Raw genomic sequence first — 144179 nt, forward strand, 5'->3', positions numbered from 1 at the left:
GCGTATTAATTGTATAACATGATATGAATTAATAATATTAGCTTTGATAAGATGTTCATTTTTGAGAGGGGTTTTTTTGCCGTTCATTTTATTTTTTTTGAATTGTTTGCATCTGAAATACAGCTGTAAAAGAGAAACCATACAGTAGTGGCCAAAATTGTGGAAACCATTTGGGAAAAGTGTATTTTTGAGGTTTGATGGCTAATAACACCACTTTTTTGGGGAGAGTAGTACCATAAAATTATATATCAATGGAAAGATAATTTAATCAAGAATGTAATGCAACATAAGTTTTTTCAATTATCTGTACTGTATTCTATGAAAAGTTATAGCCAAATAACCAGAAAAAGGAAGCACAACTTGGTTAGGTTGATATCAGGTAGCTTTCCTTCATCTGATTGTAGCCAATGAGCATGAGCATGAGAGAGCCAATCAGGTGTCATCTTGTTTCGGCAATGAGCCAATCAGATCACAGTAGGATTCAGTATTGATGTCATGTATTTGACCATGGGGCTGCTGCACCAGTTGTGTGAAAAAGTCGTGAATCGCTTTTTTCAGTAATGTAACTTTGGTCACTAAATAAGTGGTTGCAGGTTGAAGAACTACCTGTAGCCTCATTATGTTCAATGTACTTTCTCACACAGAGGCAGACATGGCCTTTCAACTTGGGGCTTCCTAATTGTATGATGAAACCAATAACAGTACGCAATGATGCCTGTCCAATTAAACCATATAATGTTTAACGCTGCCATCGCCTTGCTCATAATTTCATTCTTGGGCGAGTGTATATTGTGTGTGCATAGGACAGAGGGAATCAAGAGATGATGGATAAGTAGACACTGAAATTCACTACACAGAATAAAAATGAAACAGCATAATAGAAAGTGCTTTAATATATAATTTATATATAATTTATATATACACACACACGTGTGTGTATGTATGTATGTATGTGTGTATATATATATATATACACACATATACACATACACACACAAACAAAAGTACCAAATAAATGCCGTAATCACCTACTCCACTTATTTTTCTCTCCTTGGAACAAAGCTGAGCTATTTTAGCATCAGCTCTAAATGGAGTAAGCAGACATGGGCAAGATGGTTTTTTACACCAATCACTTTTCTCCTCCTGCAGAGCCTGTCATCAAGATGGGCACTAATAACACAGAGACTATGCTGAGAGGCAACTGTCTTCCATTAAAAAAGAATTCTTTAAAAAATGTGAAGCAATTAAAGATATTTTTAAATCAGCAATTTAAAATGGTCACCATCTCTCCAGCTTGCTTTTAAAAAAACTCTTCATATCAATTCCCCCACCTCCTCTGCTTTAGAGAAACAAAACTATTTATCTTACCACCCCATTGCTTGGATGTTCTATTACCTGCCACTTCTGATCAAAGAATTGACACCCCACCACACACACACACACCATTGGTTTAAACGTGTCCCAGTTGATGGGGGGGATGGTCAGGTGGGGAGGGAAGCTGCAATGTGCCAATTGTAGACTCAGCAGAGGCAAGAACAAAGCAACATTAGCAGAGTCCATCTGTAAAAATATGCTTGCAGCCATTAAAATCCAGAGCTGATATAAGAGTTCCTTCAGGCAGAATCAAAAGCAAGTTACCATAGTCTCTTCAGGGAAAAAAGAAAGTTGCAGGCACCATGGAGATTACAATCATACCCTCTCCATAAAGGAGAAAACAAAGGCAAAAAATAAAGCCACAGAACTGAAGCAGGCTTCATGTCTTCATCATCCGGCAAGTCTCCTTCCCTCTATTGGAGTTGATTCAATAATCAGTAGAAGAAATATTTTTAGAATTGAGATTCATGCAGTACCAAGTTCCACTAAGTGCAGAATTTCCATCTCTGGATGGAACCCTTTTTATCGTGTGCGCTTGCCCTTCCCCAAACAGTACAAACATTTTTATTTTTTATTATTTTTACTGCAATACTCAAGCTTAGTTTCTCCTATCTTCAAGCAATCCTTGGACAGAGAGAACCTCAGGGCCCATCCACATTCTCCCCAGTTTACACTAGTGCAGGGGTAGGCAACCTTGGCTCTTTTATGACTCGTGGACTTCAGCTCCCAGAATTCCTGAGCCAGCATGACTCAGCTTGGAAACCTCTCCCTTTTCCCTCAGCATGGCTGGCTCAGGAATTCTGGGAGTTGAAGTCCATGAGTCATAAAAGAGCCAAGGTTGCCTACCCCTACACTAGTGTGTAACATTGGCTCTTGTTGCTGATTTGTAGCCCCTTTCCTCTTCCCTCCTCTTCCAAGGTTAGGAAGGCCAATTCAAGAATTCGTGACACCTCAGTCCTGGACCACTCAATGCAATTCCTTTCCCCAACCTAATCAACCTATAAAAAGAATGACAGGAAGACCATCAGATAGGGAAATCTGAAGAAAATTGTAGGTGGATGGGAAACAGCTGTAACAGCTGTAACAAAAGGCCCACATGGAAAGAACAGGCCCTTCACATTTAGGAGCTAACAATTGCCATTTCTTTTCTTTCGGGGACTTCCTGCAGAAAGTGAAAGAGGTAAACCTATCAAACCACTTCCTCCAGTCATAGGTCAATCTCCTCCCTTTGCTCTTCCATACAGTGGGGCGGTGTCATTCTCTGCCTATTTTGGAAAGGCAGGGCAGGGGGAGAAAAGAAGCTGCATCACCCCCACACCTTTTCTTTGGTATCAAAAGCCAGAGTCCCAAGCTCTCTTTTCTGAAGCACCTCAAACCTCATCATTCTTTCCTCACGTTCCAGTCACAGCAGTTTGGCAAAAAAAAAAAAAGAGAACTGTACCCTTCCCTCCCCAAACGATCACCCCTTCCCAAGAAATACACATTCCTGAACTTCACAGTGACAAACGTGTGTGCACGTGTGTGCAAAAAAAACAAAAAAAAAACAGACGAAGCAGGTGTTGCTGTGAGAGATGCCACAATTCAATAGGCATTTGAGGCAAGCAGTGTTGATGATCTTCCCAAAGTGGCAAATGCCACCGCAAGAGAAATACAGCCTCTTCTCAAGAGCTTCCATGTAACCCTGGGAAGAGGTGAGTGGGAGGAACAGCCCTCTTCAGAATTAAAGTGAAAATATCAGCTTTCTGGATCCAGAGATTTATAAATCGGTGTGATTTTTAACCACTGCTATAGCTTTCCCTCACCAGGTTGTTTGGTCAATGCTAGAAGAGGAGCATGTTGTACAAGAACAAGTTTGTTTTCCTGATGCCAAAGAAAGGGCCCAGCAGTGGGAGGGGCACTCCAAGTTAGGCTTTGCTCCCAATAAATAAAAAAACCAAGTCTCTTAAGGGGCAGAGTCATAACACCCATCTTCTCTTTGTCAATACCATCGAGGATGCCATGATAGAAATAGTTAAGTTTTCTCCTTTCTAGAAGTTTGGTTCTAAAATTCAGATCAAACAGAGAGAACCAATCAACCCCATGCTGTTTAAGCCCAGCTTAAAAGTTTCCTTGGTTTCAAAGGTTCTTGCTAACTGGTAGGGCCTCCATTCAAAAAATAGGTGGTCATCTCGCCTTTGCCCTTCACTTTGACAACTCCACGGCACTCCAGCTGATAACCTTTGGCAGCTAATACCTGATAGAGGTCAGTTGTCACCTAGGGGAAAAAAGCAGGGAGAAAAATACCAATTAATCAGCCAAAGAAATGTGCACGCTTAGGCTATCAACATTTCTACTGGTACCTCTTCACCATGTGGCTGGTGTTCTTAGAACACATGGCTAAATTCACATAGCCACGAACTTACAAATCCATTATTATAAGATATAGCCAAAGCCGCAAAACTCAAAGAACTTTCATCTTAATCCAATCTAAAACTATATAGATAACTGCCTCCTGTCACTGGCTTTCTAAATTCAGATGAGTATTTTCCTGGGACCACACAGCTATCATGTGAGCCCAGGGAGAAACAGTTGCTGATTTATATAGTAATGGCCTCAAAGTCAAATCCAAATAGAGCACATTTATTTTTATCTTCAAAGAAATTTCCGGTCCAGGTAAAAGATATTCTCTATTCTCAAATATAAAATCAATGTGATGCTCCACTCTTTGCAAAACCCCATCCTATGTTTCAAATTAAAGGTAGGTTCTAATTAGTGTGAGTTTGAACAATGTGATATTCAATTTAGCGCAAACGTGTATTTTAAGGTTAAGTAGTGATCATTTTATTCATGATGGGAAACGGTCACCCCGTAACTGGTCTCACCTGAATGCGGTCAGGGACACCAGTGCTATCCATACGGCTGGAAACATTTACAGTGTTGCCCCAGATATCATACTGTGGCTTTCGGGCTCCAATCACACCAGCCACTACTGGACCAATGTTTAGTCCTAGAAGGGAGGAAAGAATGTCAAAAGTCACGATTAAACATCAACTTACATACTTTGAAACCTCTCTTTCCCCCCTTGCTACTTCCAAGACTTTACTGACCAATTTTCATTTGAAAATTATTGAAAGAGTGTTCATTGATATATTTCATCTGCTCCATGAGCCTCATGGCATAGTCGGCCAGTGCAGTGATGTGAGAGCGCCCCTCTCGGTCATAGGTGCTATCATTTAGCCCTGATGCTGCCATGTAAGTACTTCCAATTGTCTTGATCTTCTCCAGCTGCCTGAATGGTTCGTCACTGATGATCTACAGACAGGAGCAAGGTTTTATATTACCATTTAAAATATTCCCAGATAGGCAGAAACTTGGCCCTGCTCCTAAAATTGTTTCTTACGCTTTTGATACAGGGTCAACAAGACAGGGTAAACTGCATAAATGTGCTACAAATGTGCTTTCTTCTTAGCCTTGGACACCTCTGTTGTGATGTTGTGGGGAGGCACTGCTACAATCGATGGCTAGTGCCTGCCAGCAGTCTTCCCTTTTGAAACTCCTGGATGGTTAGACCTCCTACACACCACCTGGGCTATCGGCAGTGCATAATGCTGAAGGTTATCTGCCAATATGATCCCAAGTTGTTCAGGGCTAAAATCAAGACCTGACTGATCCTGTCAGGAGTAATGGTGGTGCGGTGGTGGTGGTGGTGGTGCGGTAATTAGAATGCAGTATTTCAGGCTAACTCACTGTTCACTGCCAGGAGTTCGATCCTCACCGGCTCAAGGTTGACATCCTTCTGAAGTTGGTAAAATGAGGACCCAGATTGTTGGGGGCATCATGCTGACTCTGTAAACCACTTAGAGAGGGCTATGAAGCACTCTGGACCAGTATATGAGTCTAAGTGCTATTGCTATTGCTATTGCTGTCACAATAGCCTAGAACATGGGTCGGCAACCCGCAGCTCTGGAGCCACATGCAGCTGTTTCAGCCTTCTGCGGCTCCGAGTCGTCCTCCGCCATTTGCAGAGAAAGAGACAGAGACAGCGAGAGGCACTTGCGCCAGCTTTCACCTAGCAGGTTTCTACATTGTAAAGAGCAGATAGTATTATAGAGGCAAATGACCCATACCATATTATAACATGATCTTTCTATTTTCCCTTCAATGCTATCTAAGGTAGAGTAGGCACTGGGCTCTCCAGCTGTTGTTGGGCTGTAATTCTGTAATTCTTCACCCATTTTGCCACACTGCTTAGAGCTAATGGGAATTGTAGTCCAGCAACACCTGGAGGGCCGTGTCATGCCACTTCCTGAAAAACTCAAGACATTTTACCCCACTGAGTTCTAGTGCCTTCCATTTTTCAATCTTCTAAAAAAATGCATACTCACCTCGTCAAAGTCAGCAATGATCTCGTTGAGCAACCGAAGGCATTCAACACCCTCATTGTTGGCTTCCAGCTCCACGTAGAACTCAGAGAAATTGCTGATCGAGGCAAACATGACAGCCACACACTCACACGACTGGTGGTACAGCTCATCATTGAGGCGTTCCCGGGCCAGAAAGTGAGCTGCCACATCTTTGGGCAAGATGTTGTGTAACAACCGACGATTATAGGCCTGCAGCTCTTCCATCTCTTCCTTTTCACTTGTAGCCTGGGAGAAATCAAGTCATTACTTATGCAGAGTTAAACAGAAGGAAATCTTAACCTATGAATAGATCTCTCGGGGTGACTTACAATGGATCAACAAAAGTTCTTGATTCTTGCAGTCACAAACTGAAAACTATCCTTTTGCAGAAGTAAAATCGCTGGCTGGATAGGCTAAACTGGATTTCGGTACATTTCTTGCTTCATTTAATTTTAGTATTCATTTTTTTTAAATCTAAAGATACTGTATGTACTCTGTGTACCCTGGATTATACAAGGTTTGTAATTTATTCATGTTCAATACATTCAAGATTAATAGGAGCTACAGTCCCATTTTGCAGAAGGCTCAAACATTAAGAAAAAGTTGAATTCTGTAGTATATAAAAATTCTGTATGTGTAGGTGGTTTACATATGTATTTGCGTTGCATCTGTTTCCTCTGAAACAATTTAAGTTAATAAGATAAATTGGTTTTCCCCAATCTGACAGTCTCTGTCACCTCACATATCATAGTTATTGTCCATATTAGTTGAGAATAATGAGAATTGTAATACAGTATTTCACATATTCATTTTGTTCTGGCATATCCATTCAATTTTTAATAGATGGTCATGATCTTTTGATTCTCTAGCAATTTAGAAATTAATATAGGGACATATTATTCTGTATGCATATTATTCTATATTTGGTGTATTCTTGGAATCTTAAAAAAATTGACAAAATTTTTTGAAGGGACAGTTATCTTTCACTTATACAGGTAGTCTTTGAGTTACAACCACAATTTTGATCAGGATTTCCATTGCTAAACAAGGCGGTTGATAAGTGAGTTGTGCCGACTTTTACAACCTGTTTTGTTACAGTTGTTAAGCAAATTCCTGAAGTGAAGCGAACGATGCAGTTGTTAACTGAATCTGACTTCTCCCATTGACTTTGTTTGTTGGAAGGTTGCTGGCAAGGTTGCTGGGATGCTGCAACGGTCATAAATACATGCCAGTTGCCAAGCGCCTCAATTTGGATCACATGATTGTGTGGCTCCTGTGATGGGCGTTAAGTGTGAGGACCAGTTGTAACTCATTTTTTCAGGGCTGTTGAAACTTTTAAAGGTCGCTAAATGAATGGTTGTATGTCAACAACTACCTGTAGTACGATCTGAATCAGTTATCTCCATGTCCATAGGTCAACAAGAGTTGTTGTTTTTTAGGGGGCCAGGAGTCTTGAATGGTAGGCTACTGAAAAATTTTAACTGCATTTGTTATAGATTTTAAGCCTTCCATTAAGCAGATATCAACCAAAATCAACGTATCTTATTTTACTTATACAGTAAGAAAGGAATATATTCCACAACTGGGTGATACTTGAGGAGTTAAAGTTTCTGTCTCACCACGCTTCGGTCAAATTTTTTAAGACCACAATTCTTCAAAGACCTTATATCTCAGCTGGTATCTACAGGGTTGGATGTTATGCAACAGTGGGCCACAACCTTTCCAGCTCTCAGTCTGGTGGGGGGCAGAAGCAGCCATGGCAATGGGGTGGAAAGAGGGGCGTAAGGGCACCCACCACTTTCACAAATGCAGCAGAGCACACAAGCACACATGCCCCACCCCCGCTTGCACAAATAGAGTTTTGTGTGTTCATCCGCTAGCCCTCCACTTATGCAGCCCGGTTCCAATGGATTGCAGCCTGCAGCTTGGGGGTTGGGGACTCTCGTTGTATAGCTACATCATTAAGAGCTTGTATGGCAAAGTATAGGCAATAGGATCTGAGAAGATGGACTGGCAGCTAACCTTCTCCCTGCCTACTGCTGATAAAAATTCTAAGGCTCTTTCCAGTCTAGACCCTGACAAAGAGAAGAAGGAATGTTAAAGAGCTGGACAAAAGGTAAGAGCCAATCGCAAATCTGGGTATTCACCAATACTACAAACACTCTTGCAAGTTATTTTGAGAATCTCTATTTTGTCTCCAGTACCTGTTGCTTCCATAGAAAATCAAGGCGTGCTGTTGATTCGACTTGCTGGGCATGAAGATAGAGGGCCAAAGCAAAAAGTAACAGGATAACAGGTGTCATGTACTGCAGAGGCACTTTTTTCACTGAAAAATTACTAAAATAAATTGGGGGAGGCAGAAAAAAAGAGAGTAAAGAAAGAGCACAAAGTAGTAACTTTTTACTTCTCGTGAGCCTAACATCTCAGAGCTTTACCCCATGATCTTTGCCTCTCCAATTCAATCAGCATTCCTAATTATGCTGTTGCCAGCTGGCCTTAGATGCTATATTGTTTGTTGTGGGATACACAGTGACAGTAAAGATATTCTATTCTATTCTATATTCTAGCCCTTCCCAACCTGATGTAGTCCAGACTGGTTAGGAACTGGAAGATATAGAATCCCCAACCAGACCACGTTTTAGTCCAAACAAACCTAGGAGGTTTCAGTCCAAACAAATCTAAGATGGGGAAAGCAGCCATATGCACAAAGGCAGGAGGTGCCTTGGAAGAATAAAAATAAACAAACAGTAATGTGAATCTTGAAAGACCTCCACTGGTTTTCAGTTGCTCATAAGGTACCATTAAAGGTCAACCTTTAAAGCCTTAAATGGCTTACAGCCCAGCTGTCTAAGGCAGGGGTCCTCAACCTTGGCAACTTTAAGACTTGTGACTTCAACTCCCAGAATTCCTCAGCCAGCTTTGCTGGGAGTTGAAGTCCACAAGTCTTAAAGTTGCCAAGGTTGAGGACCCCTGGTCTAAGGGACTGCTTCTCCTAAAGCCAATCTGTGTAGTTATTTAGTCATCAGGAGTGGCCATCTTGAAGACATCTACTTGTCAGAAGCTTATCTTTCTATTAGATGGAGAGGTCTTTCTCCTGCATGGCTCCCAACCATGAAGGGTGCTCCCTTGGGAACTATGTTGGGTCCCCATCTTTCTCAGACTTAAATATTTTTTCCAGGCTTTAATTACAACAACAACAACAACAACAACAACAACAACAACAACAACAATAATAATAATATCAACTTTTTGTATCTTTTTAGCCATGTTTGAGAGTTCCCCAGAGCAGAAAGGTAAGATTGGGTCAACCAAATCATCATCATCATCATCATCATCATCATCATCATCATCATCATCTATTTTCTAAACCTTTAATTGTCATTCCTCATTTAAAATAATTCCAAAGTTAGTGCACAACTGCAGTTGTTTACTGTGGTCCCTTGATACAGTTTGCTTTTCTCTCTTCTGTTATATTAAGTCCCTCCAGGCACTCCATTCATTTTAAATTTAGATTGCAAGATCCTCTGGATATGTACTTATCTTGTCCTTCTGCTCCTTAAACAATATCAATTTTGTATTGTAGTAGAAACCCAAAGCTAGGATGAGCAAAAACAAGGGGAATAGGCAAAATATCTTTTCAGTTCCACAGTTCAGGGGACTAATGCTTTTTTTTGTCCTAAGAGCATTACCATTCAAACACATTTTGCCAAATTTTGGTGATACTTTCACAAGCTTCTGAAACTTCTCTACACAACTCTTGTCTCCCTGCCATCAATCCTCCCTCTCATTTAAACCACACCCAATTCCTACTCACCAGGGCTGAGTCTCATTGAAGGCTGGCCTGTTTTGGAGAGGAGAAAAAAAAGGCATTTTTAGAAATAGTCCTTATTGAAGTCTGAATTATTCTGGTCTCTTTTCCTTCATTTAATACAAGGGTCTCAAAACTTGGCAACTTTTAAGACTTGTGGACCTCAATTCCCAGAATTCCCCCTGCCAGCCATACTTGAAGTTGAAGTCCATAAGTTTTAAAGTTGCCAAGTTTGGAGACCCCTAATAAATACTTTCAGATAACTATATGATTTTGAAGGTTCACCGAGAACAAGGCTCAGAAGAACGAGATTGGCTTCTGAATGCCAATATTCTAATTCCAACCTGGCTTCTCTTCCACAATCCCAATCTTCCACAATCCCACCGTTCTGTCTCTTGGGCAGCCAGCAGCATTTCACAGATTTGCCACATTAGTTTTCCCTCCCTCCACAACTTCATCTATTGAATGCTTTCGCTTTATATGTGAGGTTATATAAATATTTCAAAAGATTCCACCCATTTAATTTAAATAATTAAATAAAAATCATAAAAAATTGGAGGTCAGCGGGTGCCATCTACTGTTGCAAAAACCACAGTTGTAATCTCCTATCCAGAGAAAATCCTAACTTAAGGAGAAAAGAGATTTGTAATTTTTTCGCTGTTTTCTTCTCCTCTTTCCAGTGGGCAAAAAAAAATCAAGGATATGCATGTGGGCAGGAAGGGTAAATCCCTCCCTCTGTATTTGTGTGTGTGTGTTTGTGCGTGTGTGTATTCAGTCCAAAGGAATAAGCATTCATATATGGAGCAGCATTTGTAATACACTGGAGAAAGTTTGTACAAATGTGCCTTTTGGGCCTTCAACTACCCAGAGGCTACCCAGAGGCTGTTTTTCAGGATGCTATCTATTTCTCTCTATTTGTCCCTGGGGTCTAGGATTTTCAGAAAATCTGGCTGGGTTTGCTCAACATGCTAACTGGGCCAAAGACAGAGTAAACATGTTGTGTGAACACCATAATCCAGGAAAAGTGGGGCGGCTAGAAAGGTGAATCAATCTTCTAGGGAAAAAAGTTGGTTAGGGAGCACCTGAAGAAGACAGAACTCACTGGCAGAATGTTGGCAGCCACAAAACACAGCCCTTAACACTGAATGATTGATGGATTGCTCCACCCGCCTACTACTGGTTGCCTGGCCAATCAAGAAGTGCTATTCATTGCCAATACAATGCTCTTCTTAAAGAACATCAGGCACTCACAGGAGGAAGTAGGCAGCAGCTCATGGATGGTTTTTCAGCCAGTTTGATGTGTTGCCAGATCTATTGGTAAGGGGCTATCACTACATCACTGGACTGAAGAAACAAACTAAATAAAAGGTTGTACATTAAGCCTTAGATAGGCTCAATGCTGGTAGATAGGTAGTTAGTTCAAGAAGCCAAAAATCTCATACCTTTTGGGGGCATAATTACATTATTGTCCTCCCACAGTAGCTCTGGGTGTTAGAACTAGTAGCAATCCCATAGTAGCTCTGGGTGTTAGAACTAGTGGCAATAACATCATTTCCCTGCATTTGAGAAAATACTGTAAAAAGATGGTGCTATATTATCTTTACCACTAGTACTAACACTTTTGTAATAATTTCCAATGCTAGATTCAAGGTGGCACAGAGATGTCAAATCTGATGATGGAACAGGTGGTCCTTGGTTAACAACCACTTATTCAGTGACCATTCAAAGGCAGAACGGCATTGAATGAGTGATAGTTATGACCGGTCCTCAAAGTTCTGGCCATTCCAGAACCCCTGCAGTCATGTGATCATGATCTTTGGCAACTAGCTCACACGACAGTTGTATCATCCTGCAATCACATGATTGCATTTTGCAAATGTCCCTGCTGGTTTTCCACAAGCAAAGTCAATGGAGAAGTTGGCAAGAAAGGTCACAAGTTGCTCAGGTAAGTCTCTCCCCACCTGTGCACCCTCCCCAGCTTCTCTGTGTTCACAATGCATCTCCTTGGCCAATTGTGCACTTTCCCCCACCTAGCAGCAAGCACCCAAGCCCCACTGTGCTCGCACCCTGCCTCATGCATCCAGGAACAGCCACCTCTGGTTGCACCATATTTACACTGTACATCGCCCACTACTCCGACACCTTCCCTCTCCCAGCAACCATTTATCTGCCTGCTACCCTTTTGAAAACCACTTGGGATTTGCTTTGGCTGTGGAAGCTGGCAGAAAGGTGCAAGGTGGTCCTTGCTTGATGACCGGTAAACTTCACTTCATGACAGCAATAGGGAGTGCAGGGATTGCCGTTGTTAAGTGATGTGAGCACATGACATTGTACTTTACAATTGTATTACTTAGCAACAGAAATCCCAATCCCAATTTTGGTCATAACTCTATAGAAGAATTGGGGAACCACCTCACCCACCCCAAGAGACTGAGATTATTCCCACCCCTGGAGAGAGAAATTCTTACAGAGCATTAGTAGCCACCAGCAAGTCATAGTTGTCAAACAGCACGCCCTGCGGGCCCTCAGCCAGTACCAAGTATACCACCTCCATCACCACCAGCAGTGCCAGCTTCCTAAGGCTACTGATGTGCAGGAAGATGGAAGAGGCCAGCAGACTCAGCAACACCGAGTAAGTGAAGTACTAAAAGAAAGAAAGGATAGAGATTTGTAAGGACTCCCCTTACAAATCCAGATGGGTTCCCAGAAGTTCACCATTACTCCCTCAAGGCATTGCAAACCCTGTTTTCTCCCCTGAAATGAGATGTGCTAACACAGGGGTGTCAAACTGCTGGCCTGCGGGCCAGATGCATCATACCAAAGCCGCGCCCACCCCATTGCCGGCAATGCAAAAAGAGTTGTGATACATCACGTGACGTGGCAAGTTTGACACCCATGGGCTAACAGCTAATCACAATGGATGTTACAAGCCTCCTCCTTCAGTATCAGAGGCACAAGGCTATAAGCATCATGCTGCTGGGGGGAATTGGCTCTCTGATTCCAGCATAGTCAGCCAAACGATGGATATAGACTTTTACTATTTAGCAAGAGTTCAGTTCTTCTCATCTCATCCAGCAGGCTTCTTACCTCTTACTCTCTTCCTGCTTCCACCAACACATTTCCCCATTCCAAACTCAAGCAAACTCCATGGCCAAGAGAGGCCAGTCCACCTATCGAGGTACTTCTGGGAGGGCAAAATGGAGTGGAGGAGGAGGAAGGAGACAACCCTTCAGAAAGAAATGCTCCATGCCCCCCTGCGCACAAAGCTTGACATCCATCCTCATGCCCTACCCAAACCCCATTTTTCCATCCCAAAGCCTTCTCTGACCCACATACCTCAGGGAAACTGCAGGTCAAGTCATCCTTCCCTTGGCAGGGCGGAGTGTCTGATGCCAAGGTATAATTGAAAGCATGGAGATAACAGGGATCTACTGTAGCTGGAGTAACGTTGAAGAATCTAACCACACAGTCTTGGAGCCGGACCCGACTGCAAGCAAACTAAAAGGTAGGTTAATTCAGCTAAGGAATAGCTGCTCCACGGTTCTAGAACCCCCTGATCAGTGGCGGGATTCAGCCAGTTCGGCAGAACCGGTAGCTAATTTTTTGTTGCCCAGGCCCAGAATGGACTTCCGGAAGCGGCATCCACATAGAGAACCGGTTGCTCGCCTATTTGAATCCCACCACTGCCTCTGATCCCTAGTGGGACTGAGTCTATGACAGATCCCTGAGGCTCCAGGGATGCAGACAGGTGATAAAAAGCATTCCTGAGGTTTCATAGGGAATTGAACGTCAAAATGCTGCTCACGGCATCCAGAGGCCTTTCCTCAGCTTTCCCTTGCCATTTGGGAATTCTGACAGTTGTAATTCCAACATGTGGGGATGATACCAATTTAGGGAAATATTAATGCATACGGTTTTCCTGTTTTTTCTTCTTCTTGCCAAACAACATTTTGCATAATTTTAGAAATCTTCAGTGCAATAGTTGTTTGATCAGAAAACAGTAGCGGAGGAAGAAAAATAAAACTTCTGCATTCCCTCTGTTCAAAATCTAACAGAGTGGAATATGCTAAGTCCTAACAGTGCTAAGTCCTAGTAGAGTCTACTTGAGGTGATATACAATATCAGCTAACTGTGGTTTGTAAAGCATGGTTTATAACTTGGCAGGTCTCTGTAGTTCACTTGTAAACTATAACATCTGGTAAATATCTCCTATAACTTGCTGTAATACACATAATCCTCGACTTACAACAGTTCATTTAGTGACCCTTCAAAGTTACAATGGCACTGAGAAAAGTGACTTATGATCATTTTTCACAGTTACAACCTTTGCAGCATCCCCATAATCACACGATCAAAATTCAGATGCTTGGCAACTGATTCATATTTATGACCATCGCTGTTTCCCAAGATCATGTGATCACCTTTTGTGACCTTCTGCAAAGCCAATGGGGAAACCATATTCACTTAACTATTGGGTTACTAACTTATCAACTGTAGTGATTCACTTAACAACTGTGGCAAGAAAGGCTGTAAAGGTAAAGGTAAAGGTTCCCCCGCACATGCGTGCTAGTCGTTTCCAACTCTAGGGGCTGGTGCTCATCTCCATTTCAAAGCCGAAGAGCCAGCAATTGTCCGAGGACGTCTCCGTGGTCATGTGGCTGGCATGACTAGACACCAAAGGCGCACGGAATGCTGTTACCTTCCCACCGTAGTGGTCCCTATTTTTCTACTTGCATTTTTACGTGCTTTCGAACTGCTAGGTTGGCAGAAGCTGGGACAAGTAACAGGCGCTCACTCTGTTACGCAGCACTCGGGATTTGACCCGCCAAACTGCCGACCATCTGATGGACAAGCTCAGCGTCCTAACCCACTGAGCCACCGCGTCCCTAGAAAGGCTGTAGAGTGGGGCAAAACTCACTTAACAAATGTCTCGCTTAATAACAGAAACCTTGGGCTCCATTGTGGTCGTAAGTCGAGGACTACCTGTATTCAGACCCTATCATTGATCATCTCTGCCTATAGCAATCTTTGTTGCCCAATTTAGTATCACCGGAACAATCTTGTGCGTTCAAGACCTTTGCCCCTCAGCCCTCCTCCAGCCTCCCTTCTTCTCATACCATGTTGACAAAGGCAGAGATGAAGACAAGCAGGATGGAGACAACGCCAGTAATGGTGCTGTTGATTCGGGATTGGATGATCTTGCAAGAAACACGCTGCAAAGCGGCAGGAAAGGGCTAGAAGGGATTGGAAAAGGTTGAATGAGTAAAGGGGTGCTGGTATTACCATTCATCGCTTCCAACTAGTTCCAACTATCCCCCTTAGCCTGATGGACTCCAGAGCCAGATAGCAGGAATCAAGTTTATGGCAGCCTTTAATCTAGAAGACTCTACAGTGGGGATTCAGGCTGTCTACTGAGAAGCTGAATTGTGCTCAGCAGACAATAATAATATAATAATGATACTGTAGACAATATTATTTTCCAATAACACTGGATAATACTACTGGAAACAACATTGGAGATGGATGAATAATCTGGTCTGATATAAGGCAACTTTCATTTTTCTATTTCCCCAATCTGGCAAAAAAAGAAGAAACTCCAAATCTTGCTTGTTTACTGGTCCAACACCAATTAGTACTTTCCTCCATCTGCAACTTGGCTGGAGCCAGTGCAAAAAGAGAAAACACTGTAATAAAACTCCATAGGTTCTGAAATGGCTTTCCAGAAGCAGGTGTTTTTCAAGCGTGTTGTGAAATCCTATGTAGTGTAATCCCAAACACACCTTAAAGGTACCCACCAGCTGGGGAAGAATGTTCCCCCTGGAAAATTATACACATCTCTCTACTCTTGATAAGAAGATGTGCCCAAGCGGAGTCCACAGCTGGTGGAAACAAAGTCAGAACGAATCAAGATTTGCTCGTTTGTGGGATTTGTGAGAGTGTAACTTACACCAAGGCAGGAATAAATGGCACACACAAAAAGAATGGAGGCCAGGATGATGAAGATACTGATGTAGGCACCAAGCATCAGAGAGGAACTACGGAAATAAGGAACAGAGTTAAGTCTGAGAAATCCGGACACTGTCATTAAATTAACCTTTTCAGTACTTGCTAGTATACAGGCCCGACTTTCCCCAACTTGAGCCCTTTAGGTATGATGGAAGACTATTCCCACTATCCCCAAGACATCCAATGTTGGCTGGGTGGTCATAACCCAACACACTTGGAAACATCGGATTATTACAGTACATTGCCCCAATCTTGCACTAGGCTGCTACAGCACTGAAGTAGGTTTTGCAGCTATGTCACAAAGCATCTGGGACTCCATCGCTTCAGAACGACTTTCACTTTGTTTTGCTCAAACATCAGCTTCAAAGCAGTTCCAAGGGAATGCACCATTCTCCTTCCCATGGTGCTGTTTCTAAATTAATCTTTCTAGTAGACGATCCCTTCATACGCCAATAATATTAAGGCAAAGCTGGAAATCCATGTAGTTAGGTGTGTGCGTGCATGGTGTGTGTGTGTGTGTGTGTGTACATACAACTTGCAATTTTTATTTGGGTGATTTTGTAGTCCTTTGGTTGAAGCAGTCCCCAAACTTATTTTGAACTTTCAGGTTCCCTGGAGCATTAGAAGTTACTTAATATTGCTTTCTGGAACAGCATATTTGTTCGTAGCACAATATGGTATACATGTGATGTGGAATTCGGGCTTTTGCATCTGTGTGTACTAAAGCACATGGCTACTTTGGCTATAAATGTCCCAAATACAGGCACTCCTCAACTTACAACCACAATTGGGACTAGAATTTGTGTTGTTATGCAAGGCAGTTGTTAAGGAAGTCGTGCCTAATTTTTCAAGTTTTTTTTTTTTTTGCCACAGTTAAGTAATCGCTGGAGTTGTTAAGTGAGTCACATCATCAATAAACAAATCCAGCTTCCCCATATTGATTTTGCTTGTTGGAAGTTGTTGGGAATGTAGCAAATAGTGATCACGTGATTCCGGGATGCTGCACCTCTCGTAAATTCATGCTGGTTGCCAAGCCCCAGAATGTTGATCATATATATGGCTATGGAGATGTTCCAATGGTCATATATGTGATGCTGGTTTTAAGTCACTTTTTTCAGTACAAGTAATCCTTGATTTACAACAGTTCATATAGTGACCGTTCAAAATTACAATAGCATTGAAAAATGTGGCTTATGACTGTTTTTCACATTTGTGACTGTTGCAGCATCCCCATAGTCATGTGATCAAAATTAAGGTGCTTAGCAACTGGCGGCTGCAGTGTCCTAAGGTCACTGACTTCTGACATGCAAAGTCAATGGGGAAGCCAGATGTGCTTAGCAGCCGTGTTACTAACGTAACAACTACAGTGATTCACTTAACAACTGTGGCAAGAGAGGTCGTACAATGAGACAAAATTAACTTACAATTGTCTCTTAGCAACCTGAGCTCAATTGTGGTCATAAGTTGAGGACTACCTGTACCGTGATAATTTTGAATGGTCCCTAGACAAACGGTTATAAGTTAAGGACTACCAATACTGGGTACACTAAGATCTTTTCATGTATGTATCTTTTCATCACGGACGTGCACATGCTTATGTATATAATATGTTTGCAGAAAGAGTACATGAGAACGTACTCTTGTACGGGTGTTACTCACTGTGGGAAGATGACTATCTGGATGCAACAAATGAAGCAGAAGACTAGCATGGTGCAAGCCACATAATTACCAAAGCGGGTATCCACCTTTTTGGAATACTATAGAATTAAAAGAGAAGAAAAAAATTACCAAGGAATTGAAGAACAGATGCCTTTGTGCCCAATTTGAAATCTCAATTCTAGACAGAGAAGGGAAATACCTTTCTCTCCAACTCAGGTTTCTGGAAAGTGAGCAGAAAACGTTTGACATGATCCTTGCGCAGCTGGTCAATGCTTCGAGCATCGATGGCCCTGCCCAAGAACTCATCAACCTCATCTTCAGGATTTAAGGCTTCCTGTGTACTTCGGCTATGGGAAAGCAAAGTTCAGGTTGGAGAGTAAAGAGACACACGAGACAATTTATTTTATTCATTTGTATTCCACTTATTATTCTTATAAATAACTCAAGGCAGCAAACATACGTAATACTCCTCTCTCCTCCTATTTTCCCCATAACAACAATCCTGTGAGGTGAGTTGAACTGAGAGAGAACGACTGATCCAAAGTCACCAGCCGACTTTCATGCCTAAGCTGAGACTAGAACTCACACTCTCCCAGTTTCTAGCCTGCCGGCTTAACCAGTAGACCAAATAATGTGACCTCTCTGCAATTGATGCCATCTTTCATATATTGCCAGAAGATAGTTTAGGGAGTCTGGCTTGAATGATCTTCTCCATCCCCACTGTCAAAATCTCAAGGAGGTTGTAAAATGAAGGCACTTACTTGTCTTTGCTGGAATCATCAATACCCTAAAAGAGAGAGAGAAAGAGAGAGGGTATCATGTTCAAGAGAACACAGTATATATTAATTTGGATACTACCCATTCCCTTTAAGGTAAATCTCAAAAACTGCAGAAAAACGTGATAATTGCAACGAATACAAGCAGTCCTCATTTAACGATGGTAATTTGGACCAGAATTTCCCCTGCTAAGTGATGTGGTCATAAAATGTGATGTTACATGACCACATCGCTTAGCAATGGCAATCCTGGCAGTTCCTGTTGCTGTTAAGCAAGAATCGTTGGTCAACAAGCAAGGACCTCCTCACAATTTCCCACCGGCTTCCCACAAACAATGTCAGTGGGAAAGGTGGCAAGAAGTTGCAAGTCCCAGGCAGCTCGCAAGCCAGGTGGGGAAGGATATTTGGGTGGGTACAGCAGCACGCGCAAGTGTTTTCAGGCCCAGGGTTGGCTGCTGCCAGGTGGGGCTGACTTACCCGAGTGACTTACAACCTTCCCTGCTGGTTTTCCCAATTGAAAGCCAGCAGGGAAGGTCGCAAATAGTGATCATGTAACTGTGGTGCCACAACTGTTGTAAGTAGAAGTCAGTTACCAAGTACCCCAATGACTGTGGGTGTGGTACAACGGCCAGAACTACAAGGACCATTCATAAGTGGTACTCATTCAGCACCGTGGCACCTTAGTGGTCAGTAAGCAAGGAGTACCTGTGTAATTTTATATGTGGTGAAAATTTGTAATAATGTGGTTACAGTATTCCTCAAATCGAGACTACAACTCTCAGTGTGCTGGTGGCTACGATACCAGGAAACCCAGAAATTATAATTCTGAGATCTTTAGAAAGCAGCAATCTTGGGAAGAGCGCTCCTGGTAAGTGTTGCCAGCAACATAGTTTTCAATCAAAATTTTTCTCTTTTTTTTTTGGCAGACATTCCCTGGACATACTTGGGATTTTAAGTTCCCATACACGTACCTATACAGGTAGTCCTTGACTTACAACCATTCACTTAGGGACCGTTTGAAGTTGCAACAGCACTGAAAAAAAGTGACTCATGACTGTTTTTCACACTTATGACCATTGCAGCATCTCCATAATCAAAATTCAGATGCCTGGTAACTGGCATGTATTTACGACGGTGGCAGTGTCCCAGGGTCACACCATCACCTTTTGGGACCTTCTGACGAGCAAAATCAATGGGGGAAGCCAGATTCATGTTAAGTAACCATGTTACTAACTTAACAACTGCAATGAGTCACTTAATAACCGTGGCAAGAAATATTATAAAATGGGGCAAAGCTCACTTAACAACTGCCTTGCGTAGCAAGAGAAATTTTGGGCTCAATTGCGGTCGAGGACTGTCTGTACCAAATTAGGTATTTCTGGCAGTATTCACCCAAAATGGATAAGGAAGGGTGATGATGGTGGTGGTATTTGCAAGCCTGTTTTGTTTTTTTTTTTAAAAAAAAGAACATTCAAAGACAGCACCCTCTAAGGCTGCCCTTTTTCTCTCTGCTCCAAACCTCCGTAAAGCTGAGAAAAGAAACATAATAAGGTTGTTGGCTGTGCACTTCATTGTACCAACACAGGGAACAGAAGCAGAGCCCTTCCCCTGGACTCTCCCATTTCAAACACAAAAAGGGAGGTGCAATAAATTTGACTGGCTTGGGCTGGCCTTTGGCCAACAAAACAACATTGCCTTACAGCTTGTCAGAGAATAGTTGAGATTTACAGCTAAGCAGCAGGGCGGCCTGCTGGCTGGTTAACGCTCAATGTAATAGGTGTGGGAAAGAGGTTCACAGAGACTTTGGGAGGCCGAGCGTTGAGTTTTCACAGAAGAATAATTGCCAATCTCTACTACCTTAAAAAAAAAAGGTCTCCTCTTTCACATTCGGTCTCTGACTTCAAGCAAGTGAGACATTTGTTAAGTGAGTTTTGCCCCACAGTTTGACCTTTCTTGCCACAGTTGTTAAGTGAATCACTGCAGTTGTTAAGTTAGTTACATGGCTTCCCCATTGATTTGGCTTGTCGGAAGGTTGCAAAAGGTGATCGCACGACACTGGGACGCCGCCACCCTCATAAATATGAATCAGTTGCCAAACATCTGAATTTTGATCACATGACCAGGGGACACTTCAACGGTCATGTGTGTGAAAAATGGTCATAGGTCACTTTTTCAGTGTGATTGTAACTTTGAATGGTCACTAAATGAACTGTCAGTAGAGGACTACCTGTACTATATAAGTATACAGTATAGTCTGTTGCTTGAGCCCGAAAGCCTTCTAGAGTAATCATCAATTACAATTATTTTATAAGTGGAATTCATCATTAAGTAATTACTTTTAGCTGAAGAATGTAACAGAGATAGATGTTATAACCATATCTGATCAGTAAGGTGAAAGTAATAACAGCTAGAAAACCTGGGCTAATTAAAAATATTATTTAACTGCCACGTATGAAAATCAAAGTTGGCACCAGGCAAGCCACTCCAAGATATATATGAAATACCACGCTGAGAAACCTCAATTCATTATCTGCCTTACTTCACATGAAAGGGAAAAGTAAAGAACTTGTGTGGATGGGGTCCAAACCATTTCAGAAACTAAAATGGTGAGAACATAGTTATACTTAAAAATGATTGGGAAGCCACTGCCATAGTTTCAAAATTAGTGAGCTATGACCAAACCCTCCAGTCCTGATCAACAATCTGTGTATTTTGTAGCAGCTAAAACTCCCAACCTGTCTTCAAAGGCAATACTACCTACGATCCATCATTAGGGTAATTTAAATGGGATATTATCTGGGCGTACAATATTGCAGCCAGGCTACCTTTGTGAAGAACAGACACAGTTAGCATACCACTGAAGATGGGGAGAGGAAACTGTATACCATGGGATCTGCTTTGAACTTCTAAGGCAAAGTCAACTCTGTGGTAATAGCATCCCAGAATGGCAAATGCATTCCTTATGGAGGGTACAAATTGTTCCAGGGCAGGCCAAAACACCCCTGTCCTTCTCTGGTCATAGAAATCTTTCCATTTTGCTTAAACTGAACTTCAGTTCTTTAGGCTTTATTTACTCTCTGATTTAACTTAAATGTAAGTTCAGCATTTTAATTATGTCTCCTGCATTAGATGAAAATAAATATGGTCGTAGACTTGGATGGTTTCTGTGCACTGACAACATTGTATTCCAAAGCCCCATACAACCTCAGGCATTTCAGGTGGAAGGGACCTTGGAGGTCATCTAGTCCAACCCCCTGCTCAGGCAGGGAAACCCTATACCATTTCAGACAAATGGCTGTCCAGTCTCTTCTTAAAAACTTCCAGTGTTGGAGCATTCACCGCTTCTGGAGGCAGGTTGTTCCACTGGTTAATCATTCAGGACAGCCATTTGCCTGAAATGGTATAATGTTTCCTGCCTGAGCAGGGGGTTGGACTAGATGACCTCCAAGGTCCCTTCCAAATTATTATTATTATTATTATTATTATTATTATTATTATTATTATTATTATTATTATTATTGTCAGGAATTCTGCTAGCAACAGAATTTCAGAATCACCTTCTGAAAATAGCTACTGTGGTCAAGCTGAAACCATTGAACCTTCCCCATTCTCCCTGCCAGTTAGCTGCTCCAACAGGATATTTTGACTGAAAGATCCAGGAGAATCAGCATTCTTCCTTCTCCCAATCTAAAACAACATAGTCTTTGTGCCAAAAGTGGGCCAGAAAACACACTGAAATGGAACCCCAAAACAGTTTCATTGGACAGTGACTAGAATAATGTAACAATCTTCTGCTCATTTTCAATCCCAATCTTACTTTCACCAGCTTCTCCCCTAATTTGCTCCCATTTTTTTTCCATTTTCAGAGAATTATTGCACTGATGATGGACAGACGAGATCTCGATCTATTCACACAATTTTGTCCCAATGTCCCATTGTGTTGGGAAAGAAGAAGAAAGGCCACTGAAATCCACCCAAGAGGGCTGAGAAATTACTGCTAGGTGCCATGGTGCCTTGACATAGGATGGAGAAAGGGAGAAAAAACTAGAACTCTTGTCAGTGGAAACCATCTTGCATCTCCAAGAAAATCCTGCAGTTTTCTCTGGTTCTGCTCAAATACACGAGACGGATTACAGAGACTTGTGGACATGATTCATGAACAGCTTAGGGATAGACTGTCATGGGGGAAAAAAAATCCACGTGGTCATTAGGAATCAAAAATTACTTGATGGCACATAATTGATCAGTGCCTATGCAGACATCATCTTCATCTCAAGCCTCCTAGGATTAAGCAACAATGCCAATAGAAATGGATGTGGGAAATCTGGACCCTGTTTAAATGAATGGAATTGGAACCCCCTCTTTCAGATCCTGCCATTCAGTGGGGCCGAAGCAGTGCTTTAAGAAAACACCATAAAGAGATATAAAGCAATCTGACTGGCATGAGGGCATTAACACAAAAAGCAATTGTTTTTAAACAAACTCAGATTCCTACGTAGAGAGGAATAGGGTTACCTCAAAGTATTTCATTAAACAGTAACACATAACAGATAGGATCCTTCCTCATTTTAACAACTAACAAACCATTTCCATTGCAATGGATTAAATAAGCCACAACAGATGTTCTGTGCTACAGCCACTACTACCAGGGCAACAAAAAGTTGTCAGAAAATGCCCATCAACAACTGGCAGCACCGCTATTAAAAAGATATCACTGGAACTCCCTCTTCAGTTGCAAGCAGTATCATGGCAACAGATGCTAGATTACCAAATTTCATAAACAATCTGTGCCATAGCAACAAACTGCCCACAACAAATCAAAAGCAACCTGTAACAATGAATGACAGGGGACTAGGAATTCTTACTTAGCAACCATCAAGAGGGCCACTTGTCGGGCCTGGCACGCCCGACATTCGCACGGGCCGCGGAGCGACCCACCAGACCGCCGGCGCCAGCGGAGTGCCCCGCCAGGCCCCGAAACCCACCGCCGTCGCCCACGGAGCACCCCGCCAGGCCCCGAGACCAGCTGCCGCCGCCCGCAGATTCCTGAAGGGCCAGGACGGTGCTCGGCCGTTGCCTCGCCCCAGCACCCGCCTGCCCAGCACCCGAGGGAGCCACGAAACGGCCTACCTGCCTCCAGGGACTCCCGTCAGCCTCCTCCTGCCGACGAGCTGCGGCGCTCCGGAAACGGCCGCCAGCGTCCACGCCGTCCTGGGAATCCAGGAAGAGCAGCGGCCGGAGGAACAGCACAGCGGCGGCCCGCCCGTCAGCTGGGGAGGCCGCGGACCAGCCCGGCGGCTCCCGGAAGCGGCCAACGAGCCGGGGGGGGAGCGCGGCTGCCGTATTCGGCCGGGGAGCGACCTACCGGCCTTCAGAGACTGGAGGCAACACATGGATGGGTGCCAGAGTGACTCAGGGGGTGGTGGAGACCCCCGGCGGGTCGGGGAGGGGCTCAGGGCGAGACTCGTGGCGGGTTGGAGGGCTGAGGGGGAGGATGGAAGCGTGCGGAGCTCTGGGGGAAGAGAGGGTGGTTTGGGCTGGGGGGTGGCTTACTGGCTGCAATGGTGGTGGGGCGGGTGCCAAAGGGCGGGAACCATGGGGGGCGGTAGTTAAGTAGGGTGTGGGCGTGGTGAAACGATTAGGGGTGTGGTGGAGGGTGTCGGCTTGGCTGGCTATTTAACAGCGTTGATGATACTGTAGAATCAACGCTGACTTCGTCTGTCTTCGAGCAACTGTTTATGAGGCTAATAAACGTGGCTTAGGAGAACCAGCTCCCATTCCGGATTCTTTCTTTTGAAGACTCGTCGGACGGGGCCTGAAAGTAAGTCAGCGTTTCTTTACCCTTTGTGGAGAGCTCTCCCTGGGAGTTTGCTATGGCAGAAGGTACGGAGGATTCTGCACCGCTGGCTGAGGAGCAGGAGGAAGCTGGAGCTGCGGCTGGGCTCTTGGAGTCGGTGGAGGTGGGGGAGGAGGCGTTGCCCTCGGTGCGGCGGAAGGAAAGGCCTCCCCCACTTGACGGCCCTGGTCCGGGGCCTCAGGAGGCTGGAGAGCGGGGTCGCAGCAGTGATCGGTGGACACACTCTGATGGGGATCATAGAGGGCTCGGCCAAGGCCAGACGTCCCGGCCCAAAGGTGCGTCTACAGAGTGGAGGGAGCGGTGTTTCATGGAGGACAGCGGTGAAGAATGGAGCTACTCCACCGCTCCGGGCAGCCGTACTATGGAGGTTCTCAGAGAGCGGTTCGGGGAAGTGAGGGGTCGGGAGCCTGGGTTCTGGTCTGTTCCAGATGAGTCAGACCAGGGGCAGTGGTCCCTCCCAGGTGGCCCTGCTCGGCGGTCTAGCCCGCCCCGCTTCCGTATGGACAGCCCGAGGTACCAGGGACCGGTCCGTCAACCTGAGGTTCACAGAGGTCCCGGGGTTCCGGCTCCCGCAACGGCAGTACCAAGCGGCACGGCTCCTTGGGATAGCGTGGCCGGAAGACCGAGACAACAGCCGTCACGACCAGATGGGGGGGCTCCTATCACCCATGTCACCGAACCAGTCCAGCTGGAATTGGGGGCCCACTGGGAGACTTTGCGTTTTGTTGTGGTGCCCTCTATGACTGAAGCTGTTATCCTGGGCCCTACGTGGCTTGACAAATGGGGCCCCACGATTTGGTGGGAGGGGGGTTGTCGTCATCTTCGGGTGGGTCTGGGCCCCGAGCCCCCTCTCCACCATTCCTTTCTGGGGCCGGAGGACACGGGGACGCGGGAGAAGGTTTGCGGGTCAAGGATGACTCGAAGGTGCATGTACCCCGAGTTTACTCCGACTTAATGGACGTCTTCGATGAGCGGGAGTGCGATTCGTTACCACCCCACCGGCCGACAGATTGTGCCATCGAGTTCGAACCTGGAGCCAGACTGCCTAAGCCCCGTATGTACGCCATGTCCCCGAAGGAGATGCAGGAGTTACGGCGGTACATAGATAAGAACTTGGAGAGAGGGTTTATCCAACGAGCACGGTCTCGGGTGGCGGCGCCAGTGCTCTTTCGCGAGAAGAAGGATGGGGGCTTGCGCTTGTGTGTGGACTACCGCGGGGTTAACGCGGTGTGCGTGGAGCACCTCTATCCCCTTCCTTTGATGAAGGACATGCTGGCCCATTTGGCAACAGGCCGGGTATTCACCAAGTTGGACCTGAGGGAAGCCTACTACCGGGTGAGGGTCAAAGCCGGGGACGAGTGGAAGACTGCGTTTAATTGTCCCCTTGGTAGTTTCCAGTTCCGAGTGATGCCGTTTGGCCTACAGGGAGCTCCAGCTGTATTTATGCAATTGATCAATCAGGTCCTGCATGAGTTCCTGTATCGGGGAGTTTTGGTGTACTTAGACGACATCCTGATTTACTCGGACACATTGGAGGAGCATGTACTCCTTGTGCGCCAGGTGTTGACAAGACTGCTGGAAGCGCAGCTCTATGTTAAACTGTCCAAGTGTGAGTTCCATAGGGCCCGGCTGGACTACCTTGGATATCGTATATCGGCGGCAGGAGTGGAGATGGATCCTAGAAAGGTACACGCCATTCAACAGTGGCAGGCTCCGCGGACTCGACGACAGTTGCAAAGTTTCCTCGGCTTTGCCAACTTCTACAGACAGTTCATCCCACGCTTCGCGGCCATCGCCCTGCCGTTAACAGATCTTCTGCGCACACGACAATTAAAGACACGCCCGCGTCCAGGGCTTAAATTGGAGTGGTCCACAGCGTGTCAGCGGGCGTTCGAGGAACTGAAGTCCCTCTTCGCTAAAGAGCCCATTTTGCGACACCCCGACCCCGAACTGGCTTATGTCGTACAGGCGGATGCGAGTGATGTTGCTCTTGGGGCCGTCCTCCTTTAGCGGAGCAGTGCCGGGGTCCTGCAGCCGTGTGCTTATGCCTCCAAGAAACTGACTCCCACTGAACGGGCCTGGGCGGTGTGGGAGAAGGAGGCTTTTGCGGTCCGCTGGGCGTTGGAGACCTGGCGACACCTCCTGGAAGGGGCCTCCCGTCCATTTGAACTGTGGACGGACCATAAAAACCTGGAGGCCCTACAAACCCCTCGCCGCCTGTCGCCTAAGCATGTCCGGTGGGCCTTATACTTCCGTCGCTTCCGGTTTGTGCTGAAGTATGTGCCGGGGGGTCGGAACTTTCTGGCGGATGCTTTATCCCGCATGCCACAGTTTGACAGCAAGAGGGAGGAGGTGGTGCAGGCACTCATCCCGACACTGGTGAAGGAGGGGGTTGGTTCAGAGAGTGTTGGACAGGTGTCGGAGGAGAATTTGAACCAGGCCATTCAAAGGGCCTTGCAGGAGGACGCCTGGATACGGAGTAATCCGGGACTGTTAACTATGCGGGACGGCCTGGCGTGGCATGGAGCACGATTGTATGTACCTGAAACTGTGCGGCCACGCGTTCTGCATGGGTGTCACGACACCAAACAGGTGGGACATTTCGGGTTTGTGAAAACCTTACATCTGGCACGTCGTTAATTCTGGTGGCCCCGCATGAAGAGTGACATCGAGGAGTATGTACGGCGTTGCCATGTCTGTGCTACTACAAAACCCCAAGTTGGGAAGCCTTTGGGGCTGTTGCAGCAGGTAGCTGACCCGACTCGGCCATGGCAAGACATCGCCATGGACTTCGTTGTGGACCTCCCAGAGAGTAAGGGTCACACCGTTATTTGGACAGTGGTCGACCTGTTTTCCAAACAGGCACACTTTATTCCGTGTAAGGGGTTACCATCAGCTCGTCGACTAGCTTGGCTGTTTCTCACGCAAGTATACCGACTGCATGGAGTGCCACGGCATGTGATCTCAGACAGAGGGGTGCAGTTCACGGCTCGGTTTTGGAGAGAGTTCCTGCGTCATATCGGCTCGTCGCAGGGGCTGAGTACGGCCTATCACCCCAGCACCAACGGGGCCGCAGAACGAGCCAACGCTGCCGTTGAACGCTATCTACGGAGCTACGTGTCTTTTCGGCAGACGGACTGGGTAGACCTGTTAGCGCTTGCTGAAGTGGCGTACAATAATGCGGTTCATAGTAGTACTGGCTTCTCTCCATATCGGGTGGTCACCGGTCACGAATTTGTTCCCTTCGCTGAATGCCTCCAGGAGGAGGGGTCTCCGTGCTCACCGCAGGACTGGATGCGTCAAATCACGGCCGCCTGGGGGGCGGCAAAGGAAGCATTGGATCGGTCCGCCGAGGCGACCAAAGCACAGGCGGACAAGAAACGAAAACCCTTTGTTACACCGCGGGTGGGGGACCTGGTTTACTTGTCTACCAAGTACTTACGGTTACAGGTCCCGTGCCGCAAGCTAGGACCCAAATACCTCGGGCCGTTCCGGGTGGTGCAGGTGGTAAACCCGGTGACGGTGCGACTGCGGTTGCCTAAGTTCTTGGGTAAGGTCCACCCGGTGTTCCATAGTAGCCTGCTGAAGCCTGCTCCAGCGGCTACTGCGGCGGCAGGGGAGGGGGGTCCCGGACCGGTTCACGCTGACCAGTATGAGGTGCAGGAGGTGTTGGACTCCAGGGTGCGGAGGGGTGCCATACAGTATCTCCTTCGGTGGAAGGGGTACCCGGTGGAGGAGGCAACGTGGGTGTCGCGGGAAGACGTCCATGCTCCACGTTTGGTCCGGGCATTCCACCGTGCCCACCCTAGCAGGCCGGGGGGTAGGGGACACGGAGGTGTATGCAGAGTGAATGATTCTGTGACCTTGTTCTCTACGTCTGCAGGAGGACCCTTGGTAGGGGGAGCGGCATATTGGGCCTGGCACGCCCGACATTCGCACGGGCCGCGGAGCGTCCCGCCAGACCGCCGGCGCCAGCGGAGTGCCCCACCAGGCCCCGAAACCCACCGCTGTCGCCCACGGAGCGCCCCGCCAGGCCCCGAGACCAGCTGCCGGCGCCCGCGGATTCCTGAAGGGCCGGGACGGTGCTCGGCCGTTGCCTCGCCCCAGCACCCGCCTGCCCAACACCCGAGGGAGCCACGAAACGGCCTACCTGCCTCCAGGGACTCCCGTCAGCCTCCTCCTCCTGCCGACGAGCTGCGGCGCTCCGGAAACGGCCGCCAGCGTCCACGCCGTCCTGAGAATCCAGGAAGAGCAGCGGCCGGAGGAACAGCACAGCGGCGGCCCGCCCGTCAGCTGGGGAGGCCGCGGACCAGCCCGGCGGCTCCCGGAAGCGGCCAACGAGCCGGGGGGGAGCGCGGCTGCCATATTCGGCCGGGGAGCGACCTACCGGCCTTCAGAGACTGGAGGCAACACATGGATGGGTGCCAGAGTGACTCAGGGGGTGGTGGAGACCCCCGGCAGGTCGGGGAGGGGCTCAGGGCGAGACTCGCGGCGGGTTGGAGGGCTGAGGGGGAGGATGGAAGCGTGCGGAGCTATGGGGGAAGAGAGGGTGGTTTGGGCTGGGGGGTGGCTTACCGGCTGCAATGGTGGTGGGGCGGGTGCCAAAGGGTGGGAACCATGGGGGGTGGTAGTTAAGTAGGGTGTGGGCGTGGTGAAACAATTAGGGGTGTGGTGGAGGGTGTCGGCTTGGCTGGCTATTTAACAGCGTTGATGATACTGTAGAATCAACGCTGACTTCGTCTGTCTTCGAGCAACTGTTTATGAGGCTAATAAACGTGGCTTAGGAGAACCAGCTCCCGTTCCGGATTCTTTCTTTTGAAGACTCGTCGGACGGGGCCTGAAACCACTAATGAACAAAAAGTTACCCCCAAACATGGTAGGTAAGGGCGATTATCTTATTTTGCTTGGATAGCTGACTTAATTTGCATCTTGACACTGAAATGAAGAACCTGCCAAATGAAAGGCTTGAACAAATTCAAGACAGAAAAAATAAATCAGATGATCTAAAAAAAAGGAACAAATATTTCAACGAACGAAACTCCCTACAGAGCTGATATTGACTGGATTCACTTATCATGCTAAAATATAGTTTGCTCTGCAGAATTGGGTGGTTTCAGTAAGACCCAAAGCGTGTTTTATATATCACAATGGCTAAGTTTATACAACATACTAAGTCAAAACTAAACAACCATATCCTGGCTGAGCAAAATGTTTGAAGCCAGGCAATCTGTTTAAATTCCTGACAATCTGAAACTAATGCAGGGGAAGAACAGAAAACCCGCTTGTTGTGTAGTGAGTTCTTCGCGCAGGAAAGACGATGAGGCAAGTGAGTTTAAGAAAGCTCATGGTTTATTGCTTGCAGGATCTGAACTGAGAATTGGGCTGCAGCTTGCAGCAATTTATAGTTTGGCCCCTAGGCAGCAGCCAATAGGTTTAAAGCAACCCCACTGCCACCTAGGGGCAACCAATAGCAGCACTGGAGACCTGGAGTCTGGGTTGCTGCTCCAGCTTACCACGGTGTTACAATTGAGCCCAATACATAACACCCCTCCCCTCTTAGATCAGACAACATCATATCAATAATTGGCAATAGTACAAGTTACAAGACTTAACATCATAGCAACTTTTGTAAAACAGCACAAGTTACATTAGAGTGTCAGTTAGCCAGAATGAATAGACTTCCATTATAGTACACAAGACAGTTAACATCATAGCTCCAATACTGGTTCAGTACAGTGACAAGTTTCAGTACAGACAACTTATAGTTCCTTTATTTTACAACATAATCAGCTAGATAAGAAGGTGGCTTGTGTGCCCTTGTGGAACGCCTTGGGGTTCCAGTCACTTTCTGGTCTACCAGCTTACCCATCGGGCCAGGTAGACCAATGTCCCTTGATGCACTTGAGTCAAAGGAATTAGATGCTCTCTGGCTGGCCTCTCCAGGTTGGCCCACCCCAGAGTCATACTGATCAGCAGAGTTGGCACAGCGGTTGTTAAAGTCTGGTTGGCTTGCTCCTTCAGGGGATCCATGTTGCACTGCTGGACTCCCCTCCTCTACACCCAGTTCCTCAATGCTTAAGAAGGAAGAGTCTTGAGAGTCCATGTACGGGCTGGCTTGGCTGTAGGTTTGGGGACTTTGGGAGGGACTTAAGACGCAGTCCTTGCTTAGTGGCCATTCTGGAAACTGTTTCCTGAGTTGATCAATGTGGCGTCTGATGACTCGCCCTCCCTCCAGCCCCACTTCGTAAGAAAGGGGACCAGATGATTTGGTAATTTTACCAGGGACCCACAAATTTCCATGTCCATAGTTCCTTGCCCAAACCCAATCGCCCTCTTGTAGCCCCCTTGGGGGTTTTGGTCGACAGGCTTCAGCTGCCACTCTATCTGGATGCAACCTGTCCAGTTTAGTGATCAGTCGCCTCCCCCAACAAAGTTCTGCAGGACTTTTGCCTGTAGCAGTGCAGGGCGTAGAATGCTGACAGAGTAAAAAATCTGCCAGTCTGTGATGCCAGTCACCTGTTACAATGCGTTTAAGCGATTCCTTCATGTCCTCACCATACGTTCAGCTTGACCATTAGAAGACGGGTGAAAAGGGGCAGATGTTGCATGACTGATAAGATTTGCTCTTAGGAAGGTCTGAAATTCAGCAGCAGTGAATTGAGCCCCATTGTCTGAAAGTAAGACATCTAGCAACCCATGTGTTGCAGTTTTCTCAGCACCTGGATGGTCCTAGTAGTAGTCAAGTTTGCAACTGGAATCACTTCAAGCCATTTGGAGTGGCTGTCTACCATTATAAGGAAGAGCTGTCCCTGAAAGGGCCCAGCGTAGTCTATGTGAATTCTAGACCTGGGAGTGTGCGTTTCCTCCCACCTGTGAACTGGGGCATGTGGCATCTCAGGCCTAGATTGCTGGCATGTATAACAACCATGTACCTGTGCTTCAATGTCCTTGTCAAGGCCAGGCCACCAAAGGTAGCTTCTTGCTAAGGCTTTCATTCTGACAATGCCTGGATGGCCCTCATGTAATGACTGTAAGACCCTCTCTCTTAGTGACGAGGGGATTATGACTCTGTTTCCCCACAGGATGCACCCCTTGTGGGCTGATCGCTCGTGTCTTCTGACAAAGTAACTCTGAAACTCAGAGCCTGGGCTTTTATCCAAACACCTCGTGTGTACCCATGAGAGCACTCTACTCAGTGTTTTATCTGTAGCTGTTTCTGCAGCTATGTCCCCAGCATGGAGGGGAAATTCTGGCAGGTCCTGAATGGACAGAATTCTGGACACAGGGGCCAGGTCTGGTTCTGTTAGTGGCAGTGGGAGTCTGCTGAGGCCATCAGCATGGCCCATTACTTTACCAGGTTTGTCAATCAATTTAAATGTGTATGCAGATAACAAAATAGACCATCTGAACATTCTTGGTGAAAGTAAGTGGGGGGTTTGTTTGTCTGTTGTGAAAAGTCCCAACAGTGGTTTGTGGTCTGTAAAGACCGTGAAGTCTCTGCCATGGAATTTTTTTATTCCAGCTACAATGGCTAGGGCCTCTTTGTCAATTTGAGTGTAGTTACACTCAGCACAGGACAGTGTCCTTGAATAAAATGCAATGGGGACTTGTGTTCCATTCTTTTCTAAATGACTCAAGACTGCCCCCACCCCATAAGGAGATGCATCATATGCTAAACAGACTGGTTTAGACTCCTTAAAATGAGTTATAGTGGATTTGGCTGACAACAGTGCTTTTAAGTCCTGGAAACTTTTCTCATGAGTGCCTGTCCATTCCCATGGAGCTTTTTTATCTAAGAGCCTGTGAAGAGGCTCTGCCAATGCAGCTTTGTTAGGCAGGAAAGCATGGTAGAAATTGAGGAGGCCCAAGAATGCCTGTAGCTCTCCTTTGGATTTAGGGCTAGGAGCTAAATGAATGGCCTTCACTTTGGAATCAGCAGGGTGAATACCGTTAGCATCAATTCGAAATCCTAGAAATTCTGTTGAAGTGACCCCAATACTACATTTACTCTTCTTTAATTTGAGGCCTGCTTCTCAAAGCCTCTGTAAAACAGCCCTGAGCCTGCTGGCTAACACTTCTGTGGATTCCCCAGCAATAAGTACATCATCAAAATAAGGGCAAACCCCCTGAATGCCTTTAAGTGTGCGTTCCATGACTCCTTGAAAAATGCCTGGGGCAACACTAACTCCAAAGTGTAAACGCTTTACCTTGAAAGCCCCCCTATCAGCAGTTACTGATAGGCCTGTGCTAAATCTAATTTAGCGAAAATGGTTCCTCCTTGCAAAGAGGCTAAAATGTGGTTCACCACTGGGACAGGGTAAGCGTGTTGCTTAAGGGCTTTATTCAATGTACATTTATACTCTGCACATATCCTAATTTCTCCGTTGGCCTTAAGTGGCTTGACTATAGGAGTTTCCCACTCCCCACCATGAACTGGTTGTAAAACACCCTGTTCTACAAGCTTGTCTAATTCTAAATCAATTTTATGCTTTAGGGCAAAAGGGACCCTTCTCGGCTTAACCCTAATGGGGACTACGTTGGGATCTAGCTTGAATGAGATAGGCAGGCCTGTGTACGTTCCTAGGGCTGAATCAAAAACGTCTGCAAAATCCTCGCAGACTGACAAAAGGTTTGCAGCTTGTGTCCGGTTGATACCAGTTATTTGAATGCCTAAAGCAGGGGTGTCAAACTCAATTTCATTGCGGGCCGCATCAGCGTTGCGGTTGCCCTCAGGGGGCTGGGTGGGCGTGGCCAAAGTGCGTATGGCCTACTGGGTGGGCGTGGCCAGCTCTACATCGTTCACATCAAGGGTGCCTATGGGGGCCTGGGCAGGAGTGGGACAGATCTGAGGGTCTCTGGCAGAAGGAGGGTCTCTGGGCCAGGGCCAAGGCAGTGGGGGCCGTTCCCATACTGTTTCCAGGATGGCTTCGCGGGCCGCATGAAACCACTTCGCGGGCCGGTTCTGGCCCCCGGGACTTGTGTTTGACATGTCTGGCCTAAAGCATCAAACCAATCGAGTCCTATGAGCCTCGTTCTCTGCCCCCCTACTACTATGACATCCAGGTACCCAAAATACCCCATAAATTTTACGGCCAAGGTGGCTTCTCCCTTAACTTTGACTTGAGCGTTTTGAAAGTCAATTAAAATTATGTTGGAGGGCCTTAGCTTGGCCCATTGCCTACTGCGACTGCACACGAAATTGAAGGTGTCCTGGGAGATAATGGAGACAGCAGAGCCAGAGTCCAACTCCATTTTACAAGGGACTCCTTGTAGCTCCACCTGCAGTTTGAGTTTAGGTTTGAGGTGGTGTCGGGCCCCGGTGCGGCATACACTTCTACGGCTTCTACAAAACCCCACACTAAATGGACCCTGGGCTCCAGTGCCTCTCCTGGTCGGATCTTCTGACCGGTGTTTGGGTGGCCGGTCCCTCTGGCGAGCTCTGCAAACCGTTGTAATGTGGCCTGTTTTGCCGAAGGCCCTGCACGTGGCTGACCGGAATCTGCAATCAGCACGTTGATGGCTGCCGACGCACCCCTTACATCTAGGTAAGAGAACTGCCTTGTAAGTGCTCTCTTGCTGTTTGCTGCTGCAGTGCTGTGCATCGGTTTGATTGTGAAGCTTGTTGACTTCAGGATCTTCTTCCTCTGAAGATTCCTCTGAGCATTTGGCGTCCTCGTGGTGATCTGTTTCTTCATGCTTCGTTGTTTTGGCGGGCTGGACTGTTTGGACTGCACCCCTGGCGGCTTCGTCTGCCATTACTTCGTCTTGGGCTTCGATGAATGTTTAAATTCAGTCTGGCAAAAAGTCTTTGCTGGAGCGTTTGATTCCGTAGGCCACAGACGAGCCGATCTCGCAGTCGCTCCTCCACATCGGAAAATTTACAGAGGTGTGCGGCCTGCCTCAAGGCCGCGATGTATTCAGATGCTGTTTCGCCAGGCTGCTGCAATCGCTGTTCAAACCTGAAACGCCAAGCAATTACTGACGTCTTTGGCTGGAAATGCTCTCCCAGATTCTTTTTGAGGTCAGCGTAGGAGACTGACTCTATTGGCGTCAGTGCAAAGAGATTTTCGGCCAGGTCGAATGTGGCCGGGCCGCACACGCAGAGTAACGTGGTGGCCTTTAGCCCATCTTCAGCGACTTGGTTTGCCTGGAGGTAGCTCTCTACCTGGGACAAGTAGGAAGACCATCCCTCTGGATGCTTGACATCGAATTCCAACCTTCGGCATGCTGTCTTCAGCTGGTTCCTGCGGTTTCCGATCCTGCTTCTCCGAGGCCCAGGGACTGAATCCGCTGAGCACAAGGTCGCTAGCGTGGCTTGCTAGCCGACCGAAGGGGGGGCGGAATGCCTTTTCCCTCTAGCATGAGCTGCCTCTCCCCTAGTGAACTTCAGCTCTTCTGGAGAAGCAGGATCCCACCTTCATCACCAGTGTTGTGTAGTGAGTTCTTCGCGCAGGAAAGAAGACGAGGCAAGTGAGTTTAAGAAAGCTCATGGTTTATTGCTTGCAGGATCTGAACTGAGAATTGGGCTGCAGCTTGCAGCAATTTATAGCCTGGTCCCTAGGTGGCAGCCAAAAGGTTTAAAGCAACCATTTGCCGCCTAGGGGCAGTCAATAGCAGCACTGGAGACCTGAAGTCTGGGTTGCTGGAGAGCTGTTAGCTGCTCCAGCTTATCACGTGGTGTTACCATTGAGCCCAATACATAACACTGCTCATTTAGGATTTTCCAGTTCTAAGGTATGCAAAGGAAAGGAATAGGGCCCTGAGAAAGAATTGGCACCTATTATGATTCATTAAAAAGAACTAATTTTGTTTTTATTCTTGAATAAAGGGTTCTGGCAATTACAGTAGCTGAAATGCTGTTGTGGGCCCCAACCAGATATAAACTGATACTTAAATTTATGGATTCCATACCTCTGCTATCAAATTCCTCCTCATCTCAGCTAATGAAATAAAACTAGGATTGTCTAGATTTTGCAAAAGGCAACATAAATAACATGAATGGCGAATTTCTATTTTGCAAAGCGTTGTTACAAACCTGACCATTTCAAAATATTCCCGCCACCTCAGTCCCATATGGTCTTATACTTTCACATGCTGTGTGGTTATGTTCCATAATCCATAGTTTTCTTCAGCAAAAGAAGCAAAAAAAAAACAACAAGAGAGAAAAGCAGAGAATCTAAGGAAGCGATGGCAGGAAGGAAGAAGGCAACGCTCAGGGGAAGTAAAACATATAAGTAACGGTTGCTGGAATTGGGTATGTCTAGTTTAATGAAGAGAAGGACGAGGGGGGACATGATAGCAGCGTTCCAATATCTCAGGGGCTGCCAGAAAGAAGAGGGAGCCAAGCTATTCTCCAAAGCACCTGAAGGCAGGACAAGAAGCAACGGATGGAAACTAACCAAGGAGAGAAGCAACCTAGAACTAAGGAGGAACTTCCTGACAGTTAGAACAATTAACCAGTGGAACAACCTGCCTCCAGAAGCTGTGTATGCTCCAACGCTGGAAGTTTTTAAGAAGAGACTGGACAGACATTTGTCTGAAATGGTATAGGGTTTCCTGCCTGAGCAGGGGGTTGGACTAGATGACCTCCAAGGTCGCTTCCAACATTATTATTATTATTATTATTATTATTATTATTATTATTATTATTATTATTATTGTTGTTGTTGTTGTTGTTGTTGTTGTTGTTGTTGTTGTTTGTTGTTGTTGTTTGTTGTTGTTGTTACTGTTACTATTACTGTTACTATTATTACTATTATTAACTAGATTCTACACCACCTAAGAAAGGTCAAGGGCAGCTGGGATGTGAAGGAAGGGAAAGTGAAGCAGTGGGTTGTTATGGGCAATAGAAACAGAACATGGAAGGTTCCTTGTTTCAAATTCCTCTTTAGTTCTGCTTCCTATATGCAGTGGAAAGCTGCAAAATAGAGGGAGGCAGAGTGAGAGCTCAATTCTTCCCCATGTTAGAAAACTTCCTGCACATAAAAGAGGTGTACAGCTCTGCAGCTAATAAAACTGAGCTCTTTCTGATATATTTCTTTTGGTATGGTTGGAGAGCTTTCATTCTTGGCTTGGAGTAAAACAGACCATTCAATTTCCTTGGCATAATTTTATACATTGATAACAAGTTCAGTGCATTGCGTGTTAATTCCTATATAGTTCTGTAATTAAAACATGGCCACAAGAGAATTACAACTCTTGTGGCAGTAAAAAAAAACAACAATACCCCCCACACACCGAGGGCAAAAAAGTTATTTCCTAGCAGAGAACTGAAACAGCCTAGAAAAGGACTGCTCAAGGCCTACAAGTGGATTGTGGCGGGTGGAGTGGAAGGTGTGGAACAAACCAGGAAAAAAAACCTGGATCAGGTTTCCTCCACACCACTGGGAAGACTCATGTGTGTATGGGTGTGATGCATGTGTATGTGCAAAACCAGCAACCCTTATTCCTTCACCTAAGCAAAATTGCTCCAAATAATTCAAGCATGAAGCGCATAGTATTCTCTCTTTGCTAACAAGCTTGCCTCATTATTAGAGAGACATCTACTTACAACCAAAATTTCATTTGAAATTGCATCTTCAAGAATCCCTCGCTTTTAAATGGCTGCTACCCACATGGCCAAAGCTAACTCATTCGGAGAGTAATCAGATTTGGAACACTCCCAGCTGCCAAACATCTCAAGAGCTTCTCATACCGGGAACAGTATATGCCAAATGGCAACGCTAAGCTCTGATTGGATGATTTCTTACAAAGATGGAATGTTCATTTAAGAACGGAAGGAGAGCTAGCTCAGGGGTCTTCAAACTTGGCCCTTTTATGACTTCTGGACTTCAACTCCTAGAATTCCTCAGCCAGCATCCCTGGCTGAGGAATTCTGGGAGTTGAAGTCCAGAAGTCATAAAAGGGTCAAGTTTGAAGACCCCTGAGTTAGATGAATCAGAGCAGACCATTGCTGCTGCAATATTCTGCTCTTATAGTAACCATCCAATGGCCTCTTAAAAGCTAATACATACATATATAGAACAAAAGAAGTGAGAAACACACCTTCCTATTCACTTCCCCCAGCAATGCAGTATTTCAGGGCAATACTGTCTTCTTGATATTGAAAGTAAAATACAGTCAAAGTACTAGCCTCTGATAGCCTTATCTTCATAAATTCATCTCACCCCCTTTAAATCTGTTCCAACTCAGTGACTATCACTGAACTTTATGGTAGCAAATGCCATAATTTAACTATACATTAAAATACACATCTCATCTTTCCCTAAAGCGTTTATTAAAAAGATGTTCAAATGCACAAACCAGCATTTTATTTCAACTGACTGCATTCTCCAATATTAAGAAAGAGAATTCCTTTAAACATTGATATGGATTTAGATATTAACTGAGATCATACATTAAGGCACAATTTTCAAGCATGGTTTGTGAGTAAATGGAAATTATATCCTCTAATATTGAAATATGATACTTCTTTACATCGTCATGCTGTTCTAAACACTAATTAGATCTTGATTCAATTTTAACCATGTCTGTTAAAATAAGCTGCAGTGGCTAGGTTCCTTTATTACTCTAAGCCACAAATGATCATATATCAAAAGCCGTTACGTTCAAGCATCGCATTAAAACAATACAGTACCCAGATTATGCTGAGTGAAATGCAGAAACCTAATCTTTGAATATTTCTAATAAATGTTCTGATCATAAATCTGATCATAAGCTCTGTGAGTAAGTTTCAATCAATTTTAAAGTTTAAATATATTCAAGCACTTGACAATTAAAATAAATAATTTAAAAAATCAGCACAACGTTAAGAAAAAAAAGCTACAGACAAAGCTACTTGTGAAACACAGTGGGTGAATGAATACTCCACAATATTTTAAGAGACAGAGGTGGATCAGAAACTCCCCAGAAATGCATGCAGCTTCATGGAGAACGGGACAGAAGAATATCTTTCATATTGTCTACTCTTCAGGCCACCAATTTATGCGAAGTGTTACTTAAGAGGGTTTTTCCCAATGCTTCCAACTGGAGAGTTATGGGTGTGGGCACAGAAGAGAAGGTTTTACTGCTGAGTATCAAGGAAATAAGAATTACAAGGGTGGTGATGTTACTTTTTTTCTTTACTGCTCAGGTCAACAGCAGTCTATTTTCCACAGAGACTATAAACTCTAGCTCTAGCTTGTTATATGTATAGTTTTATTGACAGTTATCTTACTATATTATACTACTGTAGTTTTATTATTATGGCCTTAAGCAATTTCTCCCATCCCATTCCCTCAGCCCTGCATTCCAGGCTAACTTTTTGAACCCATGAGAGCATTCTTGTCCTTTAAGCATCATTCTAGGCTGCAAACATCTTTTAGGTTTCGTGCCTATAGATTCTGGAGCCAGTACCTTTTCTCCTAGTTTTCTCCTTTGCTGCATAATAAGTGTTAAGGTGAAGAAAGAACACTTCATTTTACTTCCTATATATCGGCTAGTATAGGTACAAACTGTAGAAATCCTTTATTTTAATGAAGGGGTAAGCAACCTTTTTTCTTTTCTTTTTTAGTGTGGAGGACTTTATTTCTCAAAGGATAATCTATCAATGAAAATAAAAACTGAAACAGCCCATACATGGAGAGAACCATACACTCTCTGATACTTCCTTCCCCCCCCCCCTTCTTGATATTCCACTTCTCCTTTGCCAGTTTGTAGGAAAGAGAAAGGCAGCTGTTGCTAGAAATCTGAACAAGCCACATGACAGTTTACTTAGTATTATATGTGAACTAGGCTTTGGGGTTCAGAACTTATGAGGAAAAGGCTTTGCAGAACTTCTATCCTGGGTTGGAAGAATACTATATCTTAAAGGTAAAAGGTAAAGGTTCCCCTGCACATGCATGCTAGTCGTTTCCGACTCTAGGGGCCGGTGCTCATCTCCGTTTCAAAGCCGAAGAGCCAGCGATTGTCCGAGGACGTCTCTGTGGTCATGTGGCTGGCATGACTAGACGCCAAAGGCGCACGGAACACTGTTACCTTCACACCATAGTGGTCCCTATTTTTCTACTTGCATTTTTATGTGCTTTCGAACTACTAGGTGGGCAGAAGCTGGGACGAGTAAAAGGCGCTCACTCTGCTACGCAGCACTCGGGATTCGACCCGCCAAACTGCTGATCGACAAGCTCAGCGTCCTAACCCACTGAGCCACCACGTCCCTTACTATATCTTAGAGGTGTGCAATTTTCACATCTGCAGTGGACAAGGGTGTTTCAAATCTAGTATGGGGACCTTTGCCCGAAGGTACAGCAAGAGAACCTGTGCCGGATCCAAAATATCTCTGTCCTTTGCATCTGAATATGGCACATCTTTACTGTATTTATCAATCAATCAATCAAGTAGTTCCAAAATCATTACCTGTGAATCTGTGGGTAGGGAAGGTTCTTCTATTTCTAAGAAGAGTAGATGCATTGGTCCCTTTTAATATTAATCTGATAGTTATTAGCTTGTTTGGGGGGAAGGGCTGTTTGCCTGGTGCATTTAACCCCTTTTTTATGCCTAAGGAGGATTTATCTCTAAATTCTTTCCTTCTCCATCCATTTACCTTTTCATTTCACCTTATCTCTGTGTGAGAGAAATGACAGTTGTATTATTTACCTGGGTGAGCTACCCAGAGAGGTATCTCTAAACAATAATTTCAAAAGCAATTAATTTTAGTTAATAGTGTTTAAGGCAGTTAATAGAAATATAAATGCATTTTTATTGTGACCCTTCTATTTTTTGGAACATGACTTCTAACACATATTAGGACAATCATATCCATATCAATATAAACGTCTCTCACCAAAAGAAGCTTAATGGTCTGGTTAGTTGTGGGGGAGACATCTTCAGGAGTTGCTTTCAGTTTGAGTAGACAACTCAGTGTTGGCGAATCAGACATAGGGCAGGGACTGCCTAGGATGTTTTTAATGCCTTTTTTAATCTATTCTATTTTAATCTAACTTATCTCACATTCAGGGTTATCCTCCCTTCAGCTCAACACCAAGAAAGGTAAGCTCTACAGCGGAGGTCCCCAACCTTTTGGGCGCCAGGGACCAGTTCTGTGGAGACAGGTTTTTCCGTGGACCAGAGGTTGTGTGGTTTTGTGTGCTGCCTGCATCTCACGGATGGGGCTTTGCTTGTTAGTGCGGACTGGTTGCTGGCATGCTGTGGCCTGCTACCAGTCCACGGACTGGGGGTTGGGGACCCTTGGTCTACAGTGTTCTTAACAGGAATGAAAGAACAAAGCAGAATCCAATAATATGTTATGCCATCCTACCTCCTTTCCCAGGTACAGTCTCAAGCAAACCCAAGACTTACCATCTGTCGCAATGCCTTAGAGTCCTTGTTCCGTGGAAATGAGCGCTCGGGGACCCAGCGAGGCACCAGCCCTTCTGTGGAATTTGCCTGGGCTCGCTGCAGCTTGGCTAATATTGCTTTCTCTTCTTTCTATTGGCAGAAAGGGCGGAATATGGAGGTACAAAACAAAGAACAACAATTGGAAGCAGGTGTTTTAAGACATTACTCCCTAGAGTAGGAATATCTTGTTTTAGAGCCTCTGTTATTTCAGCTCCAGGGACCATAACATGAGCCGTGGTGGCACAGTGGTGAGAATGCAGTACTGCAGGCTAATTCTGCCGACTGCCAGCAGTTTGACTCTGGCTGGCTGAAGGTTGACTCAGCCTTCCATCCTTCCGAGGTTGGTAAAAGGAGGACCCAGATTATTGGGGGCAAAATGTTGACTCTGTAAACCGCTTAGAGAGAGCTGTAAAGCACTGTGAAGTGGTATATAGGTCTAAGTGCTTTTGCTATTGCTATTCATCTCCTGGATAATGGTGATCTGTTCTCTCTTCCTGCCCCCAAGCAAATTTTAATCATGTCCCCCCTACTCCCAGGACTTACCCGTTTCTGGCTGCAGCCCACAATGAAGAAGGTTTCAATGTTATGCTCCTTCAGGTAAGCATTGCGCTCACCCCCATGCCCCGGCTCTACTTCATAGTCCTCATTCAGGTACTGCAGAGTAGCCTGGGTAATGTGGATCCGCCTATCACAGAAATGTTGTCGTTTAACCAAGACAAGTGTTGGAACCCAGTTCTCCCACTCTCCGAGAGACCCCCTCGTTAAACTTTGTGTAACATCGCTTAAGAATGGAAGAAGCTACTCTCTCAACAAGGAAGCAATGTGGCCCTTGCTTAGCAGCTCTGAGTAAAAGAGCAGGATTGACCAATAAAAATAAGGTTAAGTAATATTGGAGGCAGTTGGCTGCAGGAATGCAGATAAAATACTGTGGGAAAGCTGGTGGAAAGAAGCCTTGCTGAAGATTTGGAGGAAAGCCTGATGAACTCATATGAAAATAAGGCGTAATGCTCATAACGAGCTATAAGGGGAGATAATACATTACTTCATTTGGATCAATAAGTCACATGGAGAAATGTAAGGCATTTCCACATGGGAATTTTGATCCCATCCATATAACGGCATTGTGCTTTTATATTCCCATGTTAGCATTCCTGTTGAGCAGCCAAGACAGTTATTAAGCTTGACTGTCCCAAATAGCCAAGTGCCATCTCTTTTTGCAATCAGAATGTGTTGGGCCAGTTGTATCTCCAATATGCTCATTCCACAAGGTCTGACTAGGTGGGCACATTACAGGTCCCTCCCTATAATGTTGCCACCTTGTGGGGCTGAAGCAGCAAACCATCTCAGTAGTGGTCCCTGGCCTAGGGAAGCACCCTCCCCCTGAGATCCAGCAGGCCCCTACCCTCCTGGCTTTCTGAAAAGCTGTGAAGACCTGGCTGGTCCCAGAAGCCTTGGGATAGTGTGAGGCTGGAGCCCAGGGAAGCTCTAAAGTTTGTTTTTTTCTACTCTTCTCCAATGGATAGGTTAACTCCACGTTTAATAAAAAAAGGAATGGAACAGAGTAATTTCAAAGCTATGGTATGTAAAAGACAGAAGATAAGAGGTAAGACAAAAAGGGAAGAATGGGGAAAAATGGGGTCACACCCAATACTACCATGACTTTCCCAGTTCCAAACCAATTTTCTTCAAAGGAACATGGGCCATTAGGAGGAAAAGTTACTCCATCTCCCGTCTCAAAGGAACCACTTTCTATTAGAATTCACCGTTGTTTCACTCAGACTTTGAAGGACCTGACTCACCCCGCTTTGCCACCAGCTTCCATATGATTGGCCAAGGTGACATCATTAGACCAGACGTCAAACTGCCACTTGCGCAGTCCTAGCACTCCACAGTGCACACGCCCACTGTGGATCCCAACACGCATGTTGACATTGACACCTGTCACTTCCCGTACCAGCCTAGGAGAAGGAGGATGGAATGAATGTCAGAACAGGTCTCTCTATGTCCACACAAATTCTGACACAAAGATATCTTAGACAAGAATCACTCAAGCAAACAAGAAAGAATCTCTCTTCTCGGTAGGGAGAGGTGAGCTGTATTATTTTAGCGAGGACAAAATTAACAGATTCCCCACCCTAAAATGGCTACAGGGACTGAGCAACCAGTTTGAAATGGTTGTTGGAATACAAAGACTGAAAACCTGCAAACCAGAACCAGGAACATAATTCAATAGGATTAAGAAAAAGGTTGTTGTAAAAAAAATCTCTTTCTCTTTCTCTCTCTCTCTCCCTTTCTTTCTCTCTCTCTCTCTCTCTCTCTCTCGATTACTAGATAGTAAGAAAGAAAATAGGATTCACACGTTGGGAAAAAAGAACTACAAAAAAGTTTTCCCAACTACACGTTGGGGAAAAAGATTAATAACTACCCAGGGACCCTGCATACAAGGTTTTTATTAATTTTATTAATTTCCTTTTATGAATTTCTGAGTCTTAAGTGAATATTGTATATGTCTTTTTATTATTTCTCATTTTCCTGAAAGTCATAGTCGTCAGAATGTGGTTTTAAATTTTGCTATTATAAAATGTGCAATATGGTAGTAACAGGGTTGTTAAGTGAATCGGGCTTCCCCATTGACTTTGCTTGTCAGAAGGTCACGAAAGGGGATCACGTGACCCCGGGACACTGCAACCATCATAAACACGAGTCCCTTGCCAAGCCTCTCAATTTTGATCACGTGACCATGGGACTGCTGCAACGGTAGTAACTGTGAAAAATGGTCATAAGTCACTTTTTTCAGTGCCGTTGTATCTTTGAATGGTCACTAAACTGTTGTAAGTCAAGGACTAGCTGTAGAGCACACAAACACACTGCCTAGCCTCACTCACATACTTAGAACTATATTGGGTTTTATCACTATTTGCTGAATATACACAACTGGCAAAGTTCACATGTCATGCTAAGCTGTAACTTGGGGTTTATAAATTTCAAGGGCTGGGCTCAAGCAAAATATTTATGGTTCAAGTGACACATTTATGTATGAACACAGTCAATTGTGAATTGAGATGTTAGGGCAAAGTACTGCTAGTAAATGCGAGATGCGTTGAATATCACGCATCTGTTTACCTCCAAAAGCCTATGGACCCAATCTCAGTTTCTTAAGGAAGCTCCAGCCTTACTGCTATCTACCAATGTCCCCTTGGGTTTTATCCCCCTCCCTATGCCTTTTCATCAGGTGAATACAGCAGCCAACCTGACAAAAGCAGGCGTGTTGTGCTTCTCCCAAGTTTTGCCGTGCAAATCTAAGTCTCGATGAGCAATTTGGTGGGGAAACAAAAACAAAAAAACATACCCTGAAAAGATCTTGGTTTTCATATTTTTAGAGAGAGGAAGCTTCTAAGCCACATGGCTTATAAAGATAATTTTGAAAAAGCATAGACATTGCCCAGTAAAACTTCAGCAGCTGGAGGAGGCGTAACAGGAAGGAGGATAGGAAACAGAGATGTTCTCAAGAGGACTTTTTGTGACCCACAGGCAAACAGCATCTTTGCCTATCCTACCACCAGCTAAAACAACAATAAACACTATAGGAAAGAAGCAGAAATGTCTGTAAGATATAGGACTTAGCAGCAAGATTAGTTACCTTCCTAAGCCATAGCATGATGTTGTGTTTGGTTTCGGCTGCTTCTGTTGTATCAACACAACCTCTTGTGATTTGTCCAGTTGATCATGGTTAAGTAATCCATGATTTCATGAGTGTCACTTTATATTTTGGCTTTCTTTGGGACAAATGTTAGATCTGCCCACAGCTGAATACCCAAAAACTACCAAAGCCAGTTCAAAATAAGTGTAAGAGAAGAGTCCGGGGGCTCTTTGCAGGCTACTAAAATGCATCTATATGTAAAGGAGTTTTGGGAAAATCTGTCGAAATGATAAAAAAAAACGAAAGAATGCGATTGTCTGCATTATGAAAAATAATTTATGGTCCTGCGAGAAAGAGAAGCCCGGGTGGTTTTAAGCTCTTTGAGTCACATACTGTACATTGCAGGTCAAATTTAGATACAAGAAAGATAATTATGATTAGCACGTTTTATGTGGGATAAGCCGATTTAAAAAGTAGGCTAAGTTGGGTTTTATGATGACAGAAATAATCTACGAAGGCAGCCTTAGGCTTCCACGTCCCATCTTTTTTTTTTTTTTGCTACAAAGCGGAAACCAAAGGCTTTCGTTTTAATGTTAGATTAATTACCCACCCCCCACCCCCCATCACGAGTTAATCAGGTTTCTTTTAAACAATTAAGCACAGCTTAAGTCTGGAAAAAGCAACAAGGGGCAATGCACTAAAAAGAGGAAGTGAATTTTTCTGAACTCATGGCACAGCTGCCCGTGGAGCTTAGGAATGCCCCTGACCTCCGTTCATTCCACCGGGACCTGAAGACCTGGCTCTTTGAGCTCTCTGGCCTGGAGTTTTAATTGGTTTTTAACTAAGATTTTTATATTCAAGGTTTAATATAATCATTTTAATTGTTTTAAATTTTGTAATTGTGGTATTGTTTCTTTTAAAAACCTTGTGAACTGCCCTGAGTCCTACGGGAGAAGGGCGGTATATAAGTCTAATAAACTAAACTAATAAACTGAACTCATACTCCTGAGCACAGATAGCTTCCAGTCCGTTTTCCTCACTGAAGAGTTATCCGTTAACAGGAGGAGATTCAAGAATGCTATCCCCAACTGCTAGTAGTAGTAGCCGGAAAGCAACAATCTTGATTAAAATCACTAGAAGGAATGAGGTCAAAGGTCCTCCTCTTTGTATGCATGTGGGCAACCAAGGAGAGGAGGAGGCCTGGCCCTACCACCTGCTGTCCTGCCTTTTGCACAAGAAAAAATGGCCTGCCTTTTACTGTGAATTCTCAAACGGGCCAACTGCATCATCATCATCTCAAGCAACAGCCACAATAAAGAGGGTTCAGAAACTCAAAAAAGAACACATTATGTTATAAGCTTCCAAAGACAAGGCTCAATTAATCAGAAGCATGGGTGCTTTCTTAAGTTGAATAAGATGTACAGGTAGTCCTCAGTTACCAAGGATAATTGGGACTGGAATTTCCGTCGCTAAGCAATGTGGTTGTGAAGGGTGACCGCAACACTTAATGATGGCAGTCCCTATTGCTGTTATTAAGCGGATTGTCAAGTGACTCCCTGGGCAGCTTGCAAACAGGTCAACAGGCAGGTAAGGCGTGACACAAGGCAAAGTGAGAGCATGATGAGACCACGGGCGTTTGCTATTGGGTGGGGGAGGATGTGTGAGTGGTTCATGAGGTGTGACACAAGCGGGGAGGGGCTGGCTGCTACCCTGTGGAGAGGGTGTCAGGTGACCCACAAGGTGTGGCACGATGGGGTCCAATGTGGCTGCTGCAGAGGGGGTGTGTGCAAGCAACATGCTGGAGAGACTTGTAACCTTCCCTGCTGGCTTCCCCATTGACTTTGCTTATGGAAAGCCAGAGGGAAAGTTGCAAATGGCAATCACATGATTGTGGGAAGCTGCAGTTATCCTAAGTGTTAGCTAGTTGTCTAGATCATAATCACATGACTGCAGAGTTTCTAGGATGCCCTAGAAAAGGACTGCATCTTTTGTCCACCACTGTTGTAGCTTGTTAACAGTTGCTGAAAGAGTGCTTGTTAAATGAGGGCTGCCTGTATATTAAGGTAGAAAAGCTAACTGCAATGGATTTAAAATACTGTGATCTATGACAATTACAACACCACCATAATACTGGTAGTATGATTGGCTGTTGCTGTGGTAAATAGTAACTTAATCCAACTATCACATAAAACGTATTTTGTACTTCCAATGGCATATGATCCCACTTTTAATTCCTGTTGCCCTGCAGGTGAGTACAGAACCTCCTGCCAACTGAAGATAATATTCCGTGGCACCTGATGAAGTGGGGAATGAAGCTGTCAGTGGCCACTTTAGTAACTCCATGTATTCCTCTGAATACCCATTGCGTGGGAACAGGATGGTGGATGTGTGCAAGAGCACACTGCTGCCTTTCCCAGAAGCATCTGGTTAGCCATGAATGGCCATGGAGCTAGACTAGGTCTTTTAATTTATTTTATTTTTTTATTTTATTTTAATTCCATTTATATCCCGACCTTCTCCGAAGACTCAGGGCGGCTTACAAGCTTATTCGAGATACCAGGGGCGATGTTCATACCTGTACCTTACAAAAGCTAAAGTCTCTAAGATACCACAAAGCTCTCTGCTAATTTGCCTAATGTAGCTACCACTCTGGAAAATGGTAACTCTGTAAATCCTTAAGTTCACCAATGACTACGTGCACCCTTCCCAAGGCTGGCAAGCATCCCTTGCGGACTCACGAAATTGCCTCGATCATGTCAACACCCATCTCCACGCAGCAATGGGCATGATCAGCCCGTGGCTCTGGCAATCCTGAGACACAGTAGTAGCAATCCCCGAGGATCTTGATGCGAAGGCAATGATTTTCCTAAAAAAAAAAAAGAAAAAGAAAAAAGGAGGGAGATTCAGAAAAGCCATCAATGGCAACTGTAGCCTTCCAGTAACCTCATCTGAGTTCAGTTCTCCCTGCCACACACAGATCAGTCACATTAGCTAGCTAACAACTGTTATTTCAACAGCAATTTGTAGCTTATTGAAGATACTGAAGTTTTTATGCAGTACTTGTTTCCAATAATGAGGGGGGGGGGGAGAAGGAAGAGCAGGGTTGGGGAGGGGAGGAGACAGGAATTTCAGTTACTTTGAAGAAACGTGAAACTCTAGTGAAGTTTATAAATCAACATTATGGTCCAGAACTGGTACCAGTATTACTTTCAAGGTAGGTTGAAAAGAATTTTGGAACAGATACATACTACAGCAAAGGCAGCGGAATATAGCACAAAAAAGATACAGACCAACAACCCTAGGAATAATTAGAAGTTACAGGTCCTCCTCGATTTGCAACCATTTGTTTAGTGGCTGTTCAAAATTACAAAGGCACGGGGAAAAAGCAACATGACTGTTTTTCATATTTATGACCATTGTAGAATCCCCATGATCACGTGATCAAAACCTGGGTCGCTCGGAAACTGGCAATGTATTTATGACAGTTGAACTGTCCAGGGGTCACATAATTTACCTTTTGCACCCCTTCCCACCAGGCAGCTTCCAACAAGCTAAAGTCAATGAGGCAAGCCGGATTTGCTTAAGAACCATATGATTCACTTAGCAAGTGCTGTGATTCGCTTAACAACTGTGTCAAAAAAAGATTGTAAAGTGGGGGCACAACTCACTTAACTGCCTTGCTTAGCACAGGAAATTTTGGATCAACTGTGGACATAAGTAGAGGACTATCTGTATTTGGCAAGGCAACCCAAGGGGATTATCTGACAGAAGAAATAATACAGTTCACATTGACTTTTGAGGTACAGCCATCAATACAACACTCTTTTCTCAGAGGATAGGCAGCATGGTGCCATACAGGCATTTTAAATTATAATTCCCTTGCTCACTGAACATAGCACTTGCTCACTGAGTTTTATAAGGATTATTGCCAACATATCTAAAAGCACTAAGTTCAGGTAATCATCTCTTCTGTTAGCCTAGTGGCCTGTTCCTGCCTTACCGCAGCCAGCTTATCAAAACGGGCAAAAAGTTCATTCAGTGTCATGACCAGTTCTTGTGCCGTGCACTGGGATGCCAAACTAGTGAAGCCCTCAATGTCAGCAAAGAGAATGCTGTGGGGGGAGAAAAGCAGAAATAGGAATTAGAACAGAGACCCACAAACAGCCAAAAGCCATTTGGCTCCTTTTTTGCATATATTCATGAGGAAATTCAGCCAACATCTTCAACCCCACTGACCCTCATCTGCCAAGAAATTATGCTACGGTCTCCAAACTTCTAACAGAATGATGTTTGTTAACTGGTTTCACTGTCCCTCAAAGTCACAGACGCATACACCCAAAGGATATATATTACCTGACGTTGTCATGTTTCTGGATATAGATCTTGTGGAACATCATATCTTCCTTCTTGGTGTTGATGTCCTCCTTCATTTCCATGGCAACATGTTGGGGCAGCACTGAGAGGAGAAGTCGTTCCTGTCAGGGGTCCAGAAAGAAAGGTCCATTATGGTTTTCATTACAGCAGTAATTCTGCTGGAATAAACCAAAAACCAAGATCAGAACATATTGACCCACCCCACTGCCAATGCTGTTTTACTCTATGCTTTTTGGCCTGCAAAGCATTATAGAGTTGAGTTGCCATGCTACCTGTTCCCACTTCATAAGCCTTTTACTTGCAGACAGACTGAAACATAGCAGAAAGGAAGAAGGCCCAAGATGGCAATCTATTACCATATGGGGAAAAAGGGAGTCTGTGTTAAAGGTAATGCTCAAGTATGTGTACAAAACATTTTATCCTTCTGCCTAGCTGATAAAGTGATGAGGTTCACTGGAAGAGACCAGTGTTAGAGCTAAATAAGAGCAATGAGGTATTCACTTCCACAGAACTTCTCTAGAAGAGAATGTGCTTGCACAGCTAAATTGGATCTGTGGATCATAGATAGAAAGGAAGAACCAATTGGGTTTTTAATGCATTCTTTCAAGAATTAAAGATCCTGAAATTTTGTGCATAGGTGAAAGACAAAATAAACTTCAAAATAATTATTATTTTGCGATTCAAGGTGCTGGTAATAACCTTTAAAGCCCTACATGGCTTAGGCCCGGGGTACTTGAGAGACCACCTGCTGCCATTGTCAACCTCCCATCGCCTGGTTCGCTCCCACAGAGTCGGCCTCCTCAGGGTGCCGTTGGCCAGGCAATGCTGGCTGGCGACCCCCAGGGGGAGAGCCTTCTCTGTGGGCGCGCCGACCCTCTGGAATGAACTGCCCCCGGAGCTGCGGACGGCCCCTGACCTTCGGTCCTTCCACCGTGACCTGAAGACCTGTTTTTTCCAACAAGCGGGCCTGGACTGACTACATTTTTTAATTAGGCTTTTTACTGGGTTAAATTGTCTCGTAATTTTGCATTTATTGTTTAATTCTCTTTTAAATTTTTTACTCTATGTTTTTTAATTTTTATTGTTGTGAGCCGCCCTGAGTCCTCAGGGAGAAGGGCGGCATATAAATTTAATCAAATCAAATCAAATCAAATTAGTGTCATTGGTCTCAGGAAGCCAATGCAATCAATTTACAAGCCTATAATATAGGAAGATGTTCAGCACACATGCACGTCTGACTTTTAAATACAAAGCAGACAAGTGCAAGGAGTTGAAACTATAGTACATGGTGTCACCTAATTTTCCCTCTACCAATGTGAAGTTGCAGGAGAAAGACTTTGAGGATATAATAAAGAGTTTGCAACATGAAAGGGTCAGGAAAAACATTAAAGTGAACTGATCTACCTGTACTTGTTTCTAGCAACAGGATTCTCTTGATTAAAAAACAGTGCAATACTGAATTATACATTAATGACTTTATAAGGAGCAAGCAAAAGTTCTATGAATCTATGATCAAAAGCTTTGAGGACCCTTCCTCAATTAAGTTGAACAAAAAGAGCAAAAATAATGGAAGGGATGGAAGCTCCCTTTGAGGAGAGGGATTATTATATTTTACCAAAAAAAACAAAAACCCTGCAGAAATTTTTCATGACTTTGAATTCCTAGAATGGATGCAGTATAAATGTGAGAAAGACTCTAACTGTAATTTCTACTGAATTCTATAAAGCAGTGGTCCCCACCTTTTCCACCTTGCAGCCCGGCACATGTGTGTGAGTGAGTGGCAGGTGCAGGTGCACAGCACAATTGCTAAGCACATTTGATTTGTGCTTAGATTGTAAGCCGCCCTGAGTCTTCGGAGAAGGGCGGGATATAAATGGGATTTTTAAAAAATGGTGATAGTGGTGGCTGTGCGCGCCCTCCACACACGGGAACGGAGCTTCAAGCATGAGTGGAGAGTGCTTGTGCTTGTGTGCGAAGCTCCACTTGCACGAACGGAGGACGTTTGAGCACAGGGTGCTTGCGCTTGTATGTGAAGTTCCACTTACACGAGAAGAGGGCACCTGTGTGTAAAGCTCCAATGGAGCTTCGCAATCGAGCACAAGGACCCACTACGTGCCCAAGTGGAGCTACGTGCACACGCACGCTTGCCCATCACTCATGCGGCCTGGTTTCAAAAAGGCCACAGCCCAGGGTTTGGGGACCCCTGCTATAAAGGATATTTAGGCTCTGTTAAAATGTCTCAGAGCTGGGGCATCCCACATTTCCAAGCAACAAAATCACCTCAATATTAACCAAACACGTGCAGGAACCCAAGACATAGTGCAGACATGTCAAACACAAGGCCCGGGGGCCAGATCCGGCCCGCGAAGAGGTTTCATGTGGCCCGCGAAGCCATCCTGGAAACAGTGAGGGAACGGCCCCCACTGCCTTGGCCCTGGCCCAGAGACCCTCCTTCTGCCAGAGACCCTCAGATCTGTCCCACTCCTGCTCAGGCCCCCATAGGCACCCTTGATGCAAACGATGTAGAGCTGGCCACGCCCACCCAGTAGGCCATATGCACTCTAGCCACACCCACCCAGTAGGCCACACCCACCCTGGCCATACCCACCCGCCCCCTGAGGGCAACCGCAATGCTGATGCGGCCCTCAATGAAATTGAGTTTGACACCCCTGACATAGTGCATGCTCTGTTTTCCCCACTCCCTGCAGCAGTTCCATCCTGCCCCCCCCCCAAAAAAAATCTGATTAGGTCCCCACCTGCTGACGGTTTTCACGTTGTAAGTGCAGTCGAGCCTGGATGTAGCCACGTGTTTCCCGGAAGGCCTGGCGCTGTGACACTTCAGCTGGATAGTGGGTGCAGATACCAATGATGTTGGTACAGAGGAAGATCAAAGCATTTGCAACAAGCTGCAAGCAAGGGAAAGACCCATACAAACTGGGCACAAGTATTTTTTGACATAAACAGTTTCTAGCTTGGCTTTCCCTTTTCCCACTGTCTTTGGAGAGAGCCATCCTCCCTCACACCCCAGCATAAAGAATGAATTAAAAGCTTTATGCGAGGAGGGCCTCCTAGAACACAATGGGGGTTTTGTACTTCTCTCCCTTTCCCCTCGGTCGGTCGATGCCCAAGATACCAAAGATTCTGCTGGGAAGGGTGGGTGTCAGGAAGATCCCAATGCTTTTAGGGAGAGAGGATGGGAAGTGAAACTAGGGGGGAAAAAAGTTCACGCTAAGTTCACGCTAAGAGGTAAAGCTGAAAGACCAAAACTGTAATTATGTTTGTTTTGCAAACAACCTTCCATATACAATGGCCTTCCTAGAGAGACGAGTATTTTTCTATGGGGAAGGACCCACAAATACCTATAAGGCATGCACTTCATTCCCACAACCCCCACCTTCAGGCCCAGCTAGTAATGTGGAAGCCTATTTCCTCTTCAAAACTCAAGAAGACTGCTGCCAATTAGAGTAAACAATGCTGGGCTAGATGCACAAATGGTTTAAAATGGCTACCTATGTGTTTACATATTCACACGTATTCCAAAGGCATCCGGGCCCCCTGCCTTCGAGGCTCATCTGCCAGGCCAGAGTGATGTAGGAACAGTGCATCTGTGTAACATCCAAGGGGTCACTTGCTCATCAAGTGAAGTTTCCCTTAAATGATAATTCAATTAATTCAACCTTCTATCATATTCTAAATAACACTAGGAAAAAATTGTCCATGCTCACATAACATTTCTAGAAAAAGAGACTTGAAGGGAATAAACCAATTTAGACAATAAGCTTATTGTCCCAAAGCACACCCCCACCCCCCAGACTAAGCTTGGCAGTGACCAAATGGGAGACTATTCATGAATGCTGCATGCAAGCCCCATGATGGAAGAAAGGCAGATTACTAACGTGTTTTGTGACCAGGTAAGGCAGCAATTGATAAGGAGGACAAATGAGGAAGGAAACCAACCTAGTTACAGCAGGGTCCATTCAGATCAACCAGAAGCAAGTCATACCATTACAATCCTGTGGCATGTCTGCCTCACCTTATTGAAATATTATAATTGTGCCCTGCCCTGCCAGTTTATCGTAAGCTCTGGAAAGCAAAAACAATAGCAAGCTTTGAATACTTGACAAGCAGTAAGTAATTAGGAAGGTAGAGTAGCCAAAGAAACCAAAAGTCCATTTTTCAACAGAGGTCAGCTTAAGGTTTCCCCATATAATAACCAGCAGCATGCAGCTGGAGCTACTAAGGATGCATGCCTGGGAGGGAAACTGATGGGGCTGAATGTAGGCCAAGATTATTGGCACACAATGCTGCCTTGAAAGTGAAATGCTTTGCAAGTTTTAACAGTTTTCTCTGGCATTAATTCCTACTGGACACCAGTATGGCGCCACTGTTCCCTGCCTTGATGTTCTGCAGCCACCAAGATAGAGTAAAAATACCAGGACCGACAGCACAACAGCCTATTCCGTGCCTGTTTACAATCCTTTCACACATTGCCGCCATGTAGGCAGAGGGGCTGTCATCCAGAAGTCACACTGCTTCCAGCACAAAACATTCACAAAGTTCCTTAAAATATTTCCAAAGCAAGTTAAGAAATCTAGTTAAAAGGGTACTTGCACTTGGTTAAATGAAAGAAAACAGGTTCCACTGGCCTAAAAAAAAATCAATTCTCTTAACAGAACAGCTCCAGTTATATTCCAAAATGAAAACATCTCTCCGCAGTAATTAACAGCTACAGAGCATAATAATTGGTCCACAGTTACCAGCTAAGTGTTTGCTCAAATCACAGATACAGTGTTCAAATACACAAGATTTAGCTAATTGTAATTTCAGTAGCTACAATCCAGCATCTGGATTTGCTTCAGCAAAGGATGACAGAACAATGTAAGAAGACCTACATACGCCATTACTGTTTGAAGTCATTAACTGAGTTTACACAACAAAATAAGGCATAATCTGTTTTACCCACCATGGTTTGAAGATGCTGTAGTAATAGATCCCTGCCCTGGGCATTGGGTTGGACTAGATGGTAACAATCAACTTTTCCATTCTATGGTTCGATAATTATATGATTTGTCTGGTTTTGGCTTAGCATATTGAATGAACTCAGTCTGTGCAGTTTGCAAACAATTAGCATAATATATAAATCTAATCAGTTTTGGCTAAGCAATCATGGCTTTGAACAATACCGTATGAGCCTAATTATTTCACACACTTTAGGACTGAGCATCAAGGGATAAACCATCCCAAGAAACGCGATTCAGTTGTAGCAAGAAAGTCCTGAGTTAAATCTTTGGTCTACAGCCGAGTCCTTTGGTTTTTACAAAACTCATATCTTGAACTCCAGATGGCAATAGCACTAGCAATAGCACTTAGACTTATGTACCGCTTCACATTGCTTTACAGCTCTCCCTAAGCGGTTTACAGTTTACAGTTTATATTACTCCCCAACAATCTGGGTCCTCATTTTACTGACCTTGGAAGGATGGAAGGCTGAGCCAACCTTGAGCCGGTGAAGATCGAACCGCTAGCAGAATTAGCCTGCACTACTGCATTCTAACCACTGCACCACCATGGCTCATTAATTAAAGTCTTGAAACTTAGTTGTAGTATGATAGCCAAAAATGATCAGGAATTTTATGCTGGGAAATGAAGCACCCTGACCTTTCCCTATGCCCACTGGCAAATCTGAGAGATTTTTTTTGCCCCTCCTCCAGCCACCCAAGTAGGTACTATGTACTATCACTCTCTAGTCAACCCATCTCAGAAGATATGAACTGGGGGCATAAGAACCTTTGGTCCAGTAGCAGGCTAAGAAAAGCTTCATTTTGCAGCCCTTGAAAGCCTGAGACAGACCTGCATAGACAGTGGTTTGCCTAGAACCGTGGTGGCGAACCTATGGCACACATGCCATAGGTGGCATGCAGAGCCCTCTCTGTGGGCACACACGCTGTCACCCCAGTCCTAGGCTTTCAGCAGGGTTTTATAAAACCTTTTTGCTTTAGGCCTCCGCCACTGTGTGTGGGGGAAAAAAAAGGTTCAATCAATCAATTTCAACTTTTCGTGGGGAAAAAAAAGATCTCGCAAAGTTGGAATTGATTGATTGAACTTTTTAGTCCCACCCAATCTGCTGTTACCACTGCAGCCACGCCCACCCAATGGGCCACACACCCCCAATGGGCCACGCCTACCCAATGGGCCAAGCCCACCCAATGGGCCACACCCACCTGGCACCCAACAATACATAAGTGGGTTTGGGGTTGCATTTTGGGCACTCGGTCTCTAAAAGGTTTGCCATCACTGGCCTAGAAGTAATGTATTAGTGATCAGAAGGACGGCAGACCTGCATTATTAGAGATGCAATCTAAAGGACGCAATTATGATAAGCATTTTAACTGATTAGTCACTTAAATCTGCATGAGGTTCAATATATTTCAGAAGCATTTTTTTCCCTTTGCCGATCTTGTATGTTTATCCTGCAAGAAAAATGGGACATGCCTTGCATACAACTATGCCTTCATCTGTACCACTTCAGACCATTTGTCCATATGAGCTTAATGGTAGGCGATGAGTGAGTTTTCAAGTATTCTTAATTCCAATTCAGCCAGTTCTACCAACATGGTCAATGACAAAGGATTATGGGAGTTGCACTCCAAAATAGCAATCAGATTAACTATCACTGATGAAACTCGTCATTGTCTACTAACTGGAGAGGAGTTCTCCAGAATCTTAGGAAGCTTTCTCATCACCTATCACTTGCTTCTTTTGTTAAACAAAACCGAGAGGCCAAAGATTGAACCTTGGAAGGCGTGCATGGAAACCTATAGATTGCTATACCACTGAACTTTGAAACTTCCACTTTCTTTTCAGATAATGCTTGCCATCTGCTGCTTCTAAACAAACGTGCATGATATATAGGCATGTGTGTCCATGCATACAAACTCTGCTGCTGGATCACATTTCTAGCTGAATAAACATTTTTCAGCCAATTAAGGCAACCAAACATCACAGACCTATTTATTTATCTATGAACTACTTACTGGTTCTTATCACTTGATACCTCTTGGTGTAGCTTACTCCCACTCCTTCCACGTAAGAGCCTGTAACAGTGATGGATACTCAATATTCATAAAATGTCACCCAACAGTATGGACAAATTCTGAGACTGACATTAATTCACAAGGTTTAGGGAAGAAAACCTGTAATCTTCCCCAAGCCAGGAAAGGTTCTACATAAAAAATATATATAACGAAAAAAACTTTATTTGCTATTGCTTGACACAAAACTAAATTTTATAGTATTGTACCTGCTACAGTACTTGGGCACCCATGAGAGAGGTGACATTTTACACCATAAATCAAGGTTGTGAAATGTGTGCTTCCCTAAATATGGATTATACTTGCTATCCATCCTTTCCTATAGACCAGCTGACTAAAGCTGATGGGAACTGGAATCCAACATCATCTAGATACAGGGGTGTTAAACTGCTGGCCCGTGGGCCAGTTACACCATACAGAGGCCACGCCCACCTCAGCTCCGGCAATGCAAAGTCGTGATATGTCGTGACATGTCATGTGATGCAGCAAGTTTGACATCCATGATCTAGAAGGTGAAGGGCTCTCCAACCCCAGCAGTCTTACTTTGTAAGGGACCAGAACTGCTTTTAGTATCATGGAGCCGAAGTATATATCTCTAAACCAGGGGTCCCTAAACTCTTCAACTCATCAAGCCCTTCATGAAGTAGTTTCAAACTGCTCATCAACCCCTCTGCCCACAAAACAGTATATGAAAATAATTTAACAAATACCATGTTAAAAGTACTATGAATAATAATAGCAATAATAATTGTTTGAGGATTGATACTGACCACTTTGAAGAACCCTGATATAAAAGACAGATTAAATCCTACAGTGCCTCTAGTTTTACTGAGGCAAACTAATCTTGTCTGCAGTTCTTAATGGAAGCTAAAATGAACATCTCTTACAAATAACAGGGCAGGTAAATGCATCTTTTCATTGTGAATTTCGGATAGGTGGAAACTGAATCTTGAATAAGTTAGTTCAGATTCCAAAATCCGTTAATCTCCAAACTGTTAAATGATATTTACATTCCTATTAAGAATTAGAACAGAGGAAAGCAATCTGGGCCCAGAAGGTATTGACAAACCAGCATTTCATTGCTGGCCATGCAGAGTTCAGCTATTGGGATTTCTGGTTCAGGAATATCTGGATATACTTAGTTTCTGCCTCCAGAAGTGGTGAATGCTCCAAACACTGGAAGTTTTTAAGAAGAGACTGGCTAGCCACTTGTCTGAAATGGTATAGGGTTTCCTGCCCGAGCAGGGGGTTGGACTACATGACCTCCGAGGTCCCTTCCAACTTCTTCTTCTTCTTCTTCTTCTTCTTCTTCTTCTTCTTCTTCTTCTTATTATTATTATTATTATTATTATTATTATTATTATTATTATTATTATTATTATTATTATTATCTATTTTAGACTAGAGCTAACTAAAATAATTCAAAGCACCAAAGAAGAAATTCTGTTTGGATGTATCTTGTGCAGCAAACTCAAGACATGGTGGCTGGTGCATGGAACCCAAACTTAATTGGGCTGCCAAACTTAAGCCTGTTTCTGGTTTACCAGTACACTAAACAATAAACTAAACAAACAGGCAACACAACATAAGATGGAATCACTAAGCCTTCCCCCCCCAAAAAAACAACAACAGCAAAACCATCTTTAAATCCACAACTGAGATTAAAAGTTGTACTGTTGTTGTTAGTTGCGAAGTCATGTCCGGCCCATCGCAACCCCATGGACAACATTCCTCCAGGCCTTCCTGTCCTCTACCATCTTCTGGAGTCCATTTAAGCTCACGCCTACTGCTTCAGTGACTCCATCCAGCCACCTTATTCTCTGTCATCCCATTCTTCTCTTGCCCTCAATCTTTACCAGCATTAGGCTCTTCTCCAGTGAGTCCTTCCTTCTCATTAGGTAGCCAAAGTATTTCAGTTTCAACTTCAGGATCTGGCCTTCTAAAGAGCAGTCAGGGTTGATCTCCTCTAGGACTGACCGGTTTGATCGCCTTGCAGTCCAAGGGACTCGCAGGAGTCTTCTCCAGCACCATAGTTCAAAGGCCTCAATTCTTTGGTGTTCAGCCTTTCTTATGGTCCAACTTTCACTGCCATACATTGCAACTGGGAAGACCATAGCCTTGACTATACGCACTTTTGTTGACAGGGTGATGTCTCTGCTTTTTAGTGTGCTGTCTAGATTTGTCATGGCTTTCCTCCCCAGGAGCAAGCGTCTTTTAATTTCTTGGCTGCAGTCCCCGTCTGCCTTGATCTTGGTGCCCAGGAAAATAAAATCTATCACTACCTCCATTTCTTCCCCATCTATTTGCCAGGAATTGAGAGGGCCGGATGCCATGATCTTGGTTTTCTTAATGTTAAGTTTCAAACCAACTTCTGCACTCTCCTTCTTTACCAGCAACAAGAGGCTCTTTAGTTCCTCTTCACATTCTGCCATTAGAGTAGTATCATCTGCATATCTTAGGTTGTTGATATTTCTCCCGGCAATCTTAATTCCAACTTTTGATTCATCTAGCGCTGCCTTTCTCATGATGTGCTCTGCATATAAGTTAAACAGGCAGGCCGACAGTATACAGCCTTGCTGGACTCCTTTCCCAATTTTGAACCAATCAGTGGTACTGTGTCCAGTTCTCACTGTTGCTTCTTGACCCGCATATAGGTTTCTCAAGAGACAAATAAGATGGTCTGGTACTCCCATCTCTTTAAGAACTTGCCACAGTTTGTTGTGATCCACACAATCAAATGCTTTAGCATAGTCAATGAAGCAGAAGTAGATGTTTTTCTGGAACTCCCTAGCTTTCTCCATGATCCAGCGTATGTTGGCAATTTGATCTCTAGTTCCTCTGCCTCTTCGAAATCCTGCCTGTACTTCTGGTAGTTCTTGATCCACATACTGCTGGAGTCTAGCTTGTAGGATTTTAAGTATAACTTTACTAGCACGTGAAATGAGTGCAATGGTGCAATAGTTTGAACATTCTTTGGCACTGCCTTTCTTTGGAATTGGAATGTAAACTGATCTTTTCCAATCCTGTGGCCACTGTTGAGTTTTCCAAATATGCTGGCAAATTGAGTGTAGCACTTTTACTGCATCGTCTTTTAAGACTTTGAATAGCTCAGCTGGAATACTGTCACCTCCACTAGCTTTGTTGTTGCTCAGCTTTCCTAAGGCCCACTTCACTTCACATTCTAGGATGTCTGGCTCGAGGTCAGTGACCACCTCATCATGGTCAACATCAGGGATGTTAAGCTCGTTCTTGTATAGTTCTTCTGTGTAATTTTTCCACCTCTTTTTAATCTCTTCTGCCTCTGTTGGGTCCCTGCCATTTTGGTCCTTTATCATGCCCATTTTTGCATGAAACGTTCCCTTCATCTCTCCAATTTTCTTGAAGAGATCTCTGGTCCTCCCTATTCTATTGTTTTCTATTTCTTTGCACTGTTCATTTAAGAAGGCATTCTTATCTCTTCTAGCTATTCTCTGGAATTCTGCATTCAATTGGGTGTATCTTTCTTTTTTTCCCTTGCCTTTCGCTTCCCTCCTTTCATCAGCTATTTGCAAAGCTTCCTCAGCCATTTTGCTTTTTTGCATTTCTTTTTCTTTGGGATGGTTTTAGTTGATACCTCTTGTATAATGTTGCGAACCTTCGTCCATAGTTCTTCAGGCACTCTGTCTAATTCCTTAAATCTGTTTGTCACCTCTACTGTATATTCAACAAGGATATGATTTAGTTCATACCTGAGTGGCCTAGTGCTTTTCCCTACTTTCTTCAGTTTAAGCCTAAACTTTGCAATGAGCAGCTCATGGTCTGAGCCACAGTCAGCTCCTGGTCTTGTTTTTACTGACTGTATAGAGCTTCTCCATCTTTGCCTGCAGAGCACATAGTCAATCTGACTTCTGTGTTGACCATCTGATGATGTCCATGTGTAGAGCCATCTCTTGGGTTGTTGGAAAAGAGTGTTTGCTATGACCATCGTATTCTCTTGACAAAATTCTATCAGCCTGTGCCCTGCTTCATTTTGTACTCCAAGGCCAAACTTGCCTGTTATTCTGGTTATCTTTTGGCTTCCTACTTTAGCATTCCAATCCCCCATGATGATAAGGACATCATTTTTTGGTGTTAGTTCTATAAGGTGCTGTAGGGCTTCATAGAACCAATCAATTTCATCCTCTTCAGCAATGGTGGTTGGGACATAGACTTGGACTACTGTGATATTGAATGGTTTACCTTGGATTCGAACTGAAATCATTCTGTCATTTTGGGGATTGTATCCCAGTATTGCTTTTCCTACTCTTTTAATGACTATGAAGGCTACTCCATTTCTTCTGAGGGATTCTTGCCCGTAATAGTATACCTGATGGTCATCTGAATTAAATTCACCCATTCCTGTCCATTTTAGTTCGCTGATTTCTAAGATGTCCATGTTCAGTCTTGTCATCTCTTGTTTGACCACGTCCAGCTTTCCTTGATTCATGGATCTTACATTCCAGGTTCCTATGGAGAAAAAATCTTTAAGCATCGGACTTCCCTTTCACCACCAGACACATCCACAGCTGAGCGTCCTTTCGGCTTTGGCCCAGTCGCTTCATTCTTTCTGGCGCTACCAGTATTAGCCCTCTGCTCTTCCCCAGTAGCATATTGGACGCCTTCCGACCTGAGGGGCTCATCTTCCAGCGTCATATCGTACTGCCTTTTGGTACTGTCCATGGGGTTTTCATGGCAAAGATACTGGAGTGGGTTGCCATTTCCTTCTCCAGTGGATCCCATTTTGTCAGAACTCTCTGCTGTACTACAGATGCTATACTTTTAAGTAATCTTGTTAAGTGTGTTGTTCAAAATCCAAGCTACAATTCTGTGAACAAAAATAATTATTATTATTAACAATTAACTAGCTACATCCTAGCTAATTACCTACATTCTTAAATTTCCTTTGGAAGGAAACAAGAAATACAGAGATGGCAGCAATGTAGCACCAGGCCCTATAAACAGACATGCCACCATACTTCCAATTTTCAATAAGCTGATAACTTCATTACTTCCATAACTATGACACTGGCTACATTACTCCATCTTCAGTTCAGACTTCCTTAATCATGGCAATAGTCAGCCATATCTCTGAATGATTAATACATGTCTTCAGAAACTGTACTTTGGACAGTTAATAGCATTAGACAAAATCCCCTGGGTTATAATTAACATATTTATCAAGTTTTTTTTCTGCTGGACAAAAAAAGGATGTGAGCTTTTGATGTTTTACTTCTTAATTTCTAAAGAGTGAGAAATTGAGTTTTCCCTACTCCTATTGAGGAATTGAAGAAAAGAGGCAAGCCAGCTTCTCTCTTCTAGATTCGTCTGCTATACACTATTCCATACATAATTCCAATTTATGCCACGTTTTTTTTTACCCCTATACATTTGTCACTTAGCTCACAATCATAACCCAAAACACTTTATTGAATCTAACCAGCTAACAATGTGCAACACTGGAGTAATCATGTGAGTAACTCCACAGGGAAAGTATCAGTCCTGTTGGTTTGCCTTTAAAAGAATTAGATTCTTTCTCCGTTCCATAGCATAGTTCAGTAAACACTTTCTTATATTTTAGATCTGGAAGTTGTGGGAATGCTTTGATGGCCTTGGATTTGACCCTTCCCAGATACCTAGCCTCTTCAGAAACATTTACTATATTTACCAGCTGTCCCTAAGGGAGGGTCATTGGGAGCTGGTTGGATTGGCCTTTGCTTCCAGTAAGAAAACATTCCTGCTCTAGGATCAGAATAATACTGAAATCTTACATCTAGTTCATTTACAATAAGGCACAGGAATAAAGGGGGATTTGGGTAAGAAGATGAAAATTTTGCAGGACTGAATACCCCCCCTTCCCTGTTACAATATTTGATTAATAAGCATTTTACTATCTATCCTCAGAATAATAATAAAAAAAAATCACCCTGCATCTGCAACTAGTGAAAAAGCTGCAGAGCTCCTGGTTTGGAGGGAACGGAGAGAACAAGCTGTAAATCGGAAGTGTTTTTTAAGCCTTTGAGAACTCATCTTAGTACAGCAACACAGGTATGTCATCACAAGAGCATCAGATCATTGCTCTGTGCAGCCTCCCACACACACACTTGTGGCTCATTCCCTTTCTGCCATCTTCTCCCTCTTTACGCATACATTATGTGTTCGAGTATTGCATTATTCCTAGCCGAAGCCTTTGCCACCACCATTTTAATGATTCGTGTTGAAGGAGAATGTTCAGTAGCTTTAGAACATCTTAATTGCAGTGTACCTGTGCAATTTTCAAGAGCCTGAATTTGACAGCTTTCAAAAGGATAAATCATCTAAAGAAAGGGGGAGATTCTGTTGCTGCTTTTTAGGAGGAACAACAAAAGCACAAATGGGTGGGTGATCAACTACGTGTTAACATAGCTCTTGCTAAACTTTCACATTTTCTGTCCAGATGTGCACACTGAAAGATATAGTCTGCCTTTAATTCAACTGAGTGCAGGTAGTACTCACTACATCGACTTACAATCAATCATTTAGTGACTATTTGAAGTTAGAACAGCACTGAAAAAAAATGACTTGTGGCCATTTTTCATCACTGTTGCACCATCCCATGGTCACATGATCAAAATTCAGATGCTTGGTAACTGGATCATATTTATGACGGGCTTAGTGTCTTGGGGTCATGTGATCACCTTTTGTGAGCTTCTGACAAGCAAAGTCAATGGGGGAGGCAGATTCACTTAACAACCACATTACTAACTACTGCAGTGTATGTCAAGTATGTCAAGAAAAGTCATAAAATAGAGCTCACTTAACAACTGTCTTGCTTAACAACAGAAATGTTAGGCTCAATTATAGCGATAAGTCAAGGCTTCCTGTAGTACAGAACCAATCCAAAAACAAATTTTCATAATCTGATGCTTTCCAGAGCCAATGGGCTTATCCTCAATCAGGTTATACCACATTGACCCTCCAGTTATGATAACACTTAGGGTGGGGTTGCCAGACCACCCATCAATATACAGAACAGGTCAGGAAGCATTTTCTGTTTAGCCTGCAGCAGCATTGAATGACATAGGCCTTTTTCCTTATACAAACTGTTCTCATCCACATTATTAAAACATTTCTTAATTCCTCCAGAATATAGATAAGATCAGAAGGGTGGCACTGTGAAAACAATGGGGAAGTTAAAGAAAAAAAATGGATGGATGGAACAGGAGAAATTGGTACATATGTAGAATTCATTGTACTGTAATAATAAAGGAGATAAAGCAACATGACAGGTTTACACAAATGGGCTCTTCAATCATCCAGCCATCAGCTTAAAAAACACTTTTTTCAGAACAATAAGTAGAGATGTTGTGAACGCTACAGCTACCTCAGTAGTGCCAATTCCAGCTATATGGATTTCTAGGCAAACTTTTGCTATCATCAAACTTCTGTGAGGAAAGGAGAATCAGGAACCGAGACAATATACAGCAGTAAATAAAAGCAAGTTCAAATGTATTAATCACCAAAATCCAGAGATCAAGCTTTGTTCAATGGAATAGAGGATATGCAAATTCCACTTAGCTCCATCCACAATCGGAGTGATTGTGGGGATGGGGAAAGGTCACAGAACTTGCCTCCCCTCATATTATTCAAGGGCTCTCATTCATTCTTCATTCATTCATTTTGCTTGATGGGAGGACTTCAGTTTTGCTTGCCTGCTCCCCTTAACATGTTTTTACCACCTCTAGACAGACCAATTTTTATAGCCTTTCTTCAACACCAAAGGCATTAGATATCCTTCAACAAAGCATCTTCAATTAGTACAGGGTTTCCATTCTGTCTCATCCACCAGTTACACGTTTATCTTTTTATCACCAAGGAGCTCCGCCATCTCTTCCCTCAGGCCCACTTTCCCCCATACCTGCTTCCAAACGAAGGAGTCTGTACTGTTCTGGTACCAAGAAATCACCAGGTGAAGGACAGCTAGCAAGGCTCCAGCCAGCACTGCCACCCGCATGCGCACGGGCAGAAGGGTGTAGATGATGTAGATGAAGAAGATGCTCCACCAGACCCCCTCGGAGGCACTTCGTGGTGAGACGTGGAGAGTGCCCAAAGCCTGCACTCCACACAGTGCCACGATGACCAGATAGCTCACCACCCACATGCAGTTCTGGTGGAAGCCAGTCCGATTGCAGAGGACCATCAGGGAGAGGAAGAGGGTAGCAGCCACGGCAAGGGCAGCGGTGTAGGACACGTTGGGAGTGCCAGGCACACAGTGGAAGAGAAGCATGATGCAACACGCTAGCACCAAGACACCCATCAGCACCGTCAGTGAACTCTGGTTCATCTGGAAGAAGTAGCGCTGGTAGAGACGCTCCAACTTGGCTGAGTGGAAGCGCTTAGAGCGGAACACTTGCAGGAGGCGCCAGCCGCAATCGCTGGCAGACAGCCCCTTGGCCTCAACCACCATGCTGCCACCACCATCCTCAAATCCCAGGTCCACAGCTTTCAGCCCCAAATCTCCAGTTCCAGAACCAGGCAGAAGTGATGGTGGTTGCTTCCTGCCATAGTGGTCTTCCTGCCAAGAACAGTTCAACCCCAGCGCACCGCTGCCTCTGCGCTCCAGCTCTTGGTCCTGTAGGCAGCTCATGTAGCGTGGGCCACAAAGTGCTGGGCGATGGCGCTTGGGCCCATTGCGCTCCCCCCAAGCAGTCTTCCGCTCATCCACCTTGGGCACCAGGATGCCACTAAACCAGGACATACTGCGGGAAAAGGGCAAAAGGTTAGAAGAAGCTTTGGAAAGATCTCTTTGCTCCAGGACAGGGGTAGGCAACCTCGGCTCTTTTATACTCATGGACTTCAACTCCCAGAATTCCTGAGTCAGCTGACTCAGGAATTCTGGGAGTTGAAGTCCACGAGTCATAAAAGAGCCGAGGTTGCCTACCCCTGCTCCAGGAGAACAAGGTGCACGCTATTCCCCAAACAATTCAGCGGGCAGAACAGCTTCCACCGCTGTTCTGAAGTGCAACTGGGTGGCAAGGAGGTCCCTTTCCATTCCCATTCCCTTGCAGAGTCCAGGCCTTTTGCATGCATGAAGCCCCGGTAGCCAACAGATCTGCTGCTTTCTTTCTCTGTGGAATGTTTTCAGCTGAAGTCCTTTTGACTCCCAGTACAAGAAGGTGGCGGCCCAGGGACAAAAGACAGGAGGGCAGGAGACATAGCCAGGGAAAACCTGACCCAGGATGGCAGGAAGCGACAAGACCTTGCCAAATGTCAGATTCTGGGCAAAAAGCATCAAGACGTTCCACAGAGGAGAGTTTTAACACCTGTGGGGTAAAAAATGCTTCTCTCCCAGAATGTGACTCTGCAAGGGATTCTCAAACAACAAAGGATATATATATATATCCCTGTCAGCAAGACAGACCATTGGTTCGGCCTTGGGGAAGCCCCAGTACCTGGAAGGCCCCTAGGAATAGGGCACAATGAGGCGACATGGGTCTCCGTAAGGGAGCACCCTCAGTGTCAGCTTTCTTATTTCCTCTTCATCAAGCTGAGGCTGCAACCTGCAGGAAGAAGACAAACTGTCAGCTGGTCACACATTAGTTTCCATTCCCTGGCTGAAGTACCAGCTGTACTCATTCTCTGGAACTCAAAGCAAAAGGTTTTGGTTTTTTTCCCCCTCCCAACAACTCCATAAAAGGTAAAGGTAAAGGTTCCCCCGCACATGCGTGCTAGTTGTTTCCGACTCTAGGGGCCGGTGCTCATCTCCATTTCGAAGCCGAAGAGCCAGTGCTTGTCCAAGGACGTCTCCGTGGTCATGTGGCCGGCACGACTAGACGCCAAAGGCACACGGAACGCTGTTACCTTCCCACTGGAGTGGTCCCTATTTTTCTACTTGCATTTTTACGTGCTTTCGAACTGCTAGTTTGGCAGAAGCTGGGACGAGTAACAGGCGCTCACTCTGTTACGCGGCACTCGGGATTCGACCGGCCAAACTGCCGACCTTCTGATCGACAAGGTCAGCGTCCTAACCATCCACAACTCTCTTCGCATATTTCCTTCCCATTTTTTTGAACAGATAGCTTGCTTCCTTTATATCCAAGCAGACATTTCTACGTAGAATTGTCTACTTATGTATTCTGTCCTTCCCTACCCTTCCCACATACCCACACTCACACTGCAGGAGATAGACAGTACACAAAAGTAAAATAATGCAGATTACCCTCGTTGCAACAAGTACACCATTAAGAAAATGATTCTCAGATAAACTATGAATTCAGTCAACTGCTAGGATACTGGAGGTCCTAACTTTTTTTCCCCAGACTTACTTTGAACAAGACCACCAGCAGTGACTACCTTTAGTTTATAACCCTTCAATATCCTGGGTAGAATCTAATACAGCCAGCCAACAATCAGCTGTACATCCAGAGGTTGCTGTAACAAAACAGTTATCACGATGCTAATGTTATCTTCATCCCAAAAGACAGATCTCAACATTCCAATCCAATTTAAGCCATGCCCCTGCATTCAACTTTAACAGAGTAATCAAACACTGTATAGTGCCTTGACCCCTAAATCTCCTCTGCAAGGTCTGGAGAGAACAGAAAGTAGGATGTGGAGCAGAAGTCCTAACTAATCTGCTTTTCCACTCCCTATCTGGCCTTTTAGCATATGGAGTGCTTTAGATGGAAACTTAAAGACTTAAAGTAGGGGTAAGACTAGCATATATATACATATACATACACACACACACACACACACACACACACAAAACTATACACTATATACATACAACCAAGCTTAAAATTAACCAAGCTTAGCATATTGTATGTAAACATTTAGCAATTATTTAGTTGATCTGGTAACTACTCTGACTGAACCCAGCCACCACAAAACTGACTTCAGTCTTAAGGGTGAAATAAGAGGGGCTTGGAACATCCTTCATCCTATGGAGAAAAGGCCATCATTAAATGCCTCACGGGCAAGCCCTGCAGAAAGAGAGATATTTAGTTTGATTTCATCAACAGCTTTGAAGAATGCTTTGGCTGTCCAATGTATGATCACAATCATAATCATAATATTAAAGTTGGAAGGGACCTTGGAGGTCATCAGTTCAACCCCCTGCTCAGGCAGGGAAACCCTATACCATTTCAGGCAAATGGCTGTCCAGTCTCTTCTTAAAAACTTCCAGTATTCTGGAAACAGGTTGTTCCACTGGTTAATTGTTCTAACTGTCAGGAAGTTTCTTCTTAGTTCTAGGTTGCTTCTCTCCTTGATTAGTTTCCATCCGTTGCTTCTTGTCCTGCCTTCAGGCGCTTTGGAGAATAGCTTGGCTCCCTCTTCTTTGTGGCAGCCCCTGAGATATTGGAACACTGCTATCATGTCACCCCTCGTCCTTCTCTTCATTAAGCTACACATACCCAATTCCAGCAGCCGTTCCCTATGTTTTAGCCTCCAGACCTCTAATCATCTTTGTTGCTCTTCTCTGTACTCTTTCCAGAGTCTCGACATCTTTTTTACATCGTGGTGACCAAAACTGGATGCAGTATTCCAAGTGTGGCCTTACCAAGGCATTGTAAAGTGGTATTAACACTTCACATGATCTTAATTCTATCCCTCTGTTAATGCAGCCTAGCACTGTGTTGGCTTTTTTGGCAGCTGCAGCACACTGCTGGCTCATATTTAAGTGATTGTCCACTAGGACTCCGAGATCCCTCTCACAGTTACTACTATTGAGCAAGGTACCCCCTTATACTATACCTGTACATTTGGTTTTTCTTGCCTAAATGTAGAACCTTACTTTTTTCACAATCATAATCTAAGCAGCACGAAGAGAAGGTTTAGAGAAGGGCAAAATCAAGTAGGACTGATTGACAGGAGGACCAAGTTCTCAGTTCCTCAGGTCCAAAAACTTATGAGACAAACATTCTATTAGACCAAGAAAGGGCCATGAAGACATACAGAGAAAGGCAACTATTGTCTAACCTGAAAAGAAGACTAGTGTGCTTCACTTCACCTATTTACCTTTGAAACAGAATGGCTTATCTCAGTTTCACTGAGAATATATACAGGTAGTCCTTGACTTATAACCATTCATTTAGTGACCGTTTGAAGTTACAGCAGCACTGGAAAAAATGACTCATGACTGTTTTTCACACTTATGCTGCAGCATCCCCGTGGCCATGTGATCAGATACTTGATAACTAAATTTATGACAGTTGCACTGTCCCGGGGTCATGTGATCACCATTTGTAACCTTCTCAAGTGGTTTCTGACAAGCAAAGTCAATGGGGGAAAGCAGTTTTGCTTAACAACCACACAAAAACTGTAGTGATTTTGCTTAACAATTGTGGCAAAAAAAAAAACCTATCGTAAAACCGGGCCTACCTCACTTAACAAATGTCCTGCTTAGCCGTGGAAACTTTGGGCTTCATTGTGGTCGTACGTTGAGGACCACATGTAGTGCAGACAATAAAGTTTTAATATCTAGGGTGATGCCATCTTAAATTTAGGGCCATCTTTCCTCTAAAGCAGACATGTCAAACACAAGGCCCGGGGGCCGGATCCGGCCCGCGAAGTGGTTTCATGCGGCCCGTGAAGCCATCCTGGAAACAGTGAGGGAACGGCCCCCACTGCCTTGGCCCTGGCCCAGAGACCCTCCTTCTGCCAGAGACCCTCAGATCTGTCCCACTCCTGCCCAGGCCCCCATAGGCACCCTTGATGCGAACGATGCAGAGCTGGCCACGCCCACCCAGTAGGCCATACACACTCTAGCCACGCCTACCCAGTAGGCCATGCCCACCCAGGCCACACCCACCCGGCCCCCTGAGGGCAACTGCAATGCTGATGCGGCCCTCAATGAAATTGAGTTTGACACCCCTGCTCTAAAGCCTTTACAGACTAGAAGCATTACAAGAAGGGCTCTCCAACCTGTATGCTTTCACTTTCTCTCACAGAAAATAATTATCACAAATGAAGATGAATATGTGTGTCCCAGGATAATGTTGCAGGATCCAATCTACCCGGTGACTGACCCAGATTGGATCCTGAAACTTAACTATCATTTATTCCCACTGAAAAAGGGGAGGGTGAGAATGCAGAGAAATAAATTTACTAATACCTGTAATAAATCTCCTGATCAAAAAAGGCAAGTCCCTTTCCCCCAACATATTGTGCTAGAAGAGATAACTAAACCCATTACAGCCTTCTTCAACATCCTTCAGATATGTGGGTGTCAGCTCCCCAAACTTTCAAAAGGGGCTGTTATCTGGGAATTCTGGGAGTTGAAGTCCATAAAACTGAAATATTTCCCGGCTGAGAAAATTGCGATATAAAAACAGTCTATATAATCCAGAAGATACAAAAACTCTTCCCCATCCCATCTCCTTCATTTGCTCGCTCATCTGATCCTTTGCAACAGAGAGCAACAACCAGAGGTAAAAGGATCCTTATACTTAAGAGCTCTACCGAAATCCAACTGCTTACTTTGGGAGTTCTCAAGCTACGGATTGGGAGGCCCCAGGGAGACACAAGGAACTTCTGCAAGCAGAACTGAAAAACACTTGTCAAAGCTCTGAACTCACGCTTCGTCTCAAAAAGCTCAAGCAAGAAAAAAACCTAATCATACTTTGAGAGCTGGCTATCAGTCCAAATTGTCCCAAATCACAGCTGCTTTGTTAGTTTTATTCACAAGGAATGCTCACACACCTTGATTTGTCCTTTTCAGGGGGATAAGGCAGAGCTTTGAGAAGGCCTGAATTAACTCCTTAAACCAATAACTCAGTTCTTCTCTAGCTTCCAGGGGGTTTATCCCAGTGTGTGACCCAATGGATTTTAAAGTTCTGCATTTATGTGGAGGGAAAAGCATCTCCCAGCATTGCCCCTTTCAGCAGCCAAACTTGCGATTCAGCATGAAACCAAACTGGAATAGTTTTCTCTTTCAAACTATTTGTCTTGACTGTCAGCCAAAACCAGGGCTGGTTTTAGCTTCGGCCTCTTCAGAGAATGATTCCAATACCGTTCAACAAAACTGTTGTCTCCATCTATTCTGGGAGATGGGAACAATGTTATGGCAGCACCCTTCTATCACGGGCACCCGGGGAACACATCAGGATACAGCCCCTCTTCCTGTCCCCTTTGAGTCCAGGCAGAATAACCCCATCCTAGTCCATCAGGACTCTGGCCAAACCACCTCCATTGTAGGACACAGCAGCCGAGTAAGAGACAAGTACAGCTTCGTGGCAGGCTACAGATATAGGCCAGGGGGTGCTGTGCAGACTAAAGTGGCAGATGCAAGCTTTGAGAGAGGAAAAATGGCCACAACTAAATAACACTAAAATAGCAACATCTCAGAATTCAGTTCTCCCAGCAAGAAATGTCACTCCCCCAAATGCAGAAAAAATAAAATAAAAATCAAATAATACAATAAGAATACCAACAGTGATTGAACTGCAACAGTAGCTGGTCTGGGCCTAAGTGTGTGTGTACAAGATACAGCACTGAAAAAAGTGACTTATGACCATTTTTCACACTACTGACCATTGCAGCATCCCCATGGTCACGTGATTTACATTCGGATGCTTGACCACTGACTCACATTTATGACAGTTGCAATGTTCCGGGATATGTGATTTCCTTTTGCAACCTTTGGACAAGCAAAGTCATTGGGGAAACCAGATTCACTTAACAACGGTGTCACTAATTTAACAACTGCAACGATTCACTTAACAAACATGGCAAGAAAAGTCATAAAATGGGGCAAAATTAATTTAATTTCTCATTTTGTAACATGAAATTTCAGGCTCAATCGTGGTCGCAAGTTGAGGACTACCTGTACAGTAGCTTGGGTGGATCCATTCTTGAGACACATAGAGGTTCACCCTTTTGAGCTCTGGGAGAAAAGCCAGGACACACAGAAACACCCTAAACTTCTTTGTGGCAGAGTACACACCAGGCCTGCAAGCAAGTTCCCCAACGCACAGAAGTGCAGGTTACAGGTCAACACTCTTTCTCTCCCACCCCTCAGGTCCTCCTGCCTGGCGGCTTGCAATATTGCATAGGGCAGGGGTAGGCAACCTCGGCTCTTTTATGACTCATGGACTTCAACTCCCAGAATTCCTGAGCCAGCTTGGCTCGCTCAGGAATTCTGGGAGTTGAAGTCCATGAGTCATAAAAGAGCCGAGGTTGCCTACCCCTGGCATAGGGGAAAGCTCCGCATGGCACAATCCTTTCCTTCACTCATTCCCCCCTCCTCTTTGCAGGAGGCATATGCAGAACAGCCAGAAAGCAACCCAGAAGTAGAAAAAAGCTTCAGGAAAGCCCACCTGTTCCTCCTCTAGGTAAGTTACTTACCTAGAAGCTGAAAGAGCTTAGGCCCATTTTCTGGCTCCAACCATCCCTTATTGAGGCATCCCAGAAAAATCAAGGGCGGGGGAGGGAAGGAACCACAAAAGCGACGGGAGACGGACAGACAGAACAGACGTGCGAGGGTCTCCCTCCCCTCCCTCCCGCCCCCACCCCCTTCTGATGCAAACGAGTTGAATTAGTATTCCTAGCCCGCCAGGCAAAGCCTTTTCGCCTGTAACGTCCGAATCCAAAGAGAACGGGGACTTACACACACCGGTGTACTTGATACAAACCCTGCAAGCCCATCCAGTCGGGGGCTGCAGCAAGGGAACTTTCCCGGCGCTGAGCAACTACGGCGCCTACCGAGGGCCTGGAGTCCGTGTGCTGTACAGGTGCGTCCTCACGCCCCTTTCCTTGCGGTCTCCGCACCTCCCGGCCTGTCGAGCGCCCGGACACCAGAGGCTTGTAGCTAAGACTCTTCCCCACCCACCCGAAGCCCGCCGTTGCCGCCCGCAATCCTCCGAGTCGAGGGAGAGACGGCCTAACGACTCCCCCCCCCCAACCCGCCCCTCTCCTCTCCTCGTCCTTTCTCATCCTTCTCGAGCTTGGGCATTTCCCAAAGGCCCGGGCCTCTCCAGAGCCGCCTGTCCCCCTGCCTCGGCTCCATGGCTCCAGAGGCGCAGAGCGGGCGCCTCTCGGGTCAGATCTTTCGGCTCCTTGCGCGCTCGGGAGCCGCAGTTGCACCCGTTCGCCTCCCACCGTTCCCTCAATTCACCTCGCAGTGGCCAAGCGATCTTTGTGGAAAGGCTGGGCCCTCCTCGCGGGGCAGCGGGAAGAAGCAGGCGCCGTCCCCTGCCCAGCAGCTCTTTCTTCCTAGCCCTCGCTCTGTGTTTACAGCGTGTCCCCCGCTCGCCGCCTTCGTCTCTTCTCCATTCCTGCTGGCTTGCTTGCTCGCTCGCTCGCTCGCTCTGGGCCCGTCCCCTCCTCCCGCGTTGTCCAGGGTAAACGCCCTCTAGCCCGGATCCACAAGGCTCGCCCCACTCTGTGCGCTCCCGACCGGGGATCGCCAAGCGGGAGGCCTTAAAGGCACAAGATCCCTTTTGTCTGCTTCCCTTTCCCCGTCGCGTTGGGATGCGGGGGCAGTTGTGGAGGTGGCGGGGGGGGGGAGAGAGAGAGAGACGCGAAGGTGCAGAGAAGAGCAGTGATTTTTGGCAGCGAATGCGCTTGGCAACGGAGTCAGAAGAGGCTGTCCAACGCAGGGGCACCTGCTGCAAACAGACTGAAGGACAGAGGGGAAGCAGGCACTCGTTGTTGGCCCAGTGGCTTTTAGCTTACTCCCCGCCGGTGGGTGATTGATTTCGTCGGCTGAGAAGCCTGCCCTCAGCACGCTTTTCCGGGGATATCAAACATTCACCACCTGGATAAAAAAAAAATAACCTCATGTTTCTAATCCTTCTTCGTGTCCTGAGCCGTATATTTCAGTTGCAGATCAAGAGCTTCTAGATATGAGGCCTCTTTCCTGCGATTGCATTTTTTCCCCAGTATAAAGGAGGTATACACCCCTAACTAAGTGATCCCCCCCCCCAAACAATGTCAGTTAGTCATGTAGGGGAGGAGTTAAGCTTTGTCTTTGCTCTGTGGCCACCTGTTTGATTTTTTTCCCCTCCTAAACTCTGAAGAAGCTTGCTCTTTTTTTTCCTACAAGCCTATGAACACCCAATCCACAATTGACCAGGAGAAGTCTCTGTACCTGGGGTTCATTGAGCTAAGCTGCAAAAATCCAGACCGCCAAAATGTCTGGTAACCCTAGTTCTAACCCTGACAAGGTCTACTGTAGTATTGAGGGACATTTCACCTTGGGAAATAGCAGATGGGTTGAGAAATGCCCTGCTGGCAAGCATTGGTATTGGCTGTGGAGACCCAAGTTAAGTTTATTGACAGTTCATGCTCCTCCTGGAGGAAAAAGGAACAGCCAATTAGCTGCTTGCCCTCAGCTCTCCTCTAGGGGGAGCAGTGGGGGTGAACCCTAATTCTTACTATTTAAAGTTACCCTCTCTTAATTTGTGCGTGTGAGGAAGAAGGCAAATACTCTAGGCTTCCCAAGGGGGGGGGGGTGTCTAGATTATTAAGGAAGTCCCAATGGGGATTTGGGAAGAACCCGCAGAGGCTGGTGTAGCCTTTTAAAGGCGTGTCTGAGAGAGCCTTCTTCCCGCTGCAGCTGCAAACATGTCTTGCTGCAGGCATAGCCCACAGACCCATCACCTTTCTGGCGTCCAGACTGGCTGATTATGGAATAATGCCAACAAATCTCCTTAACAGAGTGACTTACTAAAGTGCTCTTTGGGAGTGATTATCCCAGGCACAAAAGGTCTGTGCTTCCCCTGGGTCTTCTTGATTTGCTTCTCCCCAGACAAGAAACACGAGGAAGGGGGCGCTAATGAATTAATTGATTCCAGTGTCTTTCTCCTTGTGTTCCATTGCATCATATTTGGTATCATGGGGATTTGAGGTGGATATCGTGTGATAGTTTTAACCCTTCCTGAACTGGAAGCCGGAACATTACCGAATCCTCAGAGAGCAGGGTTTTGTTTTGTTTTTTTCTTTGTGAAGGTTCGTATCCGTAAGAACGCCAAACTCTTCTTTTCCCTCCCATATTCTTTTCTAATCATTTCGGAAAAATAATGCCACAGATTATCAATTTGGCTTGGTTAGGTGTTAGCAAAAGGCAAATTCCTACTTTCTACTTGTTCCGTATTTGAGGAGTAAAGGGTGGAATATTTTATTCTTGCTACAACCTTGGGACTTCATAAACATCTCCTCAGAGGTTGTACGAAATTGTACTTTCACCCACTTCTTTCCTCTTACTTTCCTCATCTCATGATTAAAGGTAACAGACAGACAGACAGACTGAAACTTATTCAATATATTTAGAAATTTTGAATCCCTTGGTGTTGAATGTTCACAATCCATTATTATTTAAATGTAATCACTAGCAACTAAGTACATAAGTACATAATGTTATCCTAACTTACTTTGGGGGAAAAAACTCTACTGGAGTAAGTGAGAAGTCTCTCTGGAATGTGATTCTTCTGCGTGTTAATTTGTTTTTATGTGTAGAGATAGTGTGGTTTCTATATTATTATGATTGGTGGCATAGTCACCCATATGTTTAGACTGGATCTGGCATTATTCATCTACCTGTCGAGTCCTTTTCAAGGACCTGGATAGGCAGATATTGTTTGGTGGTGTTAAAGGTATTCTCACCCGATATAAGTTTTTCCAAGGAAAGCAGCCTTTTGAAATGGACTGATAGGAGTTTTGCCAGTGGTGCTCCAGAGGTTTTGGGATTGCACCTAAAGAGCTTATTAGTATTGGTACTATCTTTTGATTTTTTTTTTGGCCATTTTACTGCTACCCAAATCCTATCCAGACTTTTTGTCTTTCGTACTAGTCTGGGGTGTTATGTGGCAAATGGTTGTCTGTTTGACTTCTAAAGTCCCTTTAGTTTCTTTAGTTTCTATTGTATTGTCTTATTTTGTGGTCCTGCCAATTCTTGCTTGCAGGCAAATAGTATTTCTTACAAATATTCCAGTGCACCTTTGTTGACACTTTGTCATGCCATTGTTTGTCTGTGCAGTCTTCTTGCAGCAGCTGACTAGGTGGCCCACTGTTCCTTTAGCTTCTTTGCAAAGGTGGCATTTCCTGTCACTTGCCGTCTTTTCAATTCTGGCTTAGCATACATTTGTCCTTAAGGCTTGGTCTTGTGCAGCCAGAGTTAACCCCTGTCTCTTTCTTAACCATTGCCAGGTCTTGTTACCTGCTTTGCCTGGACAATTCCCTGCAGTTGTCTTGGCAAGATTTTGCAGAAGTGGTTTGTCATTGCCTCCTTCCCAGGGCTGAGAGGAGGGACTGTCCAATGTGCTCATCTGGTTTACTGCCTAAGGTAGGATTAGAACTCCACAACCTCTGGCTTTCTAGCCTGGAGCCTTAACCACTGCCCAAAACCAGAACACCACTATGTGTAAGGGCTCCTAAACTCAACAAAATCTTAAACAGAAAAATAACGGGTCAAATATTTTATTCCTTTTTGAGATGCATATCCCTTCTTTTCTAAGAATTCAAGACACCTTAGAATAAAATATAATGAAAGTCATTAAGTATAGTCGTTAGAAAAGAAGCAACAAACCAGAAGAAACCGGGCGGAGAGGACACAAAGAATTGCAGAAGAATTAAATAACTATTAATCGTGTTTGTATAAATTCATACAGGAATATAAGGAGATAGTATGGCAAATAAGCAAACCAAAAGGAAATTAAAAATAGCCTGGAACACTCAGACTTGTGCAATCTAGATGTTTTGATATTAGCAGAATTCCTCAAGTATGAACGAGGCTGGCTGGGAATTATGGATATTATAGTCTAAAGATACCTGGAAGGTGCCCATTAGGGCTATCTGTCCTTGGCTATTACAATAAGAAAAGACCAGGCCAAAAGCCATCCTATGAAGCAGAGTTTTCTAATAATAATCAGAAAAGGCTTGAGGAAGACTTCCTCATACATAAAGTTCAGCACCTAGGCACAGCCATTAAAAATATAATACTAGCACTACACATGGTGCTTGATAAAATGACATCAGTCCCTGTCTCAGTGAGTTTAAAAATTAAACAATTTAAACAAAGGAGAAAATATTTGGAGGAGGAATGGAGATAAAGGTAGCGATAACTTGGTGGCAATGTGCACATTTTATTTCACATTTAAACTAATTTGTCTTTTCCAAAAGGGCACCAAAATAGCTTTAAAAAAAAAAACCTTAATTCAGAAGCATTGTAACTGCTATAAGGATATGACATGTATGGGATGAACTGCAGCCCGAGAGATGCTACCAGAGAATTGTTCCATTGACTTTAATTTGACTTTTACTTTAAAAAGATTTTTATATAGGAGGCAAATTGGTAAAGTGACTTGCCTCTGCCCACTCTACTACCCCAGGATGTTCTCTTTCAGCCCAGCTTAACTCAGTCATTTCTGTGTGGGCAAGTGAGTACAGTTCTCATTTGTTTTGATGAGAAGAAATTTATTTTTAAAAAAAGAAAAACAGCCAGCAGCATCTAGCCAGATGTCGGTGTAGTGGTGTCTAAGGTAGGGAAAGGATGTCTGTGATATCAAATGGTGAATGCAGCTGGGTAATCAAAGCACCAGATCTTTTTATTTTATGTTGCGTGCCAGCTACATCTGGTACTTGATACTGCTGACCCCTTCCCACCCACCCACCATGATCTTTTTTTTTAGATCATCTCAGAGAAACTCAAGTTAGATTAGCTAGTACTTTGATAAGTGGTCATCGAGACATCTCAGAGCTGTAAGCTCAAGTTGAAAAAACATCAAAAATACAGCCATTAAGACTCATAAGATTGCATGGATTTGTCCACTCAACAGCAGTAATCAAGCTTGACTCAAAGGAATCTCTTAACAGAATTCGGTCCAAGAGAGAGGGGGATAGAGCACACAAAAGGGACAAAATGTTGCACTGTTCTGCAGTGGTACAGTCACTAATGGTCTTTGCCCCATTCATGAATTGATGTTGAAGCCGTTGTGATTTCATCCCTGAGCCAATTTATGTCTGTCTCAGCTGTCAAACTGTCAAACTGCACTTGAAGTGATTATCCCATCAAGATGCCAGCGTTCTGGAGAGCTTGTAATTCAGCTGGTATCCCATTGATGGACCCCTTTTGTCACTCCATCTCCCCAATTTAAGGCAGGCTCTCCTCCCCCCCCAATAGAATTCAGCCCCATATTTGAAATGCTGCTATCAATTAGTGCCTTTAAGAAATGGTACTTTGCTCTGTGGCAACATTGTTTGTTGGAGAAATTGCTAGAGAAAATGCCAACAGTGTGTACTTCAGACATGGACAGGAGGAGAGCACCAAATAAAAACACTTTTTGAATTCACTGATTGGTCAGCTAGAGAGCATTAATTGACTTGTGGTCTGCTCAGTAATTTTGAGCTTGCAACAATTATGAGAACTTGGAGCAAGCTTCAAATGGATCTCTGGGGAATTAGGGAACTGAATGCCATGATGTAAAAGTACATTGTAAGTTTAAGGGGAGCATACTGCGATTATCAAGGAACTGCAACCCATCTGAAAGGAAAAAAAGGAAATCACTGGAACCTTGAATATTAAGAGAGGCTTATTACCAGGAAGAGCTCCAAGTTTATTTCCTTACACTAGAGCAGACATGTCAAACATAAGGCCCGGGGCCCAGATCCGGGGCCCGGGGCCCACCCCTGGACTAGAGGCTAGATTTTACCCACTGGTACTGGTTGACCTCTTGTTGCTTCATGGAGAAATAATCAGAACAACCTTCCACCAGTGAACTGGGAAGCCTTAGTTCTTTACCTTAATCTGAATTTTCAAAAAACTTTTCTGATACTACAGAGAGTGTTGGGAAGTAATAGTGCTTAGCATGAGAAACCTTTTATGACATAGGACAGTGATGGTGAACCTTTTAGAGACCAAGTGCCCAAACTGCAACCCAAAACCCACTTATGTATCATCGGGTGCCGGGTGGGTGTGGCCCTTTGGGTGAGTTTGGCCAATTGGGTCGATGTGGCCCATTGGGTGGGTGTGGCTGCGGTGGTAACGGCAGACTGGGTGGGACTAAAAAGTTCAATCAATCAATTCCAACTTTGCGAGAACTTTTTTCCCCGCGAGAAGTTGAAATTGATTGATTGAACTTTTTTTTGTACACGGCAGAGGCCTAAAGCGAAACGGTTTTATAAAACCCAGCTGAAGGCCTAGGACTGGGGCGACGGCACGCATGCCCACAGAGAGGGCTCTGCATACCACCTGTGGCATCCGTGCCATAGGTTCGCCACCATGGATATAGGACATAAGTATGTGTTTGAAGATACAACACAGCAGATTTATACCCAACTTATATATATATAGTTTTAGGGTGAAACTAATTTATGGAATAAGTACTGTGTATACTCTTGTGCATCTTTTATGTAATGGCTATGCATTGATGTACCATTACTGAGACACATCTGCCCTGGAGGCTAATGTGTTTGCTGTCCCAGTGTCTGCATGGTGGCAATTGTGGTGTTAACACTAGTTCACTTTGCTGTGCATTGCTGATGGTGCTGTTTCATGCCACACTGGAACAAGCAGGGTGGCAGATGATTTATAAAAATGCAGAGCAGCTACTAATAATGTGGGAAACAACATAGTTTGCCTTATCTGGGGCATTTTCTCACTGTTGGGCACAAGAGAATTCTTGGATATGTTACTAAGTCAGCAGTTAATTCCTACTCAAATAGGTGATATCCTGCTCTTTGACTTAAATACTTTTCTACTTAATCTTAGCTGAATTAGATATCCTTAAAGGCATTTCTGTTACCATTTTGTGCATTCTAGAACCAAGCTGCACAATATTATTTGAGCCATGTGCAGAAGTTGTGCTTAATTACAGCTTCCCACAAAGCTTAAATTGGGGTGACTTCTGGTCAAGATATGGCAACATATGGACATTCTCTTGCACTTCCTACCAATAATTTCATCCTGGTAACTGTTTAAGTGCTACTTCATTATTGTAAGAACCACAAAACAGAGGTTCCTTTCTTAACATTTTGATTGCTATACTGGAGTGGCTTGCTTGATGGCACTCCAGAAAGTTCTACTATCATCTTTCTCCACTCATGCTACAGCAGACATGTCAAACACAAGGCCCGGGGGCCAGATGTGGCCCGCATAGTGGTTTCATGCGGCCCGCAAAGCCATCCTGGCAACAGTGAGGGAACGGCCCCCACTGCCTTGGCCCTGGCCCAGAGACCCTCCTTCTGCCAGAGACCCCCAGATCTGTCCCACTCCTGCCCAGGCCCCCATAGGCACCCTTGATGCCAATGATGTAGAGCTGGCCACGCCCACCCAGTAGGCCATACGCACTCTAGCCACGCCCACCCAGTAGGCCACGCCCACCCTGGCCATACCCACCCGCCCCCTGAGGGCAACCGCAATGCTGATGCGGCCCTCAATGAAATTGAGTTTGACACCCCTGAGCTACAGTTTCAGCAGCTACTAAGACAAATGTGATAGCCATTCTGCTCAGGAAGGTGATACATAAAAACTATTAAAGATTCTCTTAATGTTGTAATGCTGAAGAAGGATTCAGCAGTTGTTTTTCTAGAAACCTTATTATGGGAAACAACTGGCTTTGCCAAAGCTAAATTTACACAGGGCTCATCCTGTCCTAGTTTTTCTGTTTTGTTTTGTTTTTTGTTTTGTTTAAGCTGATAAATATTAGTTATTCATTCTGAAGTTCCTTAGATTTGCCATTAAGAATAAAATTTTACAGAAGGCCTGAGCTGCTAGAAGAATTTAATGAGTCTCATATTATACTTTCCTCCAGTTACTCCAAGTACATTCAACAGTATAGAAAAAATGTTCAGTATTATGTGCCATCCACAGAATACACTTCCAGAAAAGTGTTTCAAAGCATCCAGAGGCATGGAGGTAGCCCCAGTCTGCAACTCTTTCACTCAGAAATGATCATCGTGATGTGGATGATAGAAAACAGCTTCTCTTGATAAATTCCTGGTGAAGGAGGAGGAGGATAAAAACATTTCTCTGTTGTGATATGATACTTTCTTGGATCCAGGCTGCTGAAGTTCATTATCTCTGGTTCTCAACTGGCTGTTACAGTGTATCTCTATGCCCTTCATTACAGACAAGATTACAAACATCAGTTTTCTGTTCTGTATTCTCTCCCCCTCCCCCTTTCCTTTAGCTTTTCTTTTTTTCTTCATAGGCCTACTTATTTAAAATCTAAATAAATAAATCTAAACTCATATAAAATTGATCTATATTTAAGATTTATGTATTTTAATAGATAAATTATCACAACATTGCTTCACATCACTTTTAAAGCAGACATGTCAAACACAAGGCCCGGGGGCCAGATCCGGCCCGCGAAGCCATCCTGGAAACAGTGAGGGAATGGCCCCCGCTGCCTTGGCCCTGGCCCAGGCTGGCCAGGAGCCAATGTAAAATTTCATGGTGGCCATCTATGCTGAAATGCATTCGGTCTTAGCTCCACAAGGCCATCTGGAAACAGCGAGGGACCAGCCCCTACCGTATTGGCCCCACCCCCTGGGTGCGTGCTGGGGAGGTATCACTCTTTGTGAGAAATGAAGAAATGCACCATCGCCTGGAAGTGGCCAGCACATGGCCCTGCCTACTTCGGGCAGGCTAGGGGCTGGGCAGCGTTGCGCTTCTCTTCAGATTCATGCCACCCGGCTCAGCCTCTCAGCACTGTGAGGAGAGCACCCCGCTGCCTGCCAAAACTGGGCAGGCTGAGGGCTGAGCAGCATTGCACAGGTAACATCAACTCTCACGCTGCTCATGGCATCCCCTCTCCCAGAGCCCACCAAGCCGGATATGTGAAGTAGGCGAGGGCCATATGCTGGCCACTTCCAGGTGATGGTACATTTCTTCATTCTTCATAAAGGATGACGCTTCCCCAGCTGCATTTCTTGCCTGTTTTTCTTCCTCCCTCATCTCAAATATTTTTCCACCACTCTTAGGAAGGAAGGAAGGAAGGAAGGAAGGAAGGAAGGAAGGAAGGAAGGAAGGTTTGAGGGAAGTCCTGCCTTAGTCCTTCCCTGCTGCCCTTTCACCATCCCCTTGCCCCCTGCTCTTGGCCTATCCTGGGGGGTCTCCCATCTTATTGCTAAGGAAGCTTTGGATACAAAGCCAGGTCTCCTCACATGGAGAGGGAGTGGGCCTCCCTCTGACTTTGCCCTCATACCCATCATGAGCAACCTGGCTAAGGAGAACAAGCATAGCAGAAGCAGCCTTGAGGAGGAGGTAAGTGCAGCTGGGCGCCCCCTTGGGGAAGTGGGGCTAGGCTTCGTGCCGTGAGTGCTTGAGGGCCAGGTGGGGTGTTTGATCTCTGTGCCAAAGTCCAGCCCCCCCCCCGCATGGTCTGAGAGGAACAGTGAGGCTCCTCCAGTGGACCATGTCTTGGCACTTACCCTGGTCCCACCCCCTTCTGCCAGAGACCCTCAGATCTGTCCCATTCCTGCCCAGGCCCCCATAGGCACCCTTGATGCGGACGATGTAGAGCTGGCCATGCCCACCCAATAGGCCACACCCACTCCAGCCATGCCCACCCAGTAGGCTGCGCCCACCCTGGCCACACACCCTCCCCCCCCCGAGGGCAACCACAATGCTGATGCGGCCCTCAATGAAATTGAGTTTGCTACCCCTGCTTTAAAGAATAATAGTCACAATTCCAGTTTGTACTACAATATGTTCCTGTTGTTTTAGAAGCTCCATGCAGTATTCCTTTCTGGCTTTATTCGATTAACAATTTAAATATTTTAAGTTAGTTCTTGAATACAGTATATCTTTTCTGCTACCTAGTAAGAAGATGGAATAGGAAGTAGGTTTCTTTTTTTAAATAGGAGAGACTTGGTTACTCTGTCATTGTTATAAGACACCATTAAAAGATTAATGCTCCTATAAAAAGAACCAACAGCTGGCTAAATTTAAATTCATAGAAGAAAATTTGGATTTCCGAATTCAGCTTCTTTTTGGCCTTGATTATTATTTTATCCCACTGAATTCATGATAAGCACTGAGGTCCGTGTTTATGCTTGGAATAGTTTGAACACCTGCACTGAATACTGGAAATAGAAAATGCTGAGTCCAGATACAAGTGTTGCTCTTTTGCCCATAAACAACTTACACTGTGGGAGTAATGTCATTTTAAAAATAGAACACCTGCACTTAATATTAGAAAACATAAAATGCTGAGCCCCAGATACAACTTTGACTCTTTTTCTCATAAGCAATTTACATTGTGGGATAAACTCACTTTGAAAATAATAGCTATGTTTTGGAGTCAATTAACCTTCTCACAATATTATTAGTTTCTTCAGCTCTGGCATTTGTTAATGCCTCGTGGACTTTATGACTCGTGGACTTCAACTCCCAGAATTCCTGAGCCAGCCTGGCTCAGCTTGGAAACCTCTCCCTTTCCCCTCAGCATGGCTGGCTCAGGAATTTTGGGAGTTGAAGTCCACGAGTCATAAAAGAGCCAAGGTTGCCTACCCCTGGTCTAGACCTGATGCTTGATTTCCTCCCTCCTTTCCTTCCTTCCTTCCTTCCTCCCTCCTTTCCTTCCCTTTCCCTTTCCCTTTCTTCCTTTCCTTCTTTCCTTCCACAAGAAACAAGTTTTTCAAATAATATGCTCCATTTTGGTCGGGAAATTCTGCTTATAACTTCTCACTCCTTTTTTTAATCTTACTACGATTGTAAATATTATACTTTGTATTCATTTAATTAGTTTGCTGTTATAAAAATAACAAAGTTTAATTTGAATTCTTGCATTGTATCTGCGTATAAAAATTGTCTGGATTCACAGCTCTTGCTTAAGTCCAACAGCTGTGATCCAGAAAGCCTTTGTACAACCTCACTAGGTGTGCCAATTAAGGCGATTCATGGATCTAGAGGCCCTGCTAACAATCACTCATGTATTCATCACCTCTCCTTAGGGCTATTGTAAAATATCCTATGTGGGTCAGATCTAGAAGATCTAGAAGGGTTTCCGGGTGCTGCACCAGCCTCGGGCTCAGGGTAGGGGCAGGGGTGTGGCGGTAGTCGTGAGGGAGACCTTATGTCTGCGGGAGGCCACCATTGTCCAAGTAGCCGGGTGTGAGTCTCTCCTCATGAGATGTGGCCCTAGGGTTCAGTTGGGCTTGCTGCTTGTGTACCTTTCGCCTAGTCGCATAGCAGCAGCCCTGCCTGAGCTTCTCGATATCCTCTCGGGGTTGGTGATTGAGTTCCCCAGATTTATAATTTTGGGTGACTTCAATCTGCCATCCCTGGGGGGATCATCTGAGTTAGCTTGGGAGTTCATGGCTTCCATGACAGCCATGGAACTGATGCAAGTAATTCAGGGCCCGACTCGTGGGGGGTGTCACATGCTCGATTTGATTTTTCTATCTGGCCGGTGGTTGGATGATCTGGGTGGGGGCTCTCCAATTGTTATGCCCCTGTCATGGACCGATCATCATCTCCTGCGGCTGGTCTTCCATTTTGCCAATCCCCATCATGGGGCTGTTGAACCAACTAGATGGTTCCGCCCTAGGCGCCTAATGGACCCTGAGCGGTTCCAGGCGGCCCTTGGGTCCCCACCTGCCACCTTAGTTCACAGCTCGGCCGAGGCCCTAGTGGAAGGCTGGGAAAAGGCAGCCACTGAGGCACTCGACCAAGTTGTACCCATGCGGCCCGTGACCCGGTGCAGATCCCAGTGGGCTCCGTGGTTCTCCGCGGAGCTCCGGGAGATGAAGCGTCAGAGATGGGGCCTAGAGAGCTGTTAGAGGTCTAGCCGATCTGAATCCGACCGATTGTGACTAAGGTCCTTCACTAGGTCTTACCTCGCGGTGATGAGGACAGCGAGGTCAAACTACTTTGCTGCCCTCATCACGTCCGCAGGAGGAGGAGTTTAGCCAGCATCTGTCGGACAAAATCGCTCGGATCCGGACCGGTCTGGCCTCCGACTGGGCAGAGTCTGATGGTGAGAACATGGGTGATCTTGTCGATGTCATCTGGGAGGAGTTCGACCCTGTGACTCTGGAACAGGTGGACAGGATTATGGGGAGGCTGAGCTCCACCACATGTTTATTGGACCCGTGCCCCTCCTGGCTGGTTTATTCGGCTTGGGAGGGGACACGAGGCTGGCTCCAGGCAGTGATAACTGCTTCTCTGAATGAGGGTAGTTTTCCCGCCGCCTTGAAGGAGGCGGTGGTGAGACCCCTCCTCAAGAAGCCTGCCCTGGACCCAGCTGTTTTAAACAACATTCGTCCAGTCTCCAACCTTCGCTTTCTTGCGAAGGTTGTTGAGAGTGTGGTGGCGCAGCAGCTCCCTCTGTTCCTGGAGGAAGCTGATTATCTAGACCCGTACCAATCAGGCTTCAGGCCCAGGTACAGCACGGAGACGGCATTGGTCGCGCTGGTGAATGATCTCTGGCGGGCTCGGGACAGGGGTTGCTCCTCTGTCCTAGTCCTTTTAGACCTCTCAGCGGCTTTTGATACCATCGACCATGGTATCTTACTGCGGCGTCTTCGGGGGTTGGGAGTGGGAGGCACCGTTTTACGGTGGTTCTCCTCCTACCTCCTGGGATGTTCTCAGTCGGTGTTGGCAGGAGGGCAGAGGTCGGCCTCGAGGCCTCTTGTTTGTGGAGTGCCTCAGGGGTCGGTCCTCTCGCCTCTCCTGTTCAACATCTATATGAAGCCGCTGGATGAGATCATTCGTGGTTTTGGGGTTGGGTATCATCAATATGCTGATGATACCCAGCTTTTTATTTCTACCCCAAACCACCCCAGTGATGCCCTCTCCGTGATGTCCCGTTGCCTGGAGGCGGTCCGGGTCTGGATGGGGAAGAACAGGCTTCGGCTCAACCCTGACAAGACTGAGTGGCTGTGTGTGCCGGCGTCTCGGGAAATTCAGAATATTCCATCGTTAATTATGGGGGGGTGAGATATTACCCCCCGTAGATAGGGCTCGCAACTTAGGTGTCCTCCTAGATTCACAGCTCTCCTTGGATGATCATATAGGAGCTGTGACTAGGGGGGCCTTCGCCCAGGTTCGCCTGGTGCGTCAGTTGCAGCCCTATCTAGACCGGGATGCCTTGCGCACAGTCACTCATGCACTTGTGACCTCCCGTTTGGACTACTGCAATGCTCTCTACATGGGGCTGCCCTTGAGGACTACTCGGAGGCTCCAGCTGGTGCAGAATGCAGCCGTGCGAGTGGTGGTGGAGGCTTCCCGATACTCCCATGTAACACCTCTACTCCGTGAGCTGCATTGGCTTCCGGTTGTCCTCCGGGTAAGATTCAAGGTGCTGGTTACGACCTATAAAGCCCTAAATGGCATGGGTCCGGGTTACTTACGGGAGCACCTGCTGCCGGCATCAACTTCCCTTCGTCCAGTGTGCTCCCACAGAGAGGGCCTCCTTAGGGTGCCGTCGGTCAAAGAGTGTCGACTGGCGGCCCCCAGGGGGAGGGCATTCTCTGTGGGCGCGCCAGACCTTTGGAACCGTTTACCGGTGGAGCTCCGGACAGCTCCCGACCTTCGCTCCTTCCGACGTGACCTAAAAACATATTTATTTGAACAAGCCAGCCTGGTCTGATGGGTTTAGGGGTATTTTAACGCTTTGTATTAATCTATTGAATTGGGCTGTTGTATTTAATATTTCTTTTAATTTTTATATATTGTATTTTATTGTATTGCCCTGTACACCGCCCTGAGTCCTTCTGGAGAAGGGCGGTATAAAAATTAAATTATATAAATAAAATAAATAAATGTGTAAGCTATAGCTGGTCCAGAATGCAACAGCCCGAGTGGTTGCATCTCATTTTGCCTGGAGAACTACAGTAAACTGCTACTGGAGCTCCACTGGCTTCTGGATGCAATTCAAGGTTGTCATCTTGAAAGGCCTCCATGGCTCATGTCCTGGGTGAGTTCAAGATTGCCCATTGCCAGCAGTGTCTGCCCATCCAATGAGATGTAAAAGGGAGAGTTTTAAAGCAATTAATAGCCATTAAACAGGCCCTTTTGGTGGCTGTCTTCCTGGATTTGATGACCAACAAGCTTGGTGGTGGTAGAAAGTCATCAAGACATAGCCATTCCAGGAAACCTTGAAGGACTAATATGAGATGAAGGTACCTGATGGTTTGCACGATTACTCATTATGTTATTTCCCAGTGTAATATGATTTGAATTTTTCTGTTATTATATTTTGTTACTGTACTAGTTTAATCTGTTAACTGGAGTTTTCACTGCTAAGTCTCATTAGAGTTTGAAACAGCATATATCCCTGGGTGAGTAATAAATACATATCCTGCCCTTATTATGTAGTAGCACCCATTGGGGTGGGGAAATGGAAGATTTGCAACAGAAAACTGAAAGAGATGGGTCCTGTCTTCTGCTGATTCTGAGCATACTGTATTTACTATGGAGATTCCACTACAACCCATCATCATTTCTAGAAAAATGGGATAAAAATCTCAGGAATATAAGCTTAAATGGGAAATCCAAAACAAATGTACTGGAAGAGAGTTAGGGCAAGCAATTTCCATATTGCTAAGCAAACTACATGAATGTGCCCATAAATTTACCAGCTCAGTGAAACTCAAATGAGAATTTGCCTTTTTCGTGAAAACTTCACTCTTCAGGCAATCAGGATCTACTTTCTATACAATTTCCTCACCTTATTTGGGACATGTTCCACAACCAGAGTTGCGTACTGCAGGTTCTGAACAGTTGTCCACCCCATCGTACCCAATTGTGGAGCTGCTATAGCAGCAGATCCTCCCTACAGAGAACTGCTTCTCACTATTAAGGAAGGAAATCACAGCCCTGCATAGCTTGCCAGTTCAGATTTTAGACCTCTGCAGGGTTAATTATTACAATGGCTTTTTTTGTTTGTTTGTTGCTGCAAGATTCCAGACCAGCGATAAGAAAAAAGCTGCCAAAAGATCTTTGGGGACTTGATGTTTATTAACTGAGTGCCACCATTGGCCATGAAACAAGCCGAACCAACTCTATTGTGTGGAAGGGAGGCTGAGGCTGGGAAAATAGGGTGGGAGACTTGTTCAAGGTCAAAGTGATTTATCGGGTAAGACAGGAATGGAATGAGTGCCAGAAGTAGAATATTTTCAAAGATTGTACCTTTTACCACTAGAACATCAATTTAACAGAACATTTCTGAATATCACAATGCCTGAGCTGACTCCATAAGTATGTTTTAATTGGTCTCTCCCTCCCACCCAGGCTCATAGTAGCCCATAATTTTGGGCTTTCAACTATTTGTACTTCTTAGTAGTTTAGATTCTTCTGACGTGGAATTCTCCATGCTGAGATGGAGCCCTATTATCTGGAGTTAAATGATTGTGTCACATAAGCAGTGCAGCGTAGCTGTGGAGTCATTCCTCCCTTCTGCTTGCAGTTCTACAATGCAGCAGAGCTACAGAATAAGAAAACAAGCGTGAACTGATGCAGTCTTTGAGGTTCATATCTACGCCACAGTGTTGTAAACTGGGAGCTTAACAGCCCTTCATCCTTTCTGTGGAAACTTAGAAACTGTAGTTCTGAGATAGGGAACAATACAGTTCATTTCAAACATAGATAAAGATCTGAGAGAAAAAAAAGTATCCATAGAAAAGAGAAGTAAGCCATTCTGATACACTTGATAAATATCAGAGTGTGCAGTGAGGTTGTGTGTATGCACTAGAAGGGTTGGACCAAGATCAGGAGAGGGCAGTCCTAAAACTTCCTCTTCCTTCTGAAACAAAGAGTGTTAAAGTCCTTATAATATACAAAGTTTTAACATTTTAGGAAAGTGCAAATCTTCAAAAACAAACAAACAAACAAAAAAAACCCTTGACCCACAGTTTCCATAAACTTCCATGATCAATGTAATATGATATACTGTATGCATGCAAACTGTGGCTGCTTTACCTGAGAAATCACATTACAGAACAAAGAAAAGTTAATTGTGATGCTCTATATACCCCAAATGCCAACATGGCCAGCAGAGTCATTCTATAATATTTAAAGATTCATAATTCCTCAACAGAGGAGCTTGGTACAGAGCTCAAGACTAACTCAATCTGAGGCTGACTCCAATGTTCAAATATGTCTACCATTCCTTCACTGGTTGCTTTGATGTGGCGCTCTTCAAGCGGTCCTGCTCAACATTGCTTCAGAGATCTCGAATATTAAAATGGCAGCTGGGCCCCAGGAGGTGGGTGGGTGGGGGGCAACGTCGCTAAGGTTCGGATGCTGCCCAAGGATTCAAAGAAATTTCAGATCAAGGGCAAAACAATTGCTGGGTTTAGGATTAGAGCACTTTCTCCAGAAGGGAAAGGGAAAGATTATCCCACTCTAGAAGTGTCAGTATTGCAACTCCCAGAATAGCCAGGGGGAAAAGTAGTCAAAAAACACTTAGTTGGAGAAGGTTGAATTAAACCTTAGTAACTTTTTAGAAAATAAAGGCTTTCTCCCAAAGGAAAAAGGTTCAGGAAGGGCTGATACCAGAGAAGATAGGCTGTGCCCCTCACAAAAGGAACAAAGAGTGAATGTGCAGGCAAAACATGAGGAAAGACTGCTGGCCTTGTAAAAGTCCCAGGGGCAAATTGGCTAACAGCTATGGGAAGAAAACACGAAAATTGAACCCGGTGGCCCTTTAGTCTGATCCAGCAAGGAACTTTTTATGTCCTTAAATTGTAAAGCCAGCTGTTTGAAGACATTGGAAAGAATGGAAGAAGCGCCAGTGGTTTATATTTTCCCCAACTTCCCTGTTGCTAATCCAGGTTTGTTTTTAATGTACGTGCAGATTTTATCCTAGTACTTACCTCTAAGACTAACAACAAATGTAAGTTTTAAGGTTCCCTGAGCTGCTGTTTCCCAGGGAGGACTGGTCTCACCTATTGCTCTTTCAGAATGGATTTGTCCTCTAATTGAAGCAGAGAAATGAGCGTCACTGTGGCGTCGTGGTGAAGGCATCAGGCCAGAAACTGGGAGACTGTGAGTTCTAGTCCCATTTTGGGCACAAACTCAGCTAGGTGACTTTGGGCCAATCACTTACTCTCTGGCCTAAGGAACACTGATGCAAGGGCAACAAACCAGTTTTGAAAAACCTTGCCAGGAAAATTGTAGGGACTTGTCCAGGTAATCTCTGAAATTCCAGCACGATTGAACAGAAGGAAAAGAAAGGAGAACCAAGAGGCAAAATGGCTGTCCTGAGAAACTCTGCCATCTTTAATTATCCCAGAATTCCTGCTGCCTTGTTATGTACACTGGGGCTCCAGTGTTTATAAAGGTACTTGCTGGGGCAGTTGTTTTCTTCAAGACTTATTTCCAAAACCCTGGGAAGAAGCACCAAGGGGAAAAAAAGAAGAGTTTTAATGAAACAAAATAACTTTAAAAAGGAGTAAAAGTGTCAGCCCCTGCTGATCTCTGCCCAGTTCTCAGCAAATCTTTAGCTCATCTTCCCAGCCTAGAGCAGTAAAAGGATTGTTTCAAAGCCAGTAATAAAAGTAAGCTCTGACTGGGGAAATGGCATCCCCCCCACCCTGAGCCAGGGGGTCTTTGCCCTCTTTCCACGAAAAAGAGCAGAAGCCAGAGTGACTACTTTCCCAGTCCTTTCTCTCTGCTGTGTCTTCCAAACTGGCAGCAGCGGTGGAAGCAGGAAACGGCTCCCTCGAACAAAGGCCCATTTACAAATCCCTGTCCCCAGAGGTTTCAGCCAGAGACAGGGCCACCCCAAAACATTCCAGGCCTAGCCCCCCTCCCCGGTGAATCCAGGCGACATGGGAGGGGGAAGAGACCAAGAGAAAGAAAACCTCACAGCAACTGGCTTTTTTTTTTGCCTTTAGAACTTCTTTTCAATGTGTCTGTGCCCCCCCCTCTGGTGGAAAAGACTGACGCTCTTTCCTCCCTCCCTTGTTGTAGCTTAAGTTGGTCTCAGGAAATCAAGCCCTGAGCAAGAACAGAAATTGCTACTAAGAAACAAGAGGAAGACACTAGCTGGTTCAAATGTATGTGTGTGTGTGGGGGGGGGGGGGGATGTAGTCAAAAGAATAATTTGGAACCCACTGCCCAAACAGGTCTGTTGAAGATTTGGGTCTGCTTAATACATGTGCCATGTTACAGTGGTAGGAAAAAAGGAAGAGGAAGTAGGCTTATTAGGAGGGAGGATATTCAGCCAAATGTCTCCCGTGCTATATGAACGCTTGCTTGTGCTGCCTGAACAGAAGCGTGCCTGTTAGGAGGGAGGGAGATGTGCTGCAGCATTTTGTTGCAGTTCCCCCATTTGTTCAGAAAAGCTGGCATACGAATGCATAGTTCCCAGATGATTCCCTTTCCTGCTACGCGAGATTGGAAGTGACATCTGGGTGTCCTCCCACACACACACACCCCCCATCAGAACATGCTCAATTTTAAAAGGCGCCATCGTCCAGTTCACTTCAGAGAGCGAGGCCCGCTTTCGTTTCGGCCAGGCTCGTCTCTACCATATAGCGCCTCCTATGGGCAAGAAATAAACCGAAGTCACGTGCAGTTTCTAACTCAGCGGCGTTTCCCACGCTACTTCTCTTTCTCGGAAAGCAGAGACCGAAATAGCCACGGAGCTTCTTCCCCAGGGAAGATGTGGCTCGTATGCGGACTCCGGCTGCAACCTCAACCCCGCCCAGGGGAGTCACTCTATTTAGTCCCACCGTTACTCCTTCGACGAGTGCGGGCGGGCGGGCGGGGGGTCCGGGAAGAGAGAGGAAAGGAACGCTGGGAGTTGCAAGGTTCCAGGCTTCTCATTGCCTAGCAACCAGCCGCTTCCTTGCTCAGCCTAAGATTTCATTGATCCAAATTGCTCGGTTAACAAAGTTGTCGTGGCAACAAGTGGACGGGAGATACGAATTAGTGGACAAGATAATGTGTGTGGAGGAGAGAGGACAAGAAGTGTCCCAGGTGGGGGGAGGGAAATAGATGGTGATGCAGTTATTGTGAAATTTGGGGGGGATCCATGGAAGTACTCCAGCTCTGCTAAGGCTGCAGATTCCTCTCACTGCAACCTTATTTGATTTATATCCATCTCTCTTTGGAGTAAATATTCCTGGGAGTCCAGAACAATAATGTCAATGGGAAGTTTCCAGGTTTTTTTTACATATTTAATAATATTTTACTCTGATATCCCATCTTTTTTTCCCAAGGCGCTCAAGACAACATGAAAAATTCTTCACAAATGGCCAGTATTTTATCTTCACAGCAACCCTGTGGAGACAGATTCAGTTGAGAGGCATAGTCCAAGATGATACCATCCTGTGAGTTATTATACCTGGTTTATGAGATGAACTTGACTTCTGGCAGTCATAACCAATCCTAATCCCTAATTCTGGAGGGATTGTAAGGAAGGAGAGATCGTTCTCCAAGGCGTTCCTGTGGCCCTTTGTTTTCAAGACAATGGTGATAATAGTAATATTTTGGATCAAAATTCCCATTAATCTCAACTAGCATAAGCAATTACCAGATACAGGTGGACCTTGAGATACAATCATAATGGAGCCTGCTCATTATGGTTGCATGTTGCGACAGCTGTTAAATGAAATGGCACACCTAATGATTCCCCCATCCTTGTTAAACTGAGGTACAGGTCATTAAACAGAGCACAAAAAGTCTCAGGGATACACTTGGAGGCCTAGCATAGACCCAGGGCTGCCTACCCAGCTTCTCCCAAGGCCTCCCCCACATTCCAAGATAACCCATGCTCTGCTTTCTGGCCCTCAGGTGCCCACAGGCCTTTTCTCACTCCCACTGGGTCCCCCCAAGCCTTAGGCCTGATTCCTATCCCACCGGGCAAGATATCTTGCTTCTCACTTACCTTTTGAAGAGCTCCAAAACCTTCTCTCGGACGCATGGTATGATTCCGAAATTGGGCTATGTGGGCAAACTGCTCCATTTTCTTGCCTTAGTGAGGTTACACAGCACTACAGAGAGTTTCTGAAAGCGGTGCAAACCACGTTAAGGCAGTCAGCAAAATGGAGTGGTTTGTTCCTTGCCTGCACAACGCAATTCCAGATTTGTGTCATCTGGTCAAAGGGCAAAGTGACCCGTTCCAGTGTTATGGAAGGCTTTGGAGTGCTTCAAAATGTGAGGAGGAGAGTATTTCACTGGTAAGGTGAGAATCAGGCCTAAGGCCAATGCGGAGCTGTTGGGGGCCGGAAATGCTTGCAGGGACTAGGTGGGGGGTTGGGGAGGAGATGGGGGCACTGCAGCATCCCTGTGGTCGGTCATAAGCACAAATGAATGTGGGGGCACTGCAGCAACTGTAACTTTGGGATCAGATTGTAAGTAACGTTTGGGGGGATTTGTTGTAACTTCAAATGGTCATTAAGCGACCGAATGCCAGTCGAGGAATACCTCGATTTTAACTGGGATATTACCCTGCTTACTCTGTCCCAACAGCCCTTCACCAATGTGGCACAACCCAGATACATTGGATCTGCCACATTGGGGAAGCTTTCAACAAATGCTGAATATTTTTTTAAGGATAATTCTTTACAAGCATATCCTGTAATATCCTTTCCCTTAGCCTTTATGGCTATGTCTCCTAGGAAAATCCAGTATATTTCAAAGCCTCTGGGATACATTAGAGCACATTCCCCATTTATGCAGGAATTTCCATCTGACCTTACATGTTGGGCTTCACCATTGACTCTTGTGAATGTAAATATATCCTAACACATGTTCCAGTCTCCTGTGATATCACTTCTGTACAGTCTTTTAAAATCCCCTCATGCTCCTGTTTCCTCATTTAAATTTTGGATGTACCTGGAGTCATTACTGGAAGACAAAGCTCTTAACACTAACACACACAGACACAGACACAACAGACACAAGTGCAGAACACACTGCAACAGTCTCTATCATTGAGGAGCTTTACTGCATATTGCTTCCAAACTGCTGAAAGTCAAAAGCAAACCTAGGACTGGGTTCTCCTATATCCACCTCTGCTGACTTCCACTTTTTAAAGGAGTCCGCTGAATTCATAGCTGCTTCTGAAACAATCAAACATGGAGATAGCAGGCAAGATTTCTACTTCTCATATAACCTCTTATCAAAAGAGGAAATCTGAAGCTTGTGGAGGCCTGAGTCAGAGTGACTTTGCAGGCAGCCTTTCTGTAGAATGAAGGTGTGAAAAGAAAAAGGTAAATGAGTGCCATAAGTGGGTGCATAGTATGCGTGTATGAGTACACTATACACCTCACACATATATACATATACAAACATATTGTGCTCAACATCCACACGGGTCAAGGAGAATTATAGAAATAGGAGTCTCAAGTTTTTAGCAGATACACCGTGTTGGTGGCAAAAGCAGGCTTGAAAAATATCTGCTGGTGCAGCAAAACAGTAGCACAGGGTCTGCCAAACCCCTGGGAACCCCTGTGGCAGGGAGCAAATGGGAACATCGAGAGCAGAGCAGAGTTTGAGGGAAACATGAGGGAGTCCAGCTCACCATTTTCATTGCTTTCCTGTAATAAGAGTAAGTTGAGAACAAGTAGAAGATCAAATAGTGTTAAGTCAGGCAGTAAGATGAGACTACCGGAACAGCAGTGGACTGGCAAAGGGGTTAGCAAACTCAGCAGTGCTGATCCTTGAGGCCAATCCTGACCAAGGCTTTGCTCATATTTACAGTCAGTTTTGCCAGATTACTTGGGAATTGGTTAGAGAAGAAGGGTAGAGCAGTGTAACACTTTGCTGGTCAAGAACCCTAACTGTCTGCAATCTATATATTGATTGAATCAGCAACCAAATCCTGGCCACAGTTAGTGAAGGGTAGAACTGCATACCTTTCCCCCTGAGTTTTATTCCTGGATAGATGTTGAAATTAGGGCAGGCCAGAACCAGGATGAATTATTCTGGCACCAGACAAAATAGTTGTGCAATTGAAGACCAGTGCTCTGGAAATTCTAGTTTTTGCTTCTCAGTTTGTCCCTGCTCAGAAGCTACTGGGTGGTAAGTCTCCTGTTTCCCCCCACCATTCCTCAGCAAATTTCAACTGCTGAATATGGTTTGCTTTGCTATCATCTACATACTCATTACATGCCCTATCCAAAATTACACTTCAGGGAAATGCTGAATACTCTGGTTATATTACTAATTCTTTGTTTTAAAAACAGTGTTTCTGAGTATTTGGATGTGTGGGTGCGGCCGTCTGTTTGCAAGTGGATTTGTGCATTTACACATCACATACCAGAATGGATCACATGCAAGGGATAGCTTACAGACCTCTTTTTTGACACTGCCCAGTCCAGATATTGGTTTGTAAATGTTGGATGGCATTTCTATGACAATGTTGTATAGGCCGCATGCATCTCTTTTCTTGCAACATTCTCAGCACAGAGGACGTACAACCCCTTGGGAGTAATGTAGCAATCTGTTGCAGAGCCCACTTTGATCCCCTTTGCCCAAAATTGAGTGACCTTGGGCTACATCCCCTGTAAAGTAGGAGAATGTGAAGCATATATACCATTCTGAGCATTTTAAACAAAAGGTGGAACAAATATCCCTTTCATTCTTATTTGCCAAGTAGGGATTCTGATATTTTCCACTGGGCACCTCAGTTGCGCCTGTAAAGTTGCTCACTGTAGATCTTTCCAAATGTTTCATTTGCAATTTTCCACATATTTGAGGTGGATTTGGAGGGTCTGACTGACCTTACCCAATTTGTGACGCAATTGCCAGAAAGCTTTTCACAGTACGTTGAGTTGAAACAGTAACTTCATTCCTGAGACACCCCACACCCCCCCAGCTTAGTTGCATGTCGCCGTTGGTTGCCAAGTGAAATTCTTTCCATGGTGTGTATCATTGCACTGTGGAAACAATCATGCCTAACTGATCTTGATCCCCCAAAGGACATATGGTTGATTATGTGCCACATAGCATTTGTTTATTCGTAGCAACTACATAGATTTTCTCCATGATGATCTACTTCTAACCTGGTCGTTGAGGTCCCCCAATGGTGCAGGTAATCCTCGACTTACAACCATTCATTTAGTGACTGTTTGAAGTTACGGTGGCACTGAAAAAAGTGGCCTATGATTGGTTTTCACACTTACATTGAAGCATCCCCACGGTCACATGATTAAAATTTGGGCACTTAACCACTGGCGTGTACGTACGACAGTTCAACTGTCCCAGGGTCATGTGATCACCATTTGTGACCTTCACAGCTGGCTTCCAGCAAGCAAAGACAATGGGAGAAGCCAGATACGCTTAAATGACCACATCATTCAATTTAACAAGTGATTCGCTTAATGGTTGCAAAAAAAAGTTGTAAAATGGGTGAGAACTCACTTAACAACTGCCTTGCTTAACAACTGAAATTTTAGGTCCAGTTGTGGTCATAAGTCGAGCACTACCTGCAGCTCATCCACCTTTCTACTGACCATCCTAATCTGTTTCTTTCCACCTTTCCCAGCAACAGAGCCTTTTCATGAGAAGCATATCTTGGCATAACTTGTCCAAAGTAAGCTATCGTATTACTGGATGTCATAAAACGGCTAAGGATTTCTACATTTTCTCTGGAACTGGAAATTTGTTTTGGCAAATGCAAACATGATTGAAGTGGCTCTCCATTCCTCTCTCCTCCTCCCCCACCCCATCCCCAGCATCACTCTTGAAGCCACATGAAACTTCCGTATCATGGTAACCATTATATATTATTATTTATTATTATTATTATTTATTATATTTTTATACCGCCCTTCTCCCAAAGGACTCAGGGTGGTGTACAGGGCAATAAATATAAAAAACAGAATATAAAAGTTAAAATACAATTAAATATAATGCCCAAATTTAAAATTTAAAACAATAATTAAGAACATGTTTAAAACCCCAACCCTAACCCATCAGACCAGGTCAGATTGTTCAAATAAGTACGTTTTTAGATCGCGCCGAGTAGACAAGGACTTAGATTTGAAATACCGTCTCCGTACTGGCTTCTTACATTCCTTGCATTTCTTATAAGTCAGCAGAGTTGTCAAATCTGAAACATTTCTCTGGTTTGGCTGATGAACTCCCTGAATCATCAACTCAGGCTCAGAGAAAATGCTGGGCAACAACCAGAGACAAAACGTGTGCTGCAGGATGAAATATCTGTTGCTTTCGACAATCTGTGCATTCAGCAGGTGCACAAATGCAGTACAGTAGTGACTGATTCAAATACTAGGTAGTCCTCAACTTATAACTTATAGCAATTGAGCCCCACATTTTTGCTACTAAGCGAGACAGGCGTTAAGTGAGTTTTGCCCCATTTTACAACCTTTCTTGCCTCAGTTGTTAAGTGAATCACTGCAGTTGTTAAGTTAGTAACATGGTTGTTAAGTGAATCTGGCTTCCACATTGATTTTGCTTGCCAGAAGGTCACAAAAGAGGATCCCATGACACTGCAACGGTCATAAATGTGAGTCAGTTGCCCAGCGTCTGAATTTTAATGACATGACCATGGAGATGCTGCAGTAGTTGTTAAGTGTGAAAAATGGTCATAAGTCACTTTTTTCAGTGCCATTGTAACTTCAGATGATCACTAAACTGTTGTAAGTTGAGGACTACCTGTAGAGGATGAGACAAAATATATGGGGAATTTCATACTGACGAAAAAAAGTGTTTTCTAAAAAAATCAGCTTCACATGGTGGAAAATAGTTGTTGGAGAAAAAAATATGTACCTGTTTTGAAAGGCTAGCTGATTATAAGACTATTGTTTGCACAACAGACAATAATAAAAGGAGGGGAAAGAGAAAGAAATCAGGCTAATGAGCTATCCTGCCAATTCACTCCTTGTTATGCTTGGCTCAAAGTTTTAGCCGCCTGATGTCATCCAAACTCAGCTGCCACTGTTTAGGGTTACTGTAAACCTGATCATGCAGGAAATAACTTTTTTAGTCTGGGAAGAGGTTAATGCGTACTTACTTACTTACTTTTCTTTATTAATTAATTTATTATATTTCTGTGTTTCCACAATAATATGCCTCAGCAGTTCATTAAAGGAAATACAAAATAGGAGTATTGAAGGTCCACATTACGATAAGTTTCTGTACTAATTACAGATAGTTTTGTTACTTTATTTTTGCCATCTCTGTCTCTTGAGCAGTAAGATGGTCTCACTTCCACAAAACATACAAGGTTGCCTAAAGAGGGTCCCTGTAGTCCATCCAGTTTACAGGTTTGTTTCTGAAGGGCTCAAGAGGTTACCTGTGTAGCTGCCACTGGAATCAGTAGTATCTGTTATGTATGCAGGCACCTGCATAGCAACAGCCACCAGGGGGCGTTGGCCTGAACGGTTTTGGCGGGAAACCCAGTTTTGGCAGGAAACCTAGGGCCAACCCCATTGGCTGTCTGCTTACCTGGCTAGGTATTTAAGGAGGCCAGGTAACCCTCATCTCCCAGTTCGCTACCCCCCATCCAATAAAGAGCTGAACTCACACACCGGCTGGCGTCTCTTCCTTGCGTCGGACCCACTACACTACAGTGGCGACGAAGGTGGGATTGCTGCCGACAAGGAGCTGAAGTCACCGGGGAGCGCTCCGCGAGCTGAAGGGAAAGGCATTTTCCTTCCTTCTCCCCCACGACCGCCAGCCGACCGGACCAGCCGACCGGACCACGCCGGTCACCGCATCCGCAACCGAGACCGCACACCGCACTGCAACCGAGACCACACCAGCACTGCGATGGCAAGGGCCGGACAACCCCGCGAATTCGACACCCACCACCCCAAGACATGGGCCCATTACCTGGCTCATGCCGAACTGTACATGTGGTTCAATCAGATCTCGGAGGATGGCGCGAAGGTGGCCGCCCTGCTCTGCATCGGGGGGCCAGCGCTCCTGGAGATCGCCGCAAACCTGTTCGCCCAGGAGGCCATCAACAACGTCGCGTACCGGGACCTCGTGGCCCAACTCAACGCCCATTTCAAGCCCCGGCGCTCCAAAGTGGCCACGCGGTCCAAATTCGAGAAGAGGGACCAGCGCCCCGACGAGACCGGTGCCGAGTTCCTCGCCGCCCTCCGAGAAGCCGCTGTCGCCTGCAGGTTCTCGAACTTGGAGGAGCGGCTACGGGACCGGCTGATTTGCGGTCTACGCGACAGGCGGCTGCAAGAGCGCCTGTTCGAGAGAGAGGAGGTTTTGCTCCAGGAAGCCGAGGATGCCATCCTAGCCCACAAAGGGCCATACAAGCATGCCAGGAAACCCAGACCAGGTAGCAGCCGAGACGGTTAGGCCACCACCACCACCATCATCATCATCATCTTCATCGCCATCATCACCAGCACACAGAGTTCTCAACGTGGGGGACCTGGTCTGGGCAAGGATGTCGAGCCCTTCGGGTTCGACATACTTACCGGGCAGCCCGCAGCCCTCAGCAACAGCAGCGGCCACGCCCACACTCATCAGCTGTCCGGCGGGCGAGCTGCTGCGCGACGACGAGAGCCCAGCCGCTCCCAAACTCCCCAGCTGGTCGGCAGGCGAGTAGCCGTGCGACGCCGAGAGCCCAGCCACGCCCACGCCCTCCAGCCGTCCGGGCGAGCTGCCGCGCGACGACGAGAGCCCAGCCACGCCCACGCCCTCCAGCTGTCCGGTGGGCGAGCGCCGGACCCGCAGGCGTGCTGCGATCTGGGAGGCGGCTGAGGGCGGTCGTGAGTGGCTGCAGGAAGGCTACGCCGGGGCAGCCAGCCGGGAGATGGTCCGCGCCGGCACAGTCAGCTGACAGGCGAGCAGAAACTGTTACCGGGGCTCGTATCGTTCAAGCAGCTGAGAGGCGGCCAGGGATGCCCGCTGATGGTCGCGCAGCTCGGTCAGCTGAGCGACGGCCCAGAACAGCTATGGACGCCCGCGGAAGCAGCACAACACTTTCTGGAGCTGACGGCCTGGCGGTTGTGGCTATGGGCGATGGTTTTACAGACCCGGTGGCTGTTACTGCGGGCACGCCGGCAGCGACGCGGGGTGCTGAACAGCTGCGCCCGGACCTTGCGGGCTGCCAAGGGGTTTTGGGTGTGGCGCGGGGAGATGCAGTGGTGACGGGGAGCACGCTCAGGATGTTAGGAGGGGGGTGGGCTTGTACTTACCTTCACGCTGGGAAGCACGGTGCTGGTGGAGGGAGCTGGGCGTGGGTTGAAGGAGTCGGGGGGTGGAGTATTTACGCAGGCCAGGCGGATGCTGATCTGCACGGGGGAGGGGTGGGGCCTAGGGGTGGGGCTGCTACCTAGTTACAGGTTTGGAATAAAAGGTGCGTTGAGAGCGTGTGGCTCTCAACGCTGACTTTTCTAATGCTTGGAGATCCTGACATTAAAGGTGCTCTCTGCAAGTCATCCGTACTTCGTCGTGATTTTCCTGAGTGTTTGTTATTCCCGGCGGAGACGAGAGTTTGACAGTAAGTCAGCGTTCAAACAGCACAGCGCTCTTTTTGCTGGGCTCTGGTTTTTGCCTGCCACCATGGCTGAGGGGACCCAGGGCGGTGTGCCCGCGGCAGGAGGGGAGGAACCAGCTGGGGTTGCTGTGCCTCTTGAGGTGGGGGAATTGGCAGAGGCCCCACCAGTGGTTCGGCCTAAGGTCCGGGACCTTGGACCATCACCAAAGGGAGCTGAGGCTCCAGAACTGGCTGCCCAGGAGAAGCCTGGAGAATGGTGGCTCAGTCCTGTCTTGAGCCAGCCAGCGGCTGGACAAACCCAACCATCTAGAGGGAAGGGGTCCCTCTGGGAGTGGAGAGAGCGTCGTGCCACCGATGAGGGCGGAGAGGAGTGGAGCTACACCACGGCTCCTGGCAGTTATACTATGGACGTCCTGGGGGACCATTTTGGAGAACCCCGGCCATGGACCCCTACTGATGCCGGCCTGGAGACTGGTGGATGGGCACGGCCCCGGACCGACCCGGAGCGTAGGGGTCAAACCCGGTTCCGTTTGGCAAGTCCCCGTTTTCGGGCTCCGCAGGCCCCTGGTACCCCACAGGTCCCAGGCCTTCCATCGCCGGGACCGGCGGCTGCTCCCGACTTGGGCCTCGCAGGGCCTGGTGCAACAAGGCCGGGGGGTGCTGTGCCAGCCGGGGGGCTGGGGTGGCAACAACCAGGGATTGCACAGAGGCCGGGAGGCCCGGCGGGTCCTTGGGGAGGGCCTGCGGTTTGGGGCCCACCACCGCTGCCTGTGACCTTTGACGGCAATCCCGATCATTTGGCCCTGTTTCTCGGACAAGCCATCCACCATCTGGACCAGTACGGTCCTTTGTATACTTCCCAGTGGGGAATGGTGATGGCTGTTACAACGGCTTTACAAGGGGAGGCAGCGGCCTGGGTGGCGAACCTTTACGGTGATCGTGCCCGTGAACTGGGGGATGTGGGCCTTCTCCTTGAAGCGCTGCGTACACGATTTGAGGATGTGACGCGCACGCATCGAGCGGAAGCTGAGATCGTTGGCTTGCGACAGAACGGGCGTCCAGCTACAGCCTATGTGCAGGACTTTCGTGAAGTGGCTGGCAGGCTCAGTTCCTGGCCAGAGAGAATGTTGGTTCACCATTTCCGGGCCGGACTGGACGATTCTCTCCTACGAGCTTGTATCGTCCGGGGGATCCCTCCTAGGCTCCAGGAGTGGCTGCGGGTCGCGGTCGAGCTGGATGTGGCCTTACGGGCTTGTCAACGGCGTGTACGGCCCGTAGGAGATTCCCGTCAGGTCCCGCCGAGATCGCAGGGCCAAGTACAGAAGCCGCCGCCATCGTCGCTGGGTCCTGCCATCCAGCCACCACGGTCCGTTCTGCGATGCTTCAGGTGCGATCAGCCAGGGCATCGCGTGGCCGCCTGCCCTATACCTGCATCTCGGGTGGTTGCAGCAGCAACTCCAGCAAGGAGCACAACCCCCGGGCGCTTTGCAGAGCGTTCCCGGGCTTCTCGGCAAGCTGTGGAGTCAACAACAGGGGGAAGCGGCCAGACGGAGGGGGACGGTGCCATCGATGTGAACGTAGAGTATTACGAGCATGGTGACAGGCCAGAAGAGGACCCCATGGTAAGTGCTCCGGTTAGCCCATTTTCAGTTCCGGTTACGTTAACCAACCCTGCCACGGGGGAGGTGATGGGGTTTAGGGCTTTAATTGATTCGGGTAGCACGAGGTGTCTTATTAGCCGGAAGGTGGTGGCCACACTGGGTATTGGGGTGGTTCGGTTGAGGAGTCCAATACGTTTCCAGCAGGTGGATGGGTCTCTTTTGGGGGGGGCGCCTATCACCCATGTCACAGAGCTTGTGCGGCTGGATATGGGGGAGCACTGGGAGCGGTTGCGGTTCGTTGTGGTGCCCTCCATGACGGAGGAGGTGATTTTGGGGTTAACATGGCTGGACAGGTGGGGGCCGACCATTTGGTGGAAGGGGGGTTGTCGTCACCTGCGCTTAGGGATTGGGCCACAGCCCCCTGATCATGAGCGGCCAAGCACATCTGGCCCGCCAGGGAAACCGGGGGAGAGTTGCAGGGCTGGGGCAGAGGTACACGTGCCACCAGAGTATACCCAATTCCTTGAGGTGTTCAGTGAGCAGGAATGCGATCTCCTGCCTCCCCATCGACCGACGGACTGCGCGATTGAGCTGGAGCCGGGGGTCAAACTCCCTAAGCCCCGGATGTATGCCATGACCCCGCGGGAGATGACAGAACTCCGAAATTACATCGACAAGAATCTTGCACGGGGGTTCATACAACCAGCTCGCTCGCGGATGGCAGCACCAGTTCTTTTCAGGGAGAAGAAAGATGGGGGCCTGCGTCTTTGTGTGGATTACCGGGGGGTCAATGCAGTGTGTATTGAACATTTGTATCCACTGCCTTTAATGAAAGGCATGTTGTCCCACCTGGCCAAGGGGAGGGTGTTTACCCGCTTGGACTTACGCGAGGCCTATTACCGGGTGCGCATCAAGAAAGGAGATGAGTGGAAAACGGCGTTTAACTGCCCATTGGGCAGCTATCAATTTCGTGTAATGCCATTCGGACTCCAGGGGGCCCCCGCCGTGTTCATGCAACTAATAAATCAAGTTTTGCATGAACATTTATATAGGGGGGTGCTCGTGTATCTTGACGACATCCTTATATATACGGAGACAATGGACCAGCACATTGCCCTTGTACGCCAGGTTTTGCGAAAACTCCTAGACGCACGGTTGTACGTGAAACTATCAAAATGTGAATTCCACGCGTCTCGACTGGACTACTTGGGCTATCGGGTCTCAGCGGCCGGGATTGCCATGGATCCCAAGAAAGTGGAGGCTATATTGCAGTGGCAGGCCCCGGGGACCAGACGACAGCTACAGAGCTTCCTGGGGTTTGCCAATTTTTACCGCCAATTCATACCATCTTTTGCTGCAGTAGCTCTTCCATTAACAGACTTGCTCAAGACTAAGAAGCTAGCGGTGAAACCACGGCCAGGGTTGCGTGTAACGTGGACCATAGAGTGTCAACGGGCCTTCGAGACCTTGAAAGGTTTGTTCACCCGAGAGCCCATACTGTTGCATCCCGACCCAGCAGCACCATACGTTGTGCAAGCAGATGCTAGTGACGTGGCAGTCGGAGCTGTTCTATTACAACACAACAGTAAAGGCGCATTGCAACCTTGTGCTTATGCGTCCAAAAAACTGTCAACCACTGAACGCGCCTGGGCTATCTGGGAAAAGGAGGCCTACGCCGTTCGGTGGGCGTTGGAGACATGGCGGCATCTCCTAGAGGGGGCAGAAAAACCTTTCGAAGTGTGGACAGACCACAGGAACTTAGAAGCCCTACAGTCCCCACGTAAGTTGGCCCCTAAGCATGTACGGTGGGCCCTGTATTTCAGGCGGTTCAGGTTTACCCTGAAATACGTTCCGGGGGGAAGAATTTCCTGGCGGATGCCCTCTCGCGGCTTCCGCAGTATGACAACCAGCGGGAGGAGGTGGTGCAGGCTCTTATTCCTCCTCTCGTCCCAGAGACGGTACAGGTTGTTCAGAACAAGGGTGTGGAGGACCTTGTACAGCAGCTGAAAAAAGCTCTGGTGGGAGATGACTGGCTACAGCAACACCCGCGACTCCTAACCCGACGGGATGACCTGGCCTGGTATGGGAGTAAGGTGTATGTACCGCAAACCTTGCGAGAGACTGTGCTTTATAGGTGCCATGACGCCAAACAGGCCGGACACCTCGGATTCCTGAAAACCCTGCACCTTGCTAGACGTCAGTTCTGGTGGCCAGGAATGAGGCGGCAGGTCAAAGATTATGTCCAGCGTTGCCGCACGTGTGCTATGGCCAAACCCCAGCCCGGGAAGCCAGCGGGGCTTTTACAGACGGTGGCAGACCCTAACCGGCCATGGCAGGACATCGGGATGGATTTCATCATGGACCTACCGGAGAGTCGGGGATACACTGTTGTCTGGACCGTGGTTGACCTGTTTTCGAAACAGGCCCATTTTGTCCCATTGAGGGGTTTACCCTCGGCCCGGCGTCTGGCCTGGCTATTCATAACCCACGTGTACCGCTTACACGGGGCGCCTAGACGCATTATATCGGACCGGGGAGTGCAGTTTACCGCCAGGTTTTGGCGTGAATTCCTCCAGTTCATCGGGTCATCCCAGGGGTTGAGTTCGGGGTACCATCCTTGCACGAACGGTGCTGCTGAACGCGCCAATGCGGCAGTGGAGCAATATTTACGCAGTTATGTCTCGTACCAGCAGGCAGACTGGGCTGACCTACTGGCGTTTGCAGAAATCGCCCACAACAACGCGGTGCACAGTAGCACTGGTCTCCCACCGTACACAGTGGTGTCTGGCTACGACTTCCCTCCTGTTCCCGAGTGCGACCAGGGATCGGCTTCCCCTAGTCAACCCCAGGAGTGGATGCTACAAATCAGAAAGGCATGGGCAGCAACCAAGGAGGCCCTGAACAAGCAAGCCAGTATCGTAAAGGCCCAAGCAGACAAGAAGCGCCAACCGTTCTACACCCCAGGGGTTGGGGACTGGGTGTACTTATCTACAAAATACCTGAGGTTACAAATACCTAGTAAGAAGCTGGGCCCTAAGTATATAGGCCCCTTCCAGGTAACCCACATCATCAATCCGGTCACGGTGCGCCTTCGGCTGCCTAAATTCCTGGGCAAAGTGCATCCCGTGTTCCACGGCAGCTTGCTAAAACCAGCCCCTGTTCCTGTTCGGGGGGAGCCGGTAGGGCCGGGGCCCGTGGGTGATGGGCAATATGAGGTACAAGAAATCCTAGACTCCAGGATGCGGAGAGGGCGACTGCAATACCTGGTGCTGTGGAAAGGATACCCGATTACTGAGGCATCCTGGGTGGCGGAATCAAACGTTCAGGCCCCTAGATTGGTTAAGGTGTTTCACCAGAAGCACCCTGGTAAACCCTCGGGAGGGGGTCGAGGGGAAGCTGCTGCTCTCCTTAGTACTTGTATGACTTCTATATCTTGCCTTCCAGGAGGAGCCTTGGTAGGAGGGGCCGACTGTCGAGCCCTTCGGGTTCGACATACTTACCGGGCAGCCCGCAGCCCTCAGCAACAGCAGCGGCCACGCCCACACTCATCAGCTGTCCGGCGGGCGAGCTGCTGCGCGACGACGAGAGCCCAGCCGCTCCCAAACTCCCCAGCTGGTCGGCAGGCGAGTAGCCGTGCGACGCCGAGAGCCCAGCCACGCCCACGCCCTCCAGCCGTCCGGGCGAGCTGCCGCGCGACGACGAGAGCCCAGCCACGCCCACGCCCTCCAGCTGTCCGGCGGGCGAGCGCCGGACCCGCAGGCGTGCTGCGATCTGGGAGGCGGCTGAGGGCGGTCGTGAGTGGCTGCAGGAAGGCTACGCCGGGGCAGCCAGCCGGGAGATGGTCCGCGCCGGCACAGTCAGCTGACAGGCGAGCAGAAACTGTTACCGGGGCTCGTATCGTTCAAGCAGCTGAGAGGCGGCCAGGGATGCCCGCTGATGGTCGCGCAGCTCGGTCAGCTGAGCGACGGCCCAGAACAGCTATGGACGCCCGCGGAAGCAGCACAACACTTTCTGGAGCTGACGGCCTGGCGGTTGTGGCTATGGGCGATGGTTTTACAGACCCGGTGGCTGTTACTGCGGGCACGCCGGCAGCGACGCGGGGTGCTGAACAGCTGCGCCCGGACCTTGCGGGCTGCCAAGGGGTTTTGGGTGTGGCGCGGGGAGATGCAGTGGTGACGGGGAGCACGCTCAGGATGTTAGGAGGGGGGTGGGCTTGTACTTACCTTCACGCTGGGAAGCACGGTGCTGGTGGAGGGAGCTGGGCGTGGGTTGAAGGAGTCGGGGGGTGGAGTATTTACGCAGGCCAGGTGGATGCTGATCTGCACGGGGGAGGGGTGGGGCCTAGGGGTGGGGCTGCTACCTAGTTACAGGTTTGGAATAAAAGGTGCGTTGAGAGCGTGTGGCTCTCAACGCTGACTTTTCTAATGCTTGGAGATCCTGACATTAAAGGTGCTCTCTGCAAGTCATCCGTACTTCGTCGTGATTTTCCTGAGTGTTTGTTATTCCCGGCGGAGACGAGAGTTTGACAAAGGAACTACGGGGCAGGGCATCCATGGGTTCCAGGGACAGTGACTGAGATAACTGGACCCCTCTCCTACATTGTGGGGGTGGAGGGGGACAGACACATAAGGCGACACATCAACCAGCTCAGAGGAAGGGTCCCTGAGCGCACCACATACGCCCAACTGGAAAGCCACACCCCAGGAGAGGCCAGCCCAACCGGAAACAACACAGAGCAGGAACCAGAGGAGGAGGGCCTCCTGAACCCAGCTCTATTCAACTCAGCACAGAGGCCCCAGGAACCAGCTGTCCAAGCCCAGGACCAGGCGACACCCAGACGGTCCACCCGGCCCCACAGGACACCTGCCTACCTGTCGGACTATGTGTGCAAATGACCCCTACACAGTTGCATTGTTTTTTTTATTGACACACAGTGTATATAGTTATAGTTAGTTGCAAGTTGTTTCATTGTTATGTGGTTCTTCTCTAAGGGGGGAGGGGTGTTATGTATGCAGGCACCTGCATAGCAACAGCCACCAGGGGGCGTTGGCCTGAACGGTTTTGGCGGGAAACCCAGTTTTGGCGGGAAACCTAGGGCCAACCCCATTGGCTGTCCGCTTACCTGCCTAGGTATTTAAGGAGGCCAGGTAACCCTCATCTCCCAGTTCGCTACCCCCCATCCAATAAAGAGCTGAACTCACACACCGGCTGGCATCTCTTCCTTGCGTCGGACCTACTACACTACAGTATCAATTCATCTGATACATTTACTTAGGCCAGCCACTAAGTCAGGGAGTCTTCAAACTTGGCCGTTTTATGACTTGTGGACTTCAGCTCCCACAATTCCTCAGCCAGCATGCCTGGCTGAGGAATTGTGGGAGTTGAAGTCCACAAGTCATAAAACGGCCAAGTTTGAAGACCCCTGCACTAAGTCTTTCTGAAAGTGAGGAAGTGGCGAAAAAAGTTTTTCATGTGGAGTGAAAGTTTACATGAGCAGCCAATCATCTTCCTGATTCAAGTATGTACTTGTATGTTGTACGTTGTTTGCTAAGTTCTTGGCTCATCTCCTTTATTCTGTTCTGGTACTAATCAAACTTCTTGAAAGTCTCCTCTGCAAACAATAAGACAACTGGATCTTGAAATACCTCTTAGAAGAAAGGAAAGGAAATGTCCAAACACATGACACGACTCTTCTCTGAAGGCAGAGATCACAGAACCACTGTCAGCCATGGTGACTGGGGAATTCTGGGAGTTGAAGTCCACACAACTTAAAGTTGCCAAGATTGAGAAACACTGAACAAGGGGTTTGCAATGGATCTCAGTTCTTTCCAAGAAAGGAATTCCTTCCATTATCAGCATAGGCAAGATGGAGCTAACACCCATACTTAAGACCATGGTTGCCAACGGCCCAGAAAAAGAAAGATGTTATTAGCTATTTCCCCATTGTGAGCAGATTGCATGGGAGAAGTTGATAGCATGACCCTTTGTAAAATATAAACTTTGTTTTAAAAACTGGGAGTCTCTGTGCATGTAAAAAGTTGGCAGTCCTGTGGTATGGTGCTAATGCAAATATGGCTAGTGCTACTTAAGGGCCCCCTGCAGTATATCAAGTGATTGGGACCTGTGTCACGTTTTTATATTTACTCAGCATTTACTAATTTTCCAGAAGTGGTACCTTTAAGGACCACTGAAGAAAGATGCTGAACTATGTATTGCCATATATGAGTGTTAAACATCATACTGTTTTCAGTATTTCATTTCAGGAAGCAGAAATGAGATCAAGCTTATGAGCAGATATTTCTGTGGAATGAAGCTTGTGGAGGAGCTGTTGCCAGGCTACCCAGCTATTATTCTCTACCCAGCTATTATACCTCCTTATAGTGCCTTAAGCAGGTATGTGAGGCAAGCAAGCAAATCCAGTATGTATAGGCTGATAGTTAAAAATGAAGCTGTGAACAAATACAGGGAGGTATAAAGATACCTCATGAGGGTAGAGGTATGACCGCTGTCATCCCACTTGATTTGCTTCACAAAACATACTGAGTTAAAAGCAAACAAACTGCTATGGCTTCCTACAATAGCAGAATCCAGTTATTAAGAATAGCTCCACCCGTGTGAGGCTTGGCAGTGGTTCTAGTCACTAGCAATTCTGGTGGTGGTGATGGCTGTGAAGATATCATTTTAACATCCCATGTTTCCTCTGGGAATTCAAGTTGGTTTGTGGGGATGTTATGTATTGGGCTCAATAGTAATACCATGTGGGTTGCTGGAGCAGCAACCCAGACTACAAGTCTCCAGTACTGCTATTGGCTATCCCTAGGTGGCAATGGTTGCTTCAAACCTATTGGCTGCTGCCTAGGGGCTAGACTATATATTGCGGCTAGTTACAGCCCAATTCTCAGTTCAGATTCTACAAGCAAGTGTGAGTTTTCCTGAACTCACTTGCCTCATCTTCATTCCTGCGCCAAAGAACCCGCTACACAACAGGGGAGATCTCAGGATAGTTTTCAGGACAGGAAGCTTGTGAGATAAGTTGGAGTGAGAGAGAATAACCAACTCCATGACTGAGACAAATTTGCATCTCTCTAGTTTCAGTCCAGTACCTTAAACACTGTCCTACAGTAAATTATTATGGTCTCATCATCCACTATTATTTAGGGGTAGTATGTCCATAGTGTCTGTGGAGATTCTGAGTCATCCAGATCATAATTATCTCAAAGGTGCTTTTTTCTTTTCTTTTCTTCCAAAAGGCAACCGGACTGTTTTTTTCCTTGAGGAAGAAGAAGAAAATGTTTCACTTCTCATGCAAGAATCTTCATCAGTTGTGATGGTGTGTGTGTGTGAGAGAGAGAGAGAGAGAGAGAGAGAGAGAGTGTAAAGATAGGTGCTGATAGTTGAGACTGAATGGTAGGGGGATGGAAGGATAGGTTTTGATCAGATGGTGATGGGGGGTGGGGATGGAAGGATTGTATTTCTTTGCAGTTATCTAGTTATTAGCACTCTCTCCCTGGGAGCTCTTGAGGTGAGGCCGCTGGAGGGTTTATCTTTCATTTCAGGGTCACCTGAATCAGGGTGCAATTGGTTGTGAAATCTTCTTGGAATGGCTGCAAGGCCTGCGTTGTAGGCTGGAGATAAGTGATGCCTTATTCCTCCCCTTCTATTGAGAGGGGGTTGTTCAGTGTTAACATAAACAGCCTCTCTTACCTCTCTTTCAAACCTGTGGTCCTCTCTATCCAAAACATGGACTTTGCTGTTTTGTTTTTCAAATGCAGATGGATTGCTAAATCTTGTCCTGATGGGTTTGATCTCTTATGTTGTGCCATGCACTTGTGAAGTGTTTGCTTAGTTTCTACCAATGATGCTTTGTTTCACCATAGTAATGCAGGATTGAAAGAGGGGAATTAGTTGCTTGTCCGTATTTCTTAGTTTCCTAAATGTACTTGCCCATTGTATTAAAAAAAATTACTTTTGCAGAATATTTTTGGCCCTGCTTAAAATCAGTAAGATGGTGAACAGGGTGTCATGGTGCAAATCCCACTCTTTTCCAAAGGGAGGAGCTTATATAATGAGCTCATCCTTTTGGTTGACCCAGCAAAGCTGTTAAGTTTCTAGCAGTTACCAACCTCAGCCTCCACTGGCCATAGCGTAGAGCAGGGGTTTTCAAACTTGGCCCTTTTATGATTCAGCCAGGCACGCTGGCTGAGGAATTCTAGGAGTTGAAGTCCACAAATCATAAAAGGGCCAAGTTTGAAGACCCCTGGTGTAGAGTTATATGCTTTGCAATCCTCCATCATTTGGGGATTCAAAGTTTTGGAAAACAAACCCCGTTTTTGCCTATAAAATTTAGATATTGGCCAATGCTGCATTGTGAATGTCCGTGTCAAATTTCCCATCTGATCTTCTCCAAATATGCTAGGTTATAATTCCAGCATGATTAGGTGATATAATCTAATTCAAAGCATTAATAAATAAATACCACTTTGGTGCTACAGTGCCTACTGTTGTTGCTGGCTTCTTTCCTTTCTTCTGATAGTTGTTAATTCCATGAGGTCATCACAAGGCAGATAAGGTTACAGGTTGCACAACTGGTGGTTCAAGGACACACCTTTGTGCCAGCAAAGAAAGTCTCAGAAGCCAGGAGCTTAAAAACAAACCTTTAGAGGCTTTCCTTGTAAAATGATGCTGGCCGGCCATTCTCCTATTCACAACAGCCATTTTTCTTCCATCTCCTGTACTCTTGTGTCAGGAAGAATGGTAACTTGTTCAGAAATACCCCTTGTGATCATGTAGCTTTAACAGTTATTAGCAAGTGGGTTTACTTGGTACTTTTATTTAACCAGCATCTTTACCCATAATCTAGTTTGTGCTTAAATTGCTTCTATACCAGTATTTTGGCTAAGTGCACAAACCCTATTGATTGTCATTAATTAAACATCACACAAACAGTGACTTAACATGTTTGTAAACCATGCCACACATTTTCTCCGTCTTGTACCTGCATAAAACTGCAATTTCAAAATTACAATAGCAGACTATATTCCTTCCTGTTGGGGACTGTGAGATTTTGCTCTACCAAAGAGGTGAGGACATTGAATCCATGATTAATTAAATTTAACCCAATTTTCTGGATTCCCAGGATATGCTGAACCATAAACTTATCACACAGGCTGGTCTTCTACCGCTAATATAGTGTTTCTCAACCTCAGCAACTTTAAGATGCGTTGACTTCAATTTCCATTTTTTAAATGTTATTTTTTTACATTACCTCTGTAATTTTTATAAATAAGTCTAGGTGGCGAACACACCTAATACTGTTTCCTCTTCCTCCTATTTTCCCTGCAACAACAACAACCCTGTGAGGTTGGTTGGGCAGAGAGAGCATGACTAACCCAAAGTCATCCAACTGGCTGGGGAATTCTGGAAGTTGTAGTCCACATATCTTTAAAGTCTTTGAGGTTGACAAACACTGAGCTAAAATATGGTTCACCAGCTTAGTGTTTCATGTAAACACTGTGTTCCAAAGCCTATGCCTTAGAGAGGCTGTCATGGAAACATTTCTAGGACGTTCTGGAACCTGAAGAGCAACATTAGGATAGCTGCTGCTCTATTGCCATTCTGTGGATAGTTCAAATACTGTAAGAGGAACAGAATTGCCACCTGACTGGAAAAAAGTACTGTGATTAAAATGGCCATCACCACTACTGCAGTGTTTTTCCATGATGAAATACAGAAAATTTACATATTTCATCATGGAAAAACATATAAAAATTTGCATGAAATACCACTGCTAACCTTTTTTTAAAAAAGGGTAGCTCCCCAGGTTTGGTAGGTGCTAAGGTAGCCCATGGCCAAACCTGATTGCTCTTGAAAAAGCTAAGCAGGGACAGATCTTAGTGTTGGCTGGGATTCCAAAAGGACAATCATGGCAAACCTTTTAGAGACCGAGTGCCCAAACTGCGATCCAAAAACCACTTATGTATTGTCGGGTGCCAGGTGAGCGTGGCCCATTGGGGGAGTGTGGCCAATTGGGAGGGTGTGGCCCATTGGGGGGGTGCAGCTCTGGTGGTAACGACAGACCAGGTGGGACTAAAAAGTTCAATCAATTCCAACTTTGTGAGATCTTTTCTTTTCTCGTGAGAAGTTGAAATTGATTGATTGATTGAACCTTTTTTTTTTTGCACATGGAAGCGAAGACCTAAAGCGAAAAGGTTTTATAAAAGCTAGCTGAAGGTCTAGGACTGGAGCAACGGCGTGCATGCACACAGAGAGGGCTCTGCATGCTACCTGTGGCATGCGTCCCATAGGTTCGTCATGATGGACTTAGGGTTAGGGTTAGGTCACCATGAATTCATAGAGCAAAATGGACATTGCCAACAAACTCTGAGTGCTTGGGTATGGTTAGGAGGGCACTTACTTTTCTAGGCTGCCCTATCTATGTTTCTTGGTAAAATACATAGGAAAATCCCATTGGAGGAAAATTCCACTTAGGGTTAGGTTTAGGACGCCAAGACCTCATAGATCAAAATGGACATCACCAACAAGCTCAGAGTGCTTGGGTGGGTTAGGAGGGCACTGACTTTTCTAGGCTGCCCTAACTACTGTATGTTTCTTGGTAAAATACATAGGAAAATTCCATTGGAGGAAAAATCCACTTAGGGTTAGGGTTAGGTCACCATGAACTCATAGAGCAAAATGGACATTGCCAACAAACCTGGGGTGCTTGGGTATGGTCAGGAGGGCACTTACTTTTCTAGGCTTCCCTATCTATGTTTCCTGGTAAAATCCCATTGGAGGAAAATTCCACTTAGGGTTAGGATTAGGTCACCATGAACTCATAGAGAAAAATGGACATTGCCAACAAATCCAGAGTTCTTGGGTATGGTTCGGAGGGCACTGACTATTCTAGGCTGCCCTATCTATGTTTCTTGGTAAAAAACATGGGAAAATCCCATTGGAGGAAAATTCCACTTAGGGTTAGTATTACCTCACCATGAAGTCATACAGCAAAATGGACATTGCCAATTTTTTTGTTTGCACACTGTGACGGAGGCCTAAATCGGAAAGGTTTTATAAAAGCCAGCTGAAGGCCTAGGATTGGGGCAATGGCGTGCGTGCCAACAGAGAAGGCTCTGCGTGCCAACCGTGGCACGTGTGCCATCGGTTCGCTGCCATGACACTAGGACATCCTAATGCAGGGGTTTCCTACCTTGGCAACTTGAGACCTGTGGACGTCAACTCCCAGAATTCTCCAGCCAGAAGGGCTGGTGGAGGAATTCTGGAAGTTGAAGTCCACAGGTCTTAAAGTTGCCAAAGTTGGACACTCCTGTTCTAGAGCTATCATAGAGACTGGGAAGTCAAAATGCATCCCAGGAGAAGACAAAAAAAAACACAGTTCTGTTCTGTTGCCAAGAAATTACATTGATATGTCAACACAGCCACTTAGGAACTGAACCTGACTAGATGGAGGCATTACCTTTTTAAGGTTGATGCTTGGCTTACCAGCAGTCCCACATTTCAAGGAGCTGTTCCATCTTTTGGATTCAAAATGTTGTCTTTCTGTTTACAATACTGCAATATAATTTGTATCCTCCCCCCTCCAACTTCCTTATTGGAAATGCACATTTAATTAATTTAAGCAACTTTAACTAGTATTGTTTGAGATGTTATCCAGTTCTGCTGTTCTTTTTTAAAATGCCTTTTCAGTGCTATTATTTTGGCTTGTCAGCTAAGTTATTCGTACAAAGTATCACTTGAATCATTGGGGCAATCAGCCACCATAACTAAATTCCCATTAATTTCAGTGAAGTTTGGTCTGGGTGCTTTGCGTGAATCCTAGAAACAGACTGCTTAGAAAAACAAAGCAATTTACAATTTTATGAAATAAATTCAATGCAATACAGCATAATGTAACAAAATAAAATACTTTTATGGCCTGACACATAGGTTACAGTCTTAAAATAGTCCTCACTTTGAAGCGTCTCATGTAGCAAGCCCAGTTCACTACAACTTCTAGAAATAGTTGGCTTTCATACACATCTAAGGTGGCAGCTCCTCCTGGTGGCGTATTTCTGCATTGAGCCAGGCTGGCACAAGATAGTAGACTCTTATTGAAATAGTATGGAATTATTTTTCAGATGCTGACCAAAGGAAGGAAATTATTTGAATGCACGTTTTCTGTTCTAGATGAAGAAAAAGAGAGTTGCTCAGCTCCTACTTTGATTTAGTCTTTACCAACAGGAACGTAGGTATTCCAGCAGCATCTTGTGGAAAGCAGAAAGAAATTGCAGTGCCTGAAACACAAAATTGGCAGAAACAAGATCAGGAAATACATATTTTACTTCGGAATAGTTTAATACTCCAGTGCCCCATAAATAGCATTCTAACTACATTTGCAATTAGTTGATGGTCTGGCTAGGGCTTTACAGATTATCATTCAGATACCCTGGAGAACTGGTGAGGTACCAGTTGACTGGAGGAAAGCAGGTGTTGTCTTTCCCTTCAAAAGTACAGCAAAAGAATCCAGCAATCTATAGACTATTCTGACATCAATAACTCGGAAGATTCTAGAGGCCACCCTAAAGACAATGGATTCTACATACAAAAATACAAGTGAACAAAATCAGCATGAATTTGTCAAGAACCAACATCAATAGACTAATTTTATCTATTTTTTATTAACTTCTCTAACACATTCTGAAATGTGATATATTTATTTTAGCAAGATATTTAACAAAATATCTTATGGCATTCTGATTAATAGGCTAGCTCAGGGATAGGCAACCTTGGCTCTTTTATGACTCGTGGACTTCAACTCCCAGAATTCCTGAGCCAGCATAGCTGGCTCAGGAATTCTGGGAGTTGAAGTCCACAAGTCATAAAAGTGCCAAGGTTGCCTATCCTTGGGCTAGCTAAAGGTTTGCCAAACATTAGGACAATTAAGTGGATACATAGTTGGTTCCAAATGTATTCAAAGAATGCCCTGTCAATGATTGTGCATCAAGCTCACGCAAGAGATCAAATGGAGTATCACATGCTTCACTTCTGGTTTCTCTACTCTTCAGTATTAATCTCTTGTGTGAAGAGATAGAGGAAAATAACATTTGTAAATGGCACAACATGGATGACCTTATTAATATCCTAGCAGACAGAATTACAGTTCAAAAGCATTTTAATACGTTAAGTAAACCACCTGAAATTTAAATAAAATTCAACCAAAAGAAATGTAAAATTCTTCCCCGAGGCTATAAAAATCAAGTGTATGCTACAGCTGGAGCATAGCTGGCTTTTTCACTACTTGTAATGGTACCTAGGATGATCAGTTGTAATAGAGAAGTTGGTGGGTGCTTTAGGCTTGAGAAGACTAAAAGCTTCTCAAGGGTATGGAAGCAATCTTCAAATACCTTTAAGGATGTTACACACAAGGTCAAGATATGTTTTGTAGCACTCCAGAAGGCAAGGTGTGGAATAATAGGTTTGTGTTATGAAACATAATGACTAACAAATTCTAAATGAGGGCTAGAAAAAACTTCTGAACAATAAGAGTACTTTGATCACGAAATCAGCTATTCAGAAGGCTGACGGCCTCTGCCTATCATTAGGTGTGTATGAGCAGAGGCTACACCAGGGACGGCGAACCTTTTAGAGACCGAAGGCCCAAACTGCAACCCAAAACCCACTTATGAATCGTCAGGTGCTGGGTGGGTGTGGCCCATTGGGTGGGTGTGGCCCAATGGATGGGCATGGCTGCAGTGGCAATGGCAGACTGGGTGGGGCTAAAAAAATCAATAAATTCCAACTTTGCGAGATTTTTTTTCCCTTGAGAAGTTGAAATTGATTGATTGATTGAACCTTTTTTTTTGCACTCAGCGGCGGAGGCCTAAAGTGAAAAGGTGTTATAAAACCCAGCTGAAGGCCTAGGACTGGGGTGACGGCACGCGTGCCCACAGAGAGGGCTCTGCGTGCCACCTGTGGCACGTGTGCCATAGGTTCGCCACCACGGGGCTATACCATCTATCAGTCCAGGGAGACGCTTTCATTTAGTTTCCTGCATCGAGCAGGGCGTTGTGCTCTGAAACCCTTTCCAATGCAGCGGTTCCAAGTTCTAAGTGTACATTTTACCACACCAGGGGTGCCTGTCAACTCTCTTTCCTTTCTGAATTAAAAAGGAATGGGAGAGTCTTTCAAACATTCCAGATTATACCCTCAGTTTCCCCAATTGGAGGCTGTTCAAATATTGCGGTCTAGAACTCCCAGCATACCCAGGTAACACAGCCACTGAGAGATTTAGTTGAGCATGACAGTTGTTGTGTCTGCACATTTGGAAGTAGCTGCCATAGCCCTACAGGATTTTACTCTTAAGCTGCCTTTAAAGAAGAATCTAGTGTATATTCTGAACAAAGCCGGTTGGGTGGGTTTAACTGATGTTAAATTTGGCTATTTTGGAGGCATTATAGAAAGGGGGGAACATCCTGTGCTAAAATCATCTTCTGAATATTGTTTTTGTCAGTATTTTAAGCCTCACAAATCTCACTGGCAATGGAAGGAACTGATGGCAGGAATCAGCTAGGGAGTGACTTTTATCCAATTCTGATATATTCAGCAGTGTCCACAGAAGGTGCTATCAACACAGCTGAGATGGGAGACATAACATTGTGATGCAAGCCAGAGGTAGAGCATGCATCATAATACTGCATCCAGTTTGGGTCACCACATTACAAAAAAGATGTTGAGGCTTTGGAAAAAGTGCAAAGAAGAGCAACTAAGATAATTATAGTTAGATCTGGAGACTAAAACGTATGAAGCAACGGTTGTAGGATTTGGGTATGACCAGTCTAGAGAAAAGAAGGACTAGGAGTGACACGATAGCAATCTTCCAGTATTTGAGGGGCTGCCACAAAGAAATGGGGTCATGTCAGGTCATATTCCTGCTTGTGTAACCATTATTTGGGGTTTGCCATTCTGTTGGGAGAGGGGATGTCTTGGGGATGCTTTGCATTGTCTTGCCATTATGCCCTTCCCCCAGGAGAAAGAATGCATCTCCCTTATTTAGGAGAGGGCGCTTGGAACCAGAAGGAAAAGAAGAGGGAGAGAGAGAGAGAGAGAGATTATGCCACCTGTGGATTGGCTGGAATTCAAACGGACCCTAGGACCCTGGGGGGAGTAAAAATATTGCTTTTAATATACTTGTCAGAATCCATTTATATCACATTTCATAAATGTATAGGTAGAACATTGTGCTTATTCTGGGGATTCTGCCATCTCTCCGAGGGGGGGGGGGAAGAGGATGGTTACTTAGATTGAAATAGGCAATCTTCAAACAACAGGGAAACGTTTGAACTGGGGGAGGGAGGGGGAGAGACAGATCTGGATCGCATCTTCATTTACAACTGAAAAGGAAGAAGCAATAACAATAAAAACAAGGAGAGTTCCCTTTCCCACGGAAGGGCCTGACACCTAAGTAAATGATGGGAGCCTGACCAAATGGATGAGGGGAGGGGGCTGAAATGGGAATGCTTTATATAGGATTGAAATGTAACTTTGTTAGATTCCGTCTTGTATTGCCACAATCGATTCCATCCTAGTAAACATTTTCCTTTTGGACTAAACTTGCATCCAAGAGTTCTTATTTCCTAAGATGTGGATTGAGGTGGGTCCTGACAATACTGCTTGCATGGGTTTTTCTTCAGATCTCAGCTTGTTTTCCCTGATATCACTAGCCCCTAATAAAAGTTCCTTTTGAGACAATGCCTGTTACAAGAGTTCTGCTTTCTTGGGTGGCTTGGTTGAGGTAGGTCCTTATTTTCCTTATTTTCCAAAGCACCAGAAGGAAAGTCAAGAAACAATGGATGGAAACGAATCAAGAAGAGAAGCAACCTGGAATTAAGGACAAAATTCCTGTCAGTGAGAACCATTAATCAGTGGAACAGCTTGCCTTCAGAAGTTGTGGGTGCCTCATCACTGAAGGCTTTTAAGAAGACACTGGACAGCCATTTGTCTGAAATGATATAGGGTCTCCCTCTTGAGTAGAGTGTTGGACTAGAAGACCTCCAAGGTCCCTTCCACCTGTATTCTCAATCAATATCGTATCTATCATCTACTTGCTTTGATACCCACTTGCAGACAATGAGATCTGCAGAGAGGCTAGCAGAAATGTGATCTTGTAGGAAAATGAAGTAAGATATTATATTTTCATCCTTGTCTTTGTTTTGTTTAGTTTTCTGCTGCTGCTACACCTATCCTTATGGCCGAGCTTCACTGTTGTTACGACTATGATGATGCTTGCCTGAGGCTGTTCTTCAAAATATTATTATTATGAAAAAAGTGAGACTGGAAAATTTAAGTGGGATGAAAAATGACAAAGCAGGAGAAAGAAAGAAAAGGGGGCCTAAATTAAATCATAAACTAGGAGAAAATTCATATTAAATTGCTAGCTAGAAATTATTAAGAACATTTCATTGGGATTACACTACAGCACAGTGAAAACATGGGACTATGATTAAAAATAAAAAAGATCAAGCTGATGACAGCAGATACAGCAACCAGCTATAGAATTGACAGTGAAGAGATTGATGTCTTGGGTAGCTTCCATAGGTAGTCCTCGACTTATGACCACAATTGAACTCAAAATTTCTGTTGCTAAGCGAGACAGTTGTTAAGTGAATTTTGCCCCTTTTACAATCTTTCTTGCCACAGTTTTAAGTTAATCTGACTTCCCCATTGACTTTGCTTATCAGAAGGTCACAAAAGGGGGTCACATGATCCTGGGACACTGCAGTGATCACAAATGTGAATCAGTTGCCAAGTGTCTGAACTTTGATCCTGTGACCATGGGGATGCTGTAACAGTTGTAAGTATGAAAATGGTCATAAGTCACTTTTTAGTGCAACTCTAACTACAAATGGTCACTACATCTAAGGGAACACCTGCTGCCGGCATCAACTTCCCATCGTCCTGTGCGCTCCCACAGGGAAGGCCTTCTCAGGGTACCACCGGTTAAGGAATGCCGGCGGGTTATTCCCAGGGGAAGGGCGTTCTCTGTGGGTGCGCCGGCCCTATGGAACCAACTTCCCACGGAACTTAGGACTGCCCCCGACCTTCGTTCATTTCACCGGGACCTGAAAACTTGGCTCTTCGAGCTGTCTGGCCAGACTGAGGGGTTTTAATTTTTAATTGGGTTTTAGTTTTAAATTTCGGGGACTTGAATTAATTAATTGTTTTAACTGATTTTAATTTTTGTATGTTATGCTTTTAATTTTCCCTGTAAACCGCCCTGAGTCCTACGGGAATAGGGCAGTATATAAATGTAATAAAATAAATAAATAAATAAATAAACTGTTGCAAGTCAAGGACTACCTGTCAGCTATTAACAATAAAGGAACTAATAGTCAAGAAATAAATCACAGATTATGACTTACAGGTGGTTCTCATTCAGTGACCACTTATTCAACCACTGTTTGAAGTTATAACGGGCACATGACCAGTCCTTAGAGTTGCAGCCATTACAGGTCCCCACAGTCACAATTGTGATTTGGGTGCTCAGCAAGTGTCTCAGAGTTACAACGTTGTGGCATCCTGCAGTCGCTTGATTATCATTTGTCAGCTTCACTGTCAGCTTTCAACAAGCAAAGTCAATGGGGAAGCCTGAAGGAGGTCTCAAATGGCCTGCATGTGACTGCAGGACACTACGACCATGCAGGATTCATCTAAAAGAAACTGGGACTGCCAGAACTACCGTCATAAGTTGATGTGGTCACATGACATCACGTCTTGTGACTGCATTGCTTAACAACAAAGTTTCAATTATGGTTAGTAAGGGAAGACTTATGTAGGCTAGTAATTAAGGCATTAGAAGAAATATACAGATGCTGCGATTGCTTACATCTAAAAAACACAATTGTGTAGGCAGTGGTTTTCTCTATGATATTCAAGGGAAAGTCGGAGTTTGAAGAAGCAGGATAGAAAGAGTGCAGGTAGTCCTCGGCTTAATAAACATATTGGAATTTACCCATTACAGTCTTAAACCATGATGGTTGTAAAGCGGGTGACCCACATGACTGATCTCATTTTACAAACCTTTTTTTGCAGAAGTCACCCTCACCCCACTGCATCGTAGCTCGTAAGGTAATTAGATTCCAGATATGGTAATAACCATATTTATATTAGGAATGCCTTCCTTTCTTACAAGTAATCCAATGTTCAAAAAACGTATAGCAATGCTTCCCTGAGCTATTTTGATGTCGTGGAAGATATAGAGAAGATTTCTGGCAGATGCCAGCTAGGAGGTATTTCTGATCCTGGACAGAGAGATGCCAGGCAGAATCACTTATGCAATAAAATAAGAACTACAAAGTAAGGGATATCAGCCAAATGGAAAGAATATAGATGAGTCACTTTGTGTGTGTATGTTGGCGGTGATGAATGATGAAAAGGGATGAATTCGGGAAACTGAAACAAAAATAGAAAAATACCTCAAAGCACACAAAGACTGACAAATATTAAATGAATAAATCTCCATGAATATATGCCCTGTTATGTTTTTGCTTCTTTCTGAAAAGTTTCCTCCCCCAATCTTGGGATTTTTTTTTAATGTTTTAGTTGAGGTTTTTTTTATTTTCAATTAATAATAGCAAAACAATAAACATTTTTTGAAAATAAAGGAAGGTTTCCATTTTGGGATGCTTTTATTGGCTGTTACTTAGAATGACATGAATCGAGGAAAGTACACACAGATGGTCCTATGTTGATCTGGTTAATTGAAAACATTTAAAGATGAACATTTATGGAGTGCGGCTATACATAAGAAACAGACATCCCCACATTTCTGAATATTTTTGGCACTTCTACTGGGATAGACTTGGGGAATGTATCTTAGGATGCTTGCTTGAGCTTCATAAGCCACCCTGTTATTTTCAGGATTATTTCTTGAAGTCAATCTCCTAGGCCGTATCCTTTTAACATTTTTCTCTAGACTGAGAGTGGAGGGCAAATAAGATAAGATATAAGATAGATATAAGATATAAGATGGGATGGGATAGATAATCTTTATTGTCAGTTTTTTTTATGAATTCACTGGCACATATTAAAAATGAAATTCCGATGCTTACTTTCAAAAGAAAATATACTGTATAGTTTATAGTTTATAGTTTATTAAATTTTTATACCGCCCTTCTCCCGAAGGACTCAGGGCGGTGAACAGGGCATATAATAAAAATACAGAAATACAAAAGTTAAGAAAAAATTAAATTATTGCCCAAATAAAACAGTAAAAATATACAAACATTAAAACCCTAAATTAACTCCCCATCAGGCCAGGCCAGCTTGTTCAAATAAATAGGTCTTTAGGCCGCGCCGGAAGGAGCGGAGATCCGGTGCCATCCGGAGCTCAACTGGCAGTTGATTCCACAAAGCCGGGGCGCCCACAGAGAAGGCCCTCCCCCTGGGGGCCACCAGCCGGCATTCCCTGACCGGAGGCACCCTGAGGAGGCCCTCTCTGTGGGAACGCACAGGGCGGAGGGGAGTCGACGCCGGCAGCAGGTGGTCTCCAAGGTTTTCCGGACCCATGCCATGTAAGGACTTAAAAACCATCACCAAGACCTTGAACCTCACCCGGAAGACAACTGGTAACCAATGCAGCTCGCGGAGCAAAGGTGTAACATGGGAGTACCGGGAAACTCCCAAGACAACTCTCTCGTGCACGAAGCCGAAGACACCAGCCTGAAGATGACGAGTGGGACCTCGTCAAAATGTCGCCAAGACACTATCAATCTTACACAGGAAAAGACCCGAATATGCCAAGACCTACATACTTGTACCCGTGAAAATCTACGAAAACAAATATATGTATATATATATATATGTTTTCTGAGGTTTTCGCAGGTGTTTGTATGTAGATCTTTGGTCATTCAGGTTTTTTCCCACGTAGAATTGAAGGTATAAGAGCAACGTTTCGACGAAATCTCATCCGTTATCCTCAGGCTGGTGGCTTCAGCTTCGTTCTTCTGGGAGAAGTGTGTGGTAGTGGCTGTTTGTTCCTCTTTTTTTAAACTGCCAGAGGGGGTGTGTTCTGTGGGTGGAGGTGTGTTCTGATTGGGTGGGGGTGTGTTTTGAATGGGGTGTGTGTTCTGATTGGGTGGGGGTGTGTTTTGAGTGGATGGGCTGGTCTCAGCTGCCAGTCTTAGACCTGAACTGGTGAGTTGTGCTGCTTTTGTTCGGCTCCGTGTTTGTGGTGGTGCCATGTTTTTATAGTGGGTGTCAGTTTGCTTATTGTGTGGTTTGGAGGGGTTTAAAGTGGCTGATGTTGCAGCTGTAGTTAGGTTTCTGTTTTGTGGTTGTGTGTCGTTATTGTTGTGGGTTCGGATTTGCTTTTTGAATGGTTGTGTGGTGGTGATGTCATGTGATGTTATCATGAGTTTGGGTCTGGTATCATTCTTGTTGGTTGGGACTCGTCTGTCAATCAAGGCGGGTTTCCAAATGGCTAGTAGGCGAGAGGTATCATCTCGTTTGTTCATGCTGTGGGGGCGTTTTTCTATCTCAATGGCTTCTCTGATTATTCTGTTGTTAAAATGTTCAATTTTAGCGATAGTTTTGGTTGTTTTAAAATCAATTTCATGTCCCGTGGCTTTAAAGTGTTGGAACAAGAATAAAGTTTGTTCTCCCTTTCTGAGTGAGTTCCTGTGCTCTTCAATGCGTGCACTTATTCTTCTGTTGGTCTGTCCGATGTATGTGGTGGGGCAGGTGGTGCATGGGATTTCATATACTCCTTGGTTTTCTAACCCAATTATGTCTTTGGGGTTTCTTAGGATGGTGGATATTTTTCTGTCTGTGTAGAATGCTGTTTTGATGTTGTGTTTTTGGAGGATCTTGCTGATTCTGTCTGTGGTCCCTTTTAAGTATGGGAGGAGGGCTTTGCCATTTTCTTGTTCTCTGTCTTGGGTTTTTGTGGGTGTCTCTCTTCGGATTAAGTTGGTAATCGTGTTTCTTTGGAATCCATTGGCTGTTAGTACATTAGTGAGAGCGTGTAGTTCGGTTTTTAGGTGTTGTTCGTCAGCTAGGTGTTTTGTTCTGGAGATGAGTGTCTTGGCTACAGAGTTGATCTGTGCTGGGTGGTGGTGTGAGAGTGTGTTCAGATAGCGGTTTTTGTGTGTTTTTTTGTGGTAGATAGTGTGTCCTAGGGAGCCGTTGGATTTCTTGTAGACTAAGACATCAAGGAAGGGAAGTTGATTGTTAGCTTCTGTTTCCATGGTGAATTGTATTTTGGGGTGTAGGCTATTGAGGTGTGTGAGGAAGTCATCCAGTTTTTCTTTGCCGTGTGGCCAGATTACGAAGGTGTCATCTACGTATCTGAGCCAGAGTTTGGGTTTGTGGTTGGATTTTTCTAGAGCGAGGGTTTCAAAGTGTTCCATGTAGAGGTTTGCAATGACAGGTGAAAGGGGTGATCCCATGGGTGCTCCTTCCATTTGTTTGTATCTTTGTCCATTGTAGATGAAGTATGTGTTTGATAGGCAGTGGTTGGTCAGATCTAGGATGTGTTTTGGGGGGTTGTATTTATTTCGGATAGCTGTCAAGGCTTCTTTGATTGGCACTTGGGTGAAGAGGGATATGACATCGAAGCTCACAAGTAGGTCACAGGGCTGTAAGTTTAGTTTACTTATGATCTCTATGAATTGGAATGAGTTTTGTACGTGTGAGGTGATGGAATTTGAGTAAGGCTGTAGTAGTTTGGCAAGAAATTTGGCTAGATTTTGTAGAGGTGAGCCTATGGAGCTGACTATGGGTCTGAGTGGGATATATATATATATATATATATATATATATATATATATATATATATATATATATATATATATATATATATATATATATATAGAGAGAGAGAGAGAGAGAGAGAGAGAGAGAGATCAAATATAAATCACAGTCCATTTTGAATACATAGCGGAAAAAAGGGTCTTTATGGTTAACAAGGTTGTTTCTTTATGGTACAAAGCTATTACAGAATCTAGATGTTCTGCTTTGGATACTGTGAAGCCTCCTCCCAGAAGGTAACAAAACCAGTCATGGAGAGGATGTGTAGCATCCCTGACAATATTGCAGACCCTGGTCAAGCAACGCTTATATGCCATGTCCTGAATAGAAGGAAGCTGGTCTTCAGTGAACCATTCATTCAGCAATTGTTTAAACTTACGATGGTACTCAACAAGTGCTATTTACCACTGGTCCTTGAGGTTCTGGTCGTCACAGTGCCTCCACAGTCATGTGATCGCAATCCAGGCACTCAGCAACCAACCGGAGTTTGTGACCATTTCAGTGTCTCACGATCACATTTTGCGACCTTCCCTGCCTCCTTCCACAAGCAAAGTCATTGGGGAAGCTGACAGAAAGTCAGAATGCATGATCATGTGAGGTACTTCTTTAATGACCATAGTGATCCACTTAATCATGGTAAGCAGGGTCTGCCAAAGCTGCCATTACTAAGTGGCCTGCTTACATCACATCACACTTCTCAACTGTGTCACTTAGCAATAGTCCAGTTACCACTGCTAAGCGAGGATCGCCTTCACCGTAGGCCAGGTCAAGAAAGAAGCAAGGCAGAGATTCTTTATTGTTGCAAAATAGAACAAGAGAATTTTGAAAACAGTTCAACACTGCTCACAGTTGATAAACTAGACACTGGTAAATATTCCTGTATGTGCTGATGGGTTAAATAAATATTTCACTTAAGTTCACATGCTCTAAGGAGATAATAACACCCCTATTTATACCCTAAATAAATTAAAATATTAAAACATGCAAACATTAATTCAAATACAATCCCCAAATAATCTGTTCCAATATCTGCCACAAAGAAGAGGGGATCAACCTAGCATCTGACGGCAGAACAGGGAGCAATGGATAGAAGCTAATCAAGGAGGGGACCAATCTAGGAGAAATTTCCTAAGAGTGAGGATAATTAATCAGTGGAACGACTTTCCTTCAGAAATTATAGGTGCTTCAACATTGGAAGTTTTCAAGAAGAGATTGGACAGGCATCTGTCTGAAATGATATGTAGGGCTTCCTGCCTGAGCAGGGAGTTGGATTAGAAGACCTTCAGGGTCCCTACTAACTCTGTTGTTCTGTTCTGTTCTGTTCTGTTCTGTTCTGTTCTGTTCTGTTCTGTTCTGTTGTATTATCCAGGTATCCTTGGGTGAGCTTTACAGCCCTGCCTGGTCAAGGTTGCTCCCTGTCTTTCAGAGCAAATTTAACAGTCTGAGGCCACCTAGAAAGGCAGGTGATTGAAAGATCCTGCAAATTCAAGGGTTTCTCAGATCAAATTGCCTTGTTTTCTAAAGGGGGAAAAAAGTTATCCTTCCCTTAGCAGAGAGCTTCTCTGCTTAAGGCTCCCAAATAGCACTTAGGAAATGTGATCACCCATGAAAGCAAAAGGAGGGGTTCCTTTCTTCAATCCCCCATCAACTGCCCCTAAGGGAGGGTCAGCACAAAGGCAGACTTTCCACTGTGCCTTCAGCTCCATCTGAGATGCTCCCTTGGACAGCAAACAGTGGTGCTTTCTAATTGCTGTGAGAAGCTCGGGGAGCCAATTTTTGCCTGAAAAGGAGGCTAAAAATATCACAAAGAAAAGAGACAAGAACCCTTCCCAGACCGGGAAGCGGGGAGGCACCTTCGTACTGTGCATACTGTTCCCTTCTCTCAAACACTGGATTCATGCCTGATAATAGGATATAGGGCCCTTTCAGCTGCCATGATGAGCTACTCAGCTTGTAGGCTGCCCCTCTTCTTTCTTTTCCTGACCCAGCAGATCATTTATGGAAGGGCAGAAAGGAGTCTTTCCAAAGCTGCAGATTGTAGTCCAGTTTGTTCAATCCCTATCCCCCATTTTCTAGCATTTCAAATTTGGTTACCAATTTGGGTGCTTTAATAGCCAGGCTGGAACAGTGATTCTTTTCTGTTTAGCATTGTCAATTCTTTGGCATATAAAAGTGTCTTTTAACCAGAATTTGAATGGTATTATTGCTATGGACCTTGACAGGGAGTCCCAGTGCTCAGAGGAAAATTCAGAGGAGGCATTAGGTCTACCATCTTCAGTGTGCTCTGCTTCGCTAGCATCCTGCCATAAAATGAAAGGGGGAGGAGAAATTGGAGAAGTAGGAGGAGGGTAACAGGAACCAATGTCAATCCGGAACAGACCATCCAGTCAAGGATAGAGCCATGAGAACGGAATGCAAAACTCCACCAAAGAGGCACCAAACCTCAGAGCCATTCCCGAAATACCTAATTCGAATACCATTGGAAACTAACAGACTGGTCAAAGGGGGAGGGCCAGGGAACAGGGAAAAATGCAGGCTTTGCACAGGAATACTCAGATCCAGCTTTGCTTATTTGCTTAACCACTTGACCTTAGTAAAAATGGGATAATTTAAAATAGGCAAAAGTCAAGGGTGGATATACCAATAGAAGACCTGAGAGTGAACTATATATATACCATACCATAAGTAAATGCTCCTGAAACAAAGATTTATTTCATGCACGACTGTGAGCTCAGTTCTGTTTTGGCTTTCAAAGCAAATGCCTGAATTCAGAGGTTTTCGTAGTCCTGAACCTGCCCCTTGTTTCAGCCTCTACCTGACTTAAGTTGAAGACTATTGTGAAAAAAAATAGGTTTTGCTAACGGTGCCTGGTTCTAGACACCACGGAAGGTGTAGTGTCAGACAAACACTCTTTAAGAACTTGGCCTCATTGACCATATGCATTCTAATACAACTTATAGACTTAATTAACCAGTCCCACCCCAAAGAACTCAACAGAATAGCTGATGAATACCAGAAATGTTAGAGCAGGGGTCTTCAAACTTGGCCCTTTTATGACTTGTGGACTTCAACTCCCAGAATTCCTCAGCCAGCATGCCTGGCTAAGGAATTCTGGAAGTTGAAATCCACAAGTCATAAAAGGGCCAAGTTTGAAGACCCCCCTGGATTAAATGATCAGCTCCCAAGCTGACTGGGAATTACTTGAGTTGCTGTCTGATTCATCTGGGGACATACCAGCTTGAGGACAACTGCTGTAGTGGGACTGTTACCCTGGAACATGGAATGAACAGTGTAATATATTAATTAAATGCTTGGAGCACGGTGGCCTCTTATGCATTGGATTCCCCCCCCTTGCACCTGAAGTCCTAGAAAAAGCTTTCCCTTCCATTCTGTCAGCCCTACAAGGTAAGCCAGACTAACAGAGAGATAATACATATGCCTCAAGATGAGCTATAGTAACAGCATCTTGCAAATCTGAATGCAGTGTGCTTTTTCTCAGCCCTCCTTTATCTGTATGTGAATTTGGGGATGTCTGTCTGATATGTTTTCATATCCCTTCCTTGTTTGGTCTCAAGCAACCTTTATCCACTCATTACCTTGGTAATAGACCTTCCCTCTCTCTATCAAAGTCATCCTCTTTACATTCTAAACACCCTGTGGCCACTTCTGTCATAGCTTTGCTGACCAGCATGACAGGAGTCATAGTCCAGCAGAACAAGGAGCACCAGGTGGGACGTTTGGGGTACAGGATTCCTAGACACTGGATATTGTTCAAGGACATTCTGTTACTTCTCATTGATCTTAATTGGTTTTCTTGCACATTGCAGAGCATCAGACTAGATCAGGGGTGTCAAACTGCCAGCCTGTGGGCCGGATGCATCATAGCAAAACCGCACCCACCCCATTGCCGGCAATGGCAAAAAAGTCACGATATGTCACGACACGTCATGTGACATTGCGAGTTTGACATGTTAAATTGCAGGTCGCAAGGAAGACGAGACAGCCGGGGAGTAGATGTAGCAGACCTTTATTCAGCTGGGTGGATTTCGGCTTGGGACAAGGGTTTACCTGGCATGCTTTATACCTGCCAGGTGAATGCCAGCCAATGGATTCAAATCTGGGCTTCCCGCCACTGCAGGTAACCAATCTCTTTAAACCCCGGCTTCCCGCTGGTACGGTTATAGCCTGGAGCTGTCAAACCTGTTTGAACCAGGCTTTCCCGCCACTTGCGGTTATAGCCTGGAGCTGTCCAGCTCCGTGCCTCCTGCTGTTCTGCTGGCTCGTGTATGTTAGCTGCATACACTACAGCAGACATGTCAAACACAAGGCCCGGGGGCCAGATCCGGCCCGCGAAGTGGTTTCATGTGGCCCGTGAAGCCATCCTGGAAACAGTGAGGGAACGGCCCCCACTGCCTTGGCTCTGGCCCAGAGACCCTCCTTCTGCCAGAGACCCTCAGATCTGTCCCACTCCTGCCCAGGTCCCCATAGGCACCCTTGATGCAAACGATGTAGAGCTGGTCACGCCCACCCAGTAGGCCATATGCACTCTAACCACACCCACCCAGTAGGCCACGCCCACCTGGCTCCCTGAGGGCAACCGCAATGCTGATGTGGGCCTCAATGAAATTGAGTTTGACACCCCTGCACTACAGACACCCCTGGAACAGATGATCCTTGCAGATCCTTCCTGTACTATAAGTCTATAAATAATGCTCCTTTCCTTAGAACAGGGCTAGATCAAATGTTTTTTCTCCTCAATATCAAGAAACATTTCCCCAGCTCTTTATTTACAGCTGCATATTATATAGAGATGCAATGGGGGACAAGGGTTAGTATATATCTTTTTGTTATCTCCTGGCAACAGTTTTTCCCCCCCACCTCTTCCAAAGGGAGTGGGCTTTTGTCTCCTCCAAAGGACTAGAAACCCCTAGGGAAGGCTGTAACACTGGGAAAGATGGAAGGAAAAAAGAGGAAGACCAACCCCAGGTAGATGGACTCATCTACAGGTGTGATAGGTACTCCATTGGAAGATTTGAAGGAACAGCTGGGGACAGGTTATTCTGGAAAAACTAGAGTTGATACCAACTTGATGGCACACAATCAATCAGAAAAATGCAGAGTCATGGCCTCCATATCACTGAAAGTAAAGTGGAAATGTCTGGATATGTTTCTTATCAATCTAGCTTGGAACCCCATGAAGTTTTGTCACCAAATCACCACCTCTGCGGTTGATCCCTGGAGAGCCAGGTTAGAGGGCGCTGCAGCCCTCCGGATGGCAGAAGCCAAAAATATCCTTTTTCTCTCTTGTTTTGTTTTGCTCTGCTTCTGCCTCTGCCGCCTGACTCTTTGCCTGTGTCCACCCCTCCCAGCATTTCTGAATCCACCTGGATTCTTCTCAGCAGTATTCAATAATTCATATGCCGTTTGGAGCTGTTTGCAAGCTGTCCTAAATTTTTGAGATGATCTTGGTTTGAGGAGTGGCCTCTTCCCCCTTGTCTCTTTCTATAGCCCCATCTGCTCTGTGGCAAAAATGCAGGGGATTCTGAAGAGCACCAGGAGATAAGAGCGAAAAGGAGCTCTCAAGCATTGTGTACTAGGCAGGCCACTCCATTTTGTAAGAAGGAAGCACATATCACCATTCATTTTAGCCTTTGATTATGGTTGGTTTCTTATTCTGGGAAAACCCAAAGTCTTCTCTATTGCATGAATACACAGACACCTCTGAAGAGTGGGTAAGTTTTCCTTTTGCCCCAGTGGCGTAGCGTGGGGGGTGCAGGGGGGGCCGGCCGCACCGGGCGCAACATCTGGGGGGGCGCGCTCGCACTGAGCTGCTCAGGGAGCCCCAAGGGCTGCACAGAGTTGGCTTGGCTCCGCTCTTGAGCTGCTCTTTCTTGCAAAGCGAAATGAGTCCGGCAGGTGAGATGGGCGGCCACATAAACTGAATAAAATAAATAGAAGCGGCCAACTCTCCGCCCAGGCTCAGGCCAACCGCAAGCGCCCCGCAGGCGCCCTGGCAGGTTTGGCCGAGCGAAGACGGACCCGCTGGCCGGCCGGCCTAGCTTCGTGCGCATGCGTGGCTTTATTTAGCGGGGCTCACGTGCAAGCTTGAATGCAGCGGCTCTTGCAGGTCGGAGCCCCGCCCAGCCGCCCTCGAGAGGGACCCGGAAGCATCCCGCATGCGCGCGACTCTTCTTGGAAAGTCTACGCCGCTGCGGGGCGCGTCTTTTCAGCAGTGCCGTGACGTCACCGCCCGCCCGCCCCTCTATTTCCGCTTCCGGTTGCCTTGCCCCAGGTGCTGACAACCCACGCTACGCCACTGTTTTGCCCAGTCTACACGCAAAAAAGTACTGAAAAATAGCAATAGCAAAAGTACTTAGATTTATATACTACTTCACAGTGTTTTATAGCCCTCTCTAAGCAGGTTACAGAGTCAGCATATTGCCAACGGTCTGGGTCCTCATGTTACTGACCTGGAAAGGTTGGAAAGCTGAATAAACCTTGTGCTGGTGAGGATCGAACTTCTGCTTCTGTGGGCAGAATTAGCCTGCAATACTGCATTCTAACCACTGTGTCAGCACACCACCATAGAAGAACCACACTTACCGCTTTCCAAACAAGTCTTTTTAAAAAATAAATATTTATTTTACAAAACCTGTACCCCACCGGATTCCACTGACCCTGGGCGGTTTGCATAAACTATACCTTATTACTTATTGACTTGAAATCTCTTTCCGGTTGTTAGAGGTTTGCTTTATATTAGATCACTAACTGTCCCCCTTCAAAGAATATAAAGACAGAGGGTTTTTCCATGCTATATAATTGAATCATATAGGATTATATTAAATTTACCAGATTTAAGTTTACCAGACTAACACCAGTCTACCAGATGAGCAAAGAAAATACATTGACACTGCCAATCCAGATGTAGCAGTCTTGTACCCTCCTGGTGTGTTGCAACAGTGATTTCCAGAATTCTGAACTATTATAGATATCGACTTGGATATCTGGGAGCTATAGTCTTTAATGCCTTCCTGAACGAGCATTCTCACACTTCCCAAGGAAGAAAAATGGTAATGCAACCAAGAAGTGAAGTACATTCCTATACACGTATCATTAAAAGAGGACTCTATGTTGGTTGATGGACGTTGTCCAAATAAGTAGGTTTAAAATTTAGACAATTAAATAACATTTAATTCAGTGGCTTACTTTCAAGATTCAGATTTTTTGTTTGTTTGTAAAACTCTCTTCCACCTAGATGTAATCTGAAGTAAAACCTGTCAACCTTCCAGATTATTCCTGTCTGTTCTTTGCAAGGAGGAAACTTAATTTGTAGTAATTTCTATTTGCTGGATCACATTTCATACTAGGGCTGTAATGTAGCATATCTTAAAAGTCCTGTTCCTCTACTGAGGGAGCAGAACTTTTAAAATATGTATAGAAGAAGAAATTTCAGCAAGTGTTTATGCACTTTCCATAGTTCAAATTGGATTCGCACACTGCACAAAATCATAAAACAGAGCCTTGGTGGAGCAGTGGGCTAATGCCTCCTTAAGTAACACCAGCTGCCTGCAATTAGTGCAGGTTCGCATCCCACCAGGCTCAAGGTTGACTCAGCCTTCCATCCTTCCGAGGTAGGTAAAATGAGGACCCAGATTGTTGGGGGCAATTAAGCTGACTTTGTAATAATGCCGCTGGGGTGTGTGTGAAAGCCGTAATAAGCAGGCATATACATAGAATGAAGCTTGTAAGCCGCCCTGAGTCTTCGGAGAAGGGCGGGATATAAATGGAATTAAAATAAAAAAATAAAAAAAAAATTTGCTTAACTAGGGGTCTTGCAAAACCAGTTACAAACACACCAAGCTATTGTTTGTAAATCACAGTGTCAGGGTTCATGGAACTGCTAAGAGCCAACCCACAGTATGGTTTAGTGAGATATTTGAACCCAGTGTCTATATTGCTCTGTAAGTTGCAGAAGCCTGTTCCTTTTTTGTAGGACTAGTCTTCCAGTTTCGATCCTGTTTCACTACACCACTGAACTTGTTCAATATAATAGACGTATGCCCTTCCATAAAAGGTTTGGGACAGAGAGGAAGCCAGAGGAGACTTGTTTGAATATCAACATGGAAGATACAAGAGTTGGTTTTGCTAAGTACACGATGGTGCTAAGCAGGACTTCGTGGCATCTGTCAAAGCTTCTGGGAGTCAGCAGGAAGCGCGCAGGCTTGATAGTGCTGCCTGGATCTGTTGTGCTATTTTTATATCTAGCAAATGCTTTGTCAGAGGACAGCATCCGGAGATGGTGAGCCTTTTGAAATACCAGCTGGCAATGTGACAAGATGGTCAATGGCTCCCAGACCAGTGAGAAGCAAAAAAGGGCTTTGTTTCTATGCCAGGCCTCCAATTTGGGGTCATGGTAAAAAGTCTGTTTTCTAAGCAACAGTGGAGTCCTTGCATCCAGTAATAAAAAAAACAGCCCTTGCTCTCCTACCCAAGTCTTACAGAGTTGCTTTAAACTGAGTCATAGCCTGGATCTCCACTCTTATATCTCCTTCTCAAAAGGTTATTTTTAGGTGAACTACAAGAAGGCTTTTACATCACTTAATTTTTGATGCTTTTTGAAATTTCCGGTTTTGATGTTCTGAATCAATTCACTTACTCTCTATTTTTGAGATATTTTATTTTCTAAAAGACCCAGAAGGACTTTCTAGGCCAGTGATGGAGAATCTATGACACATGGGTCAAAGGTGACATGCCCCAACATTTTGGATGACACACCACATTCACCAATGGTCGAGAACAACTATTTTTGAAAGCACAAGTCCAAAAATGAATTTGTTTTACTCACTTCATTTTTGTAACTATTTAACATTTCTTTATGTAGTACTTAGCACAACACGATTGGACTATATTTTAAAAAATAAACAATTCTGTAAATAATTGTTTCTCTTTTGTTGCCAGGGAGTGGGTAACAAACCAGTTGAGTCAAGTTAGGCATTTTCTGAATTTTTGACATGTGAAGTTCAAAAGGTTCACCATTACTGTTCTAGGATTTTTTAAAAATAGACTTTTTATACAAAAAAATCCTTAAGCTGGTGACTTCATGAACCACCAAGTAGTTTTCTTATCAGCAATGCAAAAATGGTTTAGCATTGCCATCCTCCCAGATGCTTAAAATAATTTTAATACATTAATTTTATTAATAGATACATATTACTATCACAACTTTGGGATTTCCTGGTAGTTATCCATCCAAGTACTAATCAATTAATATGCTTTAAATTTCTGGGGATCAGCCCAGGTCATCAAGGTCACATGCCTTACACATATAACTTCCTGTTCCCACAAAAAAACCTACTTCTAAGTAGACCTATTCTAACTGATAACAGTTCTTCTAGGCCCTAACACTTAGGATGTTAGCAAAATAAAACTAGTATTAGAAGAATCAAAATCCTTTTTCCCTGGTTCGTTTCCAAGCTGAGAATTTTAATAAAAGTCATCAGACAATCAGTGGAGGTCAAAGATATTATGTTTATTTACCCAAAGTTGTCAAATTGATCAGTGGAGGTCAAGAATGTTACAGTTATTCACCCAAAGTTGTCAAATTGTTTTGAGTAGACAGCTGCAAAGGAATACCTCTCCATTTTCCCTTTTATAGATCTTAAAGATTTAGCCAATCATTATCAACATAATGGATGCATCAGCTTATTGCAAACAAATGTTTCCTTATCTTAGAATGAAAGCAGATGCTTCTTTATTTAGAGTTAAGCAATTGTCTCCTTATCTAGAGCTAAAATATATATTTTTCTATGCATAAATTATATGACTTTCTTTACATGTGTTTTGCTACATCATATCTGTTCCATTTATACTGTCGGAACCAGCTTTTACAGAATTTAAACTTTTTGTAAATGTATCAGAAAAATATTCCAGCACTAGGATTTCCTGTAGAAGAGCCTGTGAACTGGAACTTCTGTGTCATTGCCCAGTCCTTCTCCTGAAAAAAAAAAGATAGCATCTTCAAAAAAAAATAATAAAAATTATTATTATAAATTATTACATCTTTGTCAATCAACTACCCTTTCCCTAAGAAGACAGGCCACTGGACCATCACTAAAATTATGGTTTGATACAAGGCATATCCATACCATAAGAGGAATTCAGGACATTTTTTAAAGGTTTGCTGATAGCCCATTTAACAAAAAATGTAGAGCTTTACTCTTGAACAAGGTCAAGATTAAACTGCTCCAAAAGTGTGCATTCACATGCATGCACACGTGCACACACGCACACTTACAGGCACACATATACATGCTGATGCCACTGTAGGAAAACCACACGGTGTGCAACAAAATGAGAAAATAGCTTCTACTCTCCTTAAAGGTCTCTGCTGCTCAAGCACAATATTTGCCCATAGGAATGGGAAGAGCTAATGGAGAGAAACAATGGAAGAATGTGCTATGGCTCAGCGGTTATTTTGGGTAAGGATCCTTTTGCCAGCTACCCATTCCGAGTGCCAACATCCAGCCATCTCTAAATCGAAGTGGGAAACAGCAGAGAAAAGTTGGTGCTTGGTCCTCCCCCCCCCACCCACTCTTGATCCAGAAGTGACCAGAGTGGACTGCACTCTCCCCAAAAATGTTAAAAAGTGGGAGAAGGCTTTGGCAGCCCCACAACTTTCCCTTCTCTCCTTCCTTCTTGCTCCCCCTTCTTTCTTCAGACAACAAAGAGGCTTCTAACGTCCCCAGGGTGATCTTGGCGTCTGAGAACATCCATTAACAGGCATTCTGGTCTCCCCCACCACTCCTCTGGTCCTTTTAAGGGGAGTGTTGTCTTATTTATGAAGCCACTCTGAAGCAGCCAAATGGAAGGATTCCCCAGCATACAGATACTCCCACTTCTACCTAACCACCCCCCACCTTCTAAGCTGAGTGCCTGCTTACAAGGGGAGGGGGGGGGAGCTGATCTTGCAAAAGCATTTCAGAGAAATGTCCTCAAGCTTTTATTTCTTCAGGGCAGCAATCGTCAGCAGTGCAGGAGGAAGGGCAAGGGAGGAGAGGTGTAAGTGGGGAGAGATGAAAACTACTCTGTGTGGGAGGCATGGCCTCAGCCCCTGTTGGCAAGGCGTGGGTGGATGTGGGTGGTGGGTATCTCTTCCTTGCCCTACAGTTTCCAGGGCGGGAGGCAAGTCTTTGCAAACAGATCTTGGCCTTTTGGAATTAAATCTGTTTTCAGCAAGACACTGAAAGATGGTCATCAGCGGCCAGGCTCAAAAAGGATGGTCCAAGGAACTGAGGGGTGAAGTCGGTGAACTACTGAACTCCACGGCCCATAAATTAATCTTGAATCCATTTATGCATTTCAAGAGATCAGGGATTCCAACTCCACTAAAACTGAACAGCAGTTGAATAAATACCCCTCAACGGCAACCAATGAATGTACCTTTTTTAGAAAGGAGAAATAGTGAGGTGGCGGGATAATCAATTAACTGTAGTAGATATTTCTTTGTATTGAGTTTTTGTTCCAATGAAAGAAGTGAGAGTCATGCAGGAACATTTGAAGAGTTACTGTAAATTATCAGAAGTTTTAAGGCAGGGGTCTTCAAACGTGGCAACTTTTATGACTTGTGGACTCCTGGCTGAGGAATTCTGGGAGTTGAAGTCCACAAGTCATAAAAGGGCCAAGTCTTCAAGACCCCTGATTTAAGGAAAGATCCCTACTTTTTGCCTACTTGTGCTCTATTAATTCTTCCATTCCATTCCATTCCATCCACCTTCCTCAACTTCTGCTTTATCTTCACCAGGTCTTTACTTTGTCTCAAGGTAAGTCATTGCCCACTGCACACCACCTAAACAAGATTTTCACTGCCCAATGAGAAACAGTGTTTGTGTTCACAAAATGCATGAACTCATGTTGAACTAAACCACTGTTTGCAGAAATAGGCCAATTTTCTGGGTCCACATGACACATGGAATCATAAACGAGTCACATGGGAAGCTGAATTTGCTCAACACATAAAGCTAAAATGTGGTTGGCTAATTTATAGTTCCATGTGTGGTAAGTATGGAGCTAGTATGCAGTCCAAGAAGTTTCTTCAGTTCTCCAGAATGAAGAAGCTTCTCGGATAAGAAGCAAAACATTTTTGGGATAAAACCAAGAAAGTCCATTGCCTTTTGAGAAAAAAGCATCTTTGGGACAAACATGACCTGGATCATTGAGAATCTGTATAGACATTCAGGCCAGTGTATAGGTTTTCCTTCAATTGCAACAGTGCAACATAGTTTTTTTTAATATTTCTTCTATCAAATGTTTGAATGACCAAGTATCAGGATGTAGGAAAGGGAATTTGCAGACAGAAGCAAATCAGCAATTGGCAGGAGTCCTATGAACTCAGGAAAAACTGAGTCCACTCCAGGCTTATGAATAAAAAATGAAAGAGGAAAAACTCACTCAGGTTAACTTCTAATGACTACATCTATATCACTCTCTTGGCAACAGTACAGATATGGTTTATCATTTTGTTCTTCCACAATGGTTTTTATTCCTTTTAACTCCCCAGAACGTTGAAAGAAAAAAAGTATCCAAAAGGAATCAGGGTTCTGACTGTCCGTCTGTCCAACTATCAGCAGGATAATTCTGAAATTCAAACGGAATAGTTCAGATGATTCTGAAAATAAGCCAGATCTGGCTGGGGGCTGTATGAAAAACATTCCAGGGAAGAAAGAAAAACTCCAATCCTTCCTGTTGGGGAGTGACTTGGAATGTTGTTTTTTTTTTATTATTTTAATTCCATTTATATCCCGCCCTTCTCCGAAGACTCAGGCGCGGCTTACAAGCTTAGCAGTAGCCTTCATTCTATGTATATGCCTGCTTATTAGGGCTTTCACACACACACACCCAAGCGGCATGATTACAAAGTCAGCTTAATTGCCCCCAACAATCTGGGTCCTCATTTTACCTACCTCGGAAGGATGGAAGGCTGAGTCAACCTTGAGCCTGGTGGGACGCGAACCTGCACTAATTGCAGGCAGCTGGTGTTACTTAAGGAGGCATTAGCCCACTGCTCCACCAAGGCTCTGTTCTAAGCCTTCCCACCTCAGTCCTGGTCTTGAGACACAGACTGACCCACACAAATAAAACACAACAGGAGATCAGAAGCACACGTGCACACCTATATGCAAAGATATTTTTTTTTATGTTGCTAAAAGGGTTGGAAAGAATCTCTGCATGTTTTTGCTGCCTTATTGACTTCCCACTCTAGCCCAGAAGTTTCCTAGCCGTGTCTCATCTACATAGAAACCATGATCTACGGTACTTAGTCAACACAGCTGAACTTTTGTGATTGGCTAGGTATTTTATTTTATCCCGGAAGAACTGCTAAGTTTTCTTATGTGGAAAAAAAATCCACTCGGGATGAAAAAAAGAGGAAACCACTGGGCTTTCTGAGCCAAAGAATTTGTGAAAGTGACTCATGAAGCAGATAAGGAAGGCAAGCATCTCAAGCAGTGGGGAGGCTAACAGCTGAGAAATGTTACAGAGGAGAGGAAAATAAGCCTGGGTCCTCAAATTCTCCTTTTTGGCAATGAGTCAGGTTTGAGCGACTAAATCTGATGCTGAGCACAGATCAGTGTGAACACAGCACCTGTTAGGAACACTTTAAATCAAATGTGCTTTTCCTAGGATCATGCAGGAGTGACACCTTTTGTTTCAAGGTGTTTCCAACTGGTGCTACATTCTTACTTTCTCCTACACATCACATTTTGCCCCTCAAATCTGGCTTGCTACATACAGTCAGGTCCAGAAATATTGGGACATCGACACAATTCTAACATCTTTGGCTCTATACACCACCACAATGGATTTGGAAGGAAACAAACACAATGTGCTTTAACTGCAGACTGTCAGCTTAAATTTGAGGGTATTTACATCCAACTCAGGTGAACGGTGTAGGAATTACAACAGTTTGCATATGCGCCTCCCACTTGGTAAGGGACCAATAGTAATGGGACAGAATAATAATCATAAATCAAACTTTCCCTTTTTAATACTTGGTTGCAAATCCATTGCAGACAATCACAGCCTGAAGTCTGGAACGCATAGATATCACCAGACGCTGGGTTTCATCCCTGGTGATGCTCTGCCAGGCCTCTACTGCAACTATCTTCAGTTCCTGCTTGTTCTTGGGGCATTTTCCCTTCAGTTTTGTCTTCAGCAAGTGAAATGCATGCTCAATGGGATTCAGGTCAGGTGATTGACTTGGCCATTGCATAACATTCCACTTCTGTCTCTTCATAAACTCTTTGGTTGCTTTTGTAGTATGCTTTGGGTCATTGTCCATCTGCACTGTGAAGCGCCGTCCAATGAGTTCTGCAGCATTTGGCTGAATGTGAGCAGATAATATTGCCCGAAACACATCAGACTTCATCCTGCTGCTTTTGTCAGCAGTCACAGCATCAATAAATACAAGAGAACCAGTTCCATTGGCAGCCATACATGCCCACGCCATGACACTACCACCACCATGTTTCACTGATGAGGTGGTATGCTTAGGATCATGAGCAGTTCCTTTCCTTCTCCATAGTCTTCTCTTCCCATCACTCTGGTACAAGTTGATCTTGGTCTCATCTGTCCATAGGATGTTGTTCCAGAACTGTGAAGGCTTTTTTAGATGTCATTTGGCAAACTCTAATCTAGCCTTCCTGTTTTTGAGGCTCACCAATGGTTTACATCTTGTGGTGAACCCTCTGTATTCACTCTGGTGAAGTCTTCTCTTGATTGTTGACTTTGACACACATACACCTACCTCCTGGAGAGTGTTCTTGATCTGGCCAACTGTTGTGAAGGGTGTTTTCTTCACCAGGGAAAGAATTCTTTGGTCATCCACCACAGTTGTTTTCCGTGGGTCTCCCGGGTCTTTTGGTGTTGCTGAGCTCACTGGTGCGTTCCTTCTTTTTGAGAATGTTCCAAACAGTTGTTTTGGCCACGCCTAATGTTCTTGCTATCTCTCTGATGGGTTTGTTTTGTTTCTTCAGCCTAATGATGGCTTCCTTCACTGATAGTGACCGCTCTTTGGATCTCATCTTGAGAGTTGACAGCAACAGATTCCAAAGGCAAATAGCACACTTGAAATGAACTCTGGGCCTTTTATCTGCACATTGTAATTGGGGTAATGACGGAATATCACACACCTGGCCATGGAACAGCTGAGAAGCCAATTGTCCCATTACTATTGGTCCCTTACCAAGTGGGAGGCACAGATGCAAACTGTTGTAATTCCTACACCGTTCACCCGAGTTGGATGTAAATACCCTCAAATTAAAGCTGATAGTCTGCAGTTAAAGCACATTGTGTTTGTTTCCTTCCAAATCCATTGTGGTGGTGTATAGAGCCAAAGATGTTAGAATTGTGTCGATGTCCCAATATTTCTGGACCTGACTGTACACCAGCTAAAGAATTTGGTCTCATCTCCCCAGCTAGATTCTTCTTGGGTTTGTATCCTACTAGACTAGAGAGAAAACAAGAAAAAGCAGGAGGTTTTTGGTAAAATGGAATGAAAAACTTAAGACAAGGCATTCACACATGGATCTGTAATGCTTCTAAGATTCAGGATGCAAGATTTGGGCTAGGCACTGCACATTTGGAAGAATCCTCATAATATAGGGCCATGGTGGTGAACCTATGGCATGCGTGCCACAGGTGGCACGCAGAGCCCTCTCTGTGTGCACGTGTGCCATCACCCCAGTCCTAGGCCTTCAGCTGGGTTTTATAAAACCCTTTCGCTCTAGGCTTCTGCCGCTGTGTACAAAAAAAAGGTTCGTTAAATCAATTAATCAATTTCAACTTTTCGCTGGGAAAAACAAAGAACTCGCAAAGTTGGAATTGATTGATTGAACTTTTTAGTCCCACCCAGTCTGCCGTTACCACTGCAGACATGCCCACTCAATGGGCCATGCCCACCCAATTGGCCACACCCATCCAATGGGCCACACCCACTCAGCACCCACCCATACATAAATGGGTTTGGGGTTGCAGTTTGGGCACTCGGTCTCTAAAAGGTTCTCCATCACTTGTATAGGGTGTCCTGCCTGAGTAGGGGGTTGGACTAGAAGACCTCCAATGTCCCAACAACAACAATAATAATATTGTGGATGCCAAGGGCATCTGGGACAAGAGTAAAAAAAGAGCTAACACTATGTCCAATGGTTTGTGTGGCTGCATCTATCATCTAATTTTCTGGATTTTCCTGCTGAATTCTCTCATTAAAAAGTTGCCCTGATGGATTTTGTATTGACAAAATGGCTGCCAGGAAGAATGTGGCCGGCTGAAAGATTATTTTACTGGAAGACAAGCAGGCAGGATTACTTCCAGGAATCCCTTTCTAGCTCTCAGAGATGCTCTTTACCTCTCTATCTTTAGTTGTCCCTCCCTCCACGTGCTACTTGATTCTTGGTGACTGAATATTATCACACTGAAGGTGAGCACATCCTGGTCTGCCCCATTGAGGACATGATGAAGAGAAGATACATTCCAGTGAATTGAGGAAAGCAGATATGGGTCTTGATTGCTGCCCTCATAGGTTTGCCATTTGGGTACTTGCTGGTAAAAAGGGCAACTTCCAGAATCAAAAGAGATCTTCACAAAAGAGTTAATCTCTTCTTGGGTTTAATTTCAGTCCTTCTCCGAGGACCAATTGCTCCACTGTATCATCCTTCCCAGCAGCCACTTTGGTCAGCTTAAGGATCCAAGAAACAAGCTGCAGATAGAACAAACACCATTCTTGGGGAACCATTCCTTCCAGAAGCCAAAATGCTGAGTCTTTTTTACAGCTTTCTTATGGTCTCAGAACTGTCAGTGAATAGTATGGATAAATCTGTAGTGCTGGATGCTGAAAGAGGACGCACAGCTGCCTTTGAAATGACACATGAGATCCTATAAGAGCCTATCAGCTAACGAGATATTTCTGCATGGTGTCATAAGGCAAAGAGCAGCAGTAGAAAGCATCTCTGAGAATTAGAAAGGGTTGGTTGGGGGGGTGAGAAATCCTGCCTCTTTATCTTCTAGTAAATAGGTTTTTGCAGCTGGCCATATTCTTCCTGGCAGCCAGGTACACAATTTGCTAGTGGCCCTGATACTTGGAAACTGCACACTCCCCTGTCGCATAAGAGTCCCTGTGAGCTGGGTTTTACATCTGCCTTATGAACTAGGTTGAATTCATGGGGAAGTCAGAGGTGGGGGGGGGGGGTGCAGCAATCTGTGTTGCTTTCATCCAGCAAAGATGCAGCCACCTCTGCATCTCTCCACATCCGGCATCTTCCTGCTCAACGAGGCAACGTGCCATGGTCTCTTGGGTTGAATTGGAAACGAGGAGGAGGACTGGAAGGAATAATCCAGAGCCTGGGTTGGGGCTGAGGGGTGTGTGTGTGTGTGTGTGTGTGTGTGTGTAACTGAAAACCCAAACCCTGAGAATTCAAGAGAGGCAGAATGAACTGGGTCCTGAGGTAACTGGCAGATTCAAGCAGGCAGATGGCCTTGGCTGCCACTGTGGCTCACAGCTTCTTCAGCAGCAGAGAACCCAAACAGATGCTCTGCCTTTCCAGTTTGTTCCCCGCCGGGACGACACCCAAGGCTTATCTATTGCAATGCTCAAATAAAGTCATTTGAGGGAAGAGCTCCCCACGAATCCAACGGTTTAGCTGCACAAAATGCTGAAACTGCCAAATTCTTTGTCTGCCACTCCTGCTCCAGCTTCTGGCATTATTGTCCTCTCACAAGTCTGGAACATCTAGCCTCCCTGCCGCTTGTGTCACCTCCAGATGTGTTGTCCCTTCACTCCCAGCCACAGCCACGCAGGATGGGGAGAGTTGTAGCCCCGCAACGCTCAAAGGGCAGAAGGTCAGAACAGTCGTTTTTTGCACCCTTCTTTCTTTTCTATCAGATTGTGCCAGGCTAGTGACAAAGCTAATTGCTTCCTTCTCTCCCCCGCTCCCCCAAAAGGAAACAATATAGAGACTTTGCTTGTATAGCTATGCTTTCCACTTAGGTGTCTCACATCTGCTCCTCTCTCAAGAGAGTCAGGAGTACGATGCCTCCTATTCTTGTCCATCTTTCTCGAATCCTGCTGTCCATCCCAAACCGGTGTCAAAATTCCCACCTGATTTTCAAGCCAGCTTCTGAGACAGGCCAACAAAGGGAGCGGGAGGCTGGCAGAAAAGAGGTTGAAGGAAGTCGGGAAGGAAGGGGAGAATTATACGGGACATTTCCGAGGGGATCACTTTACCGGGCCAAAGCAGGGTTCAGAAAACAAAACAAAACATCATCACTTCCGGGAGGGGTGGGGGGTGGGGAAGGGAAAACCTCTCCGGCAGGTCCAAGTATCAGAAAATGTATTTCTCTGACTAACGGGAGAAGCTTTCCCCCATTAGCAGCCATTCAGTGGAGCCATACCCCTCCGTACTTACTTTCAGTAACTGGCACTTTTATTTTTATCCCCGCCTAAGATTTTCCAGGATCCCTGGAAGTCCAAGTTGGTTGAGTTCCAGGGATCCCAGACCAACCCGATGCCTGAGAAAATGCGGCGGGGATCGGAGCGAGGGAGGGAGGGAAGGAGGGGGGGGAGGGAAGGAAGGAAAGGAAAGGAGGATGGGTGAGCCGCTTGTGCCGCCACAATCTCCTCTCCCGGTTGGTAAGGTGCCCGCCCTCTCACTATTGTCTACTGGAAGGAGCATCTGGGAAGCACGGTGAGAAGAAGGAGAAGAAGAAGAAGCAGAAGCCGCCCGAGGAGTCAAGCGTAGCTTCTCTCGGCAGTCCCGGCTGAGCTGTTCGGCGAAGACGTGGCGGCAGTGGGGAAGACGGCGGGAAAAGGCGTGGGGCCGGGAGAGCGAGGACGCCGGCCGCCGCCGCCGCCGCCGCCGCCGCCCGAAGTGAGCTGACGGGGTCGGCTGGGCGCACCCCCTGCCCCTCCCCCTCCCCGAGTAATGTGATTATTTAGCGCTTGGCACGTCCCCCATTATCCGAGCGGCGCGTAACGGGAGGAGGGGGAAGCGAAAAGGGGCGGAGAGGGATGCGCGGCGGCGGCGGCGGCGCGCTCGGCGCTGGACCTGGAGAAGGCGAGCGAGAGAAGGCGGCGAGGGCGAGGAAGGCGCTTGGGAGCGGCGCGGCGGCGAAAGCAGCGGGGGCGGGGGGCGCCTCCCTCCCTCCCTCCTTCCTTCCTTCCCAGCTGGCACCGCACTCCGGGCCTCGCCGGCTGGCCGGCTCCCTCCCCGTCTGTCTATGTCTTTTTCTGACTCCAGCGCTACCTTCCTGCTCAACGAGGTAACTTAACGGGCACCGCGCAGCCGCCGCCGCCGCCGTTGCCATCGCCTATCACCACGCTGTTCTCAACCTCTCTTACCTTCTTCTTCTTCTCCTCCTCCTCTTCCTCCTCCCTATCTGCCTCCCTGCTCCGTTCTCTCCTGCTGCTAAGCACCAGGACCAGCCCGGGTGGTCCTTCTTAGTTCTCTTCCCAGATTCCCCGTCCGCCCTGAATGCAACTCCTGGCAGAACCGGAGCCTTTGCCTGGTGGAATTATGGACAGGAGACGTCGGGGAGCAGGAAAAGAGGGACTAGGTGTTTATTTTTTTGGGTGGTGGTGGTGGTGGTTTCCTCTTTCGGTCATGGTTCTCCTTCCCGGCATTCCGATGATGCTGTTGTTGTTTTTTTTTAACATCTCAGCCGGGAATAGAGTGAAAACTCCTGTTAGAAAACAGTGTGAAGAGATGATGAGATTGGATCTGGTTTTTGCAAAAGCTGGTGTTAACCCCTCCTCCGCCAAATATATTGGACAGCTCTCCAACTTTGGATGGGAAATAGGCGCACGGGGCGGAGATTAGATTGTGCCAGCAGTTCTGGCACTGAAGTAAAAGAGGCAGATGGAACCAGCGCCTGGGGGATTGCAGGGGGAAAATCCCCATCTGGCCCACTTCTTGCAAAGTCCTTTCCTCCCCTCCCTGCTCATTTCTGTCAGCCCAGTGCAGGTCGGTAAGCATCATCGATCTCAGAGTTGGTAGAGTCAGACGTAGGTAAGGGTGGAAATTTGGTTGGATCTGGGGCATGTGCATGCAGAGTTGAAGACCTCAGCAAAAGTAGAATGGGTTGTAGTCTTCCACATTCTGGTGATGTACAGAAGTATTGGACTACAGCTCCCATCGTCTAGGGAATGGCAGAAGTTCTCCAACACAGCGAGGGAGAAAAAGTAGGTTGGTGAAGTATGAATGAAGGCATCTGTCTAACAATGCCTCTCAGGATTGTGAGAGGTTACAGAAAAGACTGTGTTGGCACGAGGACTAGTGTGCAGGAAATTAGGATTTTGGGTACCTGGGTAAAAGCTGGTATTAAGGAAACTGGTGTAGGATAGAAGGATGGCCCACTGTGATTCCCTGTCCATGTGACTTTGCTGCTCCCATGTCACTATGCCCACTCCAGCCCACCTTGCATTTTCGTGGCAGGTAACTCAATGAGAGGTCACCACCCACCCACGGGTTGGATGTCTCAGTAGGCTTTCCTGCATCTGTGTGGTAAATTGTCTGGTACCCACTTAACTCATGGGAAGCAGTCTAATGGGGGATGTGTTGGTTGGAAAGTGTGGTTATAGTTCTTATTCTCCTCCCATCCGGTGGGGTTGTTCCACACTTCCAAGAACTCTCTTGATGACCAGTTCTTCCCTTGTTGTGTCCCGCTGCTTCATGTCCTCTGGCACCCCAGTCCTACATCTTCCGTGTTGCTATAAGGAGGTGCAGATAGAGCTGCACTGTCCAGATGCCACTGCCTGCCTCGCCTCCCTCCTTACTTGCCTGTCTCTGTGCCTGCCCCCAAGGGAGGGCTGGTGGGTGGGCGCTATTGTTTTTGCTGTTGCTGCTCAGCTGAGAATGAGAGCATCCAGGGTGGGGAATCAGATCTATAGCAGGCTGAGTTGCTTTGCCACTGTGTGTCACCTGCTGCCCCCAACCCAACTAGGGCAGGGGGCACAGCAGTAGACCACTGTCCATCTGGAAGAGCTCCTATTTTTCTTCCCTCTCTGCTTGGCTTCCTCAACGATTCTTTCCTTCCCTCATGTATGACGACTCCTATCTCCATGGATTCGAAGACTCTGAAGTGGTGAGTCGACAGGCTGAGAGAAAGGGTCTATTTTAAGCTGGGAGACGCCCACTTCCTGGCCACTTCCTAGTTGATTATTGGGGTGTGTGTGATGATCTCTGGGGTAATCGAGAAGGACAGTTGGAAAGTTGGGGCTGAGTAACCTCGGGGGTGCCAGGGTTTGCCTATCAGTTCATTGAACGGTTGCAGGGGATTGGGTTAAATGGGCATCTGGGAGGAGAAGCAGTGTTTCCTTATTTACTGGGATAATATTGACTGGTTTCCTAAATCAAGGGACAATATCTTATAATGGAGAGATCTGTGGTGAAGAATCTCTGAGAAATGGATGGGGACTGAAGAGATTGCATTCCTTGGTTGGAACAAGGGTGGTAGATACCATAGTTTTGGTCTCAAAGTCTTCCTCAAGGAGCAGAAGAGAGATCTGTGGGTAGATGAGCCATTTGGATATGATCCAGACTTGGAGATTCCAGTGCATTAACAGCTCCCTCCAAACAGCTCCACCTGCTGGCTGGTGAGCCTAATGTATATACTCCAGTCCTTTCAGAAGAGTGGCAGAGATTGAATAGATCCCATCTCTGCCCATTCGGACATGCTCTACATCCTACCTTTGTGAAGGAGGCGCTTTATGCCTTTCTAAAGCTGGCAGCAGAAGGGGGTAGCGTAGTCCATATAAATGGGCATCCCAGTTGTGGTTCTTTCACCCTGTTTTGGGGAAGCATCCGTTGTTGCTCAAGTGGCTCCCTTAAGATAATCCCTTTTTGAAAGAGGGAGCTTGAGAAGTAGCTTCGGAAATCCTGGCTAGGAGTGCGCGAATGATAGATGTGGTTAAGCAGAGAGGTTATTTGGGAACAACAACAGGAGGGGGGGGGAGAGAGGCCCAGGGAAGTCTCCACCAATATGCCAGTTCAGCAGTGTCAGTCACCAGGGGAGCCTTCAGGGTTTGGGGTTTCCTGCAGGGGGCCAGACCACTGATTATCATCTCCAG

At 45.5% G+C, this 144179-nt stretch overlaps 2 protein-coding genes across 2 annotated transcripts in view; one reads left to right on the forward strand and one right to left on the reverse strand.

Moving 5' to 3' along the window:
- Positions 1 to 875: 875 nt before the first annotated feature.
- Positions 876 to 71658, reverse strand: ADCY6 (adenylate cyclase 6). Its single transcript, XM_083352429.1, has 23 exons — positions 71453 to 71658; positions 64788 to 64895; positions 63254 to 64094; positions 51007 to 51156; positions 48230 to 48351; positions 47877 to 47988; positions 46615 to 46742; positions 42036 to 42194; positions 40780 to 40921; positions 40198 to 40326; positions 17991 to 18016; positions 17429 to 17576; positions 17230 to 17327; positions 15512 to 15599; positions 14682 to 14798; positions 12901 to 13062; positions 12033 to 12208; positions 9571 to 9597; positions 7961 to 8093; positions 5739 to 6002; positions 4461 to 4665; positions 4236 to 4360; positions 876 to 3628 (listed from the first exon to the last, which is right to left on the reverse strand). The coding sequence occupies exons 3-23, from the start codon at positions 64091 to 64093 to the stop codon at positions 3503 to 3505; spliced, it is 3477 nt and encodes a 1158-aa protein (XP_083208555.1). The 5' UTR covers position 64094; positions 64788 to 64895; positions 71453 to 71658; the 3' UTR covers positions 876 to 3502.
- A 71422-nt stretch (positions 71659 to 143080) lies between these two features.
- CACNB3 (calcium voltage-gated channel auxiliary subunit beta 3) overlaps positions 143081 to 144179 on the forward strand; it is a 49504-nt gene continuing 48405 nt past the window's right edge. Inside the window, exon 1 of the mRNA XM_083352443.1 lies at positions 143081 to 143194. Within this exon, the coding sequence (XP_083208569.1) occupies positions 143150 to 143194 (45 nt within the window). The 5' untranslated portion in view covers positions 143081 to 143149. The remainder of the gene's footprint in view (positions 143195 to 144179) is intronic.

This window comes from Vipera ursinii (assembly GCF_947247035.1).
Source record: "Vipera ursinii genome assembly, chromosome: 2".
NCBI classification, from domain to species: Eukaryota; Metazoa; Chordata; class Lepidosauria; order Squamata; family Viperidae; genus Vipera; species Vipera ursinii.

Coding starts and splice junctions, on each gene's coding strand:
- ADCY6 (XM_083352429.1), bottom strand. CDS start 64,093: ATGTCCTGGTTTAGTGGCATCCTGGTGCCCAAGGTGGATGAGCGGAAG. Junction 40,327..40,779: donor TGGGCTGCAGCCAGAAACGG/GTAAGTCCTGGG, acceptor TTCTGCCAATAG/AAAGAAGAGAAAGCAATATT. Junction 13,063..14,681: donor TCTCTGCCTTTGTCAACATG/GTATGAGAAGAA, acceptor CCTACCTTTTAG/TTTGCTTGCAGTCGGGTCCG.